We start from the raw sequence: 144,179 nt of genomic DNA, 5'->3' as shown, positions 1-144,179 counted from the left end.
TCGCAAAACTGATTCCGAACGACAGTTGCAGACTAGTTCCTGTGTAGTTGCATTCGATTTTTTCCATTCTAGTTCACTAAACATCTCCATATGAGATCCAACGACTTTTAGGGAAATGCAAGAGATCTCGGTTATGATGATGTACTAGGTCCATAGCTGGGACTTTGTGTATGTTCTCGAAATGCGTTTGTTGAGTGCTCATTAAGAAAGTTTCTATACAAGTTTCTGAATAAACTCATTTAGAAAATTTCTCCAAAGTTCCCTATGAAACAATCCTCTGAAACATATGGTTGTCACAAACGTTTTGACTACTTGTGGAGCCAAAACAGACTCCGTATGAGTCAGATATCCATGTTTCAGTTAACACTGGGCAAAACTGCTTCCGAACGACAGTTATAGACTAGTTCTTGTGTAGTTGCACTCGATTTTTTCAATCTACTTCACTAAACATCTCCATATGAGATCCAATTACTTGTAGGGAAATGCAAGAGACCTCGGTTATTATAATGCACTAGGTCCATAGCCGGGACTTTCTGTATGTTCTCGAAATGCGTTTGATGAGTGCTCATTAAGAAAGTTTCTATACAAGTTTCTGAACGAACTCCTTAAGAAAAGTTCTCCAAAAGTTCCCTATGAAAGAGTCCTTATAAGCATCTGTTCATCACAAATGTTTTGACTACTTGTGGAGCCAAAACGGACTCTGTATGAGTCAGATATCCATGTTTCAGTTAAAACTGGGCAAAACTGATTCCGAACGACAGTTATAGACTAGTTCTTGTGTAGTTGCACTCGATTTTTTCAATCTACTTCACTAAACATCTCCATATGAGATCCAATTACTTGTAGGGAAATGCAAGAGACCTCGGTTATTAAGATGCACTAGGTCCATAGCTGGGACTTTCTGTATGTTCTCGAAATGCGTTTGTCGAGTGCTCATTAAGAAAGTTTCTATACAAGTTTCGCAATGAACTCCTTAAGAAAAGTTCTCCAAAAGTACCCTATGAAAGACTCCTTTGAAGCATCTTGTCATCACAAACGTTTTGACTACTTGTGGAGCCAAAACGGACACCGTATGAGTCAGATATCCCTGTTTCAGTTAACACTGCGCAAAACTGAATCCGAACGACAGTTACACACTAGTTCTTCTCTAGTTGCATTCGATTTTTTCCATTCTACTTCACTAAAAATATCCATATGAGATACAATTACTTGTAGGGAAATGCAAGAGACCTCGGTTATGATGATGCACTAGGTCCATAGCGGGGACTTTGTGTATGTTCTCGAAATGCATTTGTCGAGTGCTCACTAAGAAAGTTTCTATACAAGTTTCTGAAGGAACTCCTTAAAAAAGTTCTCCAAAAGTTCCCTATGAAAGAATCCTTTGAAGCATCTGGTCGTCACAAACGTTTTGACTACTTGTGGAGCCAAAACGGACTCCGTATGAGTCAGATATCCATGTTTCAGTTAACACTGGGCAAAACTGATTCCGCACGACAGTTATAGACTAGTTCTTGTGTAGTTGCAGTGGATTTTTTCAATCTACTTCACTAAACATCTCCATATGAGATCCAATAACTTGTAGGGAAATGCAAGAGACCTCGGTAATTATGATGCACTAGGTCCATAGCTGGGACTTTGTATATGTTCTCGAAATGCGTTTGTCGAGTGCTCATTAAAAAGTTTCTATACAAGTTTCTGAACGAACTCCTTAAGAAAAGTTCTCCAAAAGTTCCCTATGAAAGAATCCTTTGAAGCATCTCGCCGTCACAAATGTTTTGACTACTTGTGGAGACAAAACGGACTACATATGAGTTAGATATCCATGTTTCAGTTAACACTGGGCAAAACTGATTCTGAAGGACATTTATAGACTAGTTCTTGTGTAGTTGCACTCGATTTTTTCAATCTACTTCACTAAACATCTCCATATGAGATCCCATTATTGTAGGGAAATTCAAGAGACCTCGGTTATGATGATGCACTAGGTCCATAGCTGGGACTTTGTGTATGTTCTCGAAATGCGTTTGTCGAGTGCTCATTAAGAAAGTTTCTATACAAGTTTCTGAACGAACTCCTTAAGAAAAGTTCTCCAAAAGTTCCCTATGAAAGAGTCCTTATAAGCATCTGGTCATCACAAACGTTTTGACTACTTGTGGAGCCAAAATGGACTCCGTATGAGTCAGATATCCATGTTTCAGTTAACACTGCGCAAAACTGATTCCGAACGACAGTTACAGACTAGTTCTTGTGTAGTGGCATTCGAGTTTTTCTATTCTACTTCACTAAACATATCCATATGAGATCCAATTACTTGTAGGGAAATGCAAGAGACCTCGGTTATGATGATGAACTAGGTCCATAGCTGGGACTTTGTGTATGTTCTCGAAATGCATTTGTCGAGTGCTCATTAAGAAAGTTTCTATACAAGTTTTTGAACGAACTCATTTAGAAAAGTTCTCCAAAAGTTCCCTATGAAAGAGTCCTTTGAAGCATCTGGTCATCACAAACGTTTTGACTACTTGTGGAGCCAAATCGGATTCTGTATGAGTCAGATATCCATGTTTCAGTTAACTCTACGCAAAACTGATTCCGAACGACAGTTACACACTAGTTCTTCTTTAGTTGCATTCGATTTTTTCCATTCTACTTCACTATATCCATATGAGATCCAACTACTTGTAGGGAAATGCAAGAGACCTCGGTTATGATGATGCACTAGGTCCATAGCTGTGACTTTGTGTATGTTCTCGAAATGCATTTGTCGAGTGCTCATTAAGAAAGTTTCTATACAAGTTTCTGAACGAACTCCTTAAAAAAGTTCTCCAAAAGTTCCCTATGAAAGAATCCTTTGAAGCATCTGGTCGTCACAAACGTTTTGACTACTTGTGGAGCCAAAATGGATTCCGTATGAGTCAGATATCCATGTTTCAGTTAACACTGGGCAAAACTGATTCCGAACGACAGTTATAGACTAGTTCTTGTGTAATTGCACTGGATTTTTTCAATCTACTTCACTAAACATCTCCATATGAGATCCAATTACTTGTAGGGAAATGCAAGAGACCTCAGTTATTATGATGCACTAGGTCCATAGCTGGGACTTTGTGTATGTTCTCGAAATGCGTTTGTCGAGTGCTCATTAAGAAAGTTTCTATACAAGTTTCTGAACGAACTCCTTAAGAAAAGTTCTCCAAAAGTTACCTATGAAAGAATCCTTTGAAGCATCTGGCCGTCACAAATGTTTTGACTACTTGCGGAGCCAATACGGACTCCATATGAGTCAGATATCCTTGTTTCAGTTAACACTGTCAAAACTGATTCCGAAGGACAGTTATAGACTAGTTCTTGTGTAGTTCCACTCGATTTTTTCAATCTACTTCACTAAACATCTCCATATGAGATCCCATTATTGTAGGGAAATGCAAGAGACATCGGTTATGATGATGCACTAGGTCCATAGCTGGGACTTTGTGTATGTTCTCGAAATGCGTTTGTCGAGTGCTCATTAAGAAACTTTCTATACAAGTTTCTGAACGAACTCCTTAAGAAAAGTTCTCCAAAATTTCCCTATGAAAGAATCCTTTGAAGCATCTGGCCGTCACAAATGTTTTGACTACTTGTGGAGCCAATACGGACTCCGTATGAGTCAGATATCCTTGTTTCAGTTAACACTGGGCAAAACTGATTCCGAAGGACAGTTATAGACTAGTTCTTGTGTAGTTGCACTCGATTTTTTCAATCTCCTTCACTAAACATCTCCATATGAGATCCCATTATTGTAGGGAAATGCAAGAGACCTCGGTTATGATGATGCACTAGGTCCATAGCTGGGACTTTGTGTATGTTCTCGAAATGCGTTTGTCGAGTGCTCATTAAGAAACTTTCTATACAAGTTTCTGAACGAACTCCTTAAGAAAAGTTCTCCAAAATTTCCCTATAAAAGAATCCTTTGAAGCATCTGGCCGTCACAAATGTTTTGACTACTTGCGGAGCCAATACGGACTCCGTATGAGTCAGATATCCTTGTTTCAGTTAACACTGGGCAAAACTGATTCCGAAGGACAGTTATAGACTAGTTCTTGTGTAGTTCCACTCGATTTTTTCAATCTACTTCACTAAACATCTCCATATGAGATCCCATTATTGTAGGGAAATGCAAGAGACCTTGGTTATGATGATGCACTAGGTCCATAGCTGGGACTTTTTGTATGTGCTCGAAATGCGTTTGTCGAGTGCTCATTAAGAAAGTTTCGATACAAGTTTCTGAACGAACTCCTTAAGAAAAGTTCTCCAAAAGTTCCCTATGAAAGAGTCCTTATAAGCATCAGGTCATCACAAACGTTTTGACTACTTGTGGAGCCAAAACGGACTCCGTATGAGTCAGATATCCATGTTTCAGTTAACACTGCGCAAAACTGATTCCGAACGACAGTTACAGACTAGTTCTTGTGTAGTTGCATTCGAGTTTTTCTATTCTACTTCAGTAAACATATCCATATGAGATCCAATTACTTGTGGGGAAATGCAAGAGACCTCGGTTATGATGATGCACTAGGTCCATAGCTGGGATTTTGTGTATATTCTCGAAATGCATTTGTCGAGTGCTCATTAAGAAAGTTTCTATACAAGTTTCTGAACGAACTCATTTAGAAAAGTTCTCCAAAAGTTCCCTATGAAAGAGTCCTTTGAAGCATCTGGTCATCACAAACGTTTGACTACTTGTGGAGCCAAAACGGATTCTGTATGAGTCAGATATCCATGTTTCAGTTAACTCTGCGCAAAACTGATTCCGATGACACTTACAGACTTCTTCTTCTGTAGTTGCATTCGATTTTTTCCATTCTACTTGACTAAAAATATACATATGATATCCAATTACTTGTAGGGAAATGCAAGAGACCTCGGTTATGATGATGCACTAGGTCCATAGCTGTGACTTTGTGTATGTTCTCGAAATGCATTTGTCGAGTGCTCATTAAGAAAGTTTCTGTACAAGTTTCTGAACGAACTCCTTAAAAAAGTTCTCCAAAAGTTCCCTATGAAAGAATCCTTTGAAGCATCTGGTCGTCACAACTGTTTTGACTAATTGTGGAGCCAAAACGGACTCCGTATGAGTCAGATATCCATATTTCAGTTAACACTGGGCAAAACTGATTCCGAACGACAGTTATAGACTAGTTCTTGTGTAGTTGCACTCGATTTTTTCAATCTACTTCACTAAACATCTCCATATGAGATCCAATTACTTGTAGGGAAATGCAAGAGACCTCAGTTATTATGATGCACTAGGTCCATAGCTGGGACTTTGTGTATGTTCTCGAAATGCGTTTGTCGAGTGCTCTTTAAGAAAGTTTCTATACAAGTTTCTGAACGAACTCCTTAAGAAAAGTTCTCCAAAAGTGCCCTATGAAAGAATCCTTTGAAGCATCTGGCCGTCACAACTATTTTGACTACTTGTGGAGCCAAAACGGACTCCGTATGAGTCAGATATCCTTGTTTCAGTTAACACTGGGCAAAACTGATTCCGAAGGACAGTTATAGACTAGTTCTTGTGTAGTTCCACTCGTTTTTTTCAATCTACATCACTAAACATCTCCATATGAGATCCCATTATTGTAGGGAAATGCAAGAGACCTCGGTTATGATGATGCACTAGGTCCATAGCTGGGACTTTGTGTATGTTCTCGAAATGCGTTTGTCGAGTGCTCATTAAGAAAGTTTTGATACAAGTTTCTGAACGAACTCCTGAAGAAAAGTTCTCCAAAAGTTCCCTATGAAAGAGTCCTTATAAGCATCTGGTCATCACAAACGTTTTGACTACTTGTGGAGCCAAAACGGACTCCGTATGAGTCAGATATCCATGTTTCAGTTAACACTGGGCAAAACTGATTCCGAACGACAGTTACAGACTAGTTCTTCTGTAGTTACATTCGAGTTTTTGTATTCTACTTCACTAAACATATCCATATGAGATCCAGTTACTTGTAGGGAAATGCAAGCGACCTCGGTTATGATGATGCACTAGGTCCATAGCTGGGACTTTGTGTATGTTCTCGAAATGCATTTGTCGAGTGCTCATTAAGAAAGTTTCTATACAAGTTTCTGAACGAACAGATTTAGAAAAGTTCTCCAATAGTTCCCTATGAAAGAGTCCTTTGAAGCATCTGGTCATCACAAACGTTTTGACTACTTGTGGAGCCAAAACGGATTCTGTATGAGTTAGATATCCATGTTTCAGTTAACACTGGGCAACACTGATTCCGAAGGACAGTTATAGACTAGTTTTTCTGTAGTTGCATTCGATTTTTTCCATTCTACTTCACTAAAAATATCCATATGAGATCCAATTACTTGTAGGGAAATGCAAGAGACCTCGGTTATGGTGATGCAATAGATCCATAGCTGTGACTTTGTGTATGTTCTCAAAATGCATTTGTCGAGTGCTCATTAAGAAAGTTTCTATACAAGTTTCTGAACGAACTCCTTAAAAAAGTTCTCCAAAAGTTCCCTATGAAAGAATCCTTTGAAGCACCTGGTCGTCACAACCGTTTTGACTACTTGTGGAGCCAAAACGGACTCCGTATGAGTCAGATATCCATGTTTCAGTTAACACTGGGCAAAACTGATTCAGAACGACAGTTATAGACTAGTTCTTGTGTAGTTGCACTGGATTTTTTCAATCTACTTCACTAAACATCTCCATATGAGATCCAATTACTTGTAGGGAAATGCAAGAGACCTCAGTTATTATGATGCACTAGGTCCATAGCTGGGACTTTGTGTATGTTCTCGAAATGCGTTTGTCGAGTGCTCATTAAGAAAGTTTCTTTACAAGTTTCTGAACGAACTCCTTAAGAAAAGTTCTCCAAAAGTTCCCTATGAAAGAATCCTTTGAAGCATCTGGCCGTCACAAATGTTTTGACTACTTGTGGAGCCAAAACGGACTCCGTATGAGTCAGATATCCTTGTTAACAGTTAACACTGGGCAAAACTGATTCCGAAGGGCAGTTATAGACTAGTTCTTGTGTAGTTCCACCCGATTTTTTCAATCTACTTCACTAAACATCTCCATATGAGATCCCCTTATTGTAGGGAAATGCAAGAGACCTCGGTTATGATGATGCACTAGGTCCATAGCTGGGACTTTGTGTATGTTCTCGAAATGCGTTTGTCGAGTAATCAGTAAGAAAGTTTCGATACAAGTTTCTGAACGAAATCCTTAAGAAAAGTTCTCCAAAAGTTCCCTATGAAAGAGTCCTTATAAGCATCTGGTCATCACAAACGTTTTGACTACTTCTGGAGCCAAAACGGACTCCGTATGAGTCAGATATCCATGTTTCAGTTAACACTGCGCAAAACTGATTCCGAACAACAGTTACAGACTAGTTCTTCTGTAGTTGCATTCAATTATTTCCATTCTAATTCACTAAAAATATCCATATGAGATCCAATTACTTGTAGGGAAATGCAAGAGACCTCGGTTATGATGATGCACTAGGTCCATAGCTGCGACTTTGTGTATGTTCTCGAAATGCATTTGTCGAGTGCTCATTAAGAAAGTTTCTATACAAGTTTCTGAACGAACTCCTTAAGAAAAGTTATCCAAAAGTTCCCTATGAAAGAATCCTTTTAAGCATCTGGTCATCACAAACATTTTGACTACTTGTGGAGCCAAAACGGACTCCGTATGAGTCAGATATCCATGTTTCAGTTAAGACTGCGCAAAACTGATTCCGAACGACAGTTGCAGACTAGTTCTTGTGTAGTTGCATTCGATTTTTTCCATTCTAGTTCACTAAATATCTCCATATGAGATCCAATGACTTGTAGGGAAATGCAAGAGACCTTGGTTATGATGATGCACTAGGTCCATAGCTGGGACTTTGTGTATGTTCTCGAAATGCCTTTGTGGAGTGCTCATTAAGAAAGTTTCTATACAAGTTTCTGAACGAACTCATTTGGAAAAGTTCCCCAAAGTTCCCTAAGAAAGAATCCTCTGAAGCATCTCGTTGTCACAAATGTTTTGACTACTTGTGGAGCCAAAACAGACTCCGTATGAGTCAGATATCCATGTATCAGTTAACACTGGGCAAAACTGATTCCAAACGACAGTTATAGACTAGTTCTTGTGTAGTTGCACTCGATTTTTTCAAGCTACTTCACTAAACATCTCCATATGAGATCCAATTACTTGTAGGGAAATGCAAGAGACCTCGGTTATAATGATGCACTAGGTCCATAGCTGGGAATTTCTGTATGTTCTCGAAATGCGTTTGTCGAGTGCTCATTAAGAAAGTTTCTATACAAGTTTCTGAACGAACTCCTTAAGAAAAGTTATCCAAAAGTTCCCTATGAAAGAATCCTTTTAAGCATCTGGTCATTACAAACGTTTTGACTACTTGTGGAGCCAAAACGGACTCCGTATGAGTCAGATAGCCATGTTTCAGTTAACACTTGGCAAAACTGATTCCGAACGACAGTTATAGACTAGTTCTTGTGTAGTTGCACTCGATTTTTTCAATCTACTTCACTAAACATCTCCATATGAGATCCCCTTATTGTAGGGAAATGCAAGAGACCTCGGTTATGATGATGCACTATGTCCATAGCTGGGACTTTGTATATGTTCTCGAAATACGTTTGTCGAGTGCTCATTAAGAAAGTTTCTATACAAGTTTCTGAACGAACTCCTTAAGAAAATTCTCCAAAAGTTCCCTATGAAAGAATCCTTTGAAGTATGAGGTCGTCAAAAACGTTTTGACTACTTGTGGAGCCAAAACGGACTCCGTATGAGTCAGATATCCATGTTTCAGTTAACACTGCGCAAAACTGATTCCGAACGACAGTTACAGATTAGTTCTTCTGTAGTTGCATTTGAGTTTTTCCATTCTACTTCACTAAACATATCCATATGAGATCCAATTACTTGTAGGGAAATGCAAGAGACCTCGGGTATGATGATCCACTAGGTCCATAGCTGAGACTTTGTGTATGTTCTCGAAATGCATTTGTCGAGTGCTCATTAAGAAAGTTTCTATACAAGTTTCTGAACGAACTCCTTAAGAAAAGTTCTCCAAAAATTCCCTATGAAAGAATCCTTTGAAGCATCTGGTCATCACAAACATTTTGACTAATTGTGGAGCCAAAACGGACTCCGTATGAGTCAGATATCCATGTTTCAGTTAAGACTGCGCAAAACTGATTCCGAACGACAGTTGCAGACTAGTTCTTGTGTAGTTGCATTCGATATTTTCCATTCTAGTTCACTAAACATCTCCATATGAGATCCAATTACTTGTAGGGAAATACAAGAGACCTTGGTTATGATGATGCACTAGGTCCATAGCTAGGACTTTGTGTATGTTCTCGAAATGCGTTTGTCGAGTGCTCATTAAGAAAGTTTCTATACAAGTTTCTAAACGAACTCATTTGGAAAAGTTCCCTAAGAAAGAATCCTCTGAAGCATCTCGTTGTCACAAATGTTTTGACTACTTGTGGAGCCAAAACAGACTCTGTATGAGTCAGATATCCATGCATCAGTTAACACTGGGCAAAACTGATTCCGAACGACAGTTATAGACTAGTTCTTGTGTAGTTGCACTAGATTTTTTCAATCTACTTCACTAGACATCTCCATATGAGACCCCAGTATTGTAGGGAAATGCAAGAGACCTCGGTTATGATGATGCACTAGGTCCATTGCTGGGACTTTGTGTATGTTCTCGAAATGCGTTTGTCGAGTGCTCATTAAGAAAGTTTCGATACAAGTTTCTGAACGAACTCATTTAGAAAATTTCTCCAAAAGTTCCCTATGAAAGAGTCCTTATAAGCATCTGGTCATCACAAACGTTTTGACTACTTGTGGAGCCAAAACAGACTCCGTATGTGTCAGATATCCATGTTTCAGTTAACACTACGCAAAACTGATTCCGAACGACAGTTACAGACTAGTTCTTGTGTAGTTGCATTCGAGTTTTTCCATTCTACTTCACTAAACATATCCATATGAGATCCAATTACTTGTAGGGAAATGCAAGAGACCTCGGTTATGATGATGCACTAGGTCCATAGCCGGGACTTTGTCTATGTTCTCGAAATGCATTTGTCGAGTGCTCATTAAGAAAGTTTCTATACAAGTTTCTGAACGAACTCCTTAAAAAAGTTCTACAAAAGTTCCTATGAAAGAATCCTTTGAAGCATCTGGTCTTCACAAACGTTTTGACTACTTGTGGAGCCAAAACGGACTCCGTATAAGTCAGATATCCATGTTTCAGTTAACACTGTCAAAACTGATTCCAAACGACAGTTATAGACTAGTTCTTGTGTAGTTGCACTGGATTTTTTCAATCTACTTCACCAAACATCTCCATATGAGATCCAATTACTTGTAGGGAAATGCAAGAGACCTCGGTTATGATGATGCACTAGGTCCATAGCTGGGACTTTGTGTATGTTCTCGAAATGCGTTTGTCGAGTGCTCATTAAGAAAGTTTCTATACAAGTTTCTGAACGAACTCATTAAGAAAAGTTCTCCAAAAGTTCCATATGAAAGAATCCTTTGAAGCATCTGGCCGTCACAAATGTTTTGACTACTTGTGGAGCCAAAACGGACTCCGTATGAGTCAGATATCCATGTTTCAGTTAACACTGGGCAAAACTGATTCCGAACGACAGTTATAGACTAGTTCTTGTGTAGTTGCACTCGATTTTTTCAATCAACTTCACTAAACATCTTCATTTGAGATCCCATTATTGTAGTGAAATGCAAGAGACCTCGGTTATGACGATGCACGAGGTCCATAGCTGGGACTTTGTGTATGTTCTCGAAATGCGTTTGTCGAGTGCTCATTAAGAAAGTTTCGATACAAGTTTCTGAACGAACTCCTTAAGAAAAGTTCTCCAAAAGTTCCCTATGAAAGAGTCCTTATAAGCATCTAGTCATCACAAACGTTTTGACTACTTGTGGAGCCAAAACGGACTCCGTATGTGTTAGATATCCATGTTTAAGTTAATACTGCGCAAAACATATTCCGAACGACAGTTACAGACTAGTTCTTGTGTAGTTGCATTCGAGTTTTTCCATTCTACCTCACTAAACATATCCATATGAGATCCAATTACTTGTAGGGAAATGCAAGAGACCTCGGTTATGATGATGCACCAGGTCCATAGCTGGGACTTTGTGTATGTTCTCGAAATGCATTTGTCGAGTGCTCATTAAGAAAGTTTCTATACAAGTTTCTGTACGAACTCCTTCAAAAAGTTCTACAAAAGTTCCTATGAAAGAATCCTTTGAAGCATCTGGTCTTCACAAACGTTTTGACTACTTGTGGAGCCAAAACGGACTCCGTATAAGTCAGATATCCATGTTTCAGTTAACATTGGGCAAAACTGATTCCGAACGACAGTTATAGACTAGTTCTTGTGTAGTTGCACTGGATTTTTTCAATCTACTTCACTAAACATCTCCATATGAGATCCAATTACTTGTAGGGAAATGCAAGAGACCTCGGTTATTATGATGCACTAGGTCCATAGCTGGGACTTTGTGTATGTTCTCAAAATGCGTTTGTCGAGTGCTCATTAAGAAAGTTGCTACACAAGTTTCTGAACGAACTCCTTATGGAAATTTCTCCAAAAGTTCCCTATGAAAGAATCCTTTGAAGCATCTGGCCATCACAAACATTTTGACTACTTGTGAAGCCAAAACGGACTCCGTATGAGTCAGATATCCATGTTTCAGTTATCACTGGGCAAAACTGATTCCGAAGGACAGTTATAGACTAGTTCTTGTGTAGTTGCACTCGATTTTTTCAATCTACTTCACTAAACATCTCCATAGGAGATCCCATTATTGTAGGGAAATGCAGGAAACCTCGGTTATGATGATGCACTAGGTCCATAGCTGGGACTTTGTGTATGTTCTCGAAATGCGTTTGTCGAGTGCTCATTAAGAAAGTTTCTATACAAGTTTCTGAACGAACTCCTTAAGAAAAGTTCTCCAAAAGTTCCCTATGAAAGAGTCCTTATAAGCATATGGTCATCACAAACGTTTTGACTACTTGTGGAGCCAAAACGGACTCCGTATGAGTCAGATATCCATGTTTCAGTTAAGACTGCGCAAAACTGATTCCGAACGACAGTTGCAGACTAGTTCTTGTGTAGTTGCATTCGATTTTTTCCATTCTAAATCACTAAACATCTCCATATGAGATCCAATTACTTGTAGGGAAATGCAAGAGACCTTGGTTATGATGATGCACTAGGTCCATAGCTAGGACTTTGTGTATGTTCTCGAAATGCGTTTGTCGAGTGCTCATTAAGAAAGTTTCTATACAAGTTTCTAAACGAACTCATTTGGAAAAGTTCCCTAAGAAAGAATCCTCTGAAGCATCTCGTTGTCACAAATGTTTTGACTACTTGTGGAGCCAAAACAGACTCTGTATGAGTCAGATATCCATGCATCAGTTAACACTGGGCAAAACTGATTCCGAACGACAGTTATAGACTAGTTCTTGTGTAGTTGCACTAGATTTTTTCAATCTACTTCACTAGACATCTCCATATGAGACCCCAGTATTGTAGGGAAATGCAAGAGACCTCGGTTATGATGATGCACTAGGTCCATAGCTGGGACTTTGTGTATGTTCTCGAAATGCGTTTGTCGAGTGCTCATTAAGAAAGTTTCGATACAAGTTTCTGAACGAACTCATTTAGAAAATTTCTCCAAAAGTTCCCTATGAAAGAGTCCTTATAAGCATCTGGTCATCACAAACGTTTTGACTACTTGTGGAGCCAAAACAGACTCCGTATGTGTCAGATATCCATGTTTCAGTTAACACTACGCAAAACTGATTCCGAACGACAGTTACAGACTAGTTCTTGTGTAGTTGCATTCGAGTTTTTCCATTCTACTTCACTAAACATATCCATATGAGATCCAATTACTTGTAGGGAAATGCAAGAGACCTCGGTTATGATGATGCACTAGGTCCATAGCCGGGACTTTGTCTATGTTCTCGAAATGCATTTGTCGAGTGCTCATTAAGAAAGTTTCTATACAAGTTTCTGAACGAACTCCTTAAAAAAGTTCTACAAAAGTTCCTATGAAAGAATCCTTTGAAGCATCTGGTCTTCACAAACGTTTTGACTACTTGTGGAGCCAAAACGGACTCCGTATAAGTCAGATATCCATGTTTCAGTTAACACTGTCAAAACTGATTCCAAACGACAGTTATAGACTAGTTCTTGTGTAGTTGCACTGGATTTTTTCAATCTACTTCACCAAACATCTCCATATGAGATCCAATTACTTGTAGGGAAATGCAAGAGACCTCGGTTATGATGATGCACTAGGTCCATAGCTGGGACTTTGTGTATGTTCTCGAAATGCGTTTGTCGAGTGCTCATTAAGAAAGTTTCTATACAAGTTTCTGAACGAACTCATTAAGAAAAGTTCTCCAAAAGTTCCATATGAAAGAATCCTTTGAAGCATCTGGCCGTCACAAATGTTTTGACTACTTGTGGAGCCAAAACGGACTCCGTATGAGTCAGATATCCATGTTTCAGTTAACACTGGGCAAAACTGATTCCGAACGACAGTTATAGACTAGTTCTTGTGTAGTTGCACTCGATTTTTTCAATCAACTTCACTAAACATCTCCATTTGAGATCCCATTATTGTAGTGAAATGCAAGAGACCTCGGTTATGATGATGCACGAGGTCCATAGCTGGGACTTTGTGTATGTTCTCGAAATGCGTTTGTCGAGTGCTCATTAAGAAAGTTTCGATACAAGTTTCTGAACGAACTCCTTAAGAAAAGTTCTCCAAAAGTTCCCTATGAAAGAGTCCTTATAAGCATCTAGTCATCACAAACGTTTTGACTACTTGTGGAGCCAAAACGGACTCCGTATGTGTTAGATATCCATGTTTAAGTTAACACTGCGCAAAACATATTCCGAACGACAGTTACAGACTAGTTCTTGTGTAGTTGCATTCGAGTTTTTCCATTCTACCTCACTAAACATATCCATATGAGATCCAATTACTTGTAGGGAAATGCAAGAGACCTCGGTTATGATGATGCACCAGGTCCATAGCTGGGACTTTGTGTATGTTCTCGAAATGCATTTGTCGAGTGCTCATTAAGAAAGTTTCTATACAAGTTTCTGTACGAACTCCTTCAAAAAGTTCTACAAAAGTTCCTATGAAAGAATCCATTGAAGCATCTGGTCTTCACAAACGTTTTGACTACTTGTGGAGCCAAAACGGACTCCGTATAAGTCAGATATCCATGTTTCAGTTAACATTGGGCAAAACTGATTCCGAACGACAGTTATAGACTAGTTCTTGTGTAGTTGCACTGGATTTTTTCAATCTACTTCACTAAACATCTCCATATGAGATCCAATTACTTGTAGGGAAATGCAAGAGACCTCGGTTATTATGATGCACTAGGTCCATAGCTGGGACTTTGTGTATGTTCTCAAAATGCGTTTGTCGAGTGCTCATTAAGAAAGTTGCTACACAAGTTTCTGAACGAACTCCTTATGGAAATTTCTCCAAAAGTTCCCTATGAAAGAATCCTTTGAAGCATCTGGCCATCACAAACATTTTGACTACTTGTGAAGCCAAAACGGACTCCGTATGAGTCAGATATCCATGTTTCAGTTATCACTGGGCAAAACTGATTCCGAAGGACAGTTATAGACTAGTTCTTGTGTAGTTGCACTCGATTTTTTCAATCTACTTCACTAAACATCTCCATAGGAGATCCCATTATTGTAGGGAAATGCAGGAAACCTCGGTTATGATGATGCACTAGGTCCATAGCTGGGACTTTGTGTATGTTCTCGAAATGCGTTTGTCGAGTGCTCATTAAGAAAGTTTCTATACAAGTTTCTGAACGAACTCTTTAAGAAAAGTTCTCCAAAAGTTCCCTATGAAAGAGTCCTTATAAGCATCTGGTCATCACAAACGTTTTGACTACTTGTGGAGCCAAAACGGACTCCGTATGAGTCAGATATCCATGTTTCAGTTAACACTGCGCAAAACTGATTCCGAACGACAGTTACAGACTAGTTCTTGTGTATTTGCATTCGAGTTTTTCCATTCTACTTCACTAAACATATCCATATGAGATCCAATTACTTGTAGGGAAATGCAAGAGACCTCGGTTATGATCATGCACTAGGTCCATAGCTGGGACTTTGTGTATGTTCTCGAAATGCGTTTGTCGAGTGCTCATTAAGAAATTTTCTATACAAGTTTCTGAACGAACTCCTTAAAAAAGTTCTCCAAAAGTTCCCTATGAAAAAATCCTTTGAAGTACAAGTCAGCACAAACGTTTTGACTACTTGTGGAGCCAAAAAGAACTCCTTATGAGTCAGATATCCATGTTTCAGTTCACACTACGCAAAACTGATTCCGAACGACAGTTACAGACTAGGTCCATAGCCGGGACTTTCTGTATGTTCTCGAAATGCGTTTGTCGAGTGCTCATTAATAAAGTTTCTATATAAGTTTCTGAACAAACTCCTTAAGAAAAGTTCTCCAAAAGTTCCCTATGAAAGAATCCTTCGAATCATCTGGTCGTCACAAAGTTTTGACTACTTGTGGAGCCAAAGCGGACTCCGTATAAATCAGATATTCATGTTTCAGTTAACACTGCGCAAAATTGATTCCAAACGACAGTTACAGACTAGTTCTTGTGTAGTTGCAGTCAATTTTTTCCATTCTACTTCACTAAACATATCCATATGAGATCCAATTACTTGTAGGGAAATTCAGGAGACCTCCGTTATGATGATGCACTAGGTCTATAGCTGGGACTTTGTGTATGTTCTCGAAATGCGTTTGTTGAGTGCTCATTAAGAAAGTTTCTATACAAGTTTCTGAACGAACTCATTTAGAAAAGTTCTCCAAAAGTTCCCTATGAAAGAATCCTCTGAAGCATCTGGTCGTCACAAACATTTTGACTATTTGTGGAGCCAAAACAGACGCCGTATGAGTCAGATATACATGTTTCAGTTAACACTGCCAAAAACTGATTCCGAACGACAGTTATAGACTAGTTCTTGTGTAGTTGCACTCGATTTTTTCCATTCTACTTCACTAAACATCTCCATATGAGATCCAATTAATTGTAGGGAAGTGCAAGAGACCTCAGTTATGATGATGCACTAGGTCCATAGCTGGGACTTTGTGTATGTTCTCGAAATGCGTTTGTCGAGTGCTCATTAAGAAAGTTTATATACAAGTTTCTAAAGAAACTCCTTAAGAAAAGTTCTCCAAAAGTTCCCTACGAAAGAATCCTTTGAACCATCTGGCCGTCACAAATGTTTTGACTACTTGTGGAGCCAAAACGGACTCTGTATGAGTGAGATATCCATGTTTCAGTTAACACTGCGCAAAACAGATTCCGAACGACAGTTACAGACTAGTTCTTGTGTAGTTGCATTCGATTTTTTCTATTCTACTTCACTAAAAATCTACATATGAGATCCAATTACTTGTAGGGAAATGCAAGAGACCTCGGTTATGATGATGCACGAGGTCCATAGCTGGGACTTTGTGTATGTTCTCGAAATGCGTTTGTCGAGTGCTCATTAAGAAAGTTTTGATACAAGTTTCTGAACGAACTCCTTAAGAAAAGTTCTCCAAAAGTTCCCTATGAAAGAGTCCTTATAAGCATCTGGTCATCACAAACGTTTTGACTACTTGTGGAGCCAAAACGGACTCCGTATGAGTCAGATATCCATGTTTCAGTTAACACTGCGCAAAACTGATTCCGAACGACAGTTACAGACTAGTTCTTGTGTATTTGCATTCGAGTTTTTCCATTCTACTTCACTAAACATATCCATATGAGATCCAATTACTTGTAGGGAAATGCAAGAGACCTCGGTTATGATCATGCACTAGGTCCATAGCTGGGACTTTGTGTATGTTCTCGAAATGCGTTTGTCGAGTGCTCATTAAGAAATTTTCTATACAATATTCTGAACGAACTCCTTAAAAAAGTTCTCCAAAAGTTCCCTATGATAGAATCCTTTGAAGTACAAGTCATCACAAACGTTTTGACTACTTGTGGAGGCAAAAAGAACTCCTTATGAATCAGATATCCATGTTTCAGTTCACACTACGCAAAACTGATTCTGAACGAAAGTTACAGACTAGTTCTTGTGTAGTTGCACTTGATTTTTTCCATTCTACTTCACTAAACATCTCCATATGAGATCCAATTAATTGTAGGGAAATGCAAGAGACCTCGGTTATGATGATGCACTAGGTCCATAGCTGGGACTTTGTGTATGTTCTCAAAATGCGTTTGTCGAGTGCTCATTAAGAAAGTTTCTATACAAGTTTCTGAATGAACTCCTTAAGAAAAGTTCTCCAAAAGTTCCCTATGAAAGAATCCTTTGAAGCATCTGGTCGTCACAAACGTTTTGACTACTTGTGGAGCCAAAACGGACTCCGTATGAGTCAGATATCCATGTTTCAGTTAACACTGCGCAAAACTGATTCCGAACGACAGTTACAGGCTAGTTCTTGTGTAGTTGCATTCGATTTTTTCCATTCTACTTCACTAAACATCTCCATATGAGATCCAATTACTTCTAGGGAAATGCAAGAGACCTTCGTTATGATGACGCATTAGGTCCATAGCTGGGACTTTGTGTATGTTCTCGAAATGCGTTTGTCGAGTGCTCATTAAGAAAGTTTCTATAGAAGTTTCTGAACGAACTTCTTTAGAAAAGTTCTCCAAAAGTTCCCTATGAAAGAATCCTTTGAAGTTACAGGTCGTCACAAACGTTATGACTACTTGTGGAGCCAAAACGGACTCCTTATGAGTCAGGTATCCATGTTTCAGTTAACACCGCGCAAAACTGATTCCGAACGACAGCTACAGACTAGTTCTTGTGTAGTTGCACTCGATTTTTTTCATTCTACTTCACTAAACATCTCCATATGAGATCCAGTTAATTGTAGGGAAATGCAAGAGACCTCGGTTATGATGATGCACTAGGTCCATAGCTGGGACTTTGTGTATGTTCTCGAAATGCGTTTGTCGAGTGCTCATTAAGAAAGTTTCTATAGTAGTTTCTGAACGAACTCTTTAAAAAAGTTCTCCAAAAGTTCCCTATGATAGAATCCTCTGAAGCATCTGGTCGTCGCAAACATTTTGACTACTTTTGGAGCCAAAACGGATTCCTTATGAGTCAGATATCCATGTTTCAGTTAACACTGCGCAAAACTGATTCCGAACAACAGTTACAGACTAGTTCTTGTGTAGTTGCACTCGATTTTTTCCATTCTACTTCACTAAACATCTCCATTTGAGATCCAATTAATTGTAGGGAAATGCAAGAGACCTCGGTTATGATGATGCACTAGGTCCATACCTGGGACTTTGTGTATTTTCTTGAAATGCGTTTGTCGAGTGCTCATTAAGAAAGATTCTATACAAGTTTCTGAACGAACTCCTTAAGAAAAGTTTTGCAAAAGTTCCCTATGAAAGAATCCTTTGAAGCATCTGGTCGTCACAAACGTTTTGACTACTTGTGGAGCCAAAACGGACTCCGTATTAGTCAGATATCCATGTTTCAGTTAACACTACGCAAAACCGATTCCGAATGACAGTTACACACTAGTTCTTGTGTAGTTGCATTCGATTGTTTCCATTCTACTTCACTAAACATCTCCATATGAGATCCAATTAGTTATAGGGAAATGCAAGAGACCTCCGTTATGATGATGCACTTGGTCCATTAAGAAACTGCCAAAAACAGACGCCGTATGAGTCAGATATACATGTTTCAGTTAACACTGCCAAAAACTGATTCCGAACGACAGTTATAGACTAGTTCTTGTGTAGTTGCACTAGATTTTTTCCATTCTACTTCACTAAACATATCGATATGAGATCCAATTACTTGTAGGTAAATGCAAGAGACCTCGGTTATGATGATGCACTAGGTCCATAGCTGGGACTTTGTGTATGTTCTCGAAATGCGTTTGTCGAGTGCTCATTAAGAAAGTTTATATACAAGTTTCTAAACAAACTCCTTAAGAAAAGTTCTCCAAAAGTTCCCTACGAAAGAATCCTTTGAACCATCTGGCCGTCACAAATGTTTTGACTACTTGTGGAGCCAAAACGGACTCCGTATGAGTGAGATATCCATGTTTCAGTTAACACTGCGCAAAACAGATTCCGAACGACAGTTACAGACTAGTTCTTGTGTAGTTGCATTCGATTTTTTCTATTCTACTTCACTAAAAATCTACATATGAGATCCAATTACTTGTAGGGAAATGCAAGAGACCTCGGTTATGATGATGCACTAGGTCCATAGCTGGGACTTTGTGTATGTTCTCGAAATGCGTTTCTCGAGTGCTCATTAAGAAAGTTTCTATAGAAGTTTCTGAACGAACTCCTTAAGAAAAGTTCTCCAAATGTTCCCTATGAAATAATGATTTGAAGTACAGGTCGTCACAAAAGTTTTGACTACTTCTGGAGCCAAAACGGACTCCTTATGAGTCAGATATCCATGTTTCAGTTAACACTGCACAAAACGGATTCCGAACGACAGTTACAGACTAGTTCTTGTGTAGTTCCACTCGATTTTTTCCATTCTACTTCACTAAACATCTCCATATGAGATCCAATTAATTGTAGGGAAGTGCAAGAGACCTCGGTTATGATGATGCACTAGGTCCATAGCTGGGACTTTGTGTATGTTCTCGAAATGCGTTTGTCGAGTGCTCATTAAAAAGTTTCTATACAAGTTTCTGAACGAACTCCTTAAGAAAAGTTCTCCAAAAGTTCCCTATGAAAGAATCCTTTGAAGCATCTGGTCGTCACAAAGTTTTGACTACTTGCGGAGCCAAAACTGACTCCGTATGAATCAGATATCCATGTTTCAGTTAACACTGCGCAAAACTGATTCCAAACGACAGTTACAGACTAGTTCTTGTGTAGTTGCATTCAATTTTTTCCATTCTACTTAACTAAACATCTCCATATGAGATCCAATTACTTGTAGGGAAATGCAAGAGACCTCGGTTATGATGATGCACTAGGTCCATAGCTGGGACTTTGTGTATGTTCTCGAAATGCGTTTGTTGATTGCTGATTAAGAAAGTTTCTATACAAGTTTCTGACCGAACTCATTTAGAAAAGATCTCCAAAAGTTTCCTATGAAAGAATCCTTTGAAGCATCTGGTCGTCACAAACATTTTGACTATTTGTGGAGCCAAAACAGACTCCTTATGAGTCAGATATCCATGTGTCAGTTAACACTGCGCAAAACTTATTCCGAACGACAGTTATAGACTAGTTCTTGTGTAGTTGCACTCGATTTTTTCCATTCTACTTCACTAAACATCTCCATATGAGATCCAATTACTTGTTTGGAAATGCAAGAGACCTCAATTATGATGACGCACTAGGTCCATAGCAGGGACTTTGTGTATGTTCTCGAAATGCGTTTGTCGAGTGCTCATTAAGAAAGTTTCTATACAAGTTTTTGAATGAAGCATCTAATCGTCACAAACGTGTTGACTTCTTGTGGAGCCAAAGCGGACTCCGTATGAGTCAGATATCCATGTTTCGGTTAACACTGCGCAAAACTGATTCTGAACGACAGTTACAGACTAGTTCTTGTGTAGTTGCATTCGATTCTTTCCATTCTACTTCACTAAACATCTCCATATGAGATCCAATTACTTGCAGGGAAATGCAAGAGACCTTTGTTATGATGATGCACTAGGTCCACAGCTAGGACTTTGTGTATGTTGTCGAAATGCGTTTCTCGAGTGCTGATTAAGAAAGTTTCTACACAAGTTTCTGAACGAACTCCTTAAGAAAAGTTCTCCAAAGTTCCCTATGAAAGAATCCTTCGAAGCATCTGGTCGTCACAAACGGTTTGACTACTTGTGGAGCCAAAATGGACTCCGTATGAGTCAGATATCCATGTTTCAGTTAACACTGCGCAAACCTGATTCCGAACGACAGTTACACACTAGTTCTGGTGTAGTTGCATTTGATTTTTTCCATTCTACTTCACTAAACATCTCCATATGAGATCCAATTACTTGTAGGGAAATGCAAGAGACCTCGGTTATGATGATGCACTAGGTCCATAGCTGGGACTTTGTGTATGTTCTCGGAATGCGTTCGTCGAGTGCTCATTAATAAAGTTTCTATAGAAGTTTCTGAACGAACTCCTTAAGAAAAGTTCTCCAAAAGTTCCCTATGAAAGAATCATTTGAAGTACAAGTCGTCACAAAAGTTTTGACTACTTGTGGAGCCAAAACGGACTCCTTAGGAGTAAGATATCCATGTTTCAGTTAACACTGCGCAAAACTGATTCCGAACGACAGTTACAGACTAGTTCTTGTGTAGTTGCACTCGATTTTTTCCATTCTACTTCACTAAACATCTCCATATGAGATCCAATTACTTGTTTGGAAATGCAAGAGACCTCAATTATGATGACGCACTAGGTCCATAGCTGGGACTTTGTGTATGTTCTCGAAATGCGTTTGTCGAGTGCTCATTAAGAAAGTTTCTATACAAGTTTTTGAATGAAGCATCTGATCGTCACAAACGTTTTGACTTCTTGTGGAGCCAAAGTGGACTCCGTATTAGTCAGATATCCATGTTTCAGTTAACACTGTGCAAAACTGATTCTGAACGACAGTTACAGACTAGTTCTTGTTTAGTTGCATTCGATTCTTTCCATTCTACTTCACTAAACATCTCCATATGAGATCCAATTACTTGCAGGGAAATGCAAGAGACCTTTGTTATGATGATGCACTAGGTCCACAGCTGGGACTTTGTGTATGTTCTCGAAATGCGTTTGTCGAGTGCTGATTAAGAAAGTTTCTATACAAGTTTCTGAACGAAATCCTTAAGAAAAGTTCTCCAAAGTTCCCTATGAAAGAATCCTTCGAAGCATCTGGTCGTCACAAACGGTTTGACTACTTGTGGAGCCAAAACGGACTCCGTATGAGTCAGATGTAATTGTTTCAGTTAACACTGCGCAAAACTGATTCCGAACGACAGTTACACATTAGTTCTGGTGTAGTTGCATTTGATTTTTTCCATTCTACTTCACTAAACATCTCCATATGAGATCCAATTACTTGTAGGGAAATGCAAGAGACCTCGGTTATGATGATGCACTAGGTCCATAGCTGGGACTTTGTGTATGTTCTCGAAATGCGTTCGTCGAGTTCTCATTAAGAAAGTTTCTATAGAAGTTTCTGAACGAACTCCTTAAGAAAAGTTCTCCAAAAGTTCCCTATGAAAGAATCATTTGAAGTACAGGTCGTGACAAACGTTTTGACTTCTTGTGGAGCCAAAACGGACTCCTTAGGAGTAAGATATCCATGTTTCAGTTAACACTGCGCAAAACTGATTCCGAACGACAGTTACATACTAGTTCTTGTGTAGTTGCACTTGATTTTTTCCTTTCTACTTCACTAGACATCTCCATATGAGATCCAATTAATTGTAGGGAAGTGCAAAAGACCTCGGTTATGATGATGCACTAGGTCCATAGTTGGGACTTTGTGTATGTTCTCGAAATGCGTTTGTCGAGTGCTCATTAAAAAGTTTCTATACAAGTTTCTGAACGAACTCCTTAAGAAAAGTTATCCAAAAGTTCCCTATGAAAGAATCCATTGAAGCATCTGGTCGTCACAAAGTTTTGACTACTTGCGGAGCCTAAACTGACTCCGTATGAATCAGATATCCATGTTTCAGTTAACACTGCGCAAAACTGATTCCAAACGACAGTTACAGACTAGTTCTTGTGTAGTTCCATTCAATTTTTTCCATTCTACTTCACTAAACATCTCCATATGAGATCCAATTACTTGTAGGGAAATGCAAGAGACCTTGGTTATGATGATGCACTAGGTCCATAGCTGGGACATTGTGTATGTTCTCGAAATGCGTTTGTTGAGTGCTGATTAAGAAAGTTTCTATACAAGTTTTTGACCGAACTCATTTAGAAAAGATCTCCAAAAGTTCCCTATGAAAGAATCCTTTGAAGCATCTGGTCGTCACAAACATTTTGACTATTTGTGGAGCCAAAACAAACTCCTTATGAGTCAGATATCCATGTGTCAGTTAACACTGCGCAAAACTTATTCCGAACGACAGTTATAGACTAGTTCTTGTGTAGTTGCACTCGATTTTTTCCATTCTACTTCACTAAACATCTCCATATGAGATCCAATTACTTGTTTGGAAACGCAAGAGACCTCAATTATGATGATGCACTAGGTCCATAGCTGGGACTTTGTGTATGTTCTCGAAATGCGTTTGTCGAGTGCTCATTAAGAAAGTTTCTATACAAGTTTTTGAATGAAGCATCTAATCGTCACAAACGTGTTGACTTCTTGTGGAGCCAAAGCGGACTCCGTATGAGTCAGATATCCATGTTTCGGTTAACACTGCGCAAAACTGATTCTGAACGACAGTTATAGACTAGTTCTTGTGTAGTTGCATTCGATTCTTTCCATTCTAGTTCACTAAACATCTCCATATGAGATCCAATTACTTGCAGGGAAATGCAAGAGACCTTTGTTATGATGATGCACTAGGTCCACAGCTAGGACTTTGTGTATGTTGTCGAAATGCGTTTCTCGAGTGCTGATTAAGAAAGTTTCTATACAAGTTTCTGAACGAACTCCTTAAGAAAAGTTCTCCAAAGTTCCCTATGAAAGAATCCTTCGAAGCATCTGGTCGTCACAAACGGTTTGACTACTTGTGGAGCCAAAATGGACTCCGTATGAGTCAGATATCCATGTTTCAGTTAACACTGCGCAAAACTGATTCCGAACGACAGTTACACACTAGTTCTGGTGTAGTTGCATTTGATTTTTTCCATTCTACTTCACTAAACATCTCCATATGAGATCCAATTACTTGTAGGGAAATGCAAGAGACCTCGGTTATGATGATGCACTAGGTCCATAGCTGGGACTTTGTGTATGTTCTCGGAATGCGTTCGTCGAGTGCTCATTAATAAAGTTTCTATAGAAGTTTCTGAACGAACTCCTTAAGAAAAGTTCTCCAAAAGTTCCCTATGAAAGAATCATTTGAAGTACAAGTCGTCACAAAAGTTTTGACTACTTGTGGAGCCAAAACGGACTCCTTAGGAGTAAGATATCCATGTTTCAGTTAACAATGCGCAAAACTGATTCCGAACGACAGTTACAGACTAGTTCTTGTGTAGTTGCACTCGATTTTTTCCATTCTACTTCACTAAACATCTCCATATGAGATCCAATTACTTGTTTGGAAATGCAAGAGACCTCAATTATGATGACGCACTAGGTCCATAGCTGGGACTTTGTGTATGTTCTCGAAATGCGTTTGTCGAGTGCTCATTAAGAAAGTTTCTATACAAGTTTTTGAATGAAGCATCTGATCGTCACAAACGTTTTGACTTCTTGTGGAGCCAAAGTGGACTCCGTATTAGTCATATATCCATGTTTCAGTTAACACTGTGCAAAACTGATTCTGAACGACAGTTACAGACTAGTTCTTGTTTAGTTGCATTCGATTCTTTCCATTCTACTTCACTAAACATCTCCATATGAGATCCAATTACTTGCAGGGAAATGCAAGAGACCTTTGTTATGATGATGCACTAGGTCCACAGCTGGGACTTTGTGTATGTTCTCGAAATGCGTTTGTCGAGTGCTGATTAAGAAAGTTTCTATACAAGTTTCTGAACGAAATCCTTAAGAAAAGTTCTCCAAAGTTCCCTATGAAAGAATCCTTCGAAGCATCTGGTCGTCACAAACGGTTTGACTACTTGTGGAGCCAAAACGGACTCTGTATGAGTCAGATATAATTGTTTCAGTTAACACTGCGCAAAACTGATTCCGAACGACAGTTACACATTAGTTCTTGTGTAGTTGCATTTGATTTTTTCCATTCTACTTCACTAAACATCTCCATATGAGATCCAATTACTTGTAGGGAAATGCAAGAGACCTCGGTTATGATGATGCACTAGGTCCATAGCTGGGACTTTGTGTATGTTCTCGAAATGCGTTCGTCGAGTGCTCATTAAGAAAGTTTCTATAGAAGTTTCTGAACGAACTCCTTAAGAAAAGTTCTCCAAAAGTTCCCTATGAAAGAATCATTTGAAGTACAGGTCGTGACAAACGTTTTGACTACTTGTGGAGCCAAAACGGACTCCTTAGGAGTAAGATATCCATGTTTCAGTTAACACTGCGCAAAACTGATTCCGAACGACAGTTACAGACTAGTTCTTGTGTAGTTGCACTTGATTTTTTCCTTTCTACTTCACTAGACATCTCCATATGAGATCCAATTAATTGTAGGGAAGTGCAAGAGACCTCGGTTATGATGATGCACTAGGTCCATAGTTGGGACTTTGTGTATGTTCTCGAAATGCGTTTGTCGAGTGCTCATTAAAAAGTTTCTATACAAGTTTCTGAACGAACTCCTTAAGAAAAGTTCTCCAAAAGTTCCCTATGAAAGAATCCATTGAAGCATCTGGTCGTCACAAAGTTTTGACTACTTGCGGAGCCTAAACTGACTCCGTATGAATCAGATATCCATGTTTCAGTTAACACTGCGCAAAACTGATTCCAAACGACAGTTACAGACTAGTTCTTGTGTAGTTCCATTCAATTTTTTCCATTCAACTTCACTAAACATCTCCATATGAGATCCAATTACTTGTAGGGAAATGCAAGAGACCTTGGTTATGATGATGCACTAGGTCCATAGCTGGGACATTGTGTATGTTCTCGAAATGCGTTTGTCGAGTGCTCATTAAGAAAGTTTCTAAACAAGTTTCTGACCGAACTCATTTAGAAAAGATCTCCAAATATTCCCTATGAAAGAATCCTTTGAAGCATCTGGTCGTCACAAAAGTTTTGACTACTTGTGGAGCCAAAACGGACTCCGTATGAGTCAGATATCCATGTTTCAGTTAACACTGCGCAAAACTGATTCCGAACGACAGTTACAGACTAGTTCTTGTGTAGTTGCACTCGATTTTTTCCATTCTACTTCACTAAACATCTCCATATGAGATCCAATTACTTGTTTGGAAATGCAAGAGACCTCAATTATGATGACGCACTAGGTCCATAGCTGGGACTTTGTGTATGTTCTCGAAATGCGTTTATCGAGTGCTCATTAAGAAAGTTTCTATACAAGTTTTTGAATGAAGCATCTGATCGTCACAAACGTTTTGACTTCTTGTGGAGCCAAAGTGGACTCCGTATTAGTCAGATATCCATGTTTCAGTTAACACTGTGCAACACTGATTCTGAACGACAGTTACAGACTAGTTCTTGTGTAGTTGCATTCGATTCTTTCCATTCTACTTCACTAAACATCTCCATATGGGATCCAATTACTTGCAGGGAAATGCAAGAGACCTTTGTTATGATGACGCACTAGGTCCACAGCTGGGACTTTTTTGTATGTTCTCGAAATGCGTTTGTCGAGTGCTGATTAAGAAAGTTTCTATACAAGTTTCTCAACGAACTCCTTAAGAAAAGTTCTCCAAAGTTCCCTATGAAATAATCCTTTGAAGCATCTGGTCGTCACAAACGGTTTGACTACTTGTGGAGCCAAAACGGACTCCGTATGAGTCAGATATCCATGTTTCAGTTAACACTGCGCAAAACTGATTCCGAACGACTGTTACACACTAGTTCTTGTGTAGTTGCATTTGATTTTTTCCATTCTACTTCACTAAACATCTCCATATGAGATCCAATTACTTGTAGGGAAACGCAAGAGACCTCGGTTATGATGATACACTAGGTCCATAGCTGGGTCTTTGTGTATAATCTCGAAATGCGTTCGTCGAGTGCTCATTAAGAAAGTTTCTATAGAAGTTTCTGAACGAACTCCTTCAGAAAAGTTCTCCAAAAGTTCCCTATGAATGAATCCTTTGAAGCATCTGGCCGTCACAAATGTTTTGACTACTTGTGGAGCCAAAATGGACTTCGTATGAGTCAGACTAGTTCAGTTAACACTGCGCAAAACTGATTTCGAACAACAGTTACAGACTAGTTCTTGTGCAGTTGCACTCGATTTTTTCCATTCTACTTCACTAAACATCTCCATATGAGATCCAATTAATTGTAGGGAAGTGCAAGAGGCCTCGGTTATGATGATGCACTAGGTCCATAGCTGGGACTTTGTGTATGTTCTCGAAATGCGTTTGTCGAGTGCTCATTAAGAAAGTTTCTATAGAAGTTTCTGAACGAACTCCTTAAGAAAAGTTCTCCAAAAGTTCCCTACAAAAGAATCATTTGAAGTACAGGTCGTCACAAAAGTTTTGACTACTTGTGGAGCCAAAACAGACTCCTTATGAGTCACATATCCATGTTTGAGTTAACACTGCGCAAAACTGATTCCGAACGACAGTTACAGACTAGTTCTTGTGTAGTTGCACTCGTTTTTTTCCATTCTACTTCACTAAACATCTCCATATGAGATCCAATTAATTGTAGGGAAGTGCAAGAGACCTCGGTTATGATGATGCACTAGGTCCATAGCTGGGACTTTGTGTATGTTCTCGAAATGCGTTTGTCGAGTGCTCATTAAGAAACTTTCTATACAAGTTTCTGAACGAACTCCTTAAGAAAAGTTCTCCAAAAGTTCCCTATGAAAGAATCCTTTGAAGCGTATAGTCGTCACAAAGTTTTGACTACATGTGGAGCCAAAACTGACTCCGTATGAATCAGATATCCATGTTTCAGTTAACACTTCGCAAAACTAATTCCAAACGACAGTTATAGACTAGTTCTTGTGTAGTTGCATTCAATTTTTTCCATTCTACTTCACTAAACATCTCCATATGAGATCCAATTACTTGCAGGGAAATGGAAGAGACCTCGGTTATGATGATGCACTAGGTCCATAGCTGGGACTTTGTGTATGTTCTCGAAATGCGTTTGTCGAGTCCTCATTAAGAAAGTTTCTATACAAGTTTCTGAACGAACTCATTTAGAAAACTTCTCCAAAATTTCTCTATGAAAGAATCCTCGGTAGCATCTGGTCTTCACAAACATTTTTACTATTTGTGGAGCAAAAATGGACTCAGTATGAGTCAGATATCCATGTTTCCGTTAACACTGCGCAAAACTGATTCCGAATGACAGTTATAGACTAGTTCTTGTGTAGTTGCACTCGATCTTTTCCGTTCTACTTCACTAAACATCTCCATATAAGATCCAATTACTTGTATTGAAATGCAAGAGACCTCAATTATGATGATGCACTAGGTCCATAGCTGGGACTTTGTGTATGTTCTCGAAATGCGTTTGTCGAGTGCTCATTAAGAAAGTTTCTATACAAGTTTTTAAACGAACTCCTTATGAAAATTTCTCGAAAAGTTCCCTATGAAAGAATCCTTTGAAGCATCTGGTCATCACAAACGTTTTGCCTACTTGTGGAGCCAAAACGGACTCCGTATGAGTCAGATATCCATGTTTCAGTTAACACTGCAAAAAACTGATTCCGAACGACAGTTACAGACTAGTTCTTGTGTAGTTCCACTTGATTTTTTCCATTCTATTTCACTAAACATCTCCATATGAGATTCAATTACTTGGAGGGAAATGCAAGAGACCTTAGTTATGATGATGCACTAGGTCCACAGCTGGGACTTTGTGTATGTTCTCAAATGCGTTTGTCGAGGGCTCATTAAGAAAGTTTCTATACAAGTTTCTGAACGAACTTCTTAAGAAAAGTTCTCCAAAAGTTTCAATTAACACTGCGCAAAACTGATTCCGAAGGACAGTTACAGAGTAGTTGTTGTGTAGTTGCATTCGATTTTTTCCATTCTACTTCACTAAAACTCTCCATATGAGATCCAATTAATTGCAGGGAAATGCAAGAGACCTCGGTTATGATGATGCAGTAGGTCCATAGCTGGGACTTTGTGTATGTTCTCGAAATGCGTTTGTCGAGTGCTCATTAAGAAACTTTCTATACAAGTTTCTGAACGAACTCCTCAAGAAAAGTTCTCCAAAAGTTCCCAATGAAAGAATCCTTTGAAGCATCTGGTCGTCACAAAGTTTTGACTACTTGTGGAGCCAAAACTGACTCCGTATGAATCAGATATCCATGTTTCAGTTAACACTGCGCAAAACTGATTCCGAACGACAGTTACAGAGTTGTTCTTGTGTAGTTGCATTCGGTTTTTTCCATTCTACTTCACTAAAACTCTCCATATGAGATCCAATTACTTACAGGGAAATGCAAGAGACCTCGGTTACGATGATGCAGTAGGTGCATAGCTGGCACTTTGTGTATGTTCTCGAAATGCGTTTGTCGAGTGCTCATTAAGAAAGTTTCTATACAAGTTTCTGAACGAACTCCTTAAGAAAAGCTCTCCAAAAGTTCCCTATGAAAGAATCCTTTGAAGCATCTGGTCGTCACAAACGTTATGACTACCTATGGAGCCAAAAAGACCTCTGTATGAGTCAGATATCCAAGTTTCAGTTAACACTGCGCAAATTTGATTCCGAACGACGGTTACAGAGTAGTTCTTCTGTAGTTGCATTCGATTTTTTCCACTCTACTTCACTAAACATCTCCATATGAGATCCAATTACTTGCAGGAAAATGCAAGAGACCTTTGTTATGATGATGCACTAGGTCCATAGCTGGGACTTTGTGTATGTTCTCAAAATGCGTTTGTCGAGTGCTCATTAAGAAAGTTTCTATAGAAGTTTCTGAACGAACTCCTTAAGAAAATGTCTCCAAAAGTTCCCTACAAAAGAATCATTTGAAGTACAGGTCGTCACAAAAGTTTTGACTACTTGTGGCGCCAAAACAGACTCCTTATGAGTCAGATATCCATGTTTGAGTTAACACTGCGCAAAACTGATTCCGAACGACAGTTACAGACTAGTTCTTTTGTAGTTGCACTCGTTTTTTTCCATTCTACTTCACTAAACATCTCCATATGAGATCCAATTAATTGTAGGGAAGTGCAAGAGACCTCGGTTATGATGACGCACTAGGTCCATAGCTGGGACTTTGTGTATGTTCTCGAAATGCGTTTGTCGAGTGCTCATTAAGAAACTTTCTATACAAGTTTCTGAACGAACTCCTCAAGAAAAGTTCTCCAAAAGTTCCCTATGAAAGAATCCTTTGAAGCGTATAGTCGTCACAAAGTTTTGACTACTTGTGGACCAAAACTGACTCCGTATGAATCAGATATCCATGTTTCAGTTAACACTTCGCAAAACTGATTCCAAACGACAGTTATAGACTAGTTCTTGTGTAGTTGCATTCAATTTTTTCCATTCTACTTCACTAAACATCTCCATATGAGATCCAATTACTTGTAGGGAAATGGAAGAGACCTCGGTTATGATGATGCACTAGGTCCATAGCTGGGACTTTGTGTATGTTCTCGAAATGCGTTTGTCGAGTCCTCATTAAGAAAGTTTCTATACAAGTTTCTGAACGAACTCATTTAGAAAACTTCTCCAAAATTTCTCTATGAAAGAATCCTCGGTAGCATCTGGTCTTCACAAACATTTTTACTATTTGTGGAGCAAAAATGGACTCAGTATGAGTCAGATATCCATGTTTCCGTTAACACTGCGCAAAACTGATTCCGAACGACGGTTACAGAGTAGTTCTTGTGTAGTTGCATTCGATTTTTTCCACTCTACTTCACTAAACATCTCCATATGAGATCCAATTACTTGCAGGAAAATGCAAGAGACCTTTGTTATGATGATGCACTAGGTCCATAGCTGGGACTTTGTGTATGTTCTCAAAATGCGTTTGTCGAGTGCTCATTAAGAAAGTTTCTATAGAAGTTTCTGAACGAACTCCTTAAGAAAATGTCTCCAAAAGTTCCCTACAAAAGAATCATTTGAAGTACAGGTCGTCACAAAAGTTTTGACTACTTGTGGCGCCAAAACAGACTCCTTATGAGTCAGATATCCATGTTTGAGTTAACACTGCGCAAAACTGATTCTGAACGACAGTTACAGACTAGTTCTTTTGTAGTTGCACTCGTTTTTTTCCATTCTACTTCACTAAACATCTCCATATGAGATCCAATTAATTGTAGGGAAGTGCAAGAGACCTCGGTTATGATGACGCACTAGGTCCATAGCTGGGACTTTGTGTATGTTCTCGAAATGCGTTTGTCGAGTGCTCATTAAGAAACTTTCTATACAAGTTTCTGAACGAACTCCTCAAGAAAAGTTCTCCAAAAGTTCCCTATGAAAGAATCCTTTCAAGCGTATAGTCGTCACAAAGTTTTGACTACTTGTGGAGCCAAAACTGACTCCGTATGAATCAGATATCCATGTTTCAGTTAACACTTCGCAAAACTGATTCCAAACGACAGTTATAGACTAGTTCTTGTGTAGTTGCATTCAATTTTTTCCATTCTACTTCACTAAACATCTCCATATGAGATCCAATTACTTGTAGGGAAATGGAAGAGACCTCGGTTATGATGATGCACTAGGTCCATAGCTGGGACTTTGTGTATGTTCTCGAAATGCGTTTGTCGAGTGCTCATTAAGAAAGTTTCTATAAAAGTTTCTGAACGAACTCCTTAAGAAAAGCTCTCCAAAAGTTCCCTATGAAAGATTCCTTTGAAGCATCTGGTCGTCACAAACGTTTTGACTACCTATGGAGCCAAAAAGACCTCTGTATGAGTCAGATATCCAAGTTTCAGTTAACACTGCGCAAAACTGATTCCGAACGACGGTTACAGAGTAGTTCTTGTGTAGTTGCATTCGATTTTTTCCACTCTACTTCACTAAACATCTCCATATGAGATCCAATTACTTGCAGGAAAATGCAAGAGACCTTTGTTATGATGATGCACTAGGTCCATAGCTGGGACTTTGTGTATGTTCTCAAAATGCGTTTGTCGAGTGCTCATTAAGAAAGTTTCTATAGAAGTTTCTGAACGAACTCCTTAAGAAAAGTTCTCCAAAAGTTCCCTACAAAAGAATCATTTGAAGTACAGGTCGTCACAAAAGTTTTGACTACTTGTGGCGCCAAAACAGACTCCTTATGAGTCAGATATCCATGTTTGAGTTAACACTGCGCAAAACTGATTCCGAACGACAGTTACAGACTAGTTCTTGTGTAGTTGCACTCGTTTTTTTCCATTCTACTTCACTAAACATCTCCATATGAGATCCAATTAATTGTAGGGAAGTGCAAGAGACCTCGGTTATGATGACGCACTAGGTCCATAGCTGGGACTTTGTGTATGTTCTTGAAATGCGTTTGTCGAGTGCTCATTAAGAAACTTTCTATACAAGTTTCTGAACGAACTCCTCAAGAAAAGTTCTCCAAAAGTTCCCTATGAAAGAATCCTTTCAAGCGTATAGTCGTCACAAAGTTTTGACTACTTGTGGAGCCAAAACTGACTCCGTATGAATCAGATATCCATGTTTCAGTTAACACTTCGCAAAACTGATTCCAAACGACAGTTAGAGACTAGTTCTTGTGTAGTTGCATTCAATTTTTTCCATTCTACTTCACTAAACATCTCCATATGAGATCCAATTACTTGTAGCGAAATGGAAGAGACCTCGGTTATGATGATGCACTAGGTCCATAGCTGGGACTTTGTGTATGTTCTCGAAATGCGTTTGTCGAGTGCTCATTAAGAAAGTTTCTATAAAAGTTTCTGAACGAACTCCTTAAGAAAAGCTCTCCAAAAGTTCCCTATGAAAGAATCCTTTGAAGCATCTGGTCGTCACAAACGTTTTGACTACCTATGGAGCCAAAAAGACCTCTGTATGAGTCAGATATCCAAGTTTCAGTTAACACTGCGCAAAACTGATTCCGAACGACGGTTACAGAGTAGTTCTTGTGTAGTTGCATTCGATTTTTTCCACTCTACTTCACTAAACATCTCCATATGAGATCCAATTACTTGCAGGAAAATGCAAGAGACCTTTGTTATGATGATGCACTAGGTCCATAGCTGGGACTTTGTGTATGTTCTCAAAATGCGTTTGTCGAGTGCTCATTAAGAAAGTTTCTATAGAAGTTTCTGAACGAACTCCTTAAGAAAAGTTCTCCAAAAGTTCCCTACAAAAGAATCATTTGAAGTACAGGTCGTCACAAAAGTTTTGACTACTTGTGGCGCCAAAACAGACTCCTAATGAGTCAGATATCCATGTTTGAGTTAACACTGCGCAAAACTGATTCCGAACGACAGTTACAGACTAGTTCTTGTGTAGTTGCACTCGTTTTTTTCCATTCTACTTCACTAAACATCTCCATATGAGATCCAATTAATTGTAGGGAAGTGCAAGAGACCTCGGTTATGATGACGCACTAGGTCCATAGCTGGGACTTTGTGTATGTTCTCGAAATGCGTTTGTCGAGTGCTCATTAAGAAACTTTCTATACAAGTTTCTGAACGAACTCCTCAAGAAAAGTTCTCCAAAAGTTCCCTATGAAAGAATCCTTTCAAGCGTATAGTCGTCACAAAGTTTTGACTACTTGTGGAGCCAAAACTGACTCCGTATGAATCAGATATCCATGTTTCAGTTAACACTTCGCAAAACTGATTCCAAACGACAGTTATAGACTAGTTCTTGTGTAGTTGCATTCAATTTTTTCCATTCTACTTCACTAAACATCTCCATATGAGATCCAATTACTTGTAGGGAAATGGAAGAGACCTCGGTTATGATGATGCACTAGGTCCATAGCTGGGACTTTGTGTATGTTCTCGAAATGCGTTTGTCGAGTGCTCATTAAGAAAGTTTCTATAAAAGTTTCTGAACGAACTCCTTAAGAAAAGCTCTCCAAAAGTTCCCTATGAAAGAATCCTTTGAAGCATCTGGTCGTCACAAACGTTTTGACTACCTATGGAGCCAAAAAGACCTCTATATGAGTCAGATATCCAAGTTTCAGTTAACACTGCGCAAAACTGATTCCGAACGACGGTTACAGAGTAGTTCTTGTGTAGTTGCATTCGATTTTTTCCACTCTACTTCACTAAACATCTCCATATGAGATCCAATTACTTGCAGGAAAATGCAAGAGACCTTTGTTATGATGATGCACTAGGTCCATAGCTGGGACTTTGTGTATGTTCTCAAAATGCGTTTGTCGAGTGCTCATTAAGAAAGTTTCTATAGAAGTTTCTGAACGAACTCCTTAAGAAAAGTTCTCCAAAAGTTCCCTACAAAAGAATCATTTGAAGTACAGGTCGTCACAAAAGTTTTGACTACTTGTGGCGCCAAAACAGACTCCTTATGAGTCAGATATCCATGTTTGAGTTAACACTGCGCAAAACTGATTCCGAAGGACAGTTACAGAGTAGTTCTTGTGTAGTTACACTCGTTTTTTTCCATTCTACTTCACTAAACATCTCCATATGAGATCCAATTAATTGTAGGGAAGTGCAAGAGACCTCGGTTATGATGACGCACTAGGTCCATAGCTGGGACTTTGTGTATGTTCTCGAAATGCGTTTGTCGAGTGCTCATTAAGAAACTTTCTATACAAGTTTCTGAACGAACTCCTCAAGAAAAGTTCTCCAAAAGTTCCCTATGAAAGAATCCTTTGAAGCGTATAGTCGTCACAAAGTTTTGACTACTTGTGGAGCCAAAACTGACTCCGTATGAATCAGATATCCATGTTTCAGTTAACACTTCGCAAAACTGATTCCAAACGACAGTTATAGACTAGTTCTTGTGTAGTTGCATTCAATTTTTTCCATTCTACTTCACTAAACATCTCCATATGAGATCCAATTACTTGTAGGGAAATGGAAGAGACCTCGGTTATGATGATGCACTAGGTCCATAGCTGGGACTTTGTGTATGTTCTCGAAATGCGTTTGTCGAGTGCTCATTAAGAAAGTTTCTATAAAAGTTTCTGAACGAACTCCTTAAGAAAAGCTCTCCAAAAGTTCCCTATGAAAGAATCCTTTGAAGCATCTGGTCGTCACAAACGTTTTGACTACCTATGGAGCCAAAAAGACCTCTGTATGAGTCAGATATCCAAGTTTCAGTTAACACTGCGCAAAACTGATTCCGAACGACGGTTACAGAGTAGTTCTTGTGTAGTTGCATTCGATTTTTTCCACTCTACTTCACTAAACATCTCCATATGAGATCCAATTACTTGCAGGAAAATGCAAGAGACCTTTGTTATGATGATGCACTAGGTCCATAGCTGGGACTTTGTGTATGTTCTCAAAATGCGTTTGTCGAGTGCTCATTAAGAAAGTTTCTATAGAAGTTTCTGAACGAACTCCTTAAGAAAAGTTCTCCAAAAGTTCCCTACAAAAGAATCATTTGAAGTACAGGTCGTCACAAAAGTTTTAACTACTTGTGGCGCCAAAACAGACTCCTTATGAGTCAGATATCCATGTTTGAGTTAACACTGCGCAAAACTGATTCCGAACGACAGTTACAGACTAGTTCTTGTGTAGTAGCACTCGTTTTTTTCCATTCTACTTCACTAAACATCTCCATATGAGATCCAATTAATTGTAGGGAAGTGCAAGAGACCTCGGTTATGATGACGCACTAGGTCCATAGCTGGGACTTTGTGTATGTTCTTGAAATGCGTTTGTCGAGTGCTCATTAAGAAACTTTCTATACAAGTTTCTGAACGAACTCCTCAAGAAAAGTTCTCCAAAAGTTCCCTATGAAAGAATCCTTTCAAGCGTATAGTCGTCACAAAGTTTTGACTACTTGTGGAGCCAAAACTGACTCCGTATGAATCAGATATCCATGTTTCAGTTAACACTTCGCAAAACTGATTCCAAACGACAGTTAGAGACTAGTTCTTGTGTAGTTGCATTCAATTTTTTCCATTCTACTTCACTAAACATCTCCATATGAGATCCAATTACTTGTAGCGAAATGGAAGAGACCTCGGTTATGATGATGCACTAGGTCCATAGCTGGGACTTTGTGTATGTTCTCGAAATGCGTTTGTCGAGTGCTCATTAAGAAAGTTTCTATAAAAGTTTCTGAACGAACTCCTTAAGAAAAGCTCTCCAAAAGTTCCCTATGAAAGAATCCTTTGAAGCATCTGGTCGTCACAAACGTTTTGACTACCTATGGAGCCAAAAAGACCTCTGTATGAGTCAGATATCCAAGTTTCAGTTAACACTGCGCAAAACTGATTCCGAACGACGGTTACAGAGTAGTTCTTGTGTAGTTGCATTCGATTTTTTCCACTCTACTTCACTAAACATCTCCATATGAGATCCAATTACTTGCAGGAAAATGCAAGAGACCTTTGTTATGATGATGCACTAGGTCCATAGCTGGGACTTTGTGTATGTTCTCAAAATGCGTTTGTCGAGTGCTCATTAAGAAAGTTTCTATAGAAGTTTCTGAACGAACTCCTTAAGAAAAGTTCTCCAAAAGTTCCCTACAAAAGAATCATTTGAAGTACAGGTCGTCACAAAAGTTTTGACTACTTGTGGCGCCAAAACAGACTCCTTATGAGTCAGATATCCATGTTTGAGTTAACACTGCGCAAAACTGATTCCGAACGACAGTTACAGACTAGTTCTTGTGTAGTTGCACTCGTTTTTTTCCATTCTACTTCACTAAACATCTCCATATGAGATCCAATTAATTGTAGGGAAGTGCAAGAGACCTCGGTTATGATGACGCACTAGGTCCATAGCTGGGACTTTGTGTATGTTCTCGAAATGCGTTTGTCGAGTGCTCATTAAGAAACTTTCTATACAAGTTTCTGAACGAACTCCTCAAGAAAAGTTCTCCAAAAGTTCCCTATGAAAGAATCCTTTCAAGCGTATAGTCGTCACAAAGTTTTGACTACTTGTGGAGCCAAAACTGACTCCGTATGAATCAGATATCCATGTTTCAGTTAACACTTCGCAAAACTGATTCCAAACGACAGTTATAGACTAGTTCTTGTGTAGTTGCATTCAATTTTTTCCATTCTACTTCACTAAACATCTCCATATGAGATCCAATTACTTGTAGGGAAATGGAAGAGACCTCGGTTATGATGATGCACTAGGTCCATAGCTGGGACTTTGTGTATGTTCTCGAAATGCGTTTGTCGAGTGCTCATTAAGAAAGTTTCTATAAAAGTTTCTGAACGAACTCCTTAAGAAAAGCTCTCCAAAAGTTCCCTATGAAAGAATCCTTTGAAGCATCTGGTCGTCACAAACGTTTTGACTACCTATGGAGCCAAAAAGACCTCTATATGAGTCAGATATCCAAGTTTCAGTTAACACTGCGCAAAACTGATTCCGAACGACGGTTACAGAGTAGTTCTTGTGTAGTTGCATTCGATTTTTTCCACTCTACTTCACTAAACATCTCCATATGAGATCCAATTACTTGCAGGAAAATGCAAGAGACCTTTGTTATGATGATGCACTAGGTCCATAGCTGGGACTTTGTGTATGTTCTCAAAATGCGTTTGTCGAGTGCTCATTAAGAAAGTTTCTATAGAAGTTTCTGAACGAACTCCTTAAGAAAAGTTCTCCAAAAGTTCCCTACAAAAGAATCATTTGAAGTACAGGTCGTCACAAAAGTTTTGACTACTTGTGGCGCCAAAACAGACTCCTTATGAGTCAGATATCCATGTTTGAGTTAACACTGCGCAAAACTGATTCCGAAGGACAGTTACAGAGTAGTTCTTGTGTAGTTGCACTCGTTTTTTTCCATTCTACTTCACTAAACATCTCCATATGAGATCCAATTAATTGTAGGGAAGTGCAAGAGACCTCGGTTATGATGACGCACTAGGTCCATAGCTGGGACTTTGTGTATGTTCTCGAAATGCGTTTGTCGAGTGCTCATTAAGAAACTTTCTATACAAGTTTCTGAACGAACTCCTCAAGAAAAGTTCTCCAAAAGTTCCCTATGAAAGAATCCTTTGAAGCGTATAGTCGTCACAAAGTTTTGACTACTTGTGGAGCCAAAACTGACTCCGTATGAATCAGATATCCATGTTTCAGTTAACACTTCGCAAAACTGATTCCAAACGACAGTTATAGACTAGTTCTTGTGTAGTTGCATTCAATTTTTTCCATTCTACTTCACTAAACATCTCCATATGAGATCCAATTACTTGTAGGGAAATGGAAGAGACCTCGGTTATGATGATGCACTAGGTCCATAGCTGGGACTTTGTGTATGTTCTCGAAATGCGTTTGTCGAGTGCTCATTAAGAAAGTTTCTATAAAAGTTTCTGAACGAACTCCTTAAGAAAAGCTCTCCAAAAGTTCCCTATGAAAGAATCCTTTGAAGCATCTGGTCGTCACAAACGTTTTGACTACCTATGGAGCCAAAAAGACCTCTGTATGAGTCAGATATCCAAGTTTCAGTTAACACTGCGCAAAACTGATTCCGAACGACGGTTACAGAGTAGTTCTTGTGTAGTTGCATTCGATTTTTTCCACTCTACTTCACTAAACATCTCCATATGAGATCCAATTACTTGCAGGAAAATGCAAGAGACCTTTGTTATGATGATGCACTAGGTCCATAGCTGGGACTTTGTGTATGTTCTCAAAATGCGTTTGTCGAGTGCTCATTAAGAAAGTTTCTATAGAAGTTTCTGAACGAACTCCTTAAGAAAAGTTCTCCAAAAGTTCCCTACAAAAGAATCATTTGAAGTACAGGTCGTCACAAAAGTTTTGACTACTTGTGGCGCCAAAACAGACTCCTTATGAGTCAGATATCCATGTTTGAGTTAACACTGCGCAAAACTGATTCCGAACGACAGTTACAGACTAGTTCTTGTGTAGTTGCACTCGTTTTTTTCCATTCTACTTCACTAAACATCTCCATATGAGATCCAATTAATTGTAGGGAAGTGCAAGAGACCTCGGTTATGATGACGCACTAGGTCCATAGCTGGGACTTTGTGTATGTTCTCGAAATGCGTTTGTCGAGTGCTCATTAAGAAACTTTCTATACAAGTTTCTGAACGAACTCCTCAAGAAAAGTTCTCCAAAAGTTCCCTATGAAAGAATCCTTTGAAGCGTATAGTCGTCACAAAGTTTTGACTACTTGTGGAGCCAAAACTGACTCCGTATGAATCAGATATCCATGTTTCAGTTAACACTTCGCAAAACTGATTCCAAACGACAGTTATAGACTAGTTCTTGTGTAGTTGCATTCAATTTTTTCCATTCTACTTCACTAAACATCTCCATATGAGATCCAATTACTTGTAGGGAAATGGAAGAGACCTCGGTTATGATGATGCACTAGGTCTATAGCTGGGACTTTGTTTATGTTCTCGAAATGCGTTTGTCGAGTCCTCATTAAGAAAGTTTCTATACAAGTTTATGAACGAACTCATTTAGAAAACTTCTCCAAAATTTCTCTATGAAAGAATCCTCGGAAGCATCTGGTCTTCACAAACATTTTTACTATTTTTGCAGCAAAAACGGACTCAGTATGAGTCAGATATCCATGTTTCCGTTAACACTGCGCAAAACTGATTCCGAACGACAGTTATAGACTAGTTCTTGTGTAGTTGCACTCGATTTTTTCCGTTCTACTTCACTAAACATCTCCATATAAGATCCAATTACTTGTATTGAAATGCAAGAGACCTCAATTATGATGATGCACTATGTCCATAGCTGGGACTTTGTGTATGTTCTCGAAATGCGTTTGTCGAGTGCTCATTAAGAAAGTTTCTATACAAGTTTTTAAACGAACTCCTTATGAAAATTTCTCGAAAACTTCCCTATGAAAGAATCCTTTGAAGCATCTGGTCATCACAAACGTTTTGCCTACTTGTGGAGCCAAAACAGACTCCGTATGAGTCAGATATCCATGTTTTAGTTAACACTGCGAAAAACTGATTCCGAACGACAGTTACAGACTAGTTCTTGTGTAGTTCCACTTGATTTTTTCCATTCTATTTCACTAAACATCTCCATATGAGATTCAATTACTTGGAGGGAAATGCAAGAGACCTTAGTTATGATGATGCACTAGGTCCACAGCTGGGACTTTGTGTATGTTCTCAAATGCGTTTGTCGAGGGCTCATAAACAAAGTTTCTATACAAGTTTCTGAATGAACTTCTTAAGAAAAGTTCTCCCAAAGTTTCAATTAACACTGCGCAAAACTGATTCCGAAGGACAGTTACAGAGTAGTTCTTGTGTAGTTGCATTCGATTTTTTCCATTCTACTTCACTAAAACTCTCCATATGAGATCCAATTAATTGCAGGGAAATGCAAGAGACCTCGGTTATGATGATGCAGTAGGTCCATAGCTGGGACTTTGTGTATGTTCTCGAAATGCGTTTGTCGAGTGCTCATTAAGAAAGGTTCTATACAAGTTTCTGAACGAACTCCTTAAGAAAAGTTCTCCAAAAGTTCCCAATGAAAGAATCCTTTGAAGCATCTGGTCATCACAAACGTTTTGCCTACCCGTGGAGCCAAAACGGACACTGTATAAGTCAGATATCCAAGTTAATGTTAACACTGCGCAAAACTGATTCCGAACGACAGTTACAGAGTTGTTCTTGTGTAGTTGCATTCGATTTTTTCCATTCTACTTCACTAAAACTCTCCATATGAGATCCAATTACTTACAGGGAAATGCAAGAGACCTCGGTTATGATGATGCAGTAGGTGCATAGCTGGCACTTTGTGTATGTTCTCGAAATGCGTTTGTTGAGTGCTCATTAAGAAAGTTTCTATACAAGTTTCTGAACGAACTCCTTAAGAAAAGTTCTCCAAAAGTTCCCTATGAAAGAATCGTTTGAAGCATCTGGTCGTCACAAACGTTATGACTACCTGTGGAGCCAAAACGGACTCTGTATGAGTCAGATATCCAAGTTTCAATTAACACTGCGCAAAACTGATTCCGAACGACAGTTACAGAGTAGTTCTTGTGTAGTTGCATTCGATTTTTTCCATTCTACTTCAGTAACCATCTCCATATGAGATCCAATTACTTGTAGGGAAATGCAAGAGACCTCGGTTATGATGATGCACTAGGTCCATAGCTGGGACTTTGTGTATGTTCTCGAAATGCGTTTGTCGAGTGCTCATTAAGAAAGTTTCTATAGAAGTTTCTGAACGAACTCCTTAAGACAAGCTCTCCAAAAGTTCCCTATGAAAGAATCCTTTGAAGCATCTGGTCGTCACAAACGTTTTGACTACCTATGGAGCCAAAAAGACCTCTGTATGAGTCAGATATCCAAGTTTCAGTTAACATTGCGCAAAACTGATTCCGAACGACAGTGACAGACTAGTTCTTGTGTAGTTGCACCCAATTTTTTCCATTCTACTTAACTATACATCTCCATACGAGATCCAATTACTTGTAGGGAAATCCAAGAGACCTCCATTATGATTATGCACTAGGTCCATAGCTGGGACTTTCTGTATGTTCTCGAAATGCGTTTGTCGAGTGCTCATTAAGAAAGTTTCTATACAAGTTTCTGAACGAACTCCTTAAGAAAAGTTATCCAAAAGTTCCCTATGAAAGAATCCTTTTAAGCATCTGGTCGTTACAAACGTTTTGGCTACTTGTGGAGCCAAAACGGACTCCGTATGAGTCAGATAGCCATGTTTCAGTTAACACTGAGCAAAACTGATTCCGAACGACAGTTACAGACTAGTTCTTGTGTAGTTGCATTCGATTTTTTCCATTCTACTTCAGTAACCATCTCCATATGAGATCCAATTACTTGTAGGGAAATGCAAGAGACCTCGGTTATGATGATGCACTAGGTCCATAGCTGGGACTTTGTGTATGTTCTCGAAATGCGTTTGTCGAGTGCTCATTAAGAAAGTTTCTATAAAAGTTTCTGAACGAACTCCTTAAGAAAAGCTCTCCAAAAGTTCCCTATGAAAGAATCCTTTGAAGCATCTGGTCGTCACAAACGTTTTGACTACCTATGGAGCCAAAAAGACCTCTGTATGAGTCAGATATCCAAGTTTCAGTTAACACTGCGCAAAACTGATTCCGAACGACAGTGACAGACTAGTTCTTGTGTAGTTGCACCCAATTTTTTTGATTCTACTTAACTATACATCTCCATACGAGATCCAATTAGTTGTAGGGAAATCCAAGAGACCTCCATTATGATTATGCACTAGGTCCATAGCTGTGACTTTGTGTATGTTCTCGAAATGCGTTTGTCAAGTGCTCGTTAACAAAGTTTCTATACAAGTTTCTGAACGAACTCCTTAAGAAAAGTTCTCCAAAAGTTCCCTATGAAAGAATCTTTTGAAGCATCTGGTTGTCACAAACGTTTTGACTACCTGTGGAGCCAAAACGGACTCTGTATGAGTCAGATATCCAAGTTTCAGTTAACACTGCGCAAAACTGATTCCGAACGACAGTTACAGACTAGTTCTTGTGTAGTTGCACTCGATTTTATCCATTCTACTTCACTAAAACTTTCCATATGAGATCCAATTACTTGCAGGGAAATGCAAGAAACCTCGGTTATGATGATGCAGTAGGTCCATAGCTGGGACTTTGTGTATGTTCTCGAAATGCGTTTGTGGACTCCTCATTAAGAAAGTTTCTATACAAGTTTCTGAACGAACTCCTTAAGAAAAGTTCTCCAAAAGTTCCCTATGAAAGAATCCTTTGAAGCATCTGGTCGTCACAAACGTTTTGACTACCTGTGGAGCCAAAACGGACTCTGTATGAGTCAGATATCCAAGTTTCAATTAACAATGCGCAAAAATGAATCCGAACGACAGTTACAGGTAGTTCTTGTGTAGTTGCATTCGATTTTTTCCATTCTACTTCACTAAAACTCTCCATATGAGATCCAATTAATTGCAGGGAAATGCAAGAGACCTCAGTTATGATGATGCAGTAGGTCCATAGATGGGACTTTGTGTATGTTCTCGAAATGCGTTTGTCGAGTGCTCATTAAGAAAGGTTCTATACAAGTTTCTGAACGAACTCCTTAAGAAAAGTTCTCCAAAAGTTCCCAATGAAAGAATCCTTTGACTCATCTAGTCATCACAAACGTTTTGACTACCTGTGGAGCCAGAACAGACTCTGTATGAGTCAGATATCCAAGTTTCAGTTAACACCGCGCAAAACTGATTCCGAACGACAGTTACACAGTAGTTCTTCTGTTGTTGCATTCGATTTTTTCCATTCTACTTCACTAAAAATCTCCATATGAGATCCAATTACTTGCAAGGAAATGCAAGAGACCTCGGTTATGATGATGCAGTAGGTCCATAGCTGGGACTTTGTGTATGTTCTCAAAATGCGTTTGTCGAGTGCTCATTGAGAAAGTTTCTATACAAGTTTCTAAACGAACTCCTCAAGAAAAGTTCTCCAAAAGTTCCCTATGAAAGAATCCTTTGAAGCATCTGGTCGTCAGAAACGTTTTGACTACATGTGGAGCCAAAACAGACTCCGTATGAGTCAGATATCCATGTTTCAGTTAACACTGCGCAAAACTGATTCCGAACGACAGTTACAGACTAGTATTGTGTAGTTGCATTCGATTTTTTCCATTCTACTTCACGAAACATCTCCATATGAGATCCAATTACATGTAGGGAAATGTAAGAGACCTCGGTTATGATGATGCACTAGGTCCATGGCTGGGACTTTGTGTATGTTCTCGGAATGCGTTTGTCGAGTGCTGATTATGAAAGTTTCTATACAAGTTTCTGAACGAACTCCTGAAGAAAAGCTCTCCAAAAGTTCCCTATGAAAGAATCCTTTGAAGCATCTGGTTGTCACAAACGTTCTGACTACCTGTGGAACCAAAACGGACTCTGTATGAGTCAGATATCCAAGTTTCAGTTAACACTGCGCAAAACTGATTCCGAACGACAGTTACAGAGTAGTTCTTGTGTAGTTGCATTCGATTTTTTCCATTCTACTTCACTAAAAATCTCCATATGAGATCCAATTACTTGCAGGGAAATGCAAGAGACCTCGGTTATGATGATGTAGTAGGTCCATAGCTGGGACTTTGTGTATGTTCTCGAAATGCGTTTGTCGAGTGCTCATTAAGAAAGTTTCTATACAAGTTTCTGAACGAACTCCTTAAGAAAAGTTCTCCAAAAGATCCCTATGAAGGAATCCTTTGAAGCATCTGGTCATCACAAACGTTTTGACTACCTGTGGAGCCAAAACAGACTCTGTATGAGTAAGATATCCAAGTTTCAGTTAACACTGCGCAAAACTGATTCCGAACGACAGTTACAGACTAGTTCTTGCGTAGTTGCACTCAATTTTTTCCATTCTACTTAACTATACATCTCCATACGAGATCCAATTACTTGTAGGGAAATGCAACAGACCTCCGTTATGATGATGCACTAGGTCCATAGCTTTTACTTTGTGTATGTTCTTGAAATGTGTTTGTCGAGTGCTCATTAAGAAAGTTTCTATACAAGTTTCTGAACGAGCTCCTTAAGAAAAGTTCTCCAAAAGTTCCCTATGAAAGAATCCTTTGAAGCATCTGGTCTACACAAATGTTTTGACTACGTGTGGAGCCAAAACGGACTCCGTATGAGTCAGATATCCTTGTTTCAGTTAACACTGCGTAAAACTGATTCTGAACGAGAGTTACAGACTACTTCTTGTGTAGTTGCATTCGATTTGTTCCATTCTACTTCACTAAAAATCTCCATATGAGATCCAATTACTTGTAGGGAAATGCAAGAGACCTCGTTTATGATGATGCACTAAGTCCATAGCTGGGACTTTGTGTATGTTCTCGAAATGCGTTTGTTGAGTGCTCATTAAGAAAGTTTCTATACAAGTTTCTGAACGAACTCCTTAAGAAAAGTTCTCCAAAAGTTCCCTATGAAAGAATCCTTTGAAGCATCTGGTCGTCACAAACATTTTGACTACATCTGGAGCCAAAACTGATTCCGTATGAGTCAGATATCCATGTTTCAGTTAACACTGCGCAAAACTGATTCCGCACGACAGTTACAGACTAGTTCTTGTGTAGTTGCATTCGATTTTTCCATTCTACTTCACTAAACATCTCCATATGAGATCCAATTACTTGCAGGGAAATGCAAGAGACCTTTGTTATGATGATGCACTAGGTCCACAGCTGGGACTTTGTGTATGTTCTCGAAATTCGTTTGTCGAGTGCTCATTAAGCAAGTTTCTATACATGTTTCTGAACGAAGTCCTTATGAAAAGTTCTCCAAAAGTTCCCTATGAAAGAATCCTTTGAAGCATCTGGTCATCACAAACATTTTGACTACATGTGGAGCCAAAATGTACTCCGTATGAGTCAGATATCCATGTTTCAGTTAACACTGCGCAAAACTGATTCCGAACGACGGTTACACAGTAGTTCTTGTGTAGTTGCATTCAATTTTTTCCACTCTACTTCAATAAACATCTCCATATGAGATCCAATTACTTGCAGGGAAATGCAAGAGACCTTTGTTATGAGGATGCACTAGGTCCATAGCCGGGATTTGTGTATGTTCTCGAAATGCGTTTGTCGAGTGCTCATTAAGAAAGTTTCTATACAAGTTTTTGAATGAACTCCTTAAGAAAAGCTCTCCAAAAGTTCCCTATGAAAGAATCCTTTGAAGCATCTGGTCATCACAAATGTTTTCACTACCTGTGGAGCCAATACGGACTCCGTATGAGTCAGATATCCAAGTTTCAGTTAACACTGCGCAAAAACTGATTCCGAGCGACAGTTACAGACTAGTTCTTGTGTAGTTGCATTCGATTTTTTCCATTCTACTTCACTAAAAATCTCCATACGAGATCCAATTACTTGCAGGGAAATGCAAGAGACCTCGGCTATGATGATGCAGTAGGTCCATAGCTGGGACTTTGTGTATGTTCTCGAAATGCGTTTGTCGAGTGCTCATTAAGAAAGTTTCTATACATGTTTCTGAACGAACTCCTCAAGAAAAGTTCTCCAAAAGTTCCCTATGAAAGAATCCTTTGAAGCATCTGGTCGTCAGAAACATTTTGACTACCTGTCGAGCCAAAACGGACTCTGTATGAGTCAGATATCCAAGTTTCAGTTAACACTGAGCAAAACTGATTCGGAATGACAGTTACAGACTAGTTCTTGTGTAGTTGCACTCAATTTTTTCATTCTACTTCACTATACATGTCCATACGAGATACAATTACTTGTAGGGGAATCCAAGAGACCTCCATTATGATGATGCACTAGGTCCATAGCTGGGACTTTGTGTATGTTCTTGAAATGCGTTTGTCGAGTGCTCACTAAGAAAGTTTCTATAAACATTTCTGAACGAACTCCTTAAGAAAAGTTCTCCAAAAGTTCCCTATGAAAGAATCCTTTGAAGCATCTGGTCGTCACAAACGTTTTGACTACATGTGGAGTCAAAACGGACTCCGTATGAGTCAGATATCCAAGTTTCAGTTAACACTGCGCAAAACTGATTCCGAACGACAGTTACAGAGTAGTTCTTGTGTAGTTGCATTCGATTTTTTCCATTCTACTTCACTAAAAATCTCCATATGAGATCCAATTACCTGCAGGGAAATACAAGAGACCTCGGTTCTGATGATGCAGTAGGACCATAGCTGGGACTTTGTGTATGTTCTCGAAATGCGTTTGTCGAGTGCTCATTAAGAAAGTTTCTATACAAGCTTCTGAACGAACTCCTTAAGAAAAGTTCTCCAAAAGTTCCCTATGAAAGAATCCTTTGAAGCATCTGGTTGTCACAAATGTTTTGACTACCTGTGGAGCAAAATGGACTCTGTATGAGTCAGATATCCAAGTTTCAGTTAACACTGCGCAAGAAACTGATTCCGAACGACAGTTACAGACTAGTTCTTGTGTAGTTGCACTCAATTTTTTCATTTCTACTTCACTATACATCTCCATACGAGATCCAATTACTTGTAGGGAAATGCAAGAGACCTCCGTTATGATGATGCACTAGGTCCATAGCTGGGACTTTGTGTATGTTCTTGAAATGCGTTTGTCGAGTGCTCATTAAGAAAGTTTCTATACAAGTTTCTGAACGAGCTCCTTAAGAAAAGTTCTCCAAAAGTTCCCTATGAAAGAATCCTTTGAAGCATCTGGTCGTCATAAATGTTTTGACTACTTGTGGAGCCAAAACGGACTCCGTATGAGTCAGATATCCAGGTTTCAGTTAACACTGCGCAAAACTGATTCCGAACGACAGTTACAGACTAGTTCTTGTGTAGTTGCATTCGATTTTTTCCATTCTACTTCACTAAACATCTCCATATGAGATCCAATTACTTGTAGCGAAATGCAAGAGACCTCATTTATGTTGATGCACTAGGTCCATAGCTGGGACTTTGTGTATGTTCTTGAAATGCGTTTGTTGAGTGCTCATTAAGAAAGTTTCTATACAAGTTTCTGAATGAACTCCTTAAGAAAAGTTCTCCAAAAGTTCCCTATGAAAGAATCCTTTGAAGCATCTGGTCGTCACAAACATTTTGACTACACGTGGAGCCAAAACGGACTCCGTATGAGTCAGATATCCATGTTTCAGTTAACACTGCGCAAAACTGATTCCGAACGACAGTTATAGACTAGTTCTTGTGTAGTTGCCTTCGATTTTTTCCGTTCTACTTCACTAAACATCTCCATATGTGATCCAATTACTTGCAGGGAAATGCAAGAGACCTTTGTTATGATGATGCACTAGGTCCACAGCAGGGACTTTGTGTATGTTCTCGAAATGCATTTGTCGAGTGCTCATTAAGAAAGTTTCTATACAAGTTTCTGAACGAACTCCTTAAGAAAAGTTCTCCAAAATTTCCGTATGAAAGAATCCTTTTAAGGATCTGGTCGTCACAAACGTTTTGACTACATGTGGAGCCAAAACGGACTCCGTATGAGTCAGATATCCATGTTTCAGTTAACATTGCGCAAAGCTGATTCCGAACGACAGTTACAGACTAGTTCTTGTGTAGTTGCAATCGATTTTTTCCATTCTACTTCACTAAACATCTCCATATGAGATCCAATTACTTGCAGGGAAATGCAAGAGACCTCGGTTCTGATGATGCAGTAGGACCATAGCTGGGACTTTGTGTATGTTCTCGAAATGCGTTTGTCGAGTGCTCATTAAGAAAGTTTCTATACAAGCTTCTGAACGAACTCCTTAAGAAAAGTTCTCCAAAAGTTCCCTATGAAAGAGTTCTTATAAGCATCTGGTCATCACAAACGTTTTGACTACTTGTGGAGCCAATACGGACTCCGTATGAGTCAGATATCCATGTTTCAGTTAACACTGCGCAAAACTGATTCCGAACGACAGTTATAGACTAGTTCTAGTGTAGTTGCCTTCGATTTTTTCCGTTCTACTTCACTAAACATCTCCATATGTGATCCAATTACTTGTAGGGAAATGCAAGAGACCTTTGTTATGATGATGCACTAGGTCCACAGCTGGGACTTTGTGTATGTTCTCGAAATGCGTTTGTCGAGTGCTCATTAAGAAAGTTTCTATACAAGTTTCTGAACGAACTCCTTAAGAAAAGTTCTCCAAAAGTTCCCTATGAAAGAATCCTTTGAAGCATCTGGTCATCACAAACGTTTTGACTACATGTGGAGCCAAAACGGACTCCGTATGAGTCAGATATCCATGTTTCAGTTAACACTGCGCAAAACTGATTCCGAACGACAGTTACACACTAGTTCTTGTGTAGTTGCATTCGATTTTTTCCATTCTACTTCACTAAACATCTCCATATGAGATCCAATTACTTGCAAGAAATGCAAGAGACCTTTGTTATGATGATGCACTAGGTCCACAGCTGGGACTTTGTGTATGTTCTCGAAGTTCGTTTGTCGAGTGCTCATTAAGCAAGTTTCTATACAAGTTTCTGAACGAACTCCTTAAGAAAAGTTCTCCAAAATTTCCGTATGAAAGAATCCTTTTAAGGATCTGGTCGTCACAAACGTTTTGACTACATGTGGAGCCAAAACGGACTCCGTATGAGTCAGATATCCATGTTTCAGTTAACACTGCGCAAAACTGATTCCGAACGACAGTTACAGACTAGTTCTTGTGTAGTTGCATTCGATTTTTTCCATTCTACTTCACTAAACATCTCCATATGAGATCCAATTACTTGCAGGGAAATGCAAGAGACCTCCATTATGATGATGCACTAGGTCCATAGGTGGGACTTTGTGTATGATCTTGAAATGCGTTTGTCGAGTGCTCATTAAGAAAGTTTCTATACAAGTTTCTGAACGAGCTCCTTAAGAAAAGTTCTCCAAAAGTTCCCTATGAAAGAATCCTTTGAAGCATCTGGTCTACACAAACGTTTTGACTACTTGTGGAGCCAAAACGGACTCCGTATGAGTCAGATATCCATGTTTCAGTTAACACTGCGCAAAACTGATTCCGAACGACAGTTATAGACTAGTTCTTGTGTAGTTGCCTTCGATTTTTTCCGTTCTACTTCACTAAACATCTCCATATGTGATCCAATTACTTGTGGGGAAATGCAAGAGACCTTTGTTATGATGATGCACTAGGTCCACAGCTGGGACTTTGTGTATGTTCTCGAAATGCGTTTGTCGAGTGCTCATTAAGAAAGTTTCTATACAAGTTTCTGAACGAACTCCTTAAGAAAAGTTCTCCAAAAGTTCCCTATGAAAGAATCCTTTGAAGCATCTGGTCATCACAAACGTTTTGACTACATGTGGAGCCAAAACGGACTCCGTATGAGTCAGATATCCATGTTTCAGTTAACACTGCGCAAAACTGATTCCGAACGACAGTTACAGACTAGTTCTTGTGTAGTTGCATTCGATTTTTTCCATTCTACTTCACTAAACATCTCCATATGAGATCCAATTACTTGCAGGAAATGCAAGAGACCTTTGTTATGATGATGCACTAGGTCCACAGCTGGGACTTTGTGTATGTTCTCGAAGTTCGTTTGTCGAGTGCTCATTAAGCAAGTTTCTATACAAGTTTCTGAACGAACTCCTTATGAAAAGTTCTCCTAAAGTTCCCTACGAAAGAATCCTTTGAAGCATCTGGTCATCACAAACATTTTGACTACATGTGGAGCCAAAACGGACTCCGTATGAGTCAGATATCCATGTTTCAGTTAACACTGCGCAAAACTGATTCCGAACGAAGGTTACAGAGTAGTTCTTGTGTAGTTGCATTCGATTATTTCCACTCTACTTCACTAAATATCTCCGTATGAGATCCAATTACTTGCAGGGAAATGCAAGAGATCTTTGTTATGATGATGCACTAGGTCCATAGCCGGGACTTTGTGTAAGTTCTCGAAATGCGTTTGTCGAGTGCTCATTAAGAAAGTTTCTATACAAGTTTCTGAACGAACTCCTTAAGAAATGCTCTCCAAATGTTCCCTATGAAAGAATCCTTTGAAGCATCTGGTCGTCACAAATGTTTTCACTACCTGTGGAGCCAAAACGGACTCCGTATGAGTCAGATATCCATGTTTCAGTTAACACTGCGCAAAACTGATTCCGAACGACAGTTATAGAGTAGTTCTTGTGTAGTTGCATTCGATTTTTTTCCATTATACTTCACTAAAAATCTCCATACAAGATCCAATTACTTGCAGGGAAATGCAAGAGACCTCGGTTATGATGATGCAGTAGGTCCATAGCTGGGACTTTGTGTATGTTCTGGAAATGCGTTTGTCGAGTGCTCATTAAGAAATTTTCTATACAAGTTTTTGAACGAACTCCTCAAGAAAACTTCTCCAAAAGTTCCCTATGAAAGAATCCTTTGAAGCATCTGGTCATCAGAAACGTTTTGACTACCTGTGGAGCCAAAACGGACTCTGTATGAGTCAGATATCCAAGTTTCAGTTAACACTGCGCAAAACTGATTCCGAATGACAGTTACAGACTAGTTCTTGTGTAGTTGCAATCAATTTTTTCCATTCTACTTCACTATACATCTCCATACGAGATACAATTACTTGTAGGGAAATGCAAGAGACCTCCGTTATGATGATGCAGTAGGACCATAGCTGAAACTTTGTGTATGTTCTCGAAATGCGTTTGTCGAGTGCTCATTAAGAAAGTTTCTATACAAGCTTCTGAACGAACTCCTTAAGAAAAGTTCTCCAAAAGTTCCCTATGAAAGAATCCTTTGAAGCATTTGGTCGTCAGAAATGTTTTGACTACCTATGGAGCCAAAATGGACTCTGTATGAGTCAGATATCCAAGATTCAGTTAACACTGCGCAAAATTGATTCCGAACAATAGTTACAGATTAGTTCTTGTGTGGTTGCACTCAATTTTTTCATTTCTACTTCAGTATACATCTCCATACGAGATCCAATTACTTCTAGGGCAATGCAAGAGACCTCCGTTATGATGATGCACTAGGTCCATAGCTGGGACTTTGTGTATGTTCTTGAAATGCGTTTGTCGAGTGCTCATTAAGAAAGTTTCTATACAAGTTTCTGAACGAGCTCCTTAAGAAAAGTTCTCCAAAAGTTCCCTATGAAAGAATCCTTTGAAGCATCTGGTCTACACAAATGTTTTGACTACTTGTGGAGCCAAAACGGACTCCGTATGAGTCAGATATCCTTGTTTCAGTTAACACTGCGCAAAACTGATTCTGAACGACAGTTACAGACTAGTTCTTGTGTAGTTACATTCGATTTGTTCCATTCTACTTCACTAAACATCTCCATATCAGATACAATTACTTGTAGGGAAATGCAAAAGACCTCGTTTATGATGATGCACTAAGTCCATAGCTGGGACTTTGTGTATGTTCTCGAAATGCGTTTGTTGAGTGCTCATTAAGAAAGTTTCTATACAAGTTTCTGAACGAACTCCTGAAGAAAAGTTCTCCAAAAGTTCCCTATGAAAGAATCCTTTGAAGCATTTGGTCGTCACAAACGTTTTGACTACATGTGGAGCCAAAACAGACTCTGTATGAGTCAGATATCCATGTTTCAGTTAACACTGCGCAAAACTGATACCGAACGACAGTTACAGACTAGTTCTTGTGTAGTTGCATTCGATTTTTTCCATTCTACTTCACCAAACATCTCCATATGAGATCCAATTACTTGCAGGGAAATGCAAGAGACCTTTGTTATGATGATGCACTAGGTTCACAGCTGGGACTTTGTGTATGTTCTCGAAATTCGTTTGTCGAGTGCTCATTAAGCAAGTTTCTATACAAGTTTCTGAACGAACTCCTTATGAAAAGTTCTCCAAAAGTTCCCTATGAAAGAATCCTTTGAAGCATCTGGTCATCACAAACATTTTGACTACATGTGGAGCCAAAACGGACTCCGTATGAGTCAGATATCCATGTTTCAGTTAACACAGCGCAAAACTGATTCCGAACGACGGTTATAGACTAGTTCTTGTGTAGTTGCACTCGATTTTTTCCGTTCTACTTCACTAAACATCTCCATATAAGATCCAATTACTTGTATTGAAATGCAAGAGACCTCAATTATGATGATGCACTAGGTCCATAGCTGGGACTTTGTGTATGTTCTCGAAATGCGTTTGTCAAGTGCTCATTAAGAAAGTTTCTATACAAGTTTCTGAACAAACTCCTTAAGAAAAGTTCTCCAAAAGTTCCCTATGAAAGAATCCTTTGAAGCATTTGGTCGGCAGAAATGTTTTGACTACCTGTGGAGCCAAAATGGACTCTGTATGAGTCAGATATCCAAGATTCAGTTAACACTGCGCAAAACTGATTCCGAACGACAGTTACAGACTAGTTCTTGTGTAGTTGCACTCAATTTTTTCATTTCTACTTCAGTATACATCTCCATACGAGATCCAATTACTTGTAGGTAAATGCAAGAGACCTCCGTTATGATGATGCACTAGGTCCATAGCTGGGACTTTGTGTATGTTTTTGAAATGCGTTTGTCGAGTGCTCATTAAGAAAGTTTCTATACAAGTTTCTGAACGAGCTCCTTAAGAAAAGTTCTCCAAAAGTTCCCTATGAAAGAATCCTTTGAAGCATCTGGTCGTCATAAATGTTTTGACTACTTGTGGATCGAAAACGGACTCCGTATGAGTCAGATATCCTTGTTTTAGTTAACACTGTGCAAAATTGATTCTGAACGACAGTTACAGACTAGTTCTTGTGTAGTTGCATACGATTTGTTCCATTCTACTTCACTAAACATCTCCATATGAGATCCAATTACTTGTAGGGAAATGCAAGAGACCTCGTTTATGATGATGCACTAAGTCCATAGCTGGGACTTTGTGTATGTTCTCGAAATGCGTTTGTTGAGTGCTCATTAAGAAAGTTTCTATACAAGTTTCTAAACGAACTCCTCAAGAAAATTTCTCCAAAAGTTCCCTATGAAAGAATCCTTTGAAGCATCTGGTCGTCACAAACGTTTTGACTACATGTGGAGCCAAAACGGATTCTGTATGAGTCAGATATCCATGTTTCAGTTAACACTGCGCAAAATTGATTCCGAACGACAGTTATAGACTAGTTCTTGTGTAGTTGCATTGGATTTTTTCCATTCTACTTCACTAAAAATCTCCATATGTGATCCAATTACTTGCAGGGAAATGCAAGAGACCTTTGTTATGATGATGCACTAGGTCCACAGCTGGGACTTTGTGTATGTTCTCAAAATGCGTTTGTCGAGTGCTCATTAAGAAAGTTTCTATACAAGTTTCTGAACGAACTCCTTATGAAAAGTTCTCCAAAAGTTCCCTATGAAAGAATCCTTTGAAGCATCTGGTCGTCACAAACGTTTTGACTACATGTGGAGCCAAAACGGACTCTGCATGAGTCAGATATCCATGTTTCAGTTAACACTGCGCAAAACTGATTCCGAACGACAGTTACAGACTAGTTCTTGTGTAGTTGCACTCGATTTTTTCCATTCTACTTCACTAAACATCTCCATATGAGATCCAATTACTTGCAGGGAAATGCAAGAGACCTTAGTCATGATGATGCAGTAGGACCATAGCTGGGACTTTGTGTATGTTCTCGAAATGCGTTTGTCGAGTGCTCATTAAGAAAGTTTCTATAGAAGCTTCTGAACGAACTCCGTAAGAAAAGTTCTCCAAAAGTTCCCTATGAAAGAATCCTTTAAAGCATCTGGTCGTCAGAAATGTTTTGACTACCTGTGGAGCCAAAATGGACTCTGGATGAGTCAGATATCCAAGTTTCAGTTAACACTGCGCAAAACTGATTCCGAACGACAGTTACAGACTAGTTCTTGTGTAGTTGCACTCAATTTTTTCATTTCTACTTCACTATACATCTCCATACGAGATCCAATTACTTGTAGGGAAATGCAAGAGACCTCCGTTATGATGATGCACTAGGTCCATAGCTGGGACTTTGTGTACGTTCTTGAAATGCGTTTGTCGAGTGCTCATTAAGAAAGTTTCTATACAAGTTTCTGAACGAACTCCTTAAGAAAAGTTCTCCAAAAGTTCCCTATGAAAGAATCCTTTGAAGCATCTGGTCGTCATAAATGTTTTGACTACTTGTGGAGCCAAAACGGACTCTGTATGAGTCAGATATCCATGTTTCAGTTAACACAGCGCAAAACTGATTCCGAACGACAGTTACAGACTAGTTCTTGTGTAGTTGCATTTGATTTTATCCATTCTACTTCACTAAACATCTCCATATGAGATCCAATTACTTGTAGCGAAATGCAAGAGACCACATTTATGTTGATGCACTAGGTCCATAGCTGGGACTTTGTGTATGTTCTCGAAATGCGTTTGTTGAGTGCTCATTAAGAAAGTTTCTATACAAGTTTCTGAACGAACTCCTTAAGAAAAGTTCTCCAAAAATTCCCTATGAAAGAATCCTTTGAAGCATCTGGTCGTCACAAACATTTTGACTACATGTGGAGCCAAAACAGACTCCATATGAGTCACATATCCATGTTTCAGTTAACACTGCGCAAAACTGATTCCGAACGACAGTTATAGACTAGTTCTTGTGTAGTTGCCTTTGATTTTTTCTGTTCTACTTCACTAAACATCTCCATATGTGATCCAATTACTTGCAGGTAATTGCAAGAGACCTTTGTTATGATGATGCACTAGGTCCACAGCTGGGACTTTGTGTATGTTCTCGAAATGCATTTGTCGAGTGCTCATTAAGAAAGTTTCTATACAAGTTTCTGAACGAACTCCTTAAGAAAAGTTCTCCAAAAGTTCCCTATGAAAGAAACCTTTGAAGCATCTAGTCGTCACAAACGTTTTGACTACATGTGGAGCCAAAACGCACTCCGTATAAGTCAGATATCCATGTTTCAGTTAACACTGCGCAAAACTGATTCCGAACGACAGTTACAGACTAGTTCCTGTGTAGTTGCATTCAATTTTTTCCATTCTACTTCACTAAACATCTCCATATGAGATCCAATTACTTGCAGGGAAATGCAAGAGACCTTTGTTATGATGATGCACTAGGTCCACAGCTGGGACTTTGTGTATGTTCTCAAAATGCGTTTGTCGAGTGCTCATTAAGAAAGTTTCTATACAAGTTTCTGAACGAACTCCTTAAGAAAAGTTCTCCAAAAGTTCCCTATGAAAGAATCCTTTGAAGCATCTGGTCGTCACAAACGTTTTGACTACACGTGGAGCCAAAACAGACTCCGTATGAGTCAGATATCCATGTTTCAGTTAACACTGCGCAAAACTGATTCCGAACGACAGTTACAGACTAGTTCTTCTGTAGTTGCATTCGATTTTTTCCATTCTACTTCACTAAACATCTCCATATGAGATCAAATTAGTTGCAGGGAAATGCAAGAGACCTTTGTTATGATGATGCACTAGGTCCACAGCTGGGACTTTGTGTATGTTCTCGAAATGCGTTTGTTGAGTGCTCATTAAGAAAGTTTCTATACAAGTTTCTGAACGAACTCCTGAAGAAAAGTTCTCCAAAAGTTACCTATGAAAGAATCCTTTGAAGCATCTGGTCGTCACAAACGTTTTGACTACATGTGGAGCCAAAACGGACTCTGTATGAGTCAGATATCCATGTTTCAGTTAACATTGTGCAAAACTGATTCCGAACGACAGTTACAAACTAGTTCTTGTGTAGTTGCATTCGATTTTTTCCATTCTACTTCACTAAACATATCCATATGAGATCGAATTACTTGCGGGGAAATGCAAGAGACCTTTTTTATGATGATGCACTAGGTCCACAGCTGGGACTTTATGTATGTTCTCGAAATGCGTTTGTCGAGTGCTCATTAAGAAAGTTTCTATACAAGTTTCTGAACGAACTCCTGATGAAAAGTTCTTCCAAAGTTCCCTATGAAAGAATCCTTTGAAGCATCTGGTCATCACAAACGTTTTGACTACATGTGGAGCCAAAACGGACTCCGTATGAGTCAGATATCCATCTTTCAGTTAACACTGCGCAAAACTGATTCCGAACGACAGTTACAAACTAGTTCTTGTGTAGTTGCATTCAATTTTTTCCATTCTACTTCACTAAACATCTCCATATGAGATCCAATTACTTGCAGGAAATGCAAGAGACCTTTGTTATGATGATGCACTAGGTCCACATCTGGGACTCTGTGCATGTTCTCGAAATTCGTTTGTCGAGTGCTCATTAAGCAAGTTTCTATACAAGTTTCTAAACGAACTCCTTATGAAAAGTTCTCCAAAAGTTCCCTATGAAAGAATCCTTTGAAGCATCTGGTCATCACAAACATTTTGACTACATGTGAAGCCAAAATGGACTCCGTATGAGTCAGATATCCATGTTTCAGTTAACACTGCGCAAAACTGATTCCGAACGACGGTTACAGAGTAGTTCTTGTGTAGTTGCATTCGATTTTTTCCACTCCACTTCACTAAATATCTCCGTATGAGATCCAATTACTTGCAGGGAAACGCAAGAGACCTTTGTTATGATGATGCAGTAGGTCCACAGCTGGGACTTTGTGTATGTTCTCAAAATGCGTTTGTCGAGTGCTCATTAAAAAGTTTCTATACAAGTTTCTGAACGAACTCCTTAAGAAAAATCTCCAAAAGTTCCCTATGAAAGAATCCTTTGAAGCATCTGGTCGTCACAAATGTTTTGACTACACGTGGAGCCAAAACAGACTCTGTATAAGTCAGATAACCATGTTTCAGTTAACACTGCGCAAAACTGATTCCGAACGACAGTTACAGACTAGTTCTTCTATAGTTGCATTCGATTTTTTCCATTACACTTCACTAAATATCTCCATATGAGATCCAATTAGTTGCAGGGAAATTGCAAGAGACCTTTGTTATGATGATGCACTAGGTCCACAGCTGGGACTTTGTGTATGTTCTCGAAATGCGTTTGTCGAGTGCTCATTAAGAAAGTTTCTATACAAGTTTCTGAACGAACTCCTGAAGAAAAGTTCTCCAAAAGTTCCCTATGAAAGAATCCTTTGAAGCATCTGGTCGTCACAAATGTTTTGACTACATGTGGAGCCAAAACAGACTCTGTATGAGTCAGATATCCATGTTTCAGTTAACACTGCGCAAAACTGATTCCGAACGACAGTTACAGACTAGTTCTTGTGTAGTTGCATTCGATTTTTTCCATTCTACTTCACTAAACATCTCCATATGAGATTGAATTACTTGCGGGGAAATGCAAGAGACCTTTGTTATGATGATGCACTAGGTCCACAGCTGGGACTTTGTGTATGTTCTCGAAATGCGTTTGTCGAGTGCTCATTAAGAAAGTTTCTATACAAGTTTCTGAACGAACTCCTGATGAAAAGTTCCCCAAAAGTTCCCTATGAAAGAATCCTTTGAAGCATCTGGTCATCACAAACGTTTTGACTACATGTGGAGCCAAAACGGACTCCGTATGAGTCAGATATCCATGTTTCAGTTAACACTGCGCAAAACTGATTCCGAACGACAGTTACAAACTAGTTCTTGTGTAGTTGCATTCGATTTTTTCCATTCTACTTCACCTAACATCTCCATATGAGATCCAATTATTTGCAGGAAATGCAAGAGACCTTTGTTATGATGATGCACTAGGTCCACATCAGGGACTTTGTGTAAGTTCTCGAAATTCGTTTGTCGAGTGCTCATTAAGCAAGTTTCTATACAAGTTTCTAAACGAACTCCTTATGAAAAGTTCTCCAAAAGTTCCCTATGAAAGAATCCTTTGAAGCATCTGGTCATCACAAGCATTTTGACTACATGTGAAGCCAAAACGGACTCCGTATGAGTCAGATATCCTTGTTTCAGTTAACACTGCGCAAAACTGATTCCGAACGACGGTTACAGAGTAGTTCTTGTGTAGTTGCATTCGATTTTTTCCACTCCACTTCACTAAATATCTCCGTATGAGATCCAATTACTTGCACGGAAATGCAAGAGACCTTTGTTATGATGATGCACTAGGTCCACAGCTGGGACTTTGTGTATGTTCTCAAAATGCGTTTGTCGAGTGCTCATTAAGAAAGTTTCTATACAAGTTTCTGAACGAACTCCTTAAGAAAAGTTCTCCAAAAGTTCCCTATGAAAGAATCCTTTGAAGCATCTGGTCGTCACAAACGTTTTGAGTACATGTGGAGCCAAAACAGACTCCGTATGAGTCAGATATCCATGTTTCAGTTAACACTGCGCAAAACTGATTCCGAACGACAGTTACAGACTAGTTCTTCTGTAGTTGCATTCGATTTTTTCCATTCTACTTCACTAAACATCTCCATATGAGATCCAATTAGTTGCAGGGAAATGCAAGAGACCTTTGTTATGATGATGCACTAGGTCCACAGCTGGGACTTTGTGTATGTTCTAGAAATGCGTTTGTCGAGTGCTCATTAAGAAAGTTTCTATACAAGTTTCTGAACGAACTCCTGAAGAAAAGTTCTCCAAAATTTCCCTGTGAAAGAATCCTTTGAAGCATCTGGTCGTCACAAACGTTTTGACTACATGTGGAGCCAAAACGGACTCTATATGAGTCAGATATCCATGTTTCAGTTAACACTGCGCAAAACTGATTCCGAACGACAGTTACAGACTAGTTCTTGTGTAGTTGCATTCGATTTTTTCCATTCTACTTCACTAAACATCTCCATATGAGATCGAATTACTTGCGGGGAAATGCAACAGACCTTTGTTATGATGATGCACTAGGTCCACAGCTGGAACTTTGTGTATGTTCTCGAAATGCGTTTGTCGAGTGCTCATTAAGAAAGTTTCTATACAAGTTTCTGAACGAACTCCTTAAGAAAAGTTCTCCAAAAGTTCCCTATGAAAGAAAATCCTTTGAAGCATCTGGTCATCACAAACGTTTTGACTACATGTGGAGCCAAAACGGACTCCGTATGAGTCAGATATCCATGTTCCAGTTAACACTGCGCAAAACTGATTCCGAACGACAGTTACAGACTAGTTCTTGTGTAGTTGCATTCCATTTTTTCCATTCTACTTCACTAAACATCTCCATATGAGATCCAATTACTTGCAGGAAATGCAAGAGACCTTTGTTATGATGATGCACTAGGTCCACATCTGGGACTCTGTGTATGTTCTCGAAATTCGTTTGTCGAGTGCTCATTAAGCAAGTTTCTATACAAGTTTCTAAACGAACTCCTTATGAAAACTTCTCCAAAAGTTCCCTATGAAAGAATCCTTTGAAGCATCTGGTCATCACAAACATTTTGACTACATGTGAAGCCAAAACGGACTCCGTATGAGTCAGATATCCATGTTTCAGTTAACACTGCGCAAAACTGATTCCGAACGACGGTTACAGAGTAGTTCTTGTGTAGTTGCATTCGATTTTTTCCACTCCACTTCACTAAATATCTCCGTATATGATCCAATTACTTGCAGGGAAACGCAAGAGACCTTTGTTATGATGATGCACTAGGTCCACAGCTGGGACTTTGTGTATGTTCTCAAAATGCGTTTGTCGAGTGCTCATTAAGAAAGTTTCTATACAAGTTTCTGAACGAACTCCTTAAGAAAAGTTCTCCAAAAGTTCCCTATGAAAGAAAATCCTTTGAAACATCTGGTCATCACAAACGTTTTGACTACATGTGGAGCCAAAACGGACTCCGTATGAGTCAGATATCCATGTTTCAGTTAACACTGCGCAAAACTGATTCCGAACGATAGTTACAGACTAGTTCTTGTGTAGTTGCATTCCATTTTTTCCATTCTACTTCACTAAACATATCCATATGAGATCCAATTACTTGCAGGAAATGCAAGAGACCTTTGTTATGATGATGCACAAGGTCCACAGCTGGGACTTTGTGTATGTTCTCGAAATGCGTTTGTCGAGTGCTCATTAAGAAAGTTTCTATACAAGCTTCTGAACGAACTCCTTAAGAAAAGTTCTCCAAAAGTTCCCTATGAAAGAATCCTTTGAAGCATTTGGTCGTCAGAAATGTTTTGACTACCTGTGGAGCCAAAATGGACTCTGTATGAGTCAGATATCCAAGATTCAGTTAACACTGCGCAAAACTGATTCCGAACGATAGTTACAGACTAGTTCTTGTGTAGTTGCACTCAATTTTTTCATTTCTACTTTAGTATACATCTCCATACGAGATCCAATTGCTTGTAGGGAAATGCAAGAGACCTCCGTTATGATGATGCACTAGGTCCATAGCTGGGACTTTGTGTATGTTCTTGAAAATGCGTTTGTCGAGTGCTCATTAAGAAAGTTTCTATACAAGTTTCTGAACGAGCTCCTTAAGAAAAGTTCTCCAAAAGTTCCCTATGAAAGAATCCTTTGAAGCATCTGGTCTACACAAATGTTTTGACTACTTGTGGAGCCAAAACGGACTCCGTATGAGTCAGATATCCTTGTTTCAGTTAACACTGCGCAAAACTGATTCTGAACGACAGTTACAGACTAGTTCTTGTGTAGTTACATTCGATTTGTTCCATTCTACTTCACTAAACATATCCATATGAGATCCAATTACTTGTAGGGAAATGCAAAAGACCTCGTTTATGATGATGCACCAGGTCCATAGCTGGGACTTCGTGTATGTTCTCGAAATGCGTTTGTTGAGTGCTCATTAAGCAAGTTTCTATACAAGTTTCTGAACGAACTCCTTATGAAAAGTTCTCCAAAAGTTCCCTATGAAAGAATCCTTTGAAGCATCTGGTCATCACAAACATTTTGACTACATGTGGAGCCAAAACGGACTCCGTATCAGTCAGATTTCCATCTTTCAGTTAACACTGCGCAAAACTGATTCCGAACGACGGTTACAGAGTAGTTCTTATGTAGTTGCATTCGATTTTTTCCACTCTACTTCACTAAACATCTCCATATGAGATCCAATTACTTGCAGGGAAATGCAAGAGACCTTAGTTATGATGATGCGGTAGGACCATAGCTGGGACTTTGTGTATGTTCTCGAAATGCGTTTGTCGAGTGCTCATTAAGAAAGTTTCTATAGAAGCTTCTGAACGAACTCCTTAAGAAAAGTTCTCCAAAAGTTCCCTATGAAAGAATCCTTTGAAGCATCTGGTCGTCACAAACATTTTGACTACATGTGGAGCCAAAACGCACCCCGTATAAGTCAGATATCCATGTTTCAGTTAACACTGCGCAAAACTGATTCCGAACGACAGTTACAGACTAGTTCCTGTGTAGTTGCATTCAATTTTTTCCATTCTACTTCACTAAACATCTCCATATGAGATCCAATTACTTGCAGGGAAATGCAAGAGACCTTTGTTATGATGATGCACTAGGTCCACAGCTGGGACTTTGTGTATGTTCTCAAAATGCGTTTGTCGAGTGCTCATTAAGAAAGTTTTTATACAAGTTTCTGAACGAACTCCTTAAGAAAAGTTCTCCAAAAGTTCCCTATGAAAGAGTCCTTTGAAGCATCTGGTCGTCACAAACGTTTTGACTACACGTGGAGCCAAAACAGACTCCGTATGAGTCAGATATCCATGTTTCAGTTAACACTGCGCAAAACTGATTCCGAACGACAGTTACAGACTAGTTCTTCTGTAGTTGCATTCGATTTTTTCCATTCTACTTCACTAAACATCTCCATATGAGATCCTATTAGTTGCAGGGAAATGCAAGAGACCTCCGTTATGATGATGCACTAGGTCCATAGCTGGGACTTTGTGTATGTTCTTGAAAATGCGTTTGTCGAGTGCTCATTAAGAAAGTTTCTATACAAGTTTCTGAACGAGCTCCTTAAGAAAAGTTCTCCAAAAGTTCCCTACGAAAGAATCCTCTGAAGCATCTAGTCGTCATAAATGTTTTGACTACTTGTGGAGCCAAAACGGACTCCGTATCAGTCAGATATCCATGTTTCAGTTAACACAGCGCAAAACTGATTCCGAACGACAGTTACAGACTAGTTCTTGTGTAGTTGCATTTGATTTTTTCCATTCTACTTCACTAAACATCTCCATATGAGATCCAATTACTTGCAGGGAAATGAAAGCGAAATGCAAAAGACCACATTTATGTTGATGCACTAGGTGGATAGCTGGGACTTTGTGTATGTTCTCGAAATGCGTTTGTCGAGTGCTCATTAAGAAAGTTTCTATACAAGTTTCTGAACAAACTCCTTAAGAAAATTTCTCCAAAAGTTCCCTATGAAAGAATCCTTTGAAGCATCTGGTCGTCAGAAATTTTTTGACTACCTGTGGAGCCAAACTGGACTCTGTATGAGTCAGATATCCAAGATTCAGTTAACACTGCGCAAAACCGATTCCGAACGACAGTTACAGACTAGTTCTTGTGTAGTTGCACTCAATTTTTTCATTTCTACTTCAGTATACATCTCCATACGAGATCCAATTACTTGTAGGTAAATGCAAGAGACCTCCGTTATGATGATGCACTAGGTCCATAGCTGGGACTTTGTTTATGTTCTTGAAATGCGTTTGTCAACTGCTCATTAAGAAAGTTTCTATACAAGTTTCTGAATGAGCTCCTTAAGAAAAGTTCTCCAAAAGTTCCCTATGAAAGAATCCTTTGAAGCATCTGGTCGTCACAAACATTTTGACTACATGTGGAGCCAAAACGCACCCCGTATAAGTCAGATATCCATGTTTCAGTTAACACTGCGCAAAACTGATTCCGAACGACAGTTACAGACTAGTTCCTGTGTAGTTGCATTCAATTTTTTCCATTCTACTTCACTAAACATCTCCATATGAGATCCAATTACTTGCAGGGAAATGCAAGAGACCTTTGTTATGATGATGCACTAGGTCTACAGCTGGGACTTTGTGTATGTTCTCAAAATGCGTTTGTCGAGTGCTCATTAAGAAAGTTTCTATACAAGTTTCTGAACGAACTCCTTCAGAAAAGTTCTCCAAAAGTTCCCTATGAAAGAATCCTTTGAAGCATCTGGTCGTCACAAACGTTTTGACTACACGTGGAGCCAAAACAGACTCCGTATGAGTCAGATATCCATGTTTCAGTTAACACTGCGCAAAACTGATTCCGAACGACAGTTACAGACTAGTTCTTCTGTAGTTGCATTCGATTTTTTCCATTCTACTTCACTAAACATCTCCATATGAGATCCTATTAGTTGCAGGGAAATGCAAGAGACCTCCGTTATGATGATGCACTAGGTCCATAGCTGGGACTTTGTGTATGTTCTTGAAAATGCGTTTGTCGAGTGCTCATTAAGAAAGTTTCTATACAAGTTTCTGAACGAGCTCCTTAAGAAAAGTTCTCCAAAAGTTCCCTATGAAAGAATCCTTTGAAGCATCTGGTCTACACAAATGTTTTGACTACTTGTGGAGCCAAAACGGACTCCGTATGAGTCAGATATCCTTGTTTCAGTTAACACTGCGCAAAACTGATTCTGAACGATAGTTACAGACTAGTTCTTGTGTAGTTACATTCGATTTGTTCCATTCTACTTCACTAAACATCTCCATATGAGATCCAATTACTTGTAGGGAAATGCAAAAGACCTCGTTTATGATGATGCACCAGGTCCATAGCTGGGACTTCGTGTATGTTCTCGAAATGCGTTTGTTGAGTGCTCATTAAGCAAGTTTCTATACAAGTTTCTGAACGAACTCCTTATGAAAAGTTCTCCAAAAGTTCCCTATGAAAGAATCCTTTGAAGCATCTGGTCATCACAAACATTTTGACTACATGTGGAGCCAAAACGGACTCCGTATCAGTCAGATTTCCATCTTTCGGTTAACACTGCGCAAAACTGATTCCGAACGACGGTTACAGAGTAGTTCTTATGTAGTTGCATTCGATTTTTTCCACTCTACTTCACTAAACATCTCCATATGAGATCCAATTACTTGCAGGGAAATGCAAGAGACCTTAGTTATGATGATGCGGTAGGACCATAGCTGGGACTTTGTGTATGTTCTCGAAATGCGTTTGTCGAGTGCTCATTAAGAAAGTTTCTATAGAAGCTTCTGAACGAACTCCTTAAGAAAAGTTCTCCAAAAGTTCCCTATGAAAGAATCCTTTGAAGCATCTGGTCGTCAGAAATGTTTTGACTACCTGTGGAGCCAAAACGGACTCTGTATGAGTCAGATATCCATGTTTCAGTTAACACTGCGCAAAACTGATTCCGAACGACAGTTACAGACTAGTTCTTGTGTAGTTGTATTCGATTTTTTCCATTCTACTTCACTAAACATCTGCATACGAGATCCAATTACTTGCAGGGAAATGCAAGAGACCTCCGTTATGATGATGCACTAGGTCCATAGCTGGGACTTTGTGTATGTTCTCGAAATGCGTTTGTCGAGTGCTCATTAAGAAAGTTTCTATACAAGTTTCTGAACGAACTCCTTAAGAAAAGTTCTCCAAAAGTTCCCTATGAAAGAATCCTCTGAAGCATCTAGTCGTCATAAATGTTTTGACTACTTGTGGAGCCAAAACGGACTCCGTATCAGTCAGATATCCATGTTTCAGTTAACACAGCGCAAAACTGATTCCGAACGACAGTTACAGACTAGTTCTTGTGTAGTTGCATTTGATTTTTTCCATTCTACTTCACTAAACATTTCCATATGAGATCCAATTACTTGCAGGGAAATGCAAGCGAAATGCAAAAGACCACATTTATGTTGATGCACTAGGTGCATAGCTGGGACTTTGTGTATGTTCTCGAAATGCGTTTGTCGAGTGCTCATTAAGAAAGTTTCTATACAAGTTTCTGAACAAACTCCTTAAGAAAATTTCTCCAAAAGTTCCCTATGAAAGAATCCTTTGAAGCATCTGGTCGTCAGAAATGTTTTGACTACCTGTGGAGCCAAAATGGACTCTGTATGAGTCAGATATCCAAGATTCAGTTAACACTGCGCAAAACCGATTCCGAACGACAGTTACAGACTAGTTCTTGTGTAGTTGCACTCAATTTTTTCATTTCTACTTCAGTATACATCTCCATACGAGATCCAATTACTTGTAGGTAAATGCAAGAGACCTCCGTTATGATGATGCACTAGGTCCATAGCTGGGACTTTGTTTATGTTCTTGAAATGCGTTTGTCGACTGCTCATTAAGAAAGTTTCTATACAAGTTTCTGAACGAGCTCCTTAAGAAAAGTTCTCCAAAAGTTCCCTATGAAAGAATCCTTTGAAGCATCTGGTCGTCACAAACGTTTTGACTACATGTGGAGCCAAAACGCACCCCGTATAAGTCAGATATCCATGTTTCAGTTAACACTGCGCAAAACTGATTCCGAACGACAGTTACAGACTAGTTCCTGTGTAGTTGCATTCAATTTTTTCCATTCTACTTCACTAAACATCTCCATATGAGATCCAATTACTTGCAGGGAAATGCAAGAGACCTTTGTTATGATGATGCACTAGGTCCACAGCTGGGACTTTGTGTATGTTCTCAAAATGCGTTTGTCGAGTGCTCATTAAGAAAGTTTCTATACAAGTTTCTGAACGAACTCCTTAAGAAAAGTTCTCCAAAAGTTCCCTATGAAAGAATCCTTTGAAGCATCTGGTCGTCACAAACGTTTTGACTACACGTGGAGCCAAAACAGACTCCGTATGAGTCAGATATCCATGTTTCAGTTAACACTGCGCAAAACTGATTCCGAACGACAGTTACAAACTAGTTCTTCTGTAGTTGCATTCGATTTTTTCCATTCTACTTCACTAAACATCTCCATATGAGATCCAATTAGTTGCAGGGAAATGCAAGAGACCTCCGTTATGATGATGCACTAGGTTCACAGCTGGGACTTTGTGTATGTTCTCGAAATGCGTTTGTTGAGTGCTCATTAAGAAAGTTTCTATACAAGTTTCTGAACGAACTCCTGAAGAAAAGTTCTCCAAAAGTTACCTATGAAAGAATCGTTTGAAGCATCTGGTCGTCACAAACGTTTTGACTACATGTGGAGCCAAAACGGACTCTGTATGAGTCAGATATCCATGTTTCAGTTAACACTGCGCAAAACTGATTCCGAACGACAGTTACAAACTAGTTCCTGTGTAGTTGCATTCGATTTTTTCCATTCTACTTCACTAAACATCTCCATATGAGATCCAATTACTTGCGGGGAAATGCAAGAGACCTTTGTTATGATGATGCACTAGGTCCACAGCTGGGACTTTGTGTATGTTCTCAAAATGCGTTTGTCGAATGCTCATTAAGAAAGTTTCTATACAAGTTTCTGAACGAACTCCTTAAGAAAAGTTCTCCAAAAGTTCCCTATGAAAGAATCCTTTGAAGCATCTGGTCGTCACAAACGTTTTGACTACACGTGGAGCCAAAACGGACTCCGTATGAGTCAGATATCCATGTTTCAGTTAACAATGCGCAAAACTGATTCCGAACGACAGTTACAAACTAGTTCTTGTGTAGTTGCATTCGATTTTTTCCATTCTACTTCACTAAACATCTCCATATGAGATCCAATTACTTGCAGGAAATGCAAGAGACCTTTGTTATGATGATGCACTAGGTCCACATCTGGGACTCTGTGTATGTTCTCGAAATTCGTTTGTCGAGTGCTCATTAAGCAAGTTTCTATACAAGTTTCTAAACGAACTCCTTATGAAAAGTTCTCCAAAAGTTCCCTATGAAAGAATCCTTTGAAGCATCTGGTCATCACAAACATTTTGACTACATGTGAAGCCAAAACGGACTCCGTATGAGTCAGATATCCATGTTTCAGTTAACACTGCGCAAAACTGATTCCGAACGACGGTTACAGACTAGTTCTTCTGTAGTTGCATTCGATTTTTTCCACTCCACTTCACTAAATATCTCCGTATGAGATCCAATTACTTGCAGGGAAACGCAAGAGACCTTTGTTATGATGATGCACTAGGTCCACAGCTGGGACTTTGTGTATGTTCTCAAAATGGGTTTGTCGAGTGCTCATTAAGAAAGTTTCTATACAAGTTTCTGAACGAACTCCTTAAGAAAAATCTCCAAAAGTTCCCTATGAAAGAATCCTTTGAAGCATCTGGTCGTCACAAACGTTTTGAGTACACGTGGAGCCAAAACAGACTCCGTATGAGTCAGATAACCATGTTTCAGTTAACACTGCGCAAAACTGATTCCGAACGACAGTTACAGACTAGTTCTTCTGTAGTTGCATTCGATTTTTTCCATTACACTTCACTAAACATCTCCATATGAGATCCAATTAGTTGCAGGGAAATGCAAAAGACCTCGGTTATGATGATGCAGTAGGTCCATAGCTGGGACTTTGTGTATGTTCTCGAAATGCGTTTGTCGAGTGCTCATTAAGAAAGTTTCTATACAAGTTTCTAAACGAACTCCTTATGAAAAGTTCTCCAAAAGTTCCCTATGAAAGAATCCTTTGAAGCATCTGGTCATCACAAACATTTTGACTACATGTGAAGCCAAAACGGACTCCGTATGAGTCAGATATCCATGTTTCAGTTAACACTGCGCAAAACTGATTCCGAACGACGGTTACAGAGTAGTTCTTGTGTAGTTGCATTCGATTTTTTCCACTCCACTTCACTAAATATCTCCGTATGAGATCCAATTACTTGCAGGGAAACACAAGAGACCTTTGTTATGATGATGCACTAGGTCCACAGCTGGGACTTTGTGTATGTTCTCAAAATGCGTTTGTCGAGTGCTCATTAAGAAAGTTTCTATACAAGTTTCTGAACGAACTCCTTAAGAAAAATCTCCAAAAGTTCCCTATGAAAGAATCCTTTGAAGCATCTGGTCGTCACAAACGTTTTGACTACACGTGGAGCCAAAACAGACTCCGTATGAGTCAGATAACCATGTTTCAGTTAACACTGCGCAAAACTGATTCCGAACGACAGTTACAGACTAGTTCTTCTGTAGTTGCATTCGATTTTTTCCATTACACTTCACTAAACATCTCCATATGAGATCCAATTAGTTGCAGGGAAATTGCAAGAGACCTTTGTTATGATGATGCACTAGGTCCACAGCTGGGACTTTGTGTATGTTCTCGAAATGCGTTTGTCGAGTGCTCATTAAGAAAGTTTCTATACAAGTTTCTGAACGAACTCCTGAAGAAAAGTTCTCCAAAAGTTCCCTATGAAAGAATCCTTTGAAGCATCTGGTCGTCACATAGGGTTGACTACTTGTGGAGCCAAAACGGACTCCGTATGTGTCAGATATCCATGTTTCAGTTAACACTGCGCAAAACTGATTCCGAACGACAGTTACAGACTAGTTCTTGTGTAGTTGCATTCGATTTTTTCCATTCTACTTCACTAAACATCTCCATATGAGATCGAATTACTTGCGGGGAAATGCAAGAGACCTTTGTTATGATGATGACCTAGGTCCACAGCTGGGACTTTGTGTATGTTCTCGAAATGCGTTTGTCGAGTGCTCATTAAGAAAGTTTCTATACAAGTTTCTGAACGAACTCCTTATGAAAAGTTCTCCAAAAGTTACCTATGAAAGAATCCTTTGAAGCATCTGGTCGTCACAAACGTTTTGACTACATGTGGAGCCAAAACGGACTCTGTATGAGTCAGATATCCATGTTTCAGTTAACACTGCGCAAAACTGATTCCGAACGACAGTTACAAACTAGTTCTTGTGTAGTTGCATTCGATTTTTTCCATTCTACTTCACTAAACATCTCCATATGAGATCGAATTACTTGCGGGGAAATGCAAGAGACCTTTGTTATGATGATGCACTAGGTCCACAGCTGGGACTTTGTGTATGTTCTCGAAATGCGTTTGTCGAGTGCTCATTAAGAAAGTTTCTATACAAGTTTCTGAACGAACTCCTTATGAAAAGTTCTCCAAAAGTTCCCTATGAAAGAATCCTTTGAAGCATCTGGTCATCACAAACGTTTTGACTAAATGTCGAGCCAAAACGGACTCCGTATGAGTCAGATATCCATGTTTGAGTTAACACTGCGCAAAATTGATTCCGAACGACAGTTACAAACTAGTTCTTGTGTAGTTGCATTCGATTTTTTTCCATTCTACTTCACTAAACATCTCCATATGAGATCCAATTACTTGCAGGAAATGCAAGAGACCTTTGTTATGATGATGCACTAGGTCCTCATCTGGGACTCTGTGTATGTTCTCGAAATTCGTTTGTCGAGTGCTCATTAAGCAAGTTTCTATACAAGTTTCTAAACGAACTCCTTATGAAAAGTTCTCCAAAAGTTCCCTATGAAAGAATCCTTTGAAGCATCTGGTCGTCACAAACGTTTTGACTACATGTGGAGCCAAAACAGACTCCGTATGAGTCAGATATCCATGTTTCAGTTAACACTACGCAAAACTGATTCCGAACGACAGTTACAGACTAGTTCTTCTGTAGTTGCATTCGATTTTTTCCATTCTACTTCACTAAACATCTCCATATGAGATCCAATTAGTTGCAGGGAAATGCAAGAGACCTTTGTTATGATGATGCACTAGGTCCACAGCTGGGACTTTGTGTATGTTCTAGAAATGCGTTTGTCGAGTGCTCATTAAGAAAGTTTCTATACAAGTTTCTGAATGAACTCCTGAAGAAAAGTTCTCCAAAAGTTCCCTATGAAAGAATCCTTTGAAGCATCTGGTCGTCACAAACGTTTTGACTACATGTGGAGCCAAAACGGACTATGTATGAGTCAGATATCCATGTTTCACTTAACACTGCGCAAAACTGATTCCGAACGACAGTTACAGACTAGTTCTTGTGTAGTTGCATTCCATTTTTTCCATTCTACTTCACTAAACATCTCCATATGAGATCGAATTACTTGCGGGGAAATGCAACAGACCTTTGTTATGATGATGCACTAGGTCCACAGCTGGGACTTTGTGTATGTTCTCGAAATGCGTTTGTCGAGTGCTCATTAAGAAAGTTTCTATACAAGTTTCTGAACGAACTCCTTAAGAAAAGTTCTCCAAAAGTTCCCTATGAAAGAAAATCCTTTGAAACATCTGGTCATCACAAATGTTTTGACTACATGTGGAGCCAAAACGGACTCCGTATGAGTCAGATATCCATGTTTCAGTTAACACTGCGCAAAACTGATTCCAAACGACAGTTACAGACTAGTTCTTGTGTAGTTGCATTCCATTTTTTCCATTCTACTTCACTAAACATATCCATATGAGATCCAATTACTTGCAGGAAATGCAAGAGACCTTTGTTATGATGATGCACAAGGTCCACAGCTGGGACTTTGTGTATGTTCTCGAAATTCGTTTGTCGAGTGCTCATTAAGCAAGTTTCTATACAAGTTTCTGAACGAACTCCTTAAGAAAAGTTCTCCAAAAGTTCCCTATGAAAGAATCCTTTGAAGCATCTGGTCATCACAAACATTTTGACTACATGTGGAGCCAAAACGGACTCCGTATGAGTCAGATATCCATGTTTCAGTTAACACTGCGCAAAACTGATTCCGAACGACGGTTACAGACTAGTTCTTTTGTAGTTGCATTCGATTTTTTCCATTCTACTTCACTAAACATCTCCATATGAGATCCAATTAGTTGCAGGGAAATGCAAGAGACCTTTGTTATGATGATGCACTAGGTCCACAGCTGGGACTTTGTGTATGTTCTCGAAATTCGTTTGTCGAGTGCTCATTAAGCAAGTTTCTATACAAGTTTCTGAACGAACTCCTTAAGAAAAGTTCTCCAAAAGTTCCCTATGAAAGAATCCTTTGAAACATCTGGTCATCACAAACGTTTTGACTACATGTGGAGCCAAAACGGACTCCGTATGAGTCAGATATCCATGTTTCAGTTAACACTGCGCAAAACTGATTCCGAACGACAGTTACAGACTAGTTCTTGTGTAGTTGCATTCCATTTTTTCCATTCTACTTCACTAAACATATCCATATGAGATCCAATTACTTGCAGGAAATGCAAGAGACCTTTGTTATGATGATGCACAAGGTCCACAGCTGGGACTTTGTGTATGTTCTCGAAATTCGTTTGTCGAGTGCTCATTAAGCAAGTTTCTATACAAGTTTCTGAACGAACTCCTTATGAAAAGTTCTCCAAAAGTTCCCTATGAAAGAATCCTTTGAAGCATCTGGTCATCACAAGCATTTTGACTACATGTGAAGCCAAAACGGACTCCGTATGAGTCAGATATCCATGTTTCAGTTAACACTGCGCAAAACTGATTCCGAACGACGGTTACAGAGTAGTTCTTGTGTAGTTGCATTCGATTTTTTCCACTCCACTTCACTAAATATCTCCGTATGAGATCCAATTACTTGCAGGGAAATGCAAGAGACCTTTTTTATGATGATGCACTAGGTCCACAGCTGGGACTTTGTGTATGTTCTCAAAATGCGTTTGTCGAGTGCTCATTAAGAAAGTTTCTATACAAGTTTCTGAACGAACTCCTTAAGAAAAGTTCTCCAAAAGTTCCCTATGAAAGAAAATCCTTTGAAACATCTGGTCATCACAAACGTTTTGACTACATGTGGAGCCAAAACGGACTCCGTATGAGTCAGATATCCATGTTTCAGTTAACACTGCGCAAAACTGATTCCGAACGACAGTTACAGACTAGTTCTTGTGTAGTTGCATTCCATTTTTTCCATTCTACTTCACTAAACATATCCATATGAGATCCAATTACTTGCAGGAAATTCAAGAGACCTTTGTTATGATGATGCACAAGGTCCACAGCTGGGACTTTGTGTATGTTCTCGAAATTCGTTTGTCGAGTGCCCATTAAGCAAGTTTCAATACAAGTTTCTGAACGAACTCCTTAAGAAAAGTTCTCCAAAAGTTCCCTATGAAGGAATCCTTTGAAGCATCTGGTCATCACAAACATTTTGAATACATGTGGAGCCAAAACGGACTCCGTATGAGTCAGATATCCATGTTTCAGTTAACACTGCGCAAAACTGATTTCGAACGACAGTTACAGACTAGTTCTTCTGTAGTTGCATTCGATTTTTTCCATTCTACTTCACTAAACATCTCCATATGAGATCCAATTAGTTGCAGAGAAATGCAAGAGACCTTTGTTATGATGATGCACAAGGTCCACAGCTGGGACTTTGTGTATGTTCTTGAAATTCGTTTGTCGAGTGCTCATTAAGCAAGTTTCTATACAAGTTTCTGAACAAACTCCTTAAGAAAAGTTCTCCAAAAGTTCCCTATGAAAGAATCCTTTGAAGCATCTGGTCATCACAAACGTTTTGACTACATGTGGAGCCAAAACGGACTCCGTATGATTCAGATATCCATGTTTCAGTTAACACTGCGCAAAACTGATTCCGAACGACAGTTACAGACTAGTTCTTGTGTAGTTGCATTCCATTTTTTCCATTCTACTTCACTAAACATATCCATAAGAGATCCAATTACTTGCAGGAAATGCAAGAGACCTTTGTTATGATGATGCACTAGGTCCACAGCTGGGACTTTGTGTATGTTCTCGAAATGCGTTTGTCGAGTGCTCATTAAGAAAGTTTCTATACAAGTTTCTGAACGAACTCCTTAAGAAAAGTTCTCCAAAAGTTCCCTATGAAAGAAAATCCTTTGAAACATCGTGTCATCACAAACGTTTTGACTACATGTGGAGCCAAAACGGACTCCGTATGAGTCAGATATCCATTTCTCAGTTAACACTGCGCAAAACTGATTCCGAACGACAGTTACAGACTAGTTCTTGTGTAGTTGCATTCCATTTTTTCCATTCTACTTCACTAAACATCTCCATATGAGATCGAATTACTTGCGGGGAAATGCAACAAACCTTTGTTATGATGATGCACTAGGTCCACATCTGGGACTTTGTGTATGTTCTCGAAATTCGTTTGTCGAGTGCTCATTAAGCAAGTTTCTATACAAGTTTCTGAACGAACTCCTTATGAAAAGTTCTCCAAAAGTTCCCTATGAAAGAATCCTTTGAAGCATCTGGTCATCACAAGCATTTTGACTACATGTGAAGCCAAAACGGACTCCGTATGAGTCAGATATCCATGTTTCAGTTAACACTGCGCAAAACTGATTCCGAACGACGGTTACAGAGTAGTTCTTGTGTAGTTGCATTCGATTTTTTCCACTCCACTTCACTAAATATCTCCGTATGAGATCCAATTACTTGCAGGGAAATGCAAGAGGTCTTTGTTATGATGATGCACTAGGTCCACAGCTGGGACTTTGTGTATGTTCTCAAAATGCGTTTGTCGAGTGCTCATTAAGAAAGTTTCTATACAAGTTTCTGAACGAACTCCTTAAGAAAAGTTCTCCAAAAGTTCCCTATGAAAGAAAATCCTTTGAAACATCTGGTCATCACAAACGTTTTGACTACATGTGGAGCCAAAACGGACTATGTATGAGTCAGATATCCATGTTTCACTTAACACTGCGCAAAACTGATTCCGAACGACAGTTACAGACTAGTTCTTGTGTAGTTGCATTCGATTTTTTCCATTCTACTTCGCTAAACATCTCCATATGAGATCGAATTACTTGCGGGGAAATGCAACAGACCTTTGTTATGATGATGCACTAGGTCCACAGCTGGGACTTTGTGTATGTTCTCGAAATGCGTTTGTCGAGTGCTCATTAAGAAAGTTTCTATACAAGTTTCTGAACGAACTCCTTAAGAAAAGTTCTCCAAAAGTTCCCTATGAAAGAAAATCCTTTGAAACATCTGGTCATCACAAATGTTTTGACTACATGTGGAGCCAAAACGGACTCCGTATGAGTCAGATATCCATGTTTCAGTTAACACTGCGCAAAACTGATTCCAAACGAAAGTTACAGACTAGTTCTTGTGTAGTTGCATTCCATTTTTTCCATTCTACTTCACTAAACATATCCATATGAGATCCAATTACTTGCAGGAAATGCAAGAGACCTTTGTTATGATGATGCACAAGGTCCACAGCTGGGACTTTGTGTATGTTCTCGAAATTCGTTTGTCGAGTGCTCATTAAGCAAGTTTCTATACAAGTTTCTGAACGAACTCCTTAAGAAAAGTTCTCCAAAAGTTCCCTATGAAAGAATCCTTTGAAGCATCTGGTCATCACAAACATTTTGACTACATGTGGAGCCAAAACGGACTCCGTATGAGTCAGATATCCATGTTTCAGTTAACACTGCGCAAAACTGATTCCGAACGACGGTTACAGACTAGTTCTTCTGTAGTTGCATTCGATTTTTTCCATTCTACTTCACTAAACATCTCCATATGAGATCCAATTAGTTGCAGGGAAATGCAAGAGACCTTTGTTATGATGATGCACTAGGTCCACAGCTGGGACTTTGTGTATGTTCTCGAAATTCGTTTGTCGAGTGCTCATTAAGCAAGTTTCTATACAAGTTTCTGAACGAACTCCTTAAGAAAAGTTCTCCAAAAGTTCCCTATGAAAGAATCCTTTGAAACATCTGGTCATCACAAACGTTTTGACTACATGTGGAGCCAAAACGGACTCCGTATGAGTCAGATATCCATGTTTCAGTTAACACTGCGCAAAACTGATTCCGAACGACAGTTACAGACTAGTTCTTGTGTAGTTGCATTCCATTTTTTCCATTCTACTTCACTAAACATATCCATATGAGATCCAATTACTTGCAGGAAATGCAAGAGACCTTTGTTATGATGATGCACAAGGTCCACAGCTGGGACTTTGTGTATGTTCTCGAAATTCGTTTGTCGAGTGCTCATTAAGCAAGTTTCTATACAAGTTTCTGAACGAACTCCTTATGAAAAGTTCTCCAAAAGTTCCCTATGAAAGAATCCTTTGAAGCATCTGGTCATCACAAGCATTTTGACTACATGTGAAGCCAAAACGGACTCCGTATGAGTCAGATATCCATGTTTCAGTTAACACTGCGCAAAACTGATTCCGAACGACGGTTACAGAGTAGTTCTTGTGTAGTTGCATTCGATTTTTTCCACTCCACTTCACTAAATATCTCCGTATGAGATCCAATTACTTGCAGGGAAATGCAAGAGACCTTTGTTATGATGATGCACTAGGTCCACAGCTGGGTCTTTGTGTATGTTCTCAAAATGCGTTTGTCGAGTGCTCATTAAGAAAGTTTCTATACAAGTTTCTGAACGAACTCCTTAAGAAAAGTTCTCCAAAAGTTCCCTATGAAAGAAAATCCTTTGAAACATCTGGTCATCACAAACGTTTTGACTACATGTGGAGCCAAAACGGACTCCGTATCAGTCAGATATCCATGTTTCAGTTAACACTGCGCAAAACTGATTCCGAACGACAGTTATAGACTAGTTCTTGTGTAGTTGCATTCGATATTTTCCATTCTACTTCACTAAACATCTCCATATGAGATCGAATTACTTGCGGGGAAATGCAACAGACCTTTGTTATGATGATGCACTAGGTCCACAGCTGGGACTTTGTGTATGTTCTCGAAATGCGTTTGTCGAGTGCTCATTAAGAAAGTTTCTATACAAGTTTCTGAACGAACTCCTTAAGAAAAGTTCTCCAAAAGTTCCCTATGAAAGAAAATCCGTTGAAACATCGTGTCATCACAAACGTTTTGACTACATGTGGAGCCAAAACGGACTCCATATGAGTCAGATATCCATTTTTCAGTTAACACTGCGCAAAACTGATTCCGAACGACAGTTACAGACTAGTTCTTGTGTAGTTGCATTCCATTTTTTCCATTCTACTTCACTAAACATCTCCATATGAGATCGAATTACTTGCGGGGAAATGCAACAAACCTTTGTTATGATGATGCACTAGGTCCACATCTGGGACTTTGTGTATGTTCTCGAAATTCGTTTGTCGAGTGCTCATTAAGCAAGTTTCTATACAAGTTTCTGAACGAACTCCTTATGAAAAGTTCTCCAAAAGTTCCCTATGAAAGAATCCTTTGAAGCATCTGGTCATCACAAGCATTTTGACTACATGTGAAGCCAAAACGGACTCCGTATGAGTCAGATATCCATGTTTCAGTTAACACTGCGCAAAACTGATTCCGAACGACGGTTACAGAGTAGTTCTTGTGTAGTTGCATTCGATTTTTTCCACTCCACTTCACTAAATATCTCCGTATGAGATCCAATTACTTGCAGGGAAATGCAAGAGGTCTTTGTTATGATGATGCACTAGGTCCACAGCTGGGACTTTGTGTATGTTCTCAAAATGCGTTTGTCGAGTGCTCATTAAGAAAGTTTCTATACAAGTTTCTGAACGAACTCCTTAAGAAAAGTTCTCCAAAAGTTCCCTATGAAAGAAAATCCTTTGAAACATCTGGTCATCACAAATGTTTTGACTACATGTGGAGCCAAAACGGACTATGTATGAGTCAGATATCCATGTTTCACTTAACACTGCGCAAAACTGATTCCGAACGACAGTTACAGACTAGTTCTTGTGTAGTTGCATTCGATTTTTTCCATTCTACTTCACTAAACATCTCCATATGAGATCGAATTACTTGCGGGGAAATGCAACAGACCTTTGTTATGATGATGCACTAGGTCCACAGCTGGGACTTTGTGTATGTTCTCGAAATGCGTTTGTCGAGTGCTCATTAAGAAAGTTTCTATACAAGTTTCTGAACGAACTCCTTAAGAAAAGTTCTCCAAAAGTTCCCTATGAAAGAAAATCCTTTGAAACATCTGGTCATCACAAATGTTTTGACTACATGTGGAGCCAAAACGGACTCCGTATGAGTCAGATATCCATGTTTCAGTTAACACTGCGCAAAACTGATTCCAAACGAAAGTTACAGACTAGTTCTTGTGTAGTTGCATTCCATTTTTTCCATTCTACTTCACTAAACATATCCATATGACATCCAATTACTTGCAGGAAATGCAAGAGACCTTTGTTATGATGATGCACAAGGTCCACAGCTGGGACTTTGTGTATGTTCTCGAAATTCGTTTGTCGAGTGCTCATTAAGCAAGTTTCTATACAAGTTTCTGAACGAACTCCTTAAGAAAAGTTCTCCAAAAGTTCCCTATGAAAGAATCCTTTGAAGCATCTGGTCATCACAAACATTTTGACTACATGTGGAGCCAAAACGGACTCCGTATGAGTCAGATATCCATGTTTCAGTTAACACTGCGCAAAACTGATTCCGAACGACGGTTACAGACTAGTTCTTCTGTAGTTGCATTCGATTTTTTCCATTCTACTTCACTAAACATCTCCATATGATATCCAATTAGTTGCAGGGAAATGCAAGAGACCTTTGTTATGATGATGCACTAGGTCCACAGCTGGGACTTTGTGTATGTTCTCGAAATTCGTTTGTCGAGTGCTCATTAAGCAAGTTTCTATACAAGTTTCTGAACGAACTCCTTAAGAAAAGTTCTCCAAAAGTTCCCTATGAAAGAATCCTTTGAAACATCTGGTCATCACAAACGTTTTGACTACATGTGGAGCCAAAACGGACTCCGTATGAGTCAGATATCCATGTTTCAGTTAACACTGCGCAAAACTGATTCCGAACGACAGTTACAGACTAGTTCTTGTGTAGTTGCATTCCATTTTTTCCATTCTACTTCACTAAACATATCCATATGAGATCCAATTACTTGCAGGAAATGCAAGAGACCTTTGTTATGATGATGCACAAGGTCCACAGCTGGGACTTTGTGTATGTTCTCGAAATTCGTTTGTCGAGTGCTCATTAAGCAAGTTTCTATACAAGTTTCTGAACGAACTCCTTATGAAAAGTTCTCCAAAAGTTCCCTATGAAAGAATCCTTTGAAGCATCTGGTCATCACAAGCATTTTGACTACATGTGAAGCCAAAACGGACTCCGTATGAGTCAGATATCCATGTTTCAGTTAACACTGCGCAAAACTGATTCCGAACGACGGTTACAGAGTAGTTCTTGTGTAGTTGCATTCGATTTTTTCCACTCCACTTCACTAAATATCTCCGTATGAGATCCAATTACTTGCAGGGAAATGCAAGAGACCTTTGTTATGATGATGCACTAGGTCCACAGCTGGGACTTTGTGTATGTTCTCAAAATGCGTTTGTCGAGTGCTCATTAAGAAAGTTTCTATACAAGTTTCTGAACGAACTCCTTAAGAAAAGTTCTCCAAAAGTTCCCTATGAAAGAAAATCCTTTGAAACATCTGGTCATCACAAACGTTTTGACTACATGTGGAGCCAAAACGGACTCCGTATCAGTCAGATATCCATGTTTCAGTTAACACTGCGCAAAACTGATTCCGAACGACAGTTATAGACTAGTTCTTGTGTAGTTGCATTCGATTTTTTCCATTCTACTTCACTAAACATCTCCATATGAGATCGAATTACTTGCGGGGAAATGCAACAGACCTTTGTTATGATGATGCACTAGGTCCACAGCTGGGACTTTGTGTATGTTCTCGAAATGCGTTTGTCTAGTGCTCATTAAGAAAGTTTCTATACAAGTTTCTGAACGAACTCCTTAAGAAAAGTTCTCCAAAAGTTCCCTATGAAAGAAAATCCTTTGAAACATCTGGTCATCACAAACGTTTTGACTACATGTGGAGCCAAAACGGACTATGTATGAGTCAGATATCCATGTTTCACTTAACACTGCGCAAAACTGATTCCGAACGACAGTTACAGACTAGTTCTTGTGTAGTTGCATTCGATTTTTTCCGTTCTACTTCACTAAACATCTCCATATGAGATCGAATTACTTGCGGGGAAATGCAACAGACCTTTGTTATGATGATGCACTAGGTCCACAGCTGGGACTTTGTGTATGTTCTCGAAATGCGTTTGTCGAGTGCTCATTAAGAAAGTTTCTATACAAGTTTCTGAACGAACACCTTAAGAAAAGTTCTCCAAAAGTTCCCTATGAAAGAAAATCCTTTGAAACATCTGGTCATCACAAATGTTTTGACTACATGTGGAGCCAAAACGGACTCCGTATGAGTCAGATATCCATGTTTCAGTTAACACTGCGCAAAACTGATTCCAAACGAAAGTTACAGACTAGTTCTTGTGTAGTTGCATTCCATTTTTTCCATTCTACTTCACTAAACATATCCATATGAGATCCAATTACTTGCAGGAAATGCAAGAGACCTTTGTTATGATGATGCACAAGGTCCACAGCTGGGACTTTGTGTATGTTCTCGAAATTCGTTTGTCGAGTGCTCATTAAGCAAGTTTCTATACAAGTTTCTGAACGAACTCCTTAAGAAAAGTTCTCCAAAAGTTCCCTATGAAAGAATCCTTTGAAGCATCTGGTCATCACAAACATTTTGACTACATGTGGAGCCAAAACGGACTCCGTATGAGTCAGATATCCATGTTTCAGTTAACACTGCGCAAAACTGATTCCGAACGACGGTTACAGACTAGTTCTTCTGTAGTTGCATTCGATTTTTTCCATTCTACTTCACTAAACATCTCCATATGAGATCCAATTAGTTGCAGGGAAATGCAAGAGACCTTTGTTATGATGATGCACTAGGTCCACAGCTGGGACTTTGTGTATGTTCTCGAAATTCGTTTGTCGAGTGCTCATTAAGCAAGTTTCTATACAAGTTTCTGAAAGAACTCCTTAAGAAAAGTTCTCCAAAAGTTCCCTATGAAAGAATCCTTTGAAACATCTGGTCATCACAAACGTTTTGACTACATGTGGAGCCAAAACGGACTCCGTATGAGTCAGATATCCATGTTTCAGTTAACACTGCGCAAAACTGATTCCGAACGACAGTTACAGACTAGTTCTTGTGTAGTTGCATTCCATTTTTTCCATTCTACTTCACTAAACATATCCATATGAGATCCAATTACTTGCAGGAAATGCAAGAGACCTTTGTTATGATGATGCACAAGGTCCACAGCTGGGACTTTGTGTATGTTCTCGAAATTCGTTTGTCGAGTGCTCATTAAGCAAGTTTCTATACAAGTTTCTGAACGAACTCCTTATGAAAAGTTCTCCAAAAGTTCCCTATGAAAGAATCCTTTGAAGCATCTGGTCATCACAAGCATTTTGACTACATGTGAAGCCAAAACGGACTCCGTATGAGTCAGATATCCATGTTTCAGTTAACACTGCGCAAAACTGATTCCGAACGACGGTTACAGAGTAGTTCTTGTGTAGTTGCATTCGATTTTTTCCACTCCACTTCACTAAATATCTCCGTATGAGATCCAATTACTTGCAGGGAAATGCAAGAGACCTTTGTTATGATGATGCACTAGGTCCACAGCTGGGACTTTGTGTATGTTCTCAAAATGCGTTTGTCGAGTGCTCATTAAGAAAGTTTCTATACAAGTTTCTGAACGAACTCCTTAAGAAAAGTTCTCCAAAAGTTCCCTATGAAAGAAAATCCTTTGAAACATCTGGTCATCACAAACGTTTTGACTACATGTGGAGCCAAAACGGACTCCGTATCAGTCAGATATCCATGTTTCAGTTAACACTGCGCAAAACTGATTCCGAACGACAGTTATAGACTAGTTCTTGTGTAGTTGCCTTCGATTTTTTCCGTTCTACTTCACTAAACATCTCCATATGTGATCCAATTACTTGCAGGGAAATGCAAGAGACCTTTGTTATGATGATGCACAAGGTCCACAGCTGGGACTTTGTGTATGTTCTCGAAATTCGTTTGTCGAGTGCTCATTAAGCAAGTTTCAATACAAGTTTCTGAACGAACTCCTTAAGAAAAGTTCTCCAAAAGTTCCCTATGAAAGAATCCTTTGAAGCATCTTGTCATCACAAACGTTTTGACTACATGTGGAGCCAAAACGGACTCCGTATGAGTCAGATATCCATGTTTCAGTTAACACTGCGCAAAACTGATTCCGAACGACAGTTACAGACTAGTTCTTGTGTAGTTGCATTCCGTTTTTTCCATTCTACTTCACTAAACATATCCATAAGAGATCCAATTACTTGCAGGAAATGCAAGAGACCTTTGTTATGATGATGCACTAGGTCCACAGCTGGGACTTTGTGTATGTTCTCGAAATGCGTTTGTCGTGTGCTCATTAAGAAAGTTTCTATACAAGTTTCTGAACGAACTCCTTAAGAAAAGTTCTCCAAAAGTTCCCTATGAAAGAAAATCCTTTGAAACATCGTGTCATCACAAACGTTTTGACTACATGTGGAGCCAAAACGGACTCCGTATGAGTCAGATATCCATGTTTCAGTTAACACTGCGCAAAACTGATTCCGAACGACAGTTACAGACTAGTTCTTGTGTAGTTGCATTCCATTTTTTCCATTCTACTTCACTAAACATATCCCTATGAGATCCAATTACTTGCGGGGAAATGCAACAGACCTTTGTTATGATGATGCACAAGGTCCACAGCTGGGACTTTGTGTATGTTCTCGAAATTCGTTTGTCGAGTGCTCATTAAGCAAGTTTCTATACAAGTTTCTGAACGAACTCCTTAAGAAAAGTTCTCCAAAAGTTCCCTATGAAAGAATCCTTTGAAGCATCTGGTCATCACAAACATTTTGACTACATGTGGAGCCAAAACGGACTCCGTATGAGTCAGATATCCATGTTTCAGTTAACACTGCGCAAAACTGATTCCGAACGACGGTTACAGACTAGTTCTTCTGTAGTTGCATTCGATTTTTTCCATTCTACTTCACTAAACATCTCCATATGAGATCCAATTAGTTGCAGGGAAATGCAAGAGACCTTTGTTATGATGATGCACTAGGTCCACAGCTGGGACTTTGTGTATGTTCTCGAAATTCGTTTGTCGAGTGCTCATTAAGCAAGTTTCTATACAAGTTTCTGAACGAACTCCTTAAGAAAAGTTCTCCAAAAGTTCCCTATGAAAGAATCCTTTGAAACATCTGGTCATCACAAACGTTTTGACTACATGTGGAGCCAAAACAGACTCCGTATGAGTCAGATATCCATGTTTCAGTTAACACTGCGCAAAACTGATTCCGAACGACAGTTACAGACTAGTTCTTGTGTAGTTGCATTCCATTTTTTCCATTCTACTTCACTAAACATATCCATATGAGATCCAATTACTTGCAGGAAATGCAAGAGACCTTTGTTATGATGATGCACAAGGTCCACAGCTGGGACTTTGTGTATGTTCTCGAAATTCGTTTGTCGAGTGCTCATTAAGCAAGTTTCTATACAAGTTTCTGAACGAACTCCTTATGAAAAGTTCTCCAAAAGTTCCCTATGAAAGAATCCTTTGAAGCATCTGGTCATCACAAGCATTTTGACTACATGTGAAGCCAAAACGGACTCCGTATGAGTCAGATATCCATGTTTCAGTTAACACTGCGCAAAACTGATTCCGAACGACGGTTACAGAGTAGTTCTTGTGTAGTTGCATTCGATTTTTTCCACTCCACTTCACTAAATATCTCCGTATGAGATCCAATTACTTGCAGGGAAATGCAAGAGACCTTTGTTATGATGATGCACTAGGTCCACAGCTGGGACTTTGTGTATGTTCTCAAAATGCGTTTGTCGAGTGCTCATTAAGAAAGTTTCTATACAAGTTTCTGAACGAACTCCTTAAGAAAAGTTCTCCAAAAGTTCCCTATGAAAGAAAATCCTTTGAAACATCTGGTCATCACAAACGTTTTGACTACATGTGGAGCCAAAACGGACTCCGTATCAGTCAGATATCCATGTTTCAGTTAACACTGCGCAAAACTGATTCCGAACGACAGTTATAGACTAGTTCTTGTGTAGTTGCCTTCGATTTTTTCCGTTCTACTTCACTAAACATCTCCATATGTGATCCAATTACTTGCAGGGAAATGCAAGAGACCTTTGTTATGATGATGCACAAGGTCCACAGCTGGGACTTTGTGTATGTTCTCGAAATTCGTTTGTCGAGTGCTCATTAAGCAAGTTTCAATACAAGTTTCTGAACGAACTCCTTAAGAAAAGTTCTCCAAAAGTTCCCTATGAAAGAATCCTTTGAAGCATCTTGTCATCACAAACGTTTTGACTACATATGGAGCCAAAACGGACTCCGTATGAGTCAGATATCCATGTTTCAGTTAACACTGCGCAAAACTGATTCCGAACGACAGTTACAGACTAGTTCTTGTGTAGTTGCATTCCGTTTTTTCCATTCTACTTCACTAAACATATCCATAAGAGATCCAATTACTTGCAGGAAATGCAAGAGACCTTTGTTATGATGATGCACTAGGTCCACAGCTGGGACTTTGTGTATGTTCTCGAAATGCGTTTGTCGTGTGCTCATTAAGAAAGTTTCTATACAAGTTTCTGAACGAACTCCTTAAGAAAAGTTCTCCAAAAGTTCCCTATGAAAGAAAATCCTTTGAAACATCGTGTCATCACAAACGTTTTGACTACATGTGGAGCCAAAACGGACTCCGTATGAGTCAGATATCCATGTTTCAGTTAACACTGCGCAAAACTGATTCCGAACGACAGTTACAGACTAGTTCTTGTGTAGTTGCATTCCATTTTTTCCATTCTACTTCACTAAACATCTCCATATGAGATTGAATTACTTGCGGGGAAATGCAACAGACCTTTGTTATGATGATGCACTTGGTCCACATCTGGGACTTTGTGTATGTTCTCGAAATTCGTTTGTCGAGTGCTCATTAAGCAAGTTTCTATACAAGTTTCTGAACGAACTCCTTATGAAAAGTTCTCCAAAAGTTCCCTATGAAAGAATCCTTTGAAGCATCTGGTCATCCCAAGCATTTTGACTACATGTGAAGCCAAAATGGACTCCGTATGAGTCAGATATCCATGTTTCAGTTAACACTGCGCAAAACTGATTCCGAACGACGGTTACAGAGTAGTTCTTGTGTAGTTGCATTCGATTTTTTCCACTCCACTTCACTAAATATCTCCGTATGAGATCCAATTACTTGCAGGGAAATGCAAGAGACCTTTGTTATGATGATGCACTAGGTCCACAGCTGGGACTTTGTGTATGTTCTCAAAATGCGTTTGTCGAGTGCTCATTAAGAAAGTTTCTATACAAGTTTCTAAACGAACTCCTCAAGAAAAGTTCTCCAAAAGTTCCCTATGAAAGAATCCTTTGAAGCATCTGGTCGTCACAAACGTTTTGACTACATGTGGAGCCAAAACGGATTCCGTATGAGTCAGATATCCATGTTTCAGTTAACACTGCGCAAAATTGATTCCGAACGACAGTTATAGACTAGTTCTTGTGTAGTTGCATTCGATTTTTTCCATTCTACTTCACTAAAAATCTCCATATGTGATCCAATTACTTGCAGGGAAATGCAAGAGACCTTTGTTATGATGATGCACTAGGTCCACAGCTGGGACTTTGTGTATGTTCTCAAAATGCGTTTGTCGAGTGCTCATTAAGGAAGTTTCTATACAAGTTTCTGAATGAACTCCTTATGAAAAGTTCTCCAAAAGTTCCCTATGAAAGAATCCTTTGAAGCATCTGGTCGTCACAAACGTTTTGACTACATGTGGAGCCAAAACGGACTCTGCATGAGTCAGATATCCATGTTTCAGTTAACACTGCGCAAAACTGATTCCGAACGACAGTTACAGACTAGTTCTTGTGTAGTTGCATTCGATTTTTTCCATTCTACTTCACTAAACATCTCCATATGAGATCCAATTACTTGCAGGGAAATGCAAGAGACCTTAGTCATGATGATGCAGTAGGACCATAGCTGGGACTTTGTGTATGTTCTCGAAATGCGTTTGTCGAGTGCTCATTAAGAAAGTTTCTATAGAATCTTCTGAACGAACTCCGTAAGAAAAGTTCTCCAAAAGTTCCCTATGAAAGAATCCTTTGAAGCATCTGGTCGTCAGAAATGTTTTGACTACCTGTGGAGCCAAAATGGACTCTGGATGAGTCAGATATCCAAGTTTCAGTTAATACTGCGCAAAACTGATTCCGAACGACAGTTACAGACTAGTTCTTGTGTAGTTGCACTCAATTTTTTCATTTCTACTTCACTATACATCTCAATACGAGATCCAATTACTTGTAGGGAAATGCAAGAGACCTCCGTTATGATGATGCACTAGGTCCATAGCTGGGACTTTGTGTATGTTCTTGAAATGCGTTTGTCGGGTGCTCAATAAGAAAGTTTCTATACAAGTTTCTGAACGAACTCCTTAAGAAAAGTTCTCCAAATGTTCCCTATGAAAGAATACTTTGAAGCATCTGGTCGTCATAAATGTTTTGACTACTTGTGGAGCCAAAACGGACTCTGTATGAGTCAGATATCCATGTTTCAGTTAACACAGCGCAAAACTGATTCCGAACGACAGTTACAGACTAGTTCTTGTGTAGTTGCATTTGATTTTATCCATTCTACTTCACTAAACATCTCCATATGAGATCCAATTACTTGTAGCGAAATGCAAGAGACCACATTTATGTTGATGCACTAGGTCCATAGCTGGGACTTTGTGTATGTTCTCGAAATGCGTTTGTTGAGTGCTCATTAAGAAAGTTTCTATACAAGTTTCTGAACGAACTCCTTAAGAAAAGTTCTCCAAAAATTCCCTATGAAAGAATCCTTTGAAGCATCTGGTCGTCACAAACATTTTGACTACATGTGGAGCCAAAACAGACTCCATATGAGTCACATATCCATGTTTCAGTTAACACTGCGCAAAACTGATTCCGAACGACAGTTATAGACTAGTTCTTGTGTAGTTGCCTTCGATTTTTTCTGTTCTACTTCACTAAACATCTCCATATGTGATCCAATTACTTGCAGGGAAATGCAAGAGACCTTTGTTATGATGATGCACTAGGTCCACAGCTGGGACTTTGTGTATGTTCTCGAAATGCATTTGTCGAGTGCTCATTAAGAAAGTTTCTATACAAGTTTCTGAACGAACTCCTTAAGAAAAGTTCTCCAAAAGTTCCCTATGAAAGAATCCTTTGAAGCATCTGGTCGTCACAAACGTTTTGACTACATGTGGAGCCAAAACGCATTCCGTATAAGTCAGATATCCATGTTTCAGTTAACACTGCGCAAAACTGATTCCGAACGACAGTTACAGACTAGTTCCTGTGTAGTTGCATTCAATTTTTTCCATTCTACTTCACTAAACATCTCCATATGAGATCCAATTACTTGCAGGGAAATGCAAGAGACCTTTGTTATGATGATGCACTAGGTCCACAGCTGGGACTTTGTGTATGTTCTCAAAATGCGTTTGTCGAGTGCTCATTAAGAAAGTTTCTATACAAGTTTCTGAACGAACTCCTTAAGAAAAGTTCTCCAAAAGTTCCCTATGAAAGAATCCTTTGAAGCATCTGGTCGTCACAAACGTTTTGACTACACGTGGAGCCAAAACAGACTCCGTATGAGTCAGATATCCATGTTTCAGTTAACACTGCGCAAAATTGATTCCGAACGACAGTTACAGACTAGTTCTTCTGTAGTTGCATTCGATTTTTTCCATTCTACTTCACTAAACATCTCCATATGAGATCCAATTAGTTGCAGGGAAATGCAAGAGACCTTTGTTATGATGATGCACTAGGTCCACAGCTGGGACTTTGTGTATGTTCTCAAAATGCGTTTGTCGAGTGCTCATTAAGAAAGTTTCTATACAAGTTTCTGAACGAACTCCTTAAGAAAAGTTCTCCAAAAGTTCCCTATGAAAGAATCCTTTGAAGCATCTGGTCGTCACAAACGTTTTGACTACACGTGGAGCCAAAACAGACTCCGTATGAGTCAGATATCCATGTTTCAGTTAACACTGCGCAAAATTGATTCCGAACGACAGTTACAGACTAGTTCTTCTGTAGTTGCATTCGATTTTTTCCATTCTACTTCACTAAACATCTCCATATGAGATCCAATTAGTTGCAGGGAAATGCAAGAGACCTTTGTTATGATGATGCACTAGGTCCACAGCTGGGACTTTGTGTATGTTCTCGAAATGCGTTTGTTGAGTGCTCATTAAGAAAGTTTCTATACAAGTTTCTGAACGAACTCCTGAAGAGAAGTTCTCCAAAAGTTACCTATGAAAGAATCCTTTGAAGCATCTGGTCGTCACAAACGTTTTGACTACATATGGAGCCAAAACGGACTCTGTATGAGTCAGATATCCATGTTTCAGTTAACACTGCGCAAAACTGATTCCGAACGACAGTTACAAACTAGTTCTTGTGTAGTTGCATTCGATTTTTTCCATTCTACTTCACTAAACATCTCCATATGAGATCGAATTACTTGCGGGGAAATGCAAGAGACCTTTTTTATGATGATGCACTAGGTCCACAGCTGGGACTTTGTGTATGTTCTCGAAATGCGTTTGTCGAGTGCTCATTAAGAAAGTTTCTATACAAGTTTCTGAACGAACTCCTTAAGAAAAATCTCCAAAAGTTCCCTATGAAAGAATCCTTTAAAGCATCTGGTCATCACAAACGTTTTGACTACATGTGGAGCCAAAACGGACTCCGTATGAGTCAGATATCCATGTTTCAGTTAACACTGCGCAAAACTGATTCCGAACGACCGTTACAAACTAGTTCTTGTGTAGTTGCATTCAATTTTTTCCATTCTACTTCACTAAACATCTCCATATGAGATCCAATTACTTGCAGGAAATGCAAGAGACCTTTGTTATGATGATGCACTAGGTCCACATCTGGGACTCTGTGTATGTTCTCGAAATTCGTTTGTCGAGTGCTCATTAAGCAAGTTTCTATACAAGTTTCTAAACGAACTCCTTATGAAAAGTTCTCCAAAATTTCTCTATGAAAGAATCCTTTGAAGCATCTCGTCATCACAAACATTTTGACTACATGTGAAGCCAAAATGGACTCCGTATGAGTCAGATATCCATGTTTCAGTTAACACTGCGCAAAACTGATTCCGAACGACGGTTACAGAGTAGTTCTTGTGTAGTTGCATTCGATTTTTTCCACTTCACTTCACTAAATATCTCCGTATGAGATCCAATTACTTGCAGGGAAACGCAAGAGACCTTTGTTATGATGATGCACTAGGTCCACAGCTGGGACTTTGTGTATGTTCTCAAAATGCGTTTGTCGAGTGCTCATTAAGAAAGTTTCTATACAAGTTTCTGAACGAACTCCTTAAGAAAAATCTCCAAAAGTTCCCTATGAAAGAATCCTTTGAAGCATCTGGTCGTCACAAATGTTTTGACTACACGTGGAGCCAAAACAGACTCTGTATAAGTCAGATAACCATGTTTCAGTTAACACTGCGCAAAACTGATTCCGAACGACAGTTACAGACTAGTTCTTCTATAGTTGCATTCGATTTTTTCCATTACACTTCACTAAATATCTCCATATGAGATCCAATTAGTTGCAGGGAAATTGCAAGAGACCTTTGTTATGATGATGCACTAGGTCCACAGCTGGGACTTTGTGTATGCTCTCGAAATGCGTTTGTCGAGTGCTCATTAAGAAAGTTTCTATACAAGTTTGTGAACGAACTCCTGAAGAAAAGTTCTCCAAAAGTTCCCTATGAAAGAATCCTTTGAAGCATCTGGTCGTCACAAACGTTTTGACTACATGTGGAGCCAAAACAGACTTTGTATGAGTCAGATATCTATGTTTCAGTTAACACTGCGCAAAACTGATTCCGAACGACAGTTACAGACTAGTTCTTGTGTAGTTGCATTCCATTTTTTCCATTCTACTTCACTAAACATCTCCATATGAGATTGAATTACTTGCGGGGAAATGCAAGAGACCTTTGTTATGATGATGCACTAGGTCAACAGCTGGGACTTTGTGTATGTTCTCGAAATGCGTTTGTCGAGTGCTCATTAAGAAAGTTTCTATACAAGTTTCTGAACGAACTCCTGATGAAAAGTTCCCCAAAAGTTCCCTATGAAAGAATCCTTTGAAGCATCTGGTCATCACAAACGTTTTGACTACATGTGGAGCCAAAACGGACTCCGTATGAGTCAGATATCCATGTTTCAGTTAACACTGCGCAAAACTGATTCCGAACGACAGTTACACACTAGTTCTTGTGTAGTTGCATTCGATTTTTTCCATTCTACTTCACTGAACATCTCCATATGAGATCCAATTATTGGCAGGAAATGCAAGAGACCTTTGTTATGATGATGCACTAGGTCCACATCTGGGACTTTGTGTATGTTCTCGAAATTCGTTTGTCGAGTGCTCATTAAGCAAGTTTCTATACAAGTTTCTAAACGAACTCCTTATGAAAAGTTCTCCAAAAGTTCCCTATGAAAGAATCCTTTGAAGCATCTGGTCATCACAAGCATTTTGACTACATGTGAAGCCAAAACGGACTCCGTATGAGTCAGATATCCATGTTTCAGTTAACACTGCGTAAAACTGATTCCGAACGACGGTTACAGAGTAGTTCTTGTGTAGTTGCATTCGATTTTTTCCACTCCACTTCACTAAATATCTCCGTATGAGATCCAATTACTTGTACGGAAATGCAAGAGACCTTTGTTATGATGATGCACTAGGTCCACAGCTGGGACTTTGTGTATGTTCTCAAAATGCGTTTGTCGAGTGCTCATTAAGAAAGTTTCTATACAAGTTTCTGAACGAACTCCTTAAGAAAAGTTCTCCAAAAGTTCCCTATGAAAGAATCCTTTGAAGCATCTGGTCGTCACAAACGTTTTGAGTACATGTGGAGCCAAAACAGACTCCGTATGAGTCAGATATCCATGTTTCAGTTAACACTGCGCAAAACTGATTCCGAACGACAGTTACAGACTAGTTCTTCTGTAGTTGCATTCGATTTTTTCCATTCTACTTCACTAAACATCTCCATATGAGATCCAATTAGTTGCAGGGAAATGCAAGAGACCTTTGTTATGATGATGCACTAGGTCCACAGCTGGGACTTTGTGTATGTTCTAGAAATGCGTTTGTCGAGTGCTCATTAAGAAAGTTTCTATACAAGTTTCTGAACGAACTCCTGAAGAAAAGTTCTCCAAAAGTTCCCTATGAAAGAATCCTTTGAAGCATCTGGTCGTCACAAACGTTTTGACTACATGTGGAGCCAAAACGGACTCTGTATGAGTCAGATATCCATGTGTCAGTTAACAGTGCGCAAAACTGATTCCGAACGACAGTTACAGACTAGTTCTTGTGTAGTTGCATTCGATTTTTTCCATTCTACTTCACTAAACATCTCCATATGAGATCGAATTACTTGCGGGGAAATGCAACAGACCTTTGTTATGATGATGCACTAGGTCCACAGCTGGAACTTTGTGTATGTTCTCGAAATGCGTTTGTCGAGTGCTCATTAAGAAAGTTTCTATACAAGTTTCTGAACGAACTCCTTAAGAAAAGTTCTCCAAAAGTTCCCTATGAAAGAAAATCCTTTGAAGCATCTGGTCATCACAAACGTTTAGACTACATGTGGAGCCAAAACGGACTCCGTATGAGTCAGATATCCATGTTCCAGTTAACACTGCGCAAAACTGATTCCAAACGACAGTTACAGACTAGTTCTTGTGTAGTTGCATTCCATTTTTTCCATTCTACTTCACTAAACATCTCCATATGAGATCCAATTACTTGCAGGAAATGCAAGAGACCTTTGTTATGATGATGCACTAGGTCCACATCTGGGACTCTGTGTATGTTCTCGAAATTCGTTTGTCGAGTGCTCATTAAGCAAGTTTCTATACAAGTTTCTAAACGAACTCCTTATGAAAAGTTCTCCAAAAGTTCCCTATGAAAGAATCCTTTGAAGCATCTAGTCATCACAAACATTTTGACTACATGTGAAGCCAAAACGGACTCCGTATGAGTCAGATATCCATGTTTCAGTTAACACTGCGCAAAACTGATTCCGAACGACGGTTACAGAGTAGTTCTTGTGTAGTTGCATTCGATTTTTTCCACTCCACTTCACTAAATATCTCCGTATGAGATCCAATTACTTGCAGGGAAACGCAAGAGACCTTTGTTATGATGATGCACTAGGTCCACAGCTGGGACTTTGTGTATGTTCTCAAAATGCGTTTGTCGAGTGCTCATTAAGAAAGTTTCTATACAAGTTTCTGAACGAACTCCTTAAGAAAAATCTCCAAAAGTTCCCTATGAAAGAATCCTTTGAAGCATCTGGTCGTCACAAACGTTTCCACTACACGTGGAGCCAAAACAGACTCCGTATGAGTCAGATATCCATGTTTCAGTTAACACTGCGCAAAACTGATTCCGAACGACAGTTATAGAGTAGTTCTTGTGTAGTTGCATTCGATTTTTTCCATTCTACTTCACTAAAAATCTCCATACGAGATCCAATTACTTGCAGGGAAATGCAAAAGACCTCGGTTATGATGATGCAGTAGGTCCATAGCTGGGACTTTGTGTATGTTCTCGAAATGCGTTTGTCGAGTGCTCATTAAGAAAGTTTCTATAGAAGCTTCTGAACGAACTCCTTAAGAAAAGTTCTCCAAAAGTTCCCTATGAAAGAATCCTTTGAAGCATCTGGTCGTCAGAAATGTTTTGCCTACCTGTGGAGCCAAAACGGACTCTGTATGAGTCAGATATCCATGTTTCAGTTAACACTGCGCAAAACTGATTCCGAACGACAGTTACAGACTAGTTCTTGTGTAGTTGCATTCGATTTTTTCCATTCTACTTCACTAAACATCTGCATACGAGATCCAATTACTTGCAGGGAAATGCAAAAGACCTCGGTTATGATGATGCAGTAGGTCCATAGCTGGGACTTTGTGTATGTTCTCGAAATGCGTTTGTCGAGTGCTCATTAAGAAAGTTTCTATACAAGCTTCTGAACGAACTCCTTAAGAAAAGTTCTCCAAAAGTTCCCTATGAAAGAATCCTTTGAAGCATTTGGTCGTCAGAAATGTTTTGACTACCTGTGGAGCCAAAATGGACTCTGTATGAGTCAGATATCCAAGATTCAGTTAACACTGCGCAAAACTGATTTCGAACGATAGTTACAGACTAGTTCTTGTGTAGTTGCACTCAATTTTTTCATTTCTACTTTAGTATACATCTCCATACGAGATCCAATTGCTTGTAGGGAAATGCAAGAGACCTCCGTTATGATGATGCACTAGGTCCATAGCTGGGACTTTGTGTATGTTCTTGAAAATGCGTTTGTCGAGTGCTCATTAAGAAAGTTTCTATACAAGTTTCTGAACGAGCTCCTTAAGAAAAGTTCTCCAAAAGTTCCCTATGAAAGAATCCTTTGAAGCATCTGGTCTACACAAATGTTTTGACTACTTGTGCAGCCAAAACGGACTCTGTATGAGTCAGATATCCTTGTTTCAGTTAACACTGCGCAAAACTGATTCTGAACGACAGTTACAGACTAGTTCTTGTGTAGTTACATTCGATTTGTTCCATTCTACTTCACTAAACATCTCCATATGAGATCCAATTACTTGTAGGGAAATGCAAAAGACCTCGTTTATGATGATGCACCAGGTCCATAGCTGGGACTTCGTGTATGTTCTCGAAATGCGTTTGTTGAGTGCTCATTAAGCAAGTTTCTATACAAGTTTCTGAACGAACTCCTTATGAAAAGTTCTCCAAAAGTTCCCTATGAAAGAATCCTTTGAAGCATCTGGTCATCACAAACATTTTGACTACATGTGGAGCCAAAACGGACTCCGTATCAGTCAGATTTCCATCTTTCAGTTAACACTGCGCAAAACTGATTCCGAACGACGGTTACAGAGTAGTTCTTATGTAGTTGCATTCGATTTTTTCCACTCTACTTCACTAAACATCTCCATATGAGATCCAATTACTTGCAGGGAAATGCAAGAGACCTTAGTTATGATGATGCGGTAGGACCATAGCTGGGACTTTGTGTATGTTCTCGAAATGCGTTTGTCGAGTGCTCATTAAGAAAGTTTCTATAGAAGCTTCTGAACGAACTCCTTAAGAAAAGTTCTCCAAAAGTTCCCTATGAAAGAATCCTTTGAAGCATCTGGTCGTCAGAAATGTTTTGACTACCTGTGGAGCCAAAACGGACTCTGTATGAGTCAGATATCCATGTTTCAGTTAACACTGCGCAAAACTGATTCCGAACGACAGTTACAGACTAGTTCTTGTGTAGTTGTATTCGATTTTTTCCATTCTACTTCACTAAACATCTGCATACGAGATCCAATTACTTGCAGGGAAATGCAAGAGACCTCCATTATGATGATGCACTAGGTCCATAGCTGGGACTTTGTGTATGTTCTCGAAATGCGTTTGTCGAGTGCTCATTAAGAAAGTTTCTATACAAGTTTCTGAACGAACTCCTTAAGAAAAGTTCTCCAAAAGTTCCCTATGAAAGAATCCTCTGAAGCATCTAGTCGTCATAAATGTTTTGACTACTTGTGGAGCCAAAACGGACTCCGTATCAGTCAGATATCCATGTTTCAGTTAACACAGCGCAAAACTGATTCCGAACGACAGTTACAGACTAGTTCTTGTGTAGTTGCATTTGATTTTTTCCATTCTACTTCACTAAACATCTCCATATGAGATCCAATTACTTGCAGGTAAATGCAAGCGAAATGCAAAAGACCACATTTATGTTGATGCACTAGGTGCATAGCTGGGACTTTGTGTATGTTCTCGAAATGCGTTTGTCGAGTGCTCATTAAGAAAGTTTCTATACAAGTTTCTGAACAAACTCCTTAAGAAAATTTCTCCAAAAGTTCCCTATGAAAGAATCCTTTGAAGCATCTGGTCGTCAGAAATGTTTTGACTACCTGTGGAGCCAAAATGGACTCTGTATGAGTCAAATATCCAAGATTCAGTTAACACTGCGCAAAACCGATTCCGAACGACAGTTACAGACTAGTTCTTGTGTAGTTGCACTCAATTTTTTCATTTCTACTTCAGTATACATCTCCATACGAGATCCAATTACTTGTAGGTAAATGCAAGAGACCTCCGTTATGATGATGCACTAGGTCCATAGCTGGGACTTTGTTTATGTTCTTGAAATGCGTTTGTCGACTGCTCATTAAGAAAGTTTCTATACAAGTTTCTGAACGAGCTCCTTAAGAAAAGTTCTCCCAAAGTTCCCTATGAAAGAATCCTTTGAAGCATCTGGTCGTCACAAACGTTTTGACTACATGTGGAGCCAAAACGCACCCCGTATAAGTCAGATATCCATGTTTCAGTTAACACTGCGCAAAACTGATTCCGAACGACAGTTACAGACTAGTTCCTGTGTAGTTGCATTCAATTTTTTCCATTCTACTTCACTAAACATCTCCATATGAGATGCAATTACTTGCAGGGAAATACAAGAGACCTTTGTTATGATGATGCACTAGGTCCACAGCTGGGACTTTGTGTATGTTCTCAAAATGCGTTTGTCGAGTGCTCATTAAGAAAGTTTCTATACAAGTTTCTGAACGAACTCCTTAAGAAAAGTTCTCCAAAAGTTCCCTATGAAAGAATCCTTTGAAGCATCTGGTCGTCACAAACGTTTTGACTACACTTGGAGCCAAAACAGACTCCGTATGAGTCAGATATCCATGTTTCAGTTAACACTGCGCAAAACTGATTCCGAACGACAGTTACAGACTAGTTCTTCTGTAGTTGCATTCGATTTTTTCCATTCTACTTCACTAAACATCTCCATATGAGATCCAATTAGTTGCAGGGAAATGCAAGAGACCTCCGTTATGATGATGCACTAGGTTCACAGCTGGGACTTTGTTTATGTTCTTGAAATGCGTTTGTCGACTGCTCATTAAGAAAGTTTCTATACAAGTTTCTAAACGAACTCCTTATGAAAAGTTCTCCAAAAGTTCCCTATGAAAGAATCCTTTGAAGCATCTGGTCATCACAAACATTTTGACTACATGTGAAGCCAAAACGGACTCCGTATGAGTCAGATATCCATGTTTCAGTTAACACTGCGCAAAACTGATTCCGAACGACGGTTACAGAGTAGTTCTTGTGTAGTTGCATTCGATTTTTTCCACTCCACTTCACTAAATATCTCCGTATGAGATCCAATTACTTGCAGGGAAACGCAAGAGACCTTTGTTATGATGATGCACTAGGTCCACAGCTGGGACTTTGTGTATGTTCTCAAAATGCGTTTGTCGAGTGCTCATTAAGAAAGTTTCTATACAAGTTTCTGAACGAACTCCTTAAGAAAAATCTCCAAAAGTTCCCTATGAAAGAATCCTTTGAAGCATCTGGTCGTCACAAACGTTTTGACTACACGTGGAGCCAAAACAGACTCCGTATGAGTCAGATAACCATGTTTCAGTTAACACTGCGCAAAACTGATTCCGAACGACAGTTACAGACTAGTTCTTCTGTAGTTGCATTCGATTTTTTCCATTACACTTCACTAAACATCTCCATATGAGATCCAATTACTTGCAAGGAAATGCAAAAGACCTTTGTTATGATGATGCACTAGGTCCACAGCTGGGACTTTGTGTATGTTCTCAAAATGCGTTTGTCGAGTGCTCATTAAGAAAGTTTCTATACAAGTTTCTGAACGAACTCCTTAAGAAAAGTTCTCCAAAAGTTCCCTATGAAAGAAAATCCTTTGAAACATCTGGTCATCACAAACGTTTTGACTACATGTGGAGCCAAAACGGACTCCGTATCAGTCAGATATCCATGTTTCAGTTAACACTGCGCAAAACTGATTCCGAACGACAGTTATAGACTAGTTCTTGTGTAGTTGCCTTCCATTTTTTCCGTTCTACTTCACTAAACATCTCCATATGTGATCCAATTACTTGCAGGGAAATGCAAGAGACCTTTGTTATGATGATGCACAAGGTCCACAGCTGGGACTTTGTGTATGTTCTCGAAATTCGTTTGTCGAGTGCTCATTAAGCAAGTTTCTATACAAGTTTCTGAACGAACTCCTTAAGAAAAGTTCTCCAAAAGTTCCCTATGAAAGAATCCTTTGAAGCATATTGTCATCACCAACGTTTTGACTACATGTGGAGCCAAAACGGACTCCGTATGAGTCAGATATCCATGTTTCAGTTAACACTGCGCAAAACTGATTCCGAACGACAGTTACAGACTAGTTCTTGTGTAGTTGCATTCCGTTTTTTCCATTCTACTTCACTAAACATATCCATAAGAGATCCAATTACTTGCAGGAAATGCAAGAGACCTTTGTTATGATGATGCACTAGGTCCACAGCTGGGACTTTGTGTATGTTCTCGAAATGCGTTTGTCGTGTGCTCATTAAGAAAGTTTCTATACAAGTTTCTGAACGAACTCCTTAAGAAAAGTTCTCCAAAAGTTCCCTATGAAAGAATCCTTTGAAGAATCTTGTCATCACAAACGTTTTGACTACATGTGGAGCCAAAACGGACTCCGTATGAGTCAGATATCCATGTTTCAGTTAACACTGCGCAAAACTGATTCCGAACGACAGTTACAGACTAGTTCTTGTGTAGTTGCATTCCGTTTTTTCCATTCTACTTCACTAAACATATCCATAAGAGATCCAATTACTTGCAGGAAATGCAAGAGACCTTTGTTATGATGATGCACTAGGTCCACAGCTGGGACTTTGTGTATGTTCTCGAAATGCGTTTGTCGAGTGCTCATTAAGAAAGTTTCTATACAAGTTTCTGAACGAACTCCTTAAGAAAAGTTCTCCAAAAGTTCCCTATGAAAGAAAATCCTTTGAAACATCTGGTCATCACAAACGTTTTGACTACATGTGGAGCCAAAACGGACTCCGTATGAGTCAGATATCCATGTTTCAGTTAACACTGCGCAAAACTGATTACGAACGACAGTTACAGACTAGTTCTTGTGTAGTTGCATTCCATTTTTTCCATTCTACTTCACTAAACATCTCCATATGAGATCGAATTACTTGCGGGGAAATGCAACAGACCTTTGTTATGATGATGCACTAGGTCCACATCTGGGACTTTGTGTATGTTCTCGAAATTCGTTTGTCGAGTGCTCATTAAGCAAGTTTCTATACAAGTTTCTGAACGAACTCCTTATGAAAAGTTCTCCAAAAGTTCCCTATGAAAGAATCCTTTGAAGCATCTGGTCATCACAAGCATTTTGACTACATGTGAAGCCAAAACGGACTCCGTATGAGTCAGATATCCATGTTTCAGTTAACACTGCGCAAAACTGATTCCGAACGACGGTTACAGAGTAGTTCTTGTGTAGTTGCATTCGATTTTTTCCACTCCACTTCACTAAATATCTCCGTATGAGATCCAATTACTTGCAGGGAAATGCAAGAGACCTTTGTTATGATGATGCACTAGGTCGACAGCTGGGACTTTGTGTATGTTCTCAAAATGCGTTTGTCGAGTGCTCATTAACAAAGTTTCTATACAAGTTTCTGAACGAACTCCTTAAGAAAAGTTCTCCAAAAGTTCCCTATGAAAGAATCCTTTGAAGCATCTGGTCGTCACAAACGTTTTGACTACATGTGGAGCCAAAACAGACTCCGTATGAGTCAGATATCCATGTTTCAGTTAACACTGCGCAAAACTGATTCCGAACGACAGTTACAGACTAGTTCTTCTGTAGTTGCATTCGATTTTTTCCATTCTACTTCACTAAACATCTCCATATGAGATCCAATTAGTTGCAGGGAAATGCAAGAGACCTTTGTTATGATGATGCACTAGGTCCACAGCTGGGACTTTGTGTATGTTCTCGAAATTCGTTTGTCGAGTGCTCATTAAGCAAGTTTCTATACAAGTTTCTGAACGAACTCCTTAAGAAAAGTTCTCCAAAAGTTCCCTATGAAAGAATCCTTTGAAGCATCTTGTCATCACAAACGTTTTGACTACATGTGGAGCCAAAACGGACTCCGTATGAGTCAGATATCCATGTTTCAGTTAACACTGCGCAAAACTGATTCCGAACGACAGTTACAGACTAGTTCTTGTGTAGTTGCATTCGATTTTTTCCATTCTACTTCACTAAACATCTCCATATGAGATCGAATTACTTGCGGGGAAATGCAACAGACCTTTGTTATGATGATGCACTAGGTCCACAGCTGGGACTTTGTGTATGTTCTCGAAATGCGTTTGTCGAGTGCTCATTAAGAAAGTTTCTATACAAGTTTCTGAACGAACTCCTTAAGAAAAGTTCTCCAAAAGTTCCCTATGAAAGAAAATCCTTTGAAACATCTGGTCATCACAAACGTTTTGACTACATGTGGAGCCAAAACGGACTCCGTATGAGTCAGATATCCATGTTTCAGTTAACACTGCGCAAAACTGATTCCGAACGACAGTTACAGACTAGTTCTTGTGTAGTTGCATTCCATTTTTTCCATTCTACTTCACTAAACATATCCATATGAGATCCAATTACTTGCAGGAAATGCAAGAGACCTTTGTTATGATGATGCACAAGGTCCACAGCTGGGACTTTGTGTATGTTCTCGAAATTCGTTTGTCGAGTGCTCATTAAGCAAGTTTCTATACAAGTTTCTGAACGAACTCCTTAAGAAAAGTTCTCCAAAAGTTCCCTATGAAAGAATCCTTTGAAGCATCTGGTCATCACAAACATTTTGACTACATGTGGAGCCAAAACGGACTCCGTATGAGTCAGATATCCATGTTTCAGTTAACACTGCGCAAAACTGATTCCGAACGACGGTTACAGAGTAGTTCTTGTGTAGTTGCATTCGATTTTTTCCACTCTACTTCACTAAATATCTCCGTATGAGATCCAATTACTTGCAGGGAAATGCAAGAGACCTTTGTTATGATGATGCACTAGGTCCACAGCCGGGACTTTGTGTATGTTCTCGAAATGCGTTTGTCGAGTGCTCATTAAGAAAGTTTCTATACAAGTTTCTGAAAGAACTCCTTAAGAAAAGCTCTCCAAAAGTTCCCTATGAAAGAATCCCTTAAAGCATCTGGTCATCACAAATGTTTTCACTACCTGTGGAGCCAAAACGGACTCCGTATGAGTCAGATATCCATGTTTCAGTTAACACTGCGCAAAACTGATTCCGAACGACAGTTATAGAGTAGTTCTTGTGTAGGTGCATTCGATTTTTTCCATTCTACTTCACTAAAAATCTCCATACGAGATCCAATTACTTGCAGGGAAATGCAAAAGACCTCGGTTATGATGATGCAGTAGGTCCATAGCTGGGACTTTGTGTATGTTCTCGAAATGCGTTTGTCGAGTGCTCATTAAGAAAGTTTCTATACAAGCTTCTGAACGAACTCCTTAAGAAAAGTTCTCCAAAAGTTCCCTATGAAAGAATCCTTTGAAGCATTTGGTCGTCAGAAATGTTTTGACTACCTGTGGAGCCAAAATGGACTCTGTATGAGTCAGATATCCAAGATTTAGTTAACACTGCGCAAAACTGATTCCGAACGATAGTTACAGACTAGTTCTTGTGTAGTTGCACTCAATTTTTTCATTTCTACTTTAGTATACATCTCCATACGAGATCCAATTGCTTGTAGGGAAATGCAAGAGACCTCCGTTATGATGATGCACTAGGTCCATAGCTGGGACTTTGTGTATGTTCTTGAAAATGCGTTTGTCGAGTGCTCATTAAGAAAGTTTCTATACAAGTTTCTGAACGAGCTCCTTAAGAAAAGTTCTCCAAAAGTTCCCTATGAAAGAATCCTTTGAAGCATCTGGTCTACACAAATGTTTTGACTACTTGTGGAGCCAAAACGGAATCCGTATGAGTCAGATATCCTTGTTTCAGTTAACACTGCGCAAAACTGATTCTGAACGACAGTTACAGACTAGTTCTTGTGTAGTTGCATTCGATTTGTTCCATTCTACTTCACTAAACATCTCCATATGAGATCCAATTACTTGTAGGGAAATGCAAAAGACCTCGTTTATGATGATGCACTAAGTCCATAGCTGGGACTTCGTGTATGTTCTCGAAATGCGTTTGTTGAGTGCTCATTAAGAAAGTTTCTATACAAGTTTCTGAACGAACTCCTTAAGAAAAGTTCTCCAAAAGTTCCCTATGAAAGAATCCTTTGAAGCATCTGGTCGTCACAAACTTTTTGACTACATGTGGAGCCAAAACGGATTCCGTATGAGTCAGATATCCATGTTTCAGTTAACACTGCGCAAAACTGATTCCGAACGACAGTTATAGACTAGTTCTTGTGTAGTTGCATTCGATTTTTTCCATTCTACTTCACTAAACATCTCCATATGTGATCCAATTACTTGCAGGGAAATGCAAGAGACCTTTGTTATGATGATGTACTAGGTCCACAGCTGGGACTTTGTGTATGTTCTCGAAATGCGTTTGTCGAGTGCTCATTAAGAAAGTTTCTATACAAGTTTCTGAACGAACTCCTTAAGAAAAGTTCTCCAAAAGTTCCCTATGAAAGAATCCTTTGAAGAATCTGGTCATCAAAAACGTTTTGACTACATGTGGAGCCAAAACGGACTCTGTATGAGTCAGATATCCATGTTTCAGTTAACACAGCGCAAAACTGATTCCGAACGACAGTTACAGACTAGTTGTTGTGTAGTTGCATTTGATTTTTTCCATTCTACTTCACTAAACATCTCCATATGAGATCCAATTACTTGTAGCGAAATGCAAGAGACCACATTTATGTTGATGCACTAGGTCCATAGCTGGGACTTTGTGTATGTTCTCGAAATGCGTTTGTTGAGTGCTCATTAAGAAAGTTTCTATACAAGTTTCTGAACGAACTCCTTAAGAAAAGTTCTCCAAAAATTCCCTATGAAAGAATCCTTTGAAGCATCTGGTCGTCACAAACATTTTGACTACATGTGGAGCCAAAACGGACTCCATATGAGTCACATATCCATGTTTCAGTTAACACTGCGCAAAACTGATTCCGAACGACAGTTATAGACTAGTTCTTGTGTAGTTGCCTTCGATTTTTTCCGTTCTACTTCACTAAACATCTCCATATGTGATCCAATTACTTGCAGGGAAATGCAAGAGACCTTTGTTATGATGATGCACTAGGTCCACAGCTGGGACTTTGTGTATGTCCTCGAAATGCTTTTGTCGAGTGCTCATTAAGAAAGTTTCTATACGAGTTTCTGAACGAACTCCTTAAGAAAAGTTCTCCAAAAGTTCCCTATGAAAGAATCCTTTGAAGCATCTGGTCATCACAAACGTTTTGACTACATGTGGAGCCAAAACGCACTCCGTATAAGTCAGATATCCATGTTTCAGTTAACACTGCGCAAAATTGATTCCGAACGACAGTTACAGACTAGTTCTTGTGTAGTTGCATTCAATTTTTTCCATTCTACTTCACTAAACATCTCCATATGAGATCCAATTAGTTGCAGGGAAATGCAAGAGACCTTTGTTATGATGATGCACTAGGTCCACAGCTGGGACTTTGTGTATGTTCTCGAAATGCGTTTGTCGAGTGCTCATTAAGAAAGTTTCTATACAAGTTTCTGAACGAACTCCTTAAGAAAAGTTCTCCAAAAGTTCCCTATGAAAGAATCCTTTGAAGCATCTGGTCGTCACAAACATTTTGACTACACGTGGAGCCAAAACAGACTCCGTATGAGTCAGATATCCATGTTTCAGTTAACACTGCGCAAAACTGATTCCGTACGACAGTTACAGACTAGTTCTTCTGTAGTTGCATTCGATTTTTTCCATTCTACTTCACTAAACATCTCCATATGAGATCCAATTAGTTGCAGGGAAATGCAAGAGACCTTTGTTATGATGATGCACTAGGTCCACAGCTCGGACTTTGTGTATGTTCTCGAAATGCGTTTGTCGAGTGCTCATTAAGAAAGTTTCTATACAAGTTTCTGAACGAACTCCTGAAGAAAAGTTCTCCAAACGTTCCCTATGAAAGAATCCTTTGAAGCATCTGGTCGTCACAAACGTTTTGACTACATGTGGAGCCAAAACGGACTCTGTATGAGTCAGATATCCATGTTTCAGTTAACACTGCGCAAAATTGATTCCGAACGACAGTTACAGACTAGTTCTTGTGTAGTTGCATTCGATATTTTCCATTCTACTTCACTAAACATCTCCATATGAGATCGAATTACTTGTGGGGAAATGCAAGAGACCTTTGTTATGATGATGCACTAGGTCCACAGCTGGGACTTTGTGTATGTTCTCGAAATGCGTTTGTCGAGTGCTCATTAAGAAAGTTTCTATACAAGTTTCTGAACGAACTCCTTAAGAAAAGTTCTCCAAAAGTTCCCTATGAAAGAATCCTTTGAAGCATCTAGTCATCACAAACGTTTTGACTACATGTGGAGCCAAAACGGACTCCGTATGAGTCAGATATCCATGTTTCAGTTAACACTGCGCAAAACTGATTCCGAACGACGGTTACAGAGTAGTTCTTGTGTAGTTGCATTCGATTTTTTCCACTCCACTTCACTAAATATCTCCGTATGAGATCCAATTACTTGCAGGGAAATGCAAGAGACCTTTGTTATGATGATGCACTAGGTCGACAGCTGGGACTTTGTGTATGTTCTCAAAATGCGTTTGTCGAGTGCTCATTAAGAAAGTTTCTATACAAGTTTCTGAACGAACTCCTTAAGAAAAGTTCTCCAAAAGTTCCCTATGAAAGAATCCTTTGAAGCATCTGGTCGTCACAAACGTTTTGACTACATGTGGAGCCAAAACAGACTCCGTATGAGTCATATATCCATGTTTCAGTTAACACTGCGCAAAACTGATTCCGAACGACAGTTACAGACTAGTTCTTCTGTAGTTGCATTCGATTTTTTCCATTCTACTTCACTAAACATCTCCATATGAGATCCAATTAGTTGCAGGGAAATGCAAGAGACCTTTGTTATGATGATGCACTAGGTCCACAGCTGGGACTTTGTGTATGTTCTCGAAATTCGTTTGTCGAGTGCTCATTAAGCAAGTTTCTATACAAGTTTCTGAACGAACTCCTTAAGAAAAGTTCTCCAAAAGTTCCCTATGAAAGAATCCTTTGAAGCATCTTGTCATCACAAACGTTTTGACTACATGTGGAGCCAAAACGGACTCCGTATGAGTCAGATATCCATGTTTCAGTTAACACTGCGCAAAACTGATTCCGAACGACAGTTACAGACTAGTTCTTGTGTAGTTGCATTCGATTTTTTCCATTCTACTTCACTAAACATCTCCATATGAGATCGAATTACTTGCGGGGAAATGCAACAGACCTTTGTTATGATGATGCACTAGGTCCACAGCTGGGACTTTGTGTATGTTCTCGAAATGCGTTTGTCGAGTGCTAATTAAGAAAGTTTCTATACAAGTTTCTGAACGAACTCCTTAAGAAAAGTTCTCCAAAAGTTCCCTATGAAAGAAAATCCTTTGAAACATCTGGTCATCACAAACGTTTTGACTACATGTGGAGCCAAAACGGACTCCGTATGAGTCAGATATCCATGTTTCAGTTAACACTGCGCAAAACTGATTCCGAACGACAGTTACAGACTAGTTCTTGTGTAGTTGCATTCCATTTTTTCCATTCTACTTCACTAAACATATCCATATGAGATCCAATTACTTGCAGGAAATGCAAGAGACCTTTGTTATGATGATGCACAAGGTCCACAGCTGGGACTTTGTGTATGTTCTCGAAATTCGTTTGTCGAGTGCTCATTAAGCAAGTTTCTATACAAGTTTCTGAACGAACTCCTTAAGAAAAGTTCTCCAAAAGTTCCCTATGAAAGAATCCTTTGAAGCATCTGGTCATCACAAACATTTTGACTACATGTGGAGCCAAAACGGACTCCGTATGAGTCAGATATCCATGTTTCAGTTAACACTGCGCAAAACTGATTCCGAACGACGGTTACAGAGTAGTTCTTGTGTAGTTGCATTCGATTTTTTCCACTCTACTTCACTAAATATCTCCGTATGAGATCCAATTACTTGCAGGGAAATGCAAGAGACCTTTGTTATGATGATGCACTAGGTCCACAGCCGGGACTTTGTGTATGTTCTCGAAATGCGTTTGTCGAGTGCTCATTAAGAAAGTTTCTATACAAGTTTCTGAAAGAACTCCTTAAGAAAAGCTCTCCAAAAGTTCCCTATGAAAGAATCCCTTAAAGCATCTGGTCATCACAAATGTTTTCACTACCTGTGGAGCCAAAACGGACTCCGTATGAGTCAGATATCCATGTTTCAGTTAACACTGCGCAAAACTGATTCCGAACGACAGTTATAGAGTAGTTCTTGTGTAGGTGCATTCGATTTTTTCCATTCTACTTCACTAAAAATCTCCATACGAGATCCAATTACTTGCAGGGAAATGCAAAAGACCTCGGTTATGATGATGCAGTAGGTCCATAGCTGGGACTTTGTGTATGTTCTCGAAATGCGTTTGTCGAGTGCTCATTAAGAAAGTTTCTATACAAGCTTCTGAACGAACTCCTTAAGAAAAGTTCTCCAAAAGTTCCCTATGAAAGAATCCTTTGAAGCATTTGGTCGTCAGAAATGTTTTGACTACCTGTGGAGCCAAAATGGACTCTGTATGAGTCAGATATCCAAGATTTAGTTAACACTGCGCAAAACTGATTCCGAACGATAGTTACAGACTAGTTCTTGTGTAGTTGCACTCAATTTTTTCATTTCTACTTTAGTATACATCTCCATACGAGATCCAATTGCTTGTAGGGAAATGCAAGAGACCTCCGTTATGATGATGCACTAGGTCCATAGCTGGGACTTTGTGTATGTTCTTGAAAATGCGTTTGTCGAGTGCTCATTAAGAAAGTTTCTATACAAGTTTCTGAACGAACTCCTGAAGAAAAGTTCTCCAAACGTTCCCTATGAAAGAATCCTTTGAAGCATCTGGTCGTCACAAACGTTTTGACTACATGTGGAGCCAAAACGGACTCTGTATGAGTCAGATATCCATGTTTCAGTTAACACTGCGAAAAATTGATTCCGAACGACAGTTACAGACTAGTTCTTGTGTAGTTGCATTCGATATTTTCCATTCTACTTCACTAAACATCTCCATATGAGATCGAATTACTTGCGGGGAAATGCAAGAGACCTTTGTTATGATGATGCACTAGGTCCACAGCTGGGACTTTGTGTATGTTCTCGAAATGCGTTTGTCGAGTGCTCATTAAGAAAGTTTCTATACAAGTTTCTGAACGAACTCCTTAAGAAAAGTTCTCCAAAAGTTCCCTATGAAAGAATCCTTTGAAGCATCTAGTCATCACAAACGTTTTGACTACATGTGGAGCCAAAACGGACTCCGTATGAGTCAGATATCCATGTTTCAGTTAACACTACGCAAAACTGATTCTGAACGACAGTTACAGACTAGTTCTTGTGTAGTTGCATTCGATTTTTTCCATTCTACTTCACTAAACATCTCCATATGAGATCCAGTTACTTGCAGGGAAATGCAAGAGACCTCGGTTATGATGATGCACTAGGTCCGTAGCTGGGACTTTGTGTATGTTCTCGAAATGCGTTTGTCGATGCTCATTAAGAAAGTTTCTATACAAGTTTCTGAACGAACTCCTTAAGAAAAGCTCTCGAAAAGTTCCCTATGAAAGAAACCTTTGAAACATCTGGTCGTCACAAACTTTTTGACTACCTGTGGAGCCAAAACGGACTCTGTATGAGTCAGATATCCAAGTTTCAGTTAACACTGCGCAAAACTGATTCTGAACGACAGTTACAGACTAGTTCTTGTGTAGTTGCATTCGAGTTTTTCCATTCTACTTCACTAAAAATCTCCATACGAGATCCAATTACTTGTAGGGAAATGCAAGAGACCTCGGTTATGATGATGCACTGGGTCCATAGCTGGGACTTTGTGTATGTTCTTGAAATGCGTTTGTCGAGTGCTCATTAAGAAAGTTTCTATACAAGTTTCTGAACGAACTCCTTCAGAAAAGTTCTCCAAAAGTTCCCTATGAAAGAATCCTTTGAAGCATCTGGTCGTCACAAAGGGTTGACTACTTGTGGAGCCAAAACGGACTCCGTATGAGTCAGATATCCATGTTTCAGTTAACACTGCGCAAAACTGATTCCGAACGACAGTTACAGACTAGTTCTTGTGTAGTTGCATTCGATTTTTTCCATTCTACTTCACTAAACATCTCCATATGAGATCCAATTACTTGTAGGGAAATACAAGAGACCTTGTTTATGATGATGCACTAGGTCCATAGCTGGGACTTTGTGTATGTTCTCGAAATGCGTTTGTCGAGTGCTCATTAAGAAAGTTTCTATACAAGTTTCTGAACGAACTCCTTAAGAAAATTTCTCCAAAAGTTCCCTATGAAAGAATCCTTTGAAGCATCTGGTCATCACAAACATTTTGACTACATGTGGAGAAATAACGGACTCCGTATGAGTCAGATATCCATGTTTCAGTTAACACTGCGCAATACAGATTTCGAACGATAGTTACAGACTAGTTCTTGTGTAGTTGCAATTGATTTTTTCCATAATACTTCACTAAACATCTCCATATGAGATGCAATTACTTGCAGGGAAATGCAAGCGACCTTTGTTATGATGATGCACTAGGTCCACAGCTGGGACTTTGTGTATGTTCTGGAAATTCGTTTGTCGAGTGCTCAATAAGAAAGTTTCTATACAAGTTTCTAAACGAACTCCTTAAGAAAAGTTCTCCAAAAGTTCCCTATGAAAGAATCCTTTGAAGCATCTGGTCATCACAAACGTTTTGACTACATGTGGAGCCAAAACGGACTCCGTATGAGTCAGATATCCATGTTTCAGTTAACACTGCGCGAAACTGATTCCGAACGACAGTTACAGACTAGTTCTTGTGTAGTTGCATTCGATTCTTTCCATTCTACTTCACTAAACATCTCCATATGAGATCCAATTACTTGTAGGGAAATGCAAGAGACCTCGGTTATGATGATGCACTAGGTCCATAGCTGGGACTTTGTGTATGTTCTCGAAATGCGTTTGTCGAGTGCTCATTAAGAAAGTTTCTATACAAGTTTTTGAACGAACTCCTTAAGAAAAGCTCTCCAAAAGTTCCCGATGAAAGAAACCTTTGAAGCATCTGGTCGTGACAAACGTTTTGACTACCTGTGGAGCCAAACGGACTCTGTATGAGTCAGATATCCAAGTTTCAGTTAACACTGCGCAAAACTGATTCCGAACGACAGTTACAGACTAGTTTTTGTGTAGTTGCATTCGATTTTTTCCATTCTACTTCACTAAAAATCCCCATACGAGATCCAATTACTTGTAAGGAAATGCAAGTGACCTTGGTTTTGATGATGCACTAGGTCCATAGCTGGGACTTTGTGTATGTTCTTGAAATGCGTTTGTCGAGTGCTCATTAAGAAAGTTTCTATACAAGTTTCTGAACGAACTCCTTATAAAAAGTTCTCCAAAAGTTCCCTATGAAAGAATCCTTTGAAGCATCTGGTCGTCACAAATATTTGACTACTTGTGGAGCCAAAATGGACTCCGTATGAGTCAGATATCCATGTTTTAGTTAACACTGCGCAAAACTGATTCCGAACGACAGTTACAGACTAGTTCTTGTGTAGTTGCAGTCGATTTTTTCCATTCTACTTCACTAGACATCTCCATATGAGATCCAATTACTTGTAGGGAAATACAAGAGACCTCGTTTATGATGATGCACTAGGTCCATAGCTGGGACTTTCTGTATGTTCTCGAAATGCGTTTGTCGAGTGCTCATTAAGAAAGTTTCTATACAAGTTTCTGAACGAACTCCTTAAGAAAAGTTTTCCAAAAGTTCCCTATGAAAGAATCCTTTGAAGCATCTGGTCGTCACAACGTTTGGACTACATGTGGAGCAATAACGGACTCCGTATGAGTCAGATATCCATGTTTCAGTTAACACTGCGCAATACTGATTCCGAACGACAGTTACAGACTAGTTCTTGTGTAGTTGCATTCGATTTTTTCCATTCTACTTCACTAAACATCTCCATATGAGATCCAATTACTTGCAGGGAAATGCAAGAGACCTTTGTTATGATGATGCACTAGGTCCACAGCTGGGACTTTGTGTATGTTCTAGAAATGCGTTTGTCGAGTGCTCATTAAGGAAGTTTCTATACAAGTTTCTCACTGCGAAAGTTCTCCGAAAGTTCCCTATGAAAGAATCCTTTGAAGCATCTGGTCGTCACAAACGTTTTGACTACCTGTGCAGCCAAAAAGGACTCCGTATGAGTCAGATATCCATGTTTCAGTTAACACTGCGCAAAACTGATACCGAACGACAGTTACAGACTAGTTCTTGTGTAGTTGCATTCGATTTTTTCCATTCTACTTCACTAAACATCTCCATATGAGATCCAATTACTTGTAGGGAAATGCAAGAGACCTCGGTTATGATGATGTAGTAGGTCCATAGCTGGGACTTTGTGTATGTTCTCGAAATGCGTTTGTCGAGTGCTCATTAAGAAAGTTTCTATACAAGTTTCTGAACGAACTCCTTAAGAAAAGCTCTCCAAAAGTTCCCTATGAAAGAATCCTTTGAAGCATCTGGTCGTCACAAACATTTTGACTACCTGTGGAGCCAAAACTGACTCTGTATGAGTCAGATATCCAAGTTTCAGTTAATACTGCGCAAAACTGATTCCGAACGACAGTTACAGAGTAGTTCTTGTGTAGTTGCATTCGATTTTTTCCATTCTACTTCACTAAAAATCTCCATACGAGATCCAATTACTTGTAGGGAAATGCAAGAGACCTCGGTTATGATGATGCACTAGGTCCATAGCTGGGACTTTCTGTATGTTCCTGAAATGCGTTTGTCGAGTGCTCATTAAGAAAGTTTCTATACAAGTTTCTGAACGAACTCCTTAAGAAAAGTTCTCCAAAAGTTCCCTCTGAAAGAATCCTTTGAAGCATCTGGTCGTCACAAATGTTTGACTACTTGTGGAGCCAAAACGGACTCCGTATGAGTCAGATATCCATGTTTCAGTTAACACTGCGCAAAACTGATTCCGAACGACAGTTACAGACTAGTTCTTGTGTAGTTGCATTCGATTTTTTCCATTCTACTTCACTAAACATCTCCATATGAGATCCAATTACTTGTAGGGAAATACAAGAGACCTCGTTTATGATGATGCACTAGGTCCATAGCTGGGACTTTGTGTATGTTCTTGAAATGCGTTTGTCGAGTGCTCATTAAGAAAGTTTCTATACAAGTTTCTGAGGAACTCCTTAAGAAAACTTCTGCAAAAGTTCCCTATGAAAGAATCCTTTGAAGCATCTGGTCGTCGCAAACGTTTTGACTACATGTGGAGCCAAAACGGACTCCGTATGAGTCAGATATCCATGATTCAGTTAACACTACGCAATACTGATTCCGAACGACCGTTACAGACTAGTTCTTGTGTAGTTGCATTCGATTTTTTCCATTCTACTTCACTAAACATCTCCATATAAGATCCAATTACTTGTAGAGAAATACAAGAGACCTCGTTTATGATGATGCACTACGTCCATAGCTGGGACTTTGTGTATGTTCTCGAAATGCGTTTGTCGAGTGCTCATTAAGAAAGTTTCTATACAAGTTTCTGAACGAACTCCTTATAAAAAGTTCTCCAAAAGTTCCCTATGAAAGAATCCTTTGAAGCATCTGGTCGTCACAAATATTTGACTACTTGTGGAGCCAAAATGGACTCCGTATGAGTCAGATATCCATGTTTTAGTTAACAATGCGCAATACAGATTCCGAACGACAGTTACAGACTAGTTCTTGTGTAGTTGCATTCGATTTTTTCCATTCTACTTCACTAAACATCCCCATATGAGAACCAATTACTTGCAGGGAAATGCAATAGACCTTTGTTATGATGATGCACTAGGTCCACAGCTGGGACTTTGTGTATGTTCTCAAAATGCATTTGTCGAGTGCTCATTAAGAAAGTTTCTATACAAGTTTCTGAACGAACTCCTTAAGAAAAGTTCTCCAAAAGTTCCCTATGAAAGAATCCTTTGAAGCATCTGGCCGTCACAAAGTTTTTGACTACATGTGGAGCCAAAACGGACTCTGTATGAGTCAGATATCCATGTTTCAGTTAACACTGCGCAAAACTGATTCCGAACGACAATTACAGACTAGTTCTTGTGTACTTGCATTCGATTTTTTCCATTCTACTTCACTAAACATCTCCATATGAGATCGAATTACTTGCGGGGAAATGCAAGAGACCTTTGTTATCATGATGCACTAGGTCCACAGCTGGGACTTTGTGTATGTTCTCGAAATGCGTTTGTCGAGTGCTCATTAAGAAAGTTTCTATACAAGTTTCTGAACGAACTCCTTAAGAAAAGTTCTCCAAAAGTTCCCTATGAAAGAATCCTTTGAAGCATTTGGTCGTCACAAACATTTTGACTACATGTGGAGCCAAAACGGACTCCGTATGAGTCAGATATCCATGTTTCAGTTAACACTGCGCAAAACTGATTCCGAACGACAGTTACAGACTAGTTCTTGTGTAGTTGCATTCGATTTTTTCCATTATACTTCACTAAACATCTCCATATGAGATCCAGTTACTTGCAGGGAAATGCACGAGACCTCGGTTATGATGATGCACTAGGTCCGTAGCTGGGACTTTGTGTATGTTCTCGAAATGCGTTTGTCGAGTGCTCATTAAGAAAGTTTCTATACAAGTTTCTGAACGAACTCCTTAAGAAAAGCTCTCCAAAAGTTCCCTATGAAAGAATCCTTTGAAGCATCTGGTCGTCACAAACATTTTGACTACCTGTGGAGCCAAAACTGACTCTGTATGAGTCAGATATCCAAGTTTCAGTTAACACTGCGCAAAACTGATTCCGAACGACAGTTACAGAGTAGTTCTTGTGTAGTTGCATTCGATTTTTTCCATTCTACTTCACTAAAAATCTCCATACGAGATCCAATTACTTGTAGGGAAATGCAAGAGACCTCGATTATGATGATGCATTGGGTCCATAGCTGGGACTTTCTGTATGTTCCTGAAATGCGTTTGTCGAGTGCTCATTAAGAAAGTTTCTATACAAGTTTCTGAACGAACTCCTTAAGAAAAGTTCTCCAAAAGTTCCCTCTGAAAGAATCCTTTTAAGCATCTGGTCGTCACAAATGTTTGACTACTTGTGGAGCCAAAACGGACTCCATATGAGTCAGATATCCATGTTTCAGTTAACACTGCGCAAAACTGATTCCGAACGACAGTTACAGACTAGTTCTTGTGTAGTTGCATTCGATTTTTTCCATTCTACTTCACTAAACATCTCCATATGAGATCCAATTACTTGTAGGGAAATACAAGAGACCTCGTTTATGATGATGCACTAGGTCCATAGCTGGGACTTTGTGTATGTTCTTGAAATGCGTTTGTCGAGTGCTCATTAAGAAAGTTTCTATACAAGTTTCTGAGGAACTCCTTAAGAAAACTTCTGCAAAAGTTCCCTATGAAAGAATCCTTTGAAGCATCTGGTCGTCGCAAACGTTTTGACTACATGTGGAGCCAAAACGGACTCCGTATGAGTCAGATATCCATGATTCAGTTAACACAACGCAATACTGATTCCGAACGACCGTTACAGACTAGTTCTTGTGTAGTTGCATTCGATTTTTTCCATTCTACTTCACTAAACATCTCCATATAAGATCCAATTACTTGTAGAGAAATACAAGAGACCTCGTTTATGATGATGCACTACGTCCATAGCTGGGACTTTGTGTATGTTCTCGAAATGCGTTTGTCGAGTGCTCATTAAGAAAGTTTCTATACAAGTTTCTGAACGAACTCCTTATAAAAAGTTCTCCAAAAGTTCCCTATGAAAGAATCCTTTGAAGCATCTGGTCGTCACAAATATTTGACTACTTGTGGAGCCAAAATGGACTCCGTATGAGTCAGATATCCATGTTTTAGTTAACAATGCGCAATACAGATTCCGAACGACAGTTACAGACTAGTTCTTGTGTAGTTGCATTCGATTTTTTCCATTCTACTTCACTAAACATCCCCATATGAGAACCAATTACTTGCAGGGAAATGCAATAGACCTTTGTTATGATGATGCACTAGGTCCACAGCTGGGACTTTCTGTATGTTCTCAAAATGCATTTGTCGAGTGCTCATTAAGAAAGTTTCTATACAAGTTTCTGAACGAACTCCTTAAGAAAAGTTCTCCAAAAGTTCCCTATGAAAGAATCCTTTGAAGCATCTGGCCGTCACAAAGTTTTTGACTACATGTGGAGCCAAAACGGACTCTGTATGAGTCAGATATCCATGTTTCAGTTAACACTGCGCAAAACTGATTCCGAACGACAATTACAGACTAGTTCTTGTGTACTTGCATTCGATTTTTTCCATTCTACTTCACTAAACATCTCCATATGAGATCGAATTACTTGCGGGGAAATGCAAGAGACCTTTGTTATCATGATGCACTAGGTCCACAGCTGGGACTTTGTGTATGTTCTCGAAATGCGTTTGTCGAGTGCTCATTAAGAAAGTTTCTATACAAGTTTCTGAACGAACTCCTTAAGAAAAGTTCTCCAAAAGTTCCCTATGAAAGAATCCTTTGAAGCATTTGGTCGTCACAAACATTTTGACTACATGTGGAGCCAAAACGGACTCCGTATGAGTCAGATATCCATGTTTCAGTTAACACTGCGCAAAACTGATTCCGAACGACAGTTACAGACTAGTTCTTGTGTAGTTGCATTCGATTTTTTCCATTATACTTCACTAAACATCTCCATATGAGATCCAGTTACTTGCAGGGAAATGCACGAGACCTCGGTTATGATGATGCACTAGGTCCGTAGCTGGGACTTTGTGTATGTTCTCGAAATGCGTTTGTCGAGTGCTCATTAAGAAAGTTTCTATACAAGTTTCTGAACGAACTCCTTAAGAAAAGCTCTCCAAAAGTTCCCTATGAAAGAATCCTTTGAAGCATCTGGTCGTCACAAACATTTTGACTACCTGTGGAGCCAAAACTGACTCTGTATGAGTCAGATATCCAAGTTTCAGTTAACACTGCGCAAAACTGATTCCGAACGACAGTTACAGAGTAGTTCTTGTGTAGTTGCATTCGATTTTTTCCATTCTACTTCACTAAAAATCTCCATACGAGATCCAATTACTTGTAGGGAAATGCAAGAGACCTCGATTATGATGATGCATTGGGTCCATAGCTGGGACTTTCTGTATGTTCCTGAAATGCGTTTGTCGAGTGCTCATTAAGAAAGTTTCTATACAAGTTTCTGAACGAACTCCTTAAGAAAAGTTCTCCAAAAGTTCCCTCTGAAAGAATCCTTTGAAGCATCTGGTCGTCACAAATGTTTGACTACTTGTGGAGCCAAAACGGACTCCATATGAGTCAGATATCCATGTTTCAGTTAACACTGCGCAAAACTGATTCCGAACGACAGTTACAGACTAGTTCTTGTGTAGTTGCATTCGATTTTTTCCATTCTACTTCACTAAACATCTCCATATGAGATCCAATTACTTGTAGGGAAATACAAGAGACCTCGTTTATGATGATGCACTAGGTCCATAGCTGGGACTTTGTGTATGTTCTTGAAATGCGTTTGTCGAGTGCTCATTAAGAAAGTTTCTATACAAGTTTCTGAGGAACTCCTTAAGAAAACTTCTGCAAAAGTTCCCTATGAAAGAATCCTTTGAAGCATCTGGTCGTCGCAAACGTTTTGACTACATGTGGAGCCAAAACGGACTCCGTATGAGTCAGATATCCATGATTCAGTTAACACTACGCAATACTGATTCCGAACGACCGTTACAGACTAGTTCTTGTGTAGTTGCATTCGATTTTTTCCATTCTACTTCACTAAACATCTCCATATAAGATCCAATTACTTGTAGAGAAATACAAGAGACCTCGTTTATGATGATGCACTACGTCCATAGCTGGGACTTTGTGTATGTTCTCGAAATGCGTTTGTCGAGTGCTCATTAAGAAAGTTTCTATACAAGTTTCTGAACGAACTCCTTAAGAAAACTTCTCCAAAAGTTCCCTATGAAAGAATCCTTTGAAGCATCTGGTCGTCGCAAACGTTTTGACTACCTGTGCAGCCAAAAAGGACTCCGTATGAGTCAGATATCCATGTTTTAGTTAACACTGCGCAATACAGATTCCGAACGACAGTTACAGACTAGTTCTTGTGTAGTTGCATTCGATTTTTTCCATTCTACTTCACTAAACATCCCCATATGAGAACCAATTACTTGCAGGGAAATGCAATAGACCTTTGTTATGATGATGCACTAGGTCCACAGCTGGGACTTTGTGTATGTTCTCAAAATGCATTTGTCGAGTGCTCATTAAGAAAGTTTCTATACAAGTTTCTGAACGAACTCCTTAAGAAAAGTTCTCCAAAAGTTCCCTATGAAAGAATCCTTTGAAGCATCTAGTCGTCACAAAGTTTTTGACTACATGTGGAGCCAAAACGGACTCTGTATGAGTCAGATATCCATGTTTCAGTTAACACTGCGCAAAACTGATTCCGAACGACAATTACAGACTAGTTCTTGTGTACTTGCATTCGATTTTTTCCATTCTACTTCACTAAACATATCCATATGAGATCGAATTACTTGCGGGGAAATGCAAGAGACCTTTGTTATGATGATGCACTAGGTCCACAGCTGGGACTTTGTGTATGTTCTCGAAATGCGTTTGTCGAGTGCTCATTAAGAAAGTTTCTATACAAGTTTCTGAACGAACTCCTTAAGAAAAGTTCTCCAAAAGTTCCCTATGAAAGAATCCTTTGAAGCATCTGGTCATCACAAACATTTTGACTACATGTGGAGCCAAAACGGACTCCGTATGAGTCAGATATCCATGTTTCAGTTAACACTACGCAAAACTGATTCCGAACGACAGTTACAGACTAGTTCTTGTGTAGTTGCATTCGATTTTTTCCATTATACTTCACTAAACATCTCCATATGAGATCCAGTTACTTGCAGGGAAATGCAAGAGACCTCGGTTATGATGATGCACTAGGTCCGTAGCTGGGACTTTGTGTATGTTCTCGAAATGCCTTTGTCGATGCTCATTAAGAAAGTTTCTATACAAGTTTCTGAACGAACTCCTTAAGAAAAGCTCTCGAAAAGTTCCCTATGAAAGAAACCTTTGAAACATCTGGTCATCACAAACTTTTTGACTACCTGTGGAGCCAAAACGGACTCTGTATGAGTCAGATATCCAAGTTTCAGTTAACACTGCGCAAAACTGATTCCGAACGACAGTTACAGACTAGTTCTTGTGTAGTTGCATTCGATTTTTTCCATTCTACTTCACTAAAAATCTCCATACGAGATCCAATTACTTGTAGGGAAATGCAAGAGACCTCGGTTATGATGATGCATTGGGTCCATAGCTGGGACTTTGTGTATGTTCTTGAAATGCGTTTGTCGAGTGCTCATTAAGAAAGTTTCTATTCAAGTTTCTGAATGAACTCCTTCAGAAAAGTTCTCCAAAAGTTCCCTATGAAAGAATCCTTTGAAGCATCTGGTCGTCACAAAGGGTTGACTACTTGTGGAGCCAAAACGGACTCCGTATGAGTCAGATATCCATGTTTCAGTTAACACTGCGCAAAACTGATTCCGAACGACAGTTACAGACTAGTTCTTGTGTAGTTGCATTCAATTTTTTCCATTCTACTTCACTAAACATCTCCATATGAGATCCAATTACTTGTAGGGAAATACAAGAGACCTTGTTTATGATGATGCACTAGGTCCATAGCTGGGACTTTGTGTATGTTCTCGAAATGCGTTTGTCGAGTGCTCATTAAGAAAGTTTCTATACAAGTTTCTGAACGAACTCCTTAAGAAAATTTCTCCAAAAGTTCCCTATGAAAGAATCCTTTGAAGCATCTGGTCATCACAAACATTTTGACTACATGTGGAGAAATAACGGACTCCGTATGAGTCAGATATCCATGTTTCAGTTAACACTGTGCAATACAGATTTCGAACGACAGTAACAGACTAGTTCTTGTGTAGTTGCAATTGATTTTTTCCATAATACTTCACTAAACATCTCCATATGAGATGCAATTACTTGCAGGGAAATGCAAGCGACCTTTGTTATGATGATGCACTAGGTCCACAGCTGGGACTTTGTGTATGTTCTCGAAATGCGTTTGTCGAGTGCTCAATAAGAAAGTTTCTATACAAGTTTCTAAACGAACTCCTTAAGAAAAGTTCTCCAAAAGTTCCCTATGAAAGAATCCTTTGAAGCATCTGGTCATCACAAACGTTTTGACTACATGTGGAGCCAAAACGGACTCCGTATGAGTCAGATATCCATGTTTCAGTTAACACTGCCCGAAACTGATTCCGAACGACAGTTACAGACTAGTTCTTGTGTAGTTGCATTCGATTTTTTCAATTCTACATCACTAAACATCTCCATATGAGATCCAATTACTTGTAGGGAAATGCAAGAGACCTCGGTTATGATGATGCACTAGGTCCATAGCTGGGACTTTGTGTATGTTCTCGAAATGCGTTTGTCGAGTGCTCATTAAGAAAGTTTCTATACAAGTTTTTGAACGAACTCCTTAAGGAAAGCTCTCCAAAAGTTCCCGATGAAAGAAACCTTTGAAGCATCTGGTCGTCACAACCGTTTTGACTACCTGTGGAGCCAAAACGGACTCTGTATGAGTCAGATATCCAAGTTTCAGTTAACACTGCGCAAAACTGATTCCGAACGACAGTTACAGACTAGTTTTTGTGTAGTTGCATTCGATTTTTTCCATTCTACTTCACTAAAAATCCCCATACGAGATCCAATTACTTGTAGGGAAATGCAAGTGACCTCGGTTTTGATGATGCACTAGGTCCATAGTTGGGACTTTGTGTATGTTCTTGAAATGCGTTTGTCGAGTGCTCATTAAGAAAGTTTCTATACAAGTTTCTGAACGAACTCCTTATAAAAAGTTTTCCAAAAGTTCCCTATGAAAGAATCCTTTGAAGCATCTGGTCGTCACAAATATTTGACTACTTGTGGAGCCAAAATGGACTCTGTATGAGTCAGATATCCATGTTTTAGTTAACACTGCGCAAAACTGATTCCGAACGACAGTTACAGACTAGTTCTTGTGTAGTTGCACTCGATTTTTTCCATTCTACTTCACTAGACATCTCCATATGAGATCCAATTACTTGTAGGGAAATACAAGAGACCTCGTTTATGATGATGCACTAGGTCGATAGCTGGGACTTTCTGTATGTTCTCGAAATGCGTTTGTCGAGTGCTCATTAAGAAAGTTTCTATACAAGTTTCTGAACGAACTCCTTAAGAAAAGTTCACCAAAAGTTCCCTATGAAAGAATCCTTTGAAGCATCTGGTCGTCACAAACGTTTTGACTACATGTGGAGCAATAACGGACTCCGTATGAGTCAGATATCCATGTTCAGTTAACACTGCGCAATACTGATTCCGAACGACAGTTACAGACTAGTTCTTGTGTAGTTGCATTCGATATTTTCCATTCTACTTCTCTAAACATCTCCATATGAGATCCAATTACTTGTAGGGAAATTCAAGAGACCTCGGTTATGATGATGCACTAGGTCCACAGCTGGGACTTTGTGTATGTTCTTGAAATGCGTTTGTCGAGTGCTCATTAAGAAAGTTTCTATACAAGTTTCTAAACGAACTCCTTAAGAAAAGTTCTCCAAAAGTTCCCTATGAAAGAATCCTTTGAAGCATATGGTCATCACAATCGTTTTGACTACTTGTGGAGCCAACACGGACTCCTTATGAGTCAGATATCCATGTTTCAGTTAACAATGCGCAAAACTGATTCCGAACGACAGCTACAGAGTAGTTCTTGTGTAGTTGCACTCGATTTTTTCCATTCTACTTCACCCAACATCTCCATATGAGATCCAATTAATTGTAGGGAAATGCAAGAGACCTCGGTTATGATGATGCACTAGGTCCATAGCTGGGACTTTGTGTATGTTCTTGAAATGCGTTTTTCGAGTGCTCATGAAGAAAGCTTCTATACAAGTTTCTGAACAAACTCCTTAAGAAAAGTTCTCCAAAAGTTCCCTATGAAAGAATCCTTTGAATAATCTGGTCATCAAAAACGTTTTGACTAATTGTGGAGCCAAAACGGACTCCTTATGAGTCCGATATCCATGTTTCAGTTAACACTGCGCAAAACCGATTCCGAACGACAGTTACAGACTAGGTCTTGTGTAGTTGCACTCGATTTTTCCATTCTGCTTCACTAAACATCTCCATATGAGATCCAATTAATTGTAGGGAAATTCAAGAGACCTCGGTTATGATGATGCACTAGGTCCATAGCTGGGACTTTGTGTATGTTCTCGAAATACGTTTGTCGAGTGCTCATTAAGAAAGCTTCTATACAAGTTTCTGAACGAACTCCTTAAGAAAAGTTCTCCAAAAGTTCCATATGAAAGAATCCTTTGTAGCATCTGGTCGTCACAAAGTTTCGACTACTTGTGGAGCCAAAACGGACTCCGTATGAATAAGATATCCATGTTTCAGTTAACACTGCGCAAAACCGATTCCGAACGACAGTTACAGACTAGTTCTTGTGTAGTTGCATTCGGTTTTTTCCATTCTACTTCACTAAACATCTCCATATGAGATCCAATTACTTGTAGGGAAATGAAAGAGACCTCGGTTATGATGATGCACTAGGTCCATAGCTGGGACTTTGTGTTTGTTCTCGAAATGCGTTTGTCGAGTGCTCATTAAGAAAGTTTCTATACAAGTTTCTGAACGAACTCCTTAAGAAGAGTTCTCCAAAAGTTCCCTACGAAAGAATCCTTTGAAGCATCTGGTCGTCACAAACGTTTTGACTACTTGTGGAGCTAAAACGGACTCTGTATGAGTCATATATCCATGTTTCAGTTAACACTGCGCAAAAGTGATTCCGAACGACAGTTACACACTAGTTCCTGTGTAGTTGCACTCGATATTTTCGATTCTACTTCACTAAAACTCTGCATATGAGATCCAATTACTTGTAGGGAAATGCAAGAGACCTCGGTTATGATGATGCACTAGGTCCATAGCTGGGACTTTGTGTATGTTCTCCAAATGCGTTTGTCGAGTGCTCATTAAGAAAGTTTCTATACAAGTTTCTGAACGAACTCCTTAAGAAAAGTTCTCCAAAAGTTCCCTATGAAAGAATCCTTTGTAGCATCTGGTCATCACAAACATTTTGACTACATGTGGAGCCAAAACGGACTCCGTATGACAGTTACAGACTAGTTCTTGTGTAGTTGCATTCGGTTTTTTCCATTCTACTTCACTAAACATCTCCATATGAGATCCAATTACTTGTAGGGAAATGAAAGAGACCTCGGTTATGATGATGCACTAGGTCCATAGCTGGGACTTTGTGTTTGTTCTCGAAATGCGTTTGTCGAGTGCTCATTAAGAAAGTTTCTATACAAGTTTCTGAACGAACTCCTTAAGAAAAGTTCTCCAAAAGTTCCCTATGAAAGAATCCTTTGAAGCATCTGGTCATCACAAACATTTTGACTACATGTGGAGCCAAAACGGACTCCGTATGAGTCAGATATCCATGTTTCAGTTAACACTACGCAAAACTGATTCCGAACGACAGTTACAGACTAGTTCTTGTGTAGTTGCATTCGATTTTTTCCATTATACTTCACTAAACATCTCCATATGAGATCCAGTTACTTGCAGGGAAATGCAAGAGACCTCGGTTATGATGATGCACTAGGTCCGTAGCTGGGACTTTGTGTATGTTCTCGAAATGCGTTTGTCGATGCTCATTAAGAAAGTTTCTATACAAGTTTCTGAACGAACTCCTTAAGAAAAGCTCTCGAAAAGTTCCCTATGAAAGAAACCTTTGAAACATCTGGTCGTCACAAACTTTTTGACTACCTGTGGAGCCAAAACGGACTCTGTATGAGTCAGATATCCAAGTTTCAGTTAACACTGCGCAGAACTGATTCCGAACGACAGTTATAGACTAGTTCTTGTGTAGTTGCATTCGATTTTTTCCATTCTACTTCACTAAAAATCTCCATACGAGATCCAATTACTTGTAGGGAAATGCAAGAGACCTCGGTTATGATGATGCACTGGGTCCATAGCTGGGACTTTGTGTATGTTCTTGAAATGCGTTTGTCGAGTGCTCATTAAGAAAGTTTCTATTCAAGTTTCTGAATGAACTCCTTCAGAAAAGTTCTCCAAAAGTTCCCTATGAAAGAATCCTTTGAAGCATCTGGTCGTCACAAAGGGTTGACTACTTGTGGAGCCAAAACGGACTCCGTATGAGTCAGATATCCATGTTTCAGTTAACACTGCGCAAAACTGATTCCGAACGACAGTTACAGACTAGTTCTTGTGTAGTTGCATTCAATTTTTTCCATTCTACTTCACTAAACATCTCCATATGAGATCCAATTACTTGTAGGGAAATACAAGAGACCTTGTTTATGATGATGCACTAGGTCCATAGCTGGGACTTTGTGTATGTTCTCGAAATGCGTTTGTCGAGTGCTCATTAAGAAAGTTTCTATACAAGTTTCTGAACGAACTCCTTAAGAAAATTTCTCCAAAAGTTCCCTATGAAAGAATCCTTTGAAGCATCTGGTCATCACAAACATTTTGACTACATGTGGAGAAATAACGGACTCCGTATGAGTCAGATATCCATGTTTCAGTTAACACTGTGCAATACAGATTTCGAACGACAGTAACAGACTAGTTCTTGTGTAGTTGCAATTGATTTTTTCCATAATACTTCACTAAACATCTCCATATGAGATGCAATTACTTGCAGGGAAATGCAAGCGACCTTTGTTATGATGATGCACTAGGTCCACAGCTGGGACTTTGTGTATGTTCTCGAAATGCGTTTGTCGAGTGCTCAATAAGAAAGTTTCTATACAAGTTTCTAAACGAACTCCTTAAGAAAAGTTCTCCAAAAGTTCCCTATGAAAGAATCCTTTGAAGCATCTGGTCATCACAAACGTTTTGACTACATGTGGAGCCAAAACGGACTCCGTATGAGTCAGATATCCATGTTTCAGTTAACACTGCCCGAAACTGATTCCGAACGACAGTTACAGACTAGTTCTTGTGTAGTTGCATTCGATTTTTTCCATTCTACATCACTAAACATCTCCATATGAGATCCAATTACTTGTAGGGAAATGCAAGAGACCTCGGTTATGATGATGCACTAGGTCCATAGCTGGGACTTTGTGTATGTTCTCGAAATGCGTTTGTCGAGTGCTCATTAAGAAAGTTTCTATACAAGTTTTTGAACGAACTCCTTAAGGAAAGCTCTCCAAAAGTTCCCGATGAAAGAAACCTTTGAAGCATCTGGTCGTCACAACCGTTTTGACTACCTGTGGAGCCAAAACGGACTCTGTATGAGTCAGATATCCAAGTTTCAGTTAACACTGCGCAAAACTGATTCCGAACGACAGTTACAGACTAGTTTTTGTGTAGTTGCATTCGATTTTTTCCATTCTACTTCACCAAAAATCCCCATACGAGATCCAATTACTTGTAGGGAAATGCAAGTGACCTCGGTTTTGATGATGCACTAGGTCCATAGTTGGGACTTTGTGTATGTTCTTGAAATGCGTTTGTCGAGTGCTCATTAAGAAAGTTTCTATACAAGTTTCTGAACGAACTCCTTATAAAAAGTTTTCCAAAAGTTCCCTATGAAAGAATCCTTTGAAGCATCTGGTCGTCACAAATATTTGACTACTTGTGGAGCCAAAATGGACTCTGTATGAGTCAGATATCCATGTTTTAGTTAACACTGCGCAAAACTGATTCCGAACGACAGTTACAGACTAGTTCTTGTGTAGTTGCACTCGATTTTTTCCATTCTACTTCACTAGACATCTCCATATGAGATCCAATTACTTGTAGGGAAATACAAGAGACCTCGTTTATGATGATGCACTAGGTCGATAGCTGGGACTTTCTGTATGTTCTCGAAATGCGTTTGTCGAGTGCTCATTAAGAAAGTTTCTATACAAGTTTCTGAACGAACTCCTTAAGAAAAGTTCACCAAAAGTTCCCTATGAAAGAATCCTTTGAAGCATCTGGTCGTCACAAACGTTTTGACTACATGTGGAGCAATAACGGACTCCGTATGAGTCAGATATCCATGTTTCAGTTAACACTGCGCAATACTGATTCCGAACGACAGTTACAGACTAGTTCTTGTGTAGTTGCATTCGATTTTTTCCATTCTACTTCTCTAAACATCTCCATATGAGATCCAATTACTTGCAGTGAAATGCAAGAGACCTTTGTTATGATGATGCACTAGGTCCACAGCTGGGACTTTGTGTATGTTCTAGAAATGCGTTTGTCGAGTGCTCATTAAGAAAGTTTCTATACAAGTTTCTGAACGAACTCCTTAACAAAAGTTCTCCAAAAGTTCCCTATGAAAGAATCCTTTGAAGCATATGGTCGTCACAAACGTTTTGACTACATGTGGAGCCAAAACGGACTCCGTATGAGTCAGATATCCATGTTTCAGTTAACACTGCGCAATACTGATTCCGAACGACAGTTACAGACTAGTTCTTGTGTAGTTGCATTCGATTTTTTCCATTCTACTTCTCTACACATCTCCATATGAGATCCAATTACTTGCAGGGAAATGCAAGAGACCTTTGTTATGATGATGCACTAGGTCCAAAGCTGGGACTTTGTGTATGTTCTAGAAATGCGTTTGTCGAGTGCTCATTAAGGAAGTTTCTATACAAGTTTCTGAACGAACTCCTTAAGAAAAGTTCTCCAAAAGTTCCCTATGAAAGAATACTTTGAAGCATTTGCTCATCACAAACGTTTTGACTAGATGTGGAGCCAAAACGGACTCCGTATGAGTCAGATATCCATGTTTCAGTTAACACTGCGCAAAACTGATTCCGAACGACAGTTACAGACTAGTTCTTGTGTAGTTGCATTCGATTTTTTCCATTCTACTTCACTAAACATCTCCATATGAGATCCAATTACTTGCAGGGAAATGCAAGAGACCTCGGTTATGATGATGTAGTAGGTCCAAAGCTGGGACTTTGTGTATGTTCTCGAAATGCGTTTGTCGAGTGCTCATTAAGAAAGTTTCTATACAAGTTTCTGAACGAACTCCTTAAGAAAAGCTCTCCAAAAGTTCCCTATGAAAGAATCCTTTGAAGCATCTGGTCGTCGCAAACGTTTTGACTACCTGTGGAGCCAAAACGGACTCTGTATGAGTCAGATATCCAAGTTTCAGTTAATACTGCGCAAAACTGATTCCGAACGACAATTACAGACTAGTTCTTGTGTAGTTGCATTCGATTTTTTCCATTCTACTTCACTAAAAATCTCCATACGAGATCCAATTACTTGTAGGGAAATGCAAGAGACCTCGGTTATGATGATGCACTAGGTCCATAGCTGGGACTTTCCGTATGTTCTTGAAATGCGTTTGTCGAGTGCTCATTAAGAAAGTTTCTATACAAGTTTCTGAACGAACTCCTTAAGAAAAGTTCTCCAAAAGTTCCCTATGAAAGAATCCTTTGAAGCATCTGGTCGTCACAAATGTTTGACTACTTGTGGTGCCAAAACGGACTCCGTATGAGTCAGATATCCATGTTTCAGTTAACTCTGCGCAAAACTGATTCCGAACGACAGTTACAGACTAGTTCTTGTGTAGTTGCATTCGATTTTTTCCATTCTACTTCACTAAACATCTCCATATGAGATCCAATTACTTGTAGGGAAATACAAGAGACCTCGTTTATGATGATGCACTAGGTCCATAGCTGGGACTTTGTGTATGTTCTTGAAATGCGTTTGTCGAGTGCTCATTAAGAAAGTTTCTATACAAGTTTCTGAGGAACTCCTGAAGAAAACTTCTGCAAAAGTTCCCTATGAAAGAATCCTTTGAAGCATCTGGTCGTCGCAAACGTTTTGACTACATGTGGAGCCAAAACAGACTCCGTATGAGTCAGATATCCATGATTCAGTTAACACTACGCAATACTGATTCCGAACGACCGTTACAGACTAGTTCTTGTGTAGTTGCATTCGATTTTTTCCATTCTACTTCACTAAACATCTCCATATAAGATCCAATTACTTGTAGAGAAATACAAGAGACCTCGTTTATGATGATGCACTAGGTCCATAGCTGGGACTTTGTGTATGTTCTCGAAATGCGTTTGTCGAGTGCTCATTAAGAAAGTTTCTATACAAGTTTCTGAACGAACTCCTTAAGAAAACTTCTCCAAAAGTTCCCTATGAAAGAATCCTTTGAAGCATCTGGTCATCACAAACGTTTTGACTACATGTGGAGCCAAAACGGACTCCGTATGAGTCAGATATCCATGTTTCAGTTAACACTGCGCGAAATTGATTCCGAACGACAGTTACAGACTAGTTCTTGTGTAGTTGCATTCGATTTTTTCCATTCTACTTCACTAAACATCTCCATATGAGATCCAATTACTTGTAGGGAAATGCAAGAGACCTTTGTTATGATGATGCACTAGGTCCACAGCTGGGACTTTGTGTATGTTCTCGAAATGCGTTTGAGTATAAGACCACGACCTAAGGCACCTTACTCGTCGTCTGAAAAGTCTGCAGCATGAAACGTTGCAGCCCGAAGACGGGTCAGCACATAGAATATGCTGGCAATGTAACACATAGAGAATAATGAACAATAATAATGCTATACTACATGCATATATGGCTGGTGGAAAGCTCTATGGTTACAATTTTGCGAAAAGCCAATTTTATCCTACTTCAAAAGAATAAATTTTATTTAACTATCATGGTGGTTGTGAAACATTGAGATGGTTGACAGCATCTCAATCCCAATTAAAAAATCAACATTAACCCAACAAAATTAATTAAAAGTAACATGGTGATGAGATTCACATGATAATCCAAGTACTAGATACTCAAGTTGTCCATAACCGGGGACACGGCTTACCATGATTAGTTTGTACACTCTGCAGAGGTTTGTGCACTTTTCCCCACAAGACTCGATCTCCTCCGTTGGATTACTCGCACTACATGGTGTTTGAGTAACGGATGACCGAGACACAGTCTTTGAGAAGTGTTTGCACCTTACGTATGGGTAGACAGTTACACCTACTTTCCCCTACATCTGCTAGTCTACCACTGTAAGAGTTCACACAACTTAGTCAACTATGCTAGAGCCCATAATAGCTTGCGGCTGCACACGGAAGTTTCTAGCATGAATAATCTCATGATCCCTTTGAACCTGGGTGGCGGTCCAAAAGAAAAACAGGCAATCCTGGAATACCCAGGTACCTCAATCCACCCAGATGTGAGTTTTATTTGCCACCTTAAGTAAACCATTAATTATCAATCTCACATCTGTCATGAATATCTCTCAAACCCAATCCACGTCTACAAGCATAGCATGGCAATATAATAGCAAACGTAGAAGTAACTCCCAAGGGTTTGATAATAAACAGGGCAATAGGTACTACCTCAACTACTTCCCAATACCCACAATTTAATTAGATCCTAATCATGCAATGTTTGAGGAATAGATCTAATGCAATAAAACTGGGTATGGAAGGTATGATCAAAGTGTTACTTGCCTTGCTGATGATCCGCAAAACCTAGCGATTCGAAATAACAAGCGGCACACTCCGGGTACTCTATCGCAAACAAACAAGCAAAGAATCAGTACACAACTAATGCACAGGTAAAACTCGAATGAAAGATCCAACCAGAAAGTTCAACTTAAGAACTCCAGTTTGCAAAAAGAATCAACTCGAACGAAGCAACGAAAGTCAAACTGCGAAAGAAACAAGCTTCGTTTACTAATCTGGATCTAGGTCAAATTTTACAGTAGCAAAAACTTGTTTGAGTAGGTTAAAAGGAAAGAGAATTTCGAGACGAAACTCTAGGCGCTTGAATCGCCTGATTCCGATAAACGAGCGAGAAGTTAAACAGAAACGAAGATTCGATCAGAAATAGAATCTGAGATAATCGCAGAAAAATCCGACGAAAAAGAAAAACGGACGAACGGTTAAAGAACGGACGTTCGTTAACAGAGAAAAACCGACGAACGCGTTCGTTAAAACGAACGGTTCGGTGAACGCTCGCAAAACAATAAAAATGAAAAAAACCGATCTAGGTTTTTTTTTAATGAATGGTTTTTTTAAACAAAAACCGGCGACGAACGACGCGAGGCAGTACCTCGTCGGGGGCGGCTCCGGCGGGGCTCCGGCGAGGGCGCGGGGTGCGGCAGGGGTGCGGGGGCTCGGGGAAGGGCGAGGGGGCGGCGAGGGGCGGCGGCAAACGGCGGCGGCGGCGGCTCCCGTGCGGGCGGCGGCGGCGGGCAAGTGCGGCGGCGGCGGCGGGATGAGAGAGAGAGGGGGGTTGCGGGGTATATAAAGGGGGGGCGCGAGGCTTGGAGGAGGGGGCAAGCTCCGGCGGTGGCTCGGACTCCCGTGTCCATGGCGGACACGGCACGGCGGCGTCCCGTGCGCGAAGAGGAGAGGGGCGCGGGGTAGGCCGGCGGCCTGGCGCGGCTGGGCGCGGCCCGGCGGGCGCGCGCGTTTTTTTTAATGTTCCGCGGAAAATAATGCGTAGAAAAATAAATAAAAGTCAAAAAATATAAAATAAATTTTCCCCGTCTAGTTAGAAAATCTAGAATAGGGTGAACATTCTTTTAACACAAAATAAATATTTTGAAAACATGCAATATTTTTAATGCAATAAAAATTGCAAATAAAATCCAAATAAATTCCAATAAATGATTTTAACATTTTACCTCCAGTATTTCAATTGTTTTGGAGAAGTCATATTTTCTCCTCTCATTTATTTTTAAAATGAAATATTTTTCCGGAGAGAAAATAATTAAAACCAAAATCCTTGTCTTATTATTTGATGTAAATCAAATATGAAAATTCGAGAAAATCCCCAACTCTCTTCGAGGGTCCTTGAGTTGCTTAGGATTTATCGAGGATTTGTCAAAATGCAATAAAACATGATATGCAATTTTGATCTATGTATAACATACCAAATTGAAAATTTGGGATGTTACAGTTATGATGATGCAGTAGGTCCATAGCTGGGACTTTGTGTATGTTCTTGAAATGCGTTTGTTGAGTGCTCATTAAGAAAGTTTCTATACAAGTTTCTGAACGAACTCCTTATGAAAAGCTCTCCAAAAGTTCCCTATGAAAGAATCCTTTCAAGCATCTGGTCGTCACAAACGTTTTGACTACCTGTGGAGCCAAAACGGAATCTGTATGAGTCAGATATCCAATTTTCAGTTAACACTGCGCAAAACTGATTCCGAACGACAGTTACAGACTAGTTCTTGTGTAGTTGCACTCGATGTTTTCCATTCTACTTCACTAACATCTCCATATGAGATCCAATTAGTTGTAGTGAAATGCAAGAGACCTCGGGTATGATGATGCACTAGGTCCATAGCTGGGACTTTGTGTATGTTCTCGAAATGCGTTTGTCGAGTGCTCATTAAGAAAGTTTCTATACAAGTTTCTGAACGAACTCCTTAAGAAAAGCTCTCCAAAAGTTCCCTATGAAAGAATCCTTTAAAGCATCTGGTCGTCACAGATGTTTTGACTACCTGTGGAGCCAAAACAGACTCTCTATGTGTCAGATATACAAGTTTCTGTTAACACTGCGCAAAACTGATTCCGAACGACAGTTACAGAGTAGTTCTTGTGTAGTTGCATTCGATTTTTTCCATTCTACTTCACTAAAAATCTCCATACGAGATCCAATTACTTTCAGGGAAATGCAAGTGACCACGGTTATGATGATGCACTAGGTCCATAGCTGGGACTTTGTGTATGTTCTTGAAATGCGTTTGTCAAGTGCTCATTAAGAAAGTTTCTATATAAGTTTCTGAACGAACTCCTTAAGAAAAGTTCTCCAAAAGTTCCCTATGAAAGAATCCTTTGAAGCATATGGTCGTCACAAACGTTTTGACTACATGTGGAGCCAAAACGGACTCCGTATGACTCAGATATCCATGTTTCAAATAACACTGCGCAATACTGATTCCGAACGACAGTTACAGACTAGTTCTTGTGTAGTTGCATTCGATTTTTTCCATTCTACTTCACTAAACATCTCCATATGAGATCCAAATACTTGCGGGGAAATGCAAGAGACCTTTGTTATGATGATGCACTAGGTCCACAGCTGGGACTTTGTGTATGTTCTCGAAATGCGTTTGTCGAGTGCTCATGAAGAAAGTTTCTATACAAGTTTCTGAACGAACTCCTTAAGGAAAGTTCTCCAAAAGTTCCCTATGAAAGAATTCTTTGAAGCATCTGGTCGTCACAAACGTTTTGACTACATGTGGAGCCAAAACGGACTCCGTATGAGTCAGATATCCATGTTTCAGTTAACACTGCGCAAAACTGATTCCGAACGACAATTACAGACTAGTTCTTGTGTAGTTGCATTCGATTTTTTCCATTCTACTTCACTAAACATCTCCATATGAGATCCAATTACTTGCAGGGAAATGCAAGAGACCTCGGTTATGATGATGCACTAGGTCCATAGCTGGGACTATGTGTATGTTCTAGAAATGCGTTTGTCAAGTGCTCATTAAGAAAGTTTCTATACAAGTTCCTGAACGAACTACTTCAGAAAAGTTCTCCAAAAGTTCCGTATGAAAGAATCCTATGAAGCATATGGTCGTCACAAATGTTTGACTACTTGTGGATCCAAAACGGACTCCGTATGAGTCAGATATCCAAGTTTCATTTAACACTACGCAAAACTGATTCCGAACGACAGTTACAGACTAGTTCTAGTGTAGTTGCACTCGATTTTTTCCATTCTACTTCACTAAATATCTCCATATGAGATCCAATTACTTGCAGGGAAATGCAAGAGAGCTCGGTTATGATGATGCAGTAGGTTCATAGCTGGGACTTTCTCTATGTTCTCGAAATGCGTTTGTCGAGTGCTCATTAAGAAAGTTTCTATACAAGTTTCTGAACGAACTCCTTAAGAAAAGCTCTCCAAAAGTTCCCTATGAAAGAATCCTTTGAAGCATCTGGTCGTCACAAACATTTTGACTACATGTGGAGCCAAAACGGACTCCGTATGAGTCAGATATCCATGTTTTAGTTAACACTACGCAAAACTGATTCCGAACGACAGTTACAGACTAGTTCTTGTGTAGTTGCATTCGATTTTTTCCATTCTACTTCACTAAACATCTCCATATGAGATCCAATTACTTGGAGGGAAATGCAAGAGACCTCGGTTATGATGATGCAGTAGGTCCATAGCTGGGGCTTTGTGTATGTTCTCGAAATGCGTTTGTCAAGTCCTCATTAAGAAAGTCTCTATACAAGTTTCTGAACGAACTCTTTAAGAAAAGCTCTCCAGAAGTTCCCTATGAATGAATCCTTTGAAGCATCTAATCGTCACAAACGTTTTGACTATCTGTGGAGCGAAAACAGACTCTGTAACAGTCAGATATCCAAGTTTCAGTTAACACTGCGCAAAACTGATTCCGAACGACAGTTACAGACTAGTTCTTGTGTAGTTGCACTCGATTTTTTCCATTCTACTTCACTAACATCTCCATATGAGATCCAATTACTTATAGTGAAATGCAAGAGAACTCGGTTATTATGATGCACTAGGTCCATAGCTTGGACTTTGTGTATGTTCTCGAAATGCGTTTGTCGAGTGCTCGTTAAGAAAGTTTCTATACAAGTTTCTGAACGAACTCCTTAAGAAAAGTTCTCCAAAAGTTCCCTATGAAAGAATCCTTTGAAGCATCTGGTCGTCACAAAGTTTTTGACTACATGTGGAGCCAAAACGGACTCCGTATGAGTCAGATATCCATGGTTTAGTTAACACTACGCAAAACTGATTCCGAACGACAGTTACAAACTAGTTCTTGTGTATTTGCATTCGATTTTTTCCATTCTACTTCACTAAACATCTCCATATGAGATCCAATTACTTGCAGGGAAATGCAAGAGACCTCGGTTATGATGATGCAGTAGGTCCATAGCTGGGGCTTTGTGTATGTTCTCGAAATGCGTTTGTCGAGTCCTCATTAAGAAAGTCTCTATACAAGTTTCTGAACGAACTCTTTAAGAAAAGCTCACCAGAAGTTCCCTATGAATGAATCCTTTGAAGCATCTGGTCGTCACAAACGTTTTGACTACCTGTGGAGCGAAAACGGACTCTGTAACAGTCAGATATCCAAGTTTCAGTTAACACTGCGCAAAACTGATTCCGAACGACAGTTACAGACTAGTTCTTGTGTAGTTGCACTCGAATTTTTCCATTCTACTTCACTAAGATCTCTATATGTGATCCAATTACTTGTAGTGAAATGCAAGAGACCTCGGTTATGATGATGCACTAGGTCCATAGCTGGGACTTTGTGTATGTTCTCGAAATGCGTTTGTCGAGTGCTCGTTAAGAAAGTTTCTATAAAAGTTTCTGAACGAACTCCTTAAGAAAAGCTCTCCAAAAGTTCCCTATGAAATAATCCTTTAAAGCATCTGGTCGTCACAAACGTCTTGACTACCTGTGGAGCCTAAACGGACTCTGTATGAGTCAAATATCCAAGTTTCAGTTAACACTGCACAAAACTGATTCCGAACGACAGTTACAGAGTAGTTCTTGTGTAGTTGCATTCAATTTTTTCCATTCTACTTCACTAAAAATCTCCGTATGAGATCCAATTACTTGCAGGGAAATGAAAGAGACCTTTGTTATGATGATGCAGTAGGTCCATAGCTGGGACTTTGTGTATGTTCTCGAAATGCGTTTGTCGAGTGCTGATTAAGAAAGTTTCTATACAAGTTTCTGAACGAACTCCTTAAGAAAAGTTCTCCAAAAGTTCCCTATGAAAGAATCCTTTGAAGCATCTGGTCATCACATAGTTTTTGACTACATGTGGAGCCAAGACGGACTCCGTATGAGTCAGATATCCATGTTTTAGTTAACACTACGCAAAACTGATTCCGAATGACAGTTACAGACTAGTTCTTGTGTAGTTGCATTCGATTTTTTCCATTCTACTTCACTAAACATCTCCATATGAGATCCAATTACTTGCAGGGAAATGCAAGAGACCTCGGTTATGATGATGCACTAGGTCCATAGCTGGGACTTTGTGTATGTTCTAGAAATGCGTTTGTCAAGTGCTCATTAAGAAAGTTTCTATACAAGTTCCTGAACGAACTACTTCAGAAAAGTTCTCCAAAAGTTCCGTATGAAAGAATCCTATGAAGCATATGGTCGTCACAAATGTTTGACTACTTGTGGATCCAAAACGGACTCCGTATGAGTCAGATATCCAAGTTTCATTTAACACTACGCAAAACTGATTCCGAACGACAGTTACAGACTAGTTCTAGTGTAGTTGCACTCGATTTTTTCCATTCTACTTCACTAAATATCTCCATATGAGATCCAATTACTTGCAGGGAAATGCAAGAGACCTCGGTTATGATGATGCAGTAGGTTCATAGCTGGGACTTTCTCTATGTTCTCGAAATGCGTTTGTCGAGTGCTCATTAAGAAAGTTTCTATACAAGTTTCTGAACGAACTCCTTAAGAAAAGCTCTCCAAAAGTTCCCTATGAAAGAATCCTTTGAAGCATCTGGTCGTCACAAACATTTTGACTACATGTGGAGCCAAAACAGACTCCGTATGAGTCAGATATCCATGTTTTAGTTAACACTACGCAAAACTGATTCCGAACGACAGTTACAGACTAGTTCTTGTGTAGTTGCATTCGATTTTTTCCATTCTACTTCACTAAACATCTCCATATGAGATCCAATTACTTGGAGGGAAATGCAAGAGACCTCGGTTATGATGATGCAGTAGGTCCATAGCTGGGGCTTTGTGTATGTTCTCGAAATGCGTTTGTCAAGTCCTCATTAAGAAAGTCTCTATACAAGTTTCTGAACGAACTCTTTAAGAAAAGCTCTCCAGAAGTTCCCTATGAATGAATCCTTTGAAGCATCTGGTCGTCACAAACGTTTTGACTATCTGTGGAGCGAAAACGGACTCTGTAACAGTCAGATATCCAAGTTTCAGTTAACACTGCGCAAAACTGATTCCGAACGACAGTTACAGACTAGTTCTTGTGTAGTTGCACTCGATTTTTTCCATTCTACTTCACTAACATCTCCATATGAGATCCAATTACTTATAGTGAAATGCAAGAGAACTCGGTTATTATGATGCACTAGGTCCATAGCTTGGACTTTGTGTATGTTCTCGAAATGCGTTTGTCGAGTGCTCGTTAAGAAAGTTTCTATACAAGTTTCTGAACGAACTCCTTAAGAAAAGTTCTCCAAAAGTTCCCTATGAAAGAATCCTTTGAAGCATCTGGTCGTCACAAAGTTTTTGACTACATGTGGAGCCAAAACGGACTCCGTATGAGTCAGATATCCATGGTTTAGTTAACACTACGCAAAACTGATTCCGAACGACAGTTACAGACTAGTTCTTGTGTATTTGCATTCGATTTTTTCCATTCTACTTCACTAAACATCTCCATATGAGATCCAATTACTTGCAGGGAAATGCAAGAGACCTCGGTTATGATGATGCAGTAGGTCCATAGCTGGGGCTTTGTGTATGTTCTCGAAATGCGTTTGTCGAGTCCTCATTAAGAAAGTCTCTATACAAGTTTCTGAACGAACTCTTTAAGAAAAGCTCACCAGAAGTTCCCTATGAATGAATCCTTTGAAGCATCTGGTCGTCACAAACGTTTTGACTACCTGTGGAGCGAAAACGGACTCTGTAACAGTCAGATATCCAAGTTTCAGTTAACACTGCGCAAAACTGATTCCGAACGACAGTTACAGACTAGTTCTTGTGTAGTTGCACTCGATTTTTTCCATTCTACTTCACTAAGATCTCTATATGTGATCCAATTACTTGTAGTGAAATGCAAGAGACCTCGGTTATGATGATGCACTAGGTCCATAGCTGGGACTTTGTGTATGTTCTCGAAATGCGTTTGTCGAGTGCTCGTTAAGAAAGTTTCTATAAAAGTTTCTGAACGAACTCCTTAAGAAAAGCTCTCCAAAAGTTCCCTATGAAATAATCCTTTAAAGCATCTGGTCGTCACAAACGTCTTGACTACCTGTGGAGCCTAAACGGACTCTGTATGAGTCAAATATCCAAGTTTCAGTTAACACTGCACAAAACTGATTCCGAACGACAGTTACAGAGTAGTTCTTGTGTAGTTGCATTCAATTTTTTCCATTCTACTTCACTAAAAATCTCCATATGAGATCCAATTACTTGCAGGGAAATGAAAGAGACCTTTGTTATGATGATGCAGTAGGTCCATAGCTGGGACTTTGTGTATGTTCTCGAAATGCGTTTGTCGAGTGCTGATTAAGAAAGTTTCTATACAAGTTTCTGAACGAACTCCTTAAGAAAAGTTCTCCAAAAGTTCCCTATGAAAGAATCCTTTGAAGCATCTGGTCATCACATAGTTTTTGACTACATGTGGAGCCAAGACGGACTTCGTATGAGTCAGATATCCATGTTTTAGTTAACACTACGCAAAACTGATTCCGAATGACAGTTACAGACTAGTTCTTGTGTAGTTGCATTCGATTTTTTCCATTCTACTTCACTAAACATCTCCATATGAGATCCAATTACTTGTAGGGAAATGCAAGAGACCTCGGTTATGATGATGCAGTAGGTCCATAGCTGGGGCTTTGTGTATGTTCTCGAAATGCGTTTGTCGAGTCCTCATTAAGAAAGTCTCTATACAAGTTTCTGAACGAACTCTTTAGGAAAAGCTCTCCAGAAGTTCCCTATGAATGAATCCGTTGAAGCATCTGGTCGTCACAAACGTTTTGACTACCTGTGGAGCCAAAACAGACTCTATAACAGTCAGATATCCAAGTTTCAGTTAACACTGCGCAAAACTGATTCCGAACGACAGTTACAGACTAGTTCTTGTGTAGTTGCACTCTATTTTTTCCATTCTACTTCACTAACATCTCCATATGAGATCCAATTACTTGTATTGAAATGCAAGAGACCTTGGTTATGATGATGCACTAGGTCCATTGCTGGGACTTTGTGTATGTCCTCGAAATGCGTTTGTCGAGTGCTCGTTAAGAAAGTTTCTATACAATTTTCTGAACGAACTCCTTAAGAAAAGCTCTCCAAAAGTTCCCTATGAAAGAATCCTTTAAAGCATCCGGTTGTCACAAACGTCTTGACTACCTGTGGAGCCTAAATGGACTCTGTATGAGTCAAGTATCCAAGTTTCAGTTAACACTGCGCAAAACTGATTCCGAACGACAGTTACAGAGTAGTTCTTGTGTACTTGCACTCGATTTTTTCCATTCTACTTCACTAAACATCTCCATATGAGATCCAATTACTTGCAGGGAACTGAAAGAGACCTCGGTTATGATGATGCACTAGGTCCATAGCTGGGACTTTGTGTCTGTTCTCGAAATGCGTTTGTCGAGTGCTCATTAAGAAAGTTTCTATACAAGTTTCTGAACGAACTCCTTAAGCAAAGTTCTCCAAAAGTTCCCTATGAAAGAATCCTTTGAAGCATCTGGTCGTCACAAAGTTTTTGACTACCTGTGGAGCCAGAACGGACTCTGTATGAGTCAGATATCTAAGTTACAGTTAACACTGCGCAAAACTGATTCCGAACGAGAGTTACAGAGTAGTTCATGTGCAGTTGCATTCGATTTTTCCATTCTACTTCACTAAAACTCCCCATATGAGATCCAATTACTTGCAGGGAAATGCAAGAGACCTCGGTTATGATGATGCAGTAGGTCCATAGCTAGGGCTTTGTGTATGTTCTCGAAATGCGTTTGTCGAGTGCTCATTAAGAAAAGTTCTATACAAGTTTCTGAACGAACTCCTTAAGAAAAGTTCTCCAAAAGTTCCCTATGAGAGAATCCTTTGAAGCATCTGGTCGTCACAAACGTTTTGACTACTTGTGGAGCCAAAACGGACTCCGTATGAGTCAGATATCCAAGTTTCAGTTAACACTGCGCAAAACTGATTCCGAACGACAGTTACATAGTAGTTCTTGTGTAGTTGCACTCGATTTTTTCCATTCTACTTCACTAAAACTCTCCATATGAGATCCAATTACTTGCAAGGAAATGCAAGAGACCTCGTTTATGACGATCCACTAGGTCCCTACCTGGGACTTTGTGTATGTTCTCGAAATGCGTTTGTCGAGTTATCATTAAGAAAGTTTTTATACAAGTTTCTGAACGAACTCCTTAAGAAAAGTTCTCCAAAAGTTCCCTATGAAAGAATCCTTTGAAGCATCCGGTCGTCACAAACGTTTTGACCACCTGTGGAGCCAAAATGGACTCGGTATGAGTCAGACATCCAAGTTTCAGTTAACACTGTGCAAAACTGATTCCGAACGACAGTTACAGACTAGTTCTTGTGTAGGTGCACTCGATTTTTTCCATTCTACATGACTAAAAATCTCCATATGAGATCCAATTACTTGTAGGGAAATGAAAGAGACCTCGGTTATGATGATGCACTAGGTCCATAGCTGGGACTTTGTGTATGTTCTCGAAATGCGTTTGTCGAGTGCTCATTAAGAAAGTTTCTATACAAGTTTCTGCACAAACTCCTTAAGAAAAGTTCTCCAAAAGTTCCCTATGAAAGAATCCTTTGAAGCATCTGGTCGTCACAAACGTTTTGCCTATTTGTGGAGCCAAAACAGACTCCGTATGAGTCAGATATCCATGTTTCAGTTAACACTGCACAAAACTAATTCCGAACGACAATTACAGACTAGTTCTTGTGTAGTTGCACTCGATTTTTTCCATTCTACTTCACTAAACATCTCCATATGAGATCCAATTACTTTTAGGGAAATGCAAGAGACCTCGGATATGATGATGCACTGGGTCCATAGCTGGGACTTTGTGTATGTTCTCGAAATGCGTTTGTCGAGTGCTCACTAAGAAAGTTTCTATACAAGTTTCTAAACGAACTCCTTAAGAAAAGTTCTCCAAAAGTTCCCTATGATAGAATCCTTTGAAGCATCTGGTCGTCACAAATGTTTTGACTACCTATGGAGCCAAAACGGACTCCGTATGAGTCATATATCCATGTTTCAGTTAACACTGCGCAAAACTGATTCCGAACGACAGTTACAGACTAGTTCTTGTGTAGTTGCACTCGAGTTTTTCCATTCTACTTCACTAAACATCTCCATACGAGATCCAATTACTTGTAGGGAAATGCAAGAGACCTTGGTTATGATGATGCACTAGGTCCACAGCTGGGACTTTGTGTATGTTCTCGAATTGCGTTTGTCGAGTGCTCATTAAGAAAGTTTCTATACAAGTTTCTAAACGAACTCCTTAAGAAAAGTTCTCCAAAAGTTCCCTATGAAAGAATCCTTTGAAGCATCTGGTCATCACAAACGTTTTGACTACATGTGGAGCCAAAACAGACTCTATAACAGTCAGATATCCAAGTTTCAGTTAACACTGCGCAAAACTGATTCCGAACGACAGTTACAGACTAGTTCTTGTGTAGTTGGACTCTATTTTTTCCATTCTACTTCACTAACATCTCCATATGAGATCCAATTACTTGTATTGAAATGCAAGAGACCTTGGTTATGATGATGCACTAGGTCCATTGCTGGGACTTTGTGTATGTCCTCGAAATGCGTTTGTCGAGTGCTCGTTAAGAAAGTTTCTATACAATTTTCTGAACGAACTCCTTAAGAAAAGCTCTCCAAAAGTTCCCTATGAAAGAATCCTTTAAAGCATCCGGTTGTCACAAACGTCTTGACTACCTGTGGAGCCTAAACGGACTCTGTATGAGTCAAGTATCCAAGTTTCAGTTAACACTGCGCAAAACTGATTCCGAACGACAGTTACAGAGTAGTTCTTGTGTACTTGCACTCGATTTTTTCCATTCTACTTCACTAAACATCTCCATATGAGATCCAATTACTTGCAGGGAACTGAAAGAGACCTCGGTTATGATGATGCACTAGGTCCATAGCTGGGACTTTGTGTCTGTTCTCGAAATGCGTTTGTCGAGTGCTCATTAAGAAAGTTTCTATACAAGTTTCTGAACGAACTCCTTAAGCAAAGTTCTCCAAAAGTTCCCTATGAAAGAATCCTTTGAAGCATCTGGTCGTCACAAAGTTTTTGACTACCTGTGGAGCCAGAACGGACTCTGTATGAGTCAGATATCTAAGTTACAGTTAACACTGCGCAAAACTGATTCCGAACGAGAGTTACAGAGTAGTTCATGTGCAGTTGCATTCGATTTTTCCATTCTACTTCACTAAAACTCCCCATATGAGATCCAATTACTTGCAGGGAAATGCAAGAGACCTCGGTTATGATGATGCAGTAGGTCCATAGCTAGGGCTTTGTGTATGTTCTCGAAATGCGTTTGTCGAGTGCTCATTAAGAAAAGTTCTATACAAGTTTCTGAACGAACTCCTTAAGAAAAGTTCTCCAAAAGTTCCCTATGAGAGAATCCTTTGAAGCATCTGGTCGTCACAAACGTTTTGACTACTTGTGGAGCCAAAACGGACTCCGTATGAGTCAGATATCCAAGTTTCAGTTAACACTGCGCAAAACTGATTCCGAACGACAGTTACATAGTAGTTCTTGTGTAGTTGCACTCGATTTTTTCCATTCTACTTCACTAAAACTCTCCATATGAGATCCAATTACTTGCAAGGAAATGCAAGAGACCTCGTTTATGACGATCCACTAGGTCCCTACCTGGGACTTTGTGTATGTTCTCGAAATGCGTTTGTCGAGTTATCATTAAGAAAGTTTTTATACAAGTTTCTGAACGAACTCCTTAAGAAAAGTTCTCCAAAAGTTCCCTATGAAAGAATCCTTTGAAGCATCCGGTCGTCACAAACGTTTTGACCACCTGTGGAGCCAAAATGGACTCGGTATGAGTCAGACATCCAAGTTTCAGTTAACACTGTGCAAAACTGATTCCGAACGACAGTTACAGACTAGTTCTTGTGTAGGTGCACTCGATTTTTTCCATTCTACATGACTAAAAATCTCCATATGAGATCCAATTACTTGTAGGGAAATGAAAGAGACCTCGGTTATGATGATGCACTAGGTCCATAGCTGGGACTTTGTGTATGTTCTCGAAATGCGTTTGTCGAGTGCTCATTAAGAAAGTTTCTATACAAGTTTCTGAACAAACTCCTTAAGAAAAGTTCTCCAAAAGTTCCCTATGAAAGAATCCTTTGAAGCATCTGGTCGTCACAAACGTTTTGCCTATTTGTGGAGCCAAAACAGACTCCGTATGAGTCAGATATCCATGTTTCAGTTAACACTGCACAAAACTAATTCCGAACGACAATTACAGACTAGTTCTTGTGTAGTTGCACTCGATTTTTTCCATTCTACTTCACTAAACATCTCCATATGAGATCCAATTACTTTTAGGTAAATGCAAGAGACCTCGGATATGATGATGCACTGGGTCCATAGCTGGGACTTTGTGTATGTTCTCGAAATGCGTTTGTCGAGTGCTCACTAAGAAAGTTTCTATACAAGTTTCTAAACGAACTCCTTAAGAAAAGTTCTCCAAAAGTTCCCTATGATAGAATCCTTTGAAGCATCTGGTCGTCACAAATGTTTTGACTACCTATGGAGCCAAAACGGACTCCGTATGAGTCATATATCCATGTTTCAGTTAACACTGCGCAAAACTGATTCCGAACGACAGTTACAGACTAGTTCTTGTGTAGTTGCACTCGAGTTTTTCCATTCTACTTCACTAAACATCTCCATACGAGATCCAATTACTTGTAGGGAAATGCAAGAGACCTTGGTTATGATGATGCACTAGGTCCACAGCTGGGACTTTGTGTATGTTCTCGAATTGCGTTTGTCGAGTGCTCATTAAGAAAGTTTCTATACAAGTTTCTAAACGAACTCCTTAAGAAAAGTTCTCCAAAAGTTCCCTATGAAAGAATCCTTTGAAGCATCTGGTCGTCACAAACGTTTTGACTACCTGTGGAGCCAAAACGGACTCCATATGAGTCAGATATCCATGTTTCAATTTACACTGCGCAAAACTGATTCCGAACAACAGTTACACACTAGTTCTTGTGTAGTTGCACTCGATTTTTTCCATTCTACTTCACTAAACATCTCCATACGAGATCCAATTACTTGTAGGGAAATGCAAGAGACCTCCGTTATGATGATGCACTAGGTCCACAGCTGGGACTTTGTGTATGTTCTCGAATTGCGTTTGTCGAGTGCTCATTAAGAAAGTTTCTATACAAGTTTCTGAAAGAACTCCTGAAGAAATGTTCTCCAAATGTTCCCTATGAAATAATCCTTTGAAGCATCTGGTCGTCACAAACATTTTGACTACTGATGGAGCCAAAACAGGCTCCGTATGAGTCAGATATCCATGTTTCAGTTAACACTGCGCAAAACTGATTCCGAACGACAGTTACAGACTAGTTCTTTTGTAGTTGCAATCGATTTTTTCCATTCTACTTCACTAAACATCTCCATATGAGATCCAATTACTTGTAGGGAAATGCAAGAGACCTCGATTATGATGATGCACTAGGTCCATAGCTGGGACATTGTGTATGTTCATGAAATGCCTTTGCCGAGTGCTCATTAAGAAAGTTTTTATACATGTTTCTGAACGAAGTCCTTAAGAAAAGTTCTTCAAAAGTTCCCTATGATAGAATTCTTTGAAGCATCTGGTCGTCACAAATGTTCTGACTACCTGTGGAGCCAAAACAGACTCCGTATGAGTCAGATATCCATGTTTCAGTTAACACCGCGCAAAACTGATTCCGAACAACGGTTACACACTAGTTCTTGTGTAGTTGCACTCGAGTTTTTCCATTCTACTTCACTAAACATCTCCATACGAGATCCAATTACTTGTAGGGAAATGCAAGAGACCATGGTTATGATGATGCAATAGGTCCATAGCTGGGGCTTTGTGTATGTCCTCGAAATGCGTTTGTCGAGTGCTCGTTAAGAAAGTTTCTATACAAGTTTCTGAACGAACTCCTTAAGAAAAGGTCTCCAAAATTTCCCAATGAAAGAATCCTTTGAAGCATCTGGTCGTCACAAACGTTTTGACTACTTGTGGAGCAAAAACGGACTGCGTATGAGTGAGATATCCATGTTTCTATTAACACTGCGCAAAACTGGTTTCGAACGACAGTTACTGACTAGTTCTTGTGAAGCTGCACTCGATTTTTTCCATTCTACTTCACTAAACATCTCCATATGATATCCAATTACTTGTAGGGAATTGCAAGAGACCTCGGTTATGATGATGCACTAGGTCCATAGCTGGGACTTTGTGTATGTTCTCGAAATGCGTTTGTCGAGTGCTCATTGAGAAAGTTTCTATACAAGTTTCTGAACGAACTCCTTAAGAAAAGTTCTCCAAAAGTTCCCTATAAAAGAATCCTTTGAAGCATATGGTCCTCACAAACGTTTTGACGACTTGTGGAGCCAAAACGGACTCCGTATGAGTCAGATATCCATGTTTCAGTTAACATGCGCAAAACTGATTCCGAACGACAGGTACAAACTAGTTCTGGTGTAGCCACACTCGATTTTTTCCATTCTACTTCACTAAACATCTCCATATGAGATCCAATTACTTGTTGGGCAATGCAAGAGACCTCGCTTATGATGATGCACTAGGTCCATAGCTAGGACTTTGTGTATGTTCTCGAAATGCGTTTGTCGAGTGCTCATTCAGAAAGTTTCTATACAAGTTTCTGAACGAACTCCTTAAGAAAAGGTCTTCAAATGTTCCCTATGAAATAATCCTTTGAAGCATCTGGTCGTCACAAACGTTTTGACTACTTGTGGAGCCAAAACGGACTCCGTATGAGTCAGATATCCATGTTTCAGTTAACACTGCGCGAAACTCATTCCGAACGACATTTACAGACTAGTTCTTGTGTAGCTGCACTCGATTTTTTCCATTCTACTTCACTAAACATCTCCATATGAGATCTAATTACTTGTAGGGAAATGCAAGAGACCTCGGTTAGGATGATGCACTAGGTCCATAGCTGGGACTTTGTGTATGTTCTCAAAATGCGTTTGTCGAGTGCTCATTAATAAAGTTTCTATACAAGTTTCTGAACGAACTCCTTAAGAAAAGTTCTCCAAAAGTTACCTATGAAAGAATCCTTTGAAGCATCTTGTCGTCACAAACGTTTTGACTACTTGTGGAGCCAAAACGGACTCCGTATGAGTCAGATATCCATGTTTCTGTTAACACTGCGCAAAACTGATACCGAACGACAGTTACAGACTAGTTCTTGTGTAGCTACACTCGATTTTTTTCATTCTACTTCACTAAACATCTCCATAAGAGATCCAATTACTTGTAGGGAAATGCAAGAGACCATGGTTATGATGATGGACTAGGTCCATAGCTGGGGCTTTGTGTATGTTCTCGAAATGCGTTTGCCGAGTGCTCATTAAGAAAGTTTTTATACATGTTTCTGAACGAACTCCTTAAGAAAAGTTCTCCAAAAGTTCCCTATGAAAGAATCCTTTGAAGCATCTGGTCGTCACAAACGTTTTGACTACTTGTGGAGCCAAAACGGACTCGATATGAGTCAGATATCCATGTTTCAATTTACACTGCGCAAAACTGATTCCGAACGGCAGTTACAGACTAGTTCTTGTGTAGTTGCACTCGATTTTTTCCATTCTACTTCACTAAACATCTCCATATGAGATCCAATTACTTTTAGGGAAATGCAAGAGACCTCGTTTATGATGATGCACTAGGTCCCTACCTGGGACTTTGTGTATGTTCTCGAATTGCGTTTGTCGAGTGCTCATTAAGAAAGTTTCTATACAAGTTTCTGAACGAACTCCTTAAGAAAAGTTCCCCAAAAGTTCCCTACGAAAGAATCCTTTGAAGCATCTGTTCATCACAAACGTTTTGGCTACCTGTTGAGCCAAAACGGACTCGGTATGAGTCACATATCCAAGTTTCAGTTAACACTGCGCAAAACTGATTCCGAACGACAGTTACAGAGTAGCTCTTGTGTAGTTGCATTCGATTTTTTCCATTCTACTTCACTAAAACTCTCCATATGAGATCCAATTATTTGAAGGGAAATGCAAGAGACCTCGGTTATGATGATGCACTAGGTCCATAGCTGGGACTTTGTGTATGTTCTCGAAATGCGTTTGTCGAGTGCTCATTAAGAAAGTTTCTATACAAGTTTCTGAACAAACTCCTTAAGAAAAGTTCTCCAAAAGTTCCCTATGAAATAATCCTTTGAAGCATCTGGTCGTCACAAACATTTTGACTACTGATGGAGCCAAAACAGACTCCGTATGAGTCAGATATCCATGTTTCAGTTAACACTGCGCAAAACTGATTCTGAACGACAGTTACAGACTAGTTCTTATGTAGTTGCACTCGATTTTTTCCATTCTACTTCACTAAACATCTCCATATGAGATCCAATTACTTGTAGGGAAATGCAAGAGACCTCCGTTATGATGATGCACTAGGTCCATAGCTGGGACTTTGTGTATGTTCTCGAAATGCGTTTGCCGAGTGCTCATTAAGAAAGTTTTCATACATGTTTCTGAACGAACTCCTTAAGAAAAGTTCTCCAAAAGTTCCCTATGATAGAATCCTTTGAAGCATCTGGTCGTCACAAATGTTTTGACTACCTGTGGAGCCAAAACAGACTCCATATGAGTCAGATATCCATGTTTCAGTTAACACTGCGCAAAACTGATTCCGAACAACAATTACAGACTAGTTCTTGTGTAGTTACACTCGAGTTTTTCCATTCTACTTCACTAAACATCTCCATACGAGATCCAATTACTTGTAGGGAAATGCAAGAGACCTCGGTTATGATGATGCACTAGGTCCACAGCTGGGACTTTATGTATGTTCTCGAATTGCGTTTGTCGAGTGCTCATTAAGAAACTTTCTATACAAGTTTCTGAACGAACTCCTTAAGAAAAGTTCTCCAAAAGTTCCCTATGATAGAATCCTTTGAAGCATCTAGTCGTCACAAACGTTTTGACTACCTGTGGAGCCAAAACAGATTCCGTATGAGTCAGATATCCATGTTTCTGTTAACACTGCGCAAAACTGATTCCGAACAACAGTTACAGACTAGTTCTTGTGTAGTTGCACTCGATTTTTTCCTATCTACTTCACTAAACATCTCCATACGAGATCCAATTACTTGTAGGGAAATGCAAGAGACCTCGGTTATGATGATGCACTAGGTCCACAGCTGGGACTTTGGGTATGTTCTCGAATTGCGTTTGTCGAGTGCTCATTAAGAAACTTTCTATACAAGTTTCTGAACGAACTCCTTAAGAAAAGTTCTCCAAAAGTTCCCTATGATAGAATCCTTTGACGCATCTGGTCGTCACAAATGTTTTGACTACCTGTGGAGCCAAAATATACTCCGTATCAGTCAGATATCCATGTTTCAGTTAACACTGCGCAAAACTGATTCCGAACAACAGTTACAGACTAGTTCTTGTGTAGTTGCACTCGATTTTTTCCATTCTACTTCACTAAACATCTCCATATGAGATCCAATTACTTTTAGGGAAATGCAAGAGACCTTGTTTATGATGATGCACTAGGTCCCTACCTGGGACTTTGTGTATGTTCTCGAAATGCGTTTGTCGAGTGCTCATTGAGAAAGTTTCTATACAAGTTTCTGAACGAACTCCTTAAGAAAAGTTCTCCAAAAGTTCCCTATAAAAGAATCCTTTGAAGCATATGGTCCTCACAAACGTTTTGACGACTTGTGGAGCCAAAACGGACTCCGTATGAGTCAGATATCCATGTTTCAGTTAACATGCGCAAAACTGATTCCGAACGACAGGTACAAACTAGTTCTGGTGTAGCCACACTCGATTTTTTCCATTCTACTT

The sequence above is a fragment of the Aegilops tauschii genome, chromosome 1, assembly GCF_002575655.3.
Source record: "Aegilops tauschii subsp. strangulata cultivar AL8/78 chromosome 1, Aet v6.0, whole genome shotgun sequence".
Classification (NCBI taxonomy): domain Eukaryota; kingdom Viridiplantae; phylum Streptophyta; class Magnoliopsida; order Poales; family Poaceae; genus Aegilops; species Aegilops tauschii.
Note: the sequence above shows the minus strand (reverse complement) of the source record.